Source organism: Geotrypetes seraphini, chromosome 12 (genome assembly GCF_902459505.1).
Source record: "Geotrypetes seraphini chromosome 12, aGeoSer1.1, whole genome shotgun sequence".
Taxonomy (NCBI): Eukaryota; Metazoa; Chordata; class Amphibia; order Gymnophiona; family Dermophiidae; genus Geotrypetes; species Geotrypetes seraphini.
In genome coordinates, this window is record NC_047095.1 from 79,319,525 (window position 1) to 79,463,703 (window position 144,179).

General features: G+C 44.0%; 2 protein-coding genes across 2 annotated transcripts; one reads left to right on the forward strand and one right to left on the reverse strand.

Annotated features, from left to right (window-relative positions):
• Positions 1-9,696: 9,696 nt before the first annotated feature.
• Positions 9,697-67,938, reverse strand: STX6 (syntaxin 6). Its single transcript, XM_033916763.1, has 8 exons — positions 67,764-67,938; positions 57,752-57,921; positions 56,991-57,085; positions 41,408-41,470; positions 38,842-38,967; positions 25,699-25,805; positions 23,821-23,915; positions 9,697-11,953 (listed from the first exon to the last, which is right to left on the reverse strand). Exons 1-8 carry the CDS (start codon positions 67,790-67,792, stop codon positions 11,877-11,879), a joined length of 762 nt encoding a protein of 253 aa, XP_033772654.1. The 5' UTR covers positions 67,793-67,938; the 3' UTR covers positions 9,697-11,876.
• Positions 67,939-88,013: 20,075 nt separating this feature from the next.
• On the forward strand, positions 88,014-90,248 carry IER5 (immediate early response 5). Its single transcript, XM_033916762.1, has one exon. It carries the CDS (start codon positions 88,251-88,253, stop codon positions 89,181-89,183), a length of 933 nt encoding a protein of 310 aa, XP_033772653.1. The 5' UTR covers positions 88,014-88,250; the 3' UTR covers positions 89,184-90,248.
• Positions 90,249-144,179: the final 53,931 nt, after the last annotated feature.

Here is a 144,179-nt window from a genome sequence, read left to right on the forward strand (position 1 = left end):
ACTACTGCGGGATGCCCGAGCGCGTCCTGTAGTAAGCATGCATTAATACAATCACTTTAACACACATTTACTTATAAATTAGCATATGTTTTCTAATCTAATCCTTAGGTTTGTATACCGCATCATCTCCACGTTCGTATGTTAAAAAGTTCTGTTTGTTAAAAATGTTTCAACACCACAAATGTGTAATATAAACCAAAGACAAGCCCAAAACTCAGGTGGGGGCGAGGCCAAGTAAACTGAATTTTTTTTCCTTCTCATATAGCCAGTGGTCAGCACGTTTCTTTGGACTAGTCTGTGGTAGCAAGAGCTTTGCCTATGTTTACAGAACACAAATCAGAAAGTCAAGTCTGTATCTCTCATTTCCAAGATATGCACTGCTGCCTGCCCAGATTATAAACCCTCATCCATTTTTTTTCATGTCCTGTTGTGCTGTTATGAATTGAAGCATTCCCACTTTCAGCTATTCCAAATATATCTTAAAAACAAACAATCATTTGCCCTTCTTCGCTTCCAGACTTCAACATGCACTGTTCTGGCTTTTTTTTTTGTCCTAATCTGCTTTGTTTTTAGACTTGAGTATCTTATGTTTGTAGCTCCTGTTTTTCACTGCAAGCTATTTCACTGCAAGGCCTGCATGGTGTTATAAACAGGGCTACGTCAATAGCACCCCAATTTAATTAAGGCTGAAAGTGGTTAAAGACCTTTCAACAAACTTTGAAAACCAATTCTTCACAAAAAGGAAACTCAAATTAGCTAACAAAGGCACGGGCAACAACCTAGATGGAGTAGAAATTACAGCCCTCAACAAAGGCAGGGGGAGGGTAACCGCCGGGTAATGGAAGTTACAGTTCTGAATAAGACATGGAGGGGGGAAACCCACTGTAGTAACCATAGTGGGGGATGGGGAGAGGAGATAAGAGAAGGGAGTAACTTGCATGGAGTGGTTAATTATAACCCCAACCAGCTGACTGGATGGGCTACTTTGGTCTTTACCTGCCATCATCTGCTATGTTAGCTATGCTAAACCCAGGTGGCATGTTGCCCTTCAACAGCAGAAAGATTGAAGTCGCCTCTCATTGCTATGCTTAAGAATGAAAAGCTCTAGTCAGGAAGAGGACAGAATCAATTCTGGCACAACAAAAAATAGCCTGATGGGGGACCATTGCCGTCCTTATGCACAGACTGGACTCCTTTCCACTCTAAAGAGTAGCTCAGTGTTGCTGGATCTGAAGGACTGGGCCTTATTTGCCACATTCTTTGCCTCTAGCATCTCATGTGGCAATTGTACATATACAAAATATAAGGAAGACAACAAAGAACTGTAAGACTAAATTTGCTTTAGAGGGCTAGATTTACCAACTGGCCTTAATGCTTTAATGCAGGAAAGTTGCCTTATTGCTGTTTAATGCAGGCCCTATAGGTGAGGCCTATCTGCTGCTAATGGAAGATTAGGTTCTTACCTCAATAATAATCTTTCTGGTAGATATGTCTAGGAGTCCTGACAATAGGTTATCTACAATAGGTTATGGTCGCAAATTGATTGCATCTTTCGACTTTGTCTCCTTCCCCAGTACTGCCATCTTTAGTTTGTACCAAAGCAGTCGATCACCTCTATATAATATAAGAAATCAGAAGAACAGTGAAACCTCCCTGACAATACATTTCTGTTCTGCTCTGTAACAAATTTAGTGAACCATGTTAACACAACATTATAAACCTAGGTGGACTCATGCATCTGCCTGAGGCAGCAAGCAAGCAGGCAAATTTTAATCAACAGGGCGCAACATCAGGACTCCCAGACACATCTACCAAAAAGAAGATTATCAAGCCGAGGTAAGAATCTAATCTTCCATTCTGGTGCAATGTGTCTAGGAGTTCTGACAATAGGTGGCGTGCCCAAGCAGTATCTTATGTCTAGGGCAGAACACATGAGCCTGCCTGTAAAACTAAGGACCCAAAAGCAGCATCCTCAATTGCCGCTACATTCACTCTGTAGAACCTGCCCTACATATCTCCCTGGGCGGAACTGCCTGAGACTCTGCCCAAGAAGCAGCCACATCTCTGGTAGTGTGTGCTCTCAGCAAGACCGGTAGCTGTTTGCCATAGCCAATGTACATTAAAAAAAATCGCCATAATGATCTAAAAATAGATGCCTTGGAAGCTGGTCTACCTCACCTAGCCTAGGCCTGACTAGTTAGAACAAAAAGATAGTCTGAGAGATAAAAGTCATTGGTCTTTTTCAAACAGTGGAGCAAAGCTAACGTCTGGCCCCTGTAATAGCTTTTCCCACTTTGTAGATCCTGTGGACTGAAACACAGTTAAATGAACCTCTTGGTTGACCTGGAAAGCTGAAACAATCTTTGGCAGGAAAGAATTCCCCGCTTCTGTGATCCTGAGAAATGGTTGTCTGCATGAGAGTGCTTGTAACTCAGAAACCCTTCTTGCAGAAATGATCGCCACTTACTGTGAGATCCATCAACGATGCCTGTTGAAGAGGCTCAAATGAAGCTTTACTAAATCCCTTCAAAACGATGTTAAGATTCCACAATAGGAAAGGCTGCCATACAGACAGGTGAAACCTGAGTGCTCCCTTAAAAGAATCTGGTCACAAAGCCAAAGAATCCTTTTCTATTCAGGCTCTAAAGCATGAGAGACCTGCTACTTGTACTTTAAGTCAGTGGTCCCCAACCCTATCCTGGAGGACCACTAGCCAGTTGGGTTTTTGGGATAGCCCTAATGAATATGCATGGAGCAGATCTGCATTCCTAACATCTTCATTACATGCAAATCTCTTTCATGCATATTCATTAGGGCTTTCCTGAAAACCTGACTGGCTGGTGGTCCTCCAAGACAGGTTGGAAACCACTGCCAAACCCTTTTTTTTAGTCCATCCTGTAGGAATGCCAGGACCACCGAAATTGGAACTTTAAACAGGCTCCACATTATCTTAGGTACACCAGAGCTGAAAGCTTTTCCAGGCCTTCACATAGACTGCAACTATTGTAAGCTTCTTAGCTCTGAGTAGAGATAACTATTTCTGAGTATTCTTTGCACGTTAAGGCTGTGCACTCAAGAGCCATGCCATAAACACAAAGCATTCCAGGTTCTCCATGGGAACTGGTCCCTGACTGAAGATCCACATGCCCTGGCAGCTTGATGTTTCTGTCTCTTTGGACACAAACTAGATCCACATAACATGTCTGACGTGGCCAATCTGGGGCCACTAGTACCACCAGTCCCAGATGGTTCGCAGCTCTGCGAGCATCCCAGCCTATCATGAGCCATGGGGGAAACAAATACAACAGCCATGTCTCTGGCCACGTTTGTACTAACACATCCAAGCTGGCACTTCCAGGTTTGAATCTTCAGCTGTAAACATGATCTACCTTGTTCCAGGCTGAGGCCATTAAATCCATCGTCGTTTGACCCCCCCCCCCAATGGCGAACAATGAGGTTGAATGTCTTTCCAGATAATGTCCATTCCCCTGGGTCTAATGTCTGCTGGCTGAGGTAGTCAGCTTGTTCATTCGCTACTCCTGTAACATGGGCTGTGGAGAGCACCTGCAGATGTGCTTCTGCTGACCAGAACAGCTGGGCCTCCAGTCACTGCTGAGTATTTCTTCATGTCCCCTTGTCGACTGACATAAGCCACCGTGGTGGCATTGAGAAAACCCTGACTGCCTTGCCTTCCAGGGTTTTCTCCATTGTGTGTAACCCTAGCCAAATGGCTCGTAGCACCAATTGATTTATGAACCATGTTATCTGTGAGAATCCAGTGGCCATGCACCAGATGACTGTCACAATGGGCCCCCCAGCCATTCAGGTCGGCATCAGTCATTTGTATCAACCATGAGGGGATGCAATGTGGCATGCCCTTGGATGACAAGTTCCTCTGGAGCCATCTGTGCAGACTGAACCGCACTTCCAGCTTCCAGAGAAGCATTAGTTGGAGGGAATCCTTTTGGGGTGACCAGTGGGACAGGAGAGAGTCCTGGAGTGGACGCATATGAGCCTTTGCCCAGTAAACCAATTCTACAGCCGCTGCCATTGACTCCAGCACTTGGAGATAATGCCAAGCTGTAGGGCTTGGCCTTGCTAAAATGTCTGTGATATGTTCCATGAGCTTCTGTTTGTGTGGCTTGGGAAGAAAGATATGGCCTTTTGACATGTTGAAAAAGACTCCTAGGTATTCCAGGCATTGGGTTGACTCCAGCTAACTCTTCTTGAAATTGATTATCCAACATAGGTCCTGTAAGTCCTACGACTTGTGCTACTGCTTGCTGCCCCTCCAGCTTGGATAGAACTCTGATCAGCCAGTCGTCAAAGTATCAATGCACCTGTATCCCTGCCTTGAAGATGCGCTGCAACCACCACCATCACTTTGGTGAAGGTGCATGACACCGTTGCCAGCCCAAAAGGCAATGTGACAAACTGGAAATACCTCTCCAGAACATGGAATCTTAAATATTTCCTGTGGTCTGGAAATGTGAAGATAACCTCCCTGGATTTGACGGAAGCCTAAAAATTCTCCCAGATTCACTGTCACAATGAACAACTGAATGGTCTTCCTTCTGAAGTGAGGCACTCTCAGTGCTGCATTTACGGACCAGGTCTCGTATTGGTCTCCAGTCATCTGAACCTTTATTGGGCACTATAAAGTATATGGAGAACCTGCCTGAGCCTGATTCTTCCTCAGCAATGGGCTCTATGGTTCAACTATCCAAAAGACTTTGAACTGTCACTCGAACGCTGGTTGCTTTTTTTGGTTTATAAGCAGGAGAATCCACAAGGAGATCAAGGGACTGCTGCTGAAAAGTTCTCAGCCCAATTACCAAAGTTAGGGCAGTCTCCATTGAGGGCTGTACACTTAGTCCAGCGATTTTCCATTTTTTTGTTCTGTCAGAAAAATATGGGAAGAAAAAAGTGGAAAATCGATGGACTAAGTGTGTACCCAACGGTCCAAAGAAATCTGCACCCAAGCTTCCAAGTAAGCATACAGCCTCCCTCCTATCTGCAGGGGCACAGCTACTGGCTAGGCCTCATTGTGTTTTCCTGGAGCCCGAATTGGCTCGAGAACCAGAGGCTTGAGACTTGGTACTGCCAAACCTTTGCATGGATCCCTGAAAGGATCTTTGCACAGAGAGACTTCCATAGTATTACTGAGAATGCCATGAACATTGAAAATTACCCCAACTGACCCCTCTGGGGGCAAACTGTCTGCTATTTGGCAAAGTCTTAGGGTAGTGATCTGTCATGCTGGCCATAAGGTCATCCAATCTTTTACCAAAAAGCATCTGCCCTTTAAAGGGAAGCCTGCTCAAAGTAGCTTTGAATCTCCAGCCCATTGCCCGATCCAGAAAATTCTACGTGTGGAAATAGCATAAGCCAAAACTTTGTTCATAACTCTTATACCATATAGGGCATCTGCCACATAATCCACCCCTTCCAGCACCAGCTGAGGACATATGTCATCACCAGGCCCCGAAGTCTGATATAAACTGGTATAACGTGCATGTGCCACAATTGAGGCTTACACTGCAGCTTTGATCCTCAAAGCCAGGGCTTCAAATTGCCTTTTCAGGACCGTATCCATCTTGCGATCCTGCGTATCCTTTAGCATCACACCTCCACTAGGCAAGGAGGTATGTTTAATAACCTGAGCCACCATGGAATCCATGTTTGGTTAAATAAAAAGTGGTTGAAATTCAGGAGCCATTGGGTAAAGCCAAGATATAGTCTTAGCCATTGGGTAAAGCCAAGATATAGTCTTAGGAACCCTTCAGAGCCTCCCACTGATCCATAACTAATGAAGTGAAATCTGGATGCATGGGGAAAAAATGTGGTCTATGAATTAGTGCCACTCATGACCGTGCACTGTAAGGTCAACAGCTGCTGAGATTCCCGTTTCAGTTCCCACAGAGAGTCTATAATAATGTGCAATACAGTACTTGACTTGAAAAGACAATGAACTGAGGGGTCCTCTCCCTGATCAAGGACGATCTCTGCCTCTTGACATCCGTTTCCTGTAAGAGAATCCAAATCCTCCAGGAGCAAAGCCTCACCTTGGGAGAGTAAAGGTATAGAGTTTGACCTCCAGTCTTTCCAGCTCTTCAGTTGGTCTTGCTGTCCCAGAAGCAAGATCCTCTCCAGAGAGGGAGCCCTCTGAAGGGGAATTTCTCATTGTGCCAGCACTGGTGCAGAGAGGTCCCCAACAAGTAGACTTTCCATAAGAGATTTACAAAGTTTGGGGAAAAACCCTGTACAGAAGGCCCCAAGGACCCCTGCAGGAACTCAAACAGGCCTCTTTTGGGCTCCACAGCTTCCATGCACCTGCGTTTGGGGACTTTGCTGTTTAGAGGCTCCTTGAAGGAATTTTTACCTAACACCCAGGCCTCCCTGCCCTAGAGATCTCAGGGGAGGCTAAGCAATGGCTCACACCTCTCCTGAAGTGCCCCACAGCATGCAGTACATGGATGCTCCTCTGCCAGCCATCCAGGGCAAAGCTGGCATGATATAGGGGTAGAACAGTGAGAGTCCATCCCTAATGATTTTAACCAAAATTGAGGGGTTTTGAGGCAGATACAGGCTTTTAAAAGAAAATTGGGAAAATCTAATATGGCCATGTGGCACCAATTTCACACCATAATGAACCAGGGGAGTTATCCTGAATTTCCCACTATGCCTTATTGGTGCTTGCCTGTGTCAGCCCTCATTGCAGCTGAAAGGATTGGAGAAGACTTTCTGCCTCAGGACAAATTTCCCAGGTCCAAAAATGATGATCTTCAGGCTGCCAGTCGGACCAAGTCTGAATGAGAGCTCAAACCCTCCATTAAACCATATGCCATGACAGGCAGAAAAAACAACACACAGCCAGCCCAAACAACCTGTGCTCAAGACCCTAATAAATCAGGGTGCAAGCTAGCTCCAAGGGGAACAGACCTTGAGTGCCAAAAAAACTTAGTTCAAGTTGGCTAGGCAGGTACACCTAAGTGTTGCCCTGCTAGCAGCAGACTGCTCTCGGAGAATCTGCATCTCTCCCAGGCAGAGCTGCCCCAAAGAAGGGGTCTTCTCGGCACCAAAGCTTCAAAACCAGATAAAAATCCCCCAAACATTAAAATTTAGCAGAGTAGATCAGAAAGACACCTTCTCAATTTGCTTGCAGAAGGAAAAACTGAAGGTGGCAGTACAGCCCATTGGGGAAGAAGGCAGAGTTGAAAGATGTAGATGACATTCTTCCGCGATCAATTCACGACCAGAGGTAGATCACTTATCGTCAGGACTCCTACACATTGCACCAAAACATCCATTAAATAGCAATCATGGATAAAAGTCTCTGAAGGGATACATGTCTCACACAGTAGATAATGCCAAAGAAAGACCAAACTAGCCCATCCAGTCTGTTCTGTGCTTCCTGTCCATGCTGCTAAGCTCATGTACAGTCCTGAAGATCTCTTTCTTATCCAGGACACTGTTTGTGCTCTTCATTTGTGCTTTATCATCTTGGGCAGAGCAGCTTATAAAATGGCCCCTCTCTGTTCCTAGCAAGGTTTGGTAAGAATCTGAAATGGGAAAACAGCCCTCCAGCACCTGTGAAGGGAGAACAAAGAAGCTGTTTTGCTTCTTGAAGGTGACAAGTCCAGCTGGTCAAAATACACAAGATGGTAAACAGCATACCTACTGCCAACCTGAGCAAGATAAATATAGGGTGTGTACAAATGTCCATGCCAGAAACTGTAGCCTTCTAAAAAGGAACAATTGTTCATAAAAGGAACAATTTAAGATACCATAACTGTTGTCAAGACCCTTAAAACACTATTTGTATATTTACTTTTTTCATGCTCTTTTGCCAAATGCCCTTACTATGGCACTGGAGTGACTTGGCATATGTTTCCCTTGGGATGATTTTTGTTTTGGGGGGGGGGGGAGAGAATCTGCTTCTCTGTTCTGCATCCTTTTCCTTCTGCATACATTTATACATCTCTGTTTCATGAAACAGAAAGCTGGAACCTGTTCCCATCTTTTGAAATGGTTTAATGTTTTTTTTTTCCCCCTTACTGTCTACTGCTTTTCTTCCTCATATTGCTCATTCTCTCCAGTCAAAGAGGCTAAGACCACTGTAGAACAGGAATAAAACCTTGTGAATAAAAACCAGGCAGATTAAAAAAGAAAAAAAACAAAACCGTGACAAATCTGTTACAAAAAGACAGAGACCATGCTGCACAATATCAGCACTGGGTCTCTTTCAACCACTTCAATTAAAGATACAACCAGCAAAGAAGTTGGGAGGGAAATGTACTAAATATTTTGTAAACTTTTGGGAGCCTTTCTTGGGTCATTGATGACACAGGAGTATGTTGAAGTACCAATGGAACACTGAATGCTCTAAGGGGGATAATTGTTAATGTGGGGGGAGAAGAGGATAATGAATATTTGATGTAAATGATTGGTATTCTTAACTTTCCAGATTGGAAATGGAGAATAAGTAAGATGCTGAGATGGAGTGAAATGATTCTTAATAAAGATAAACTAAAAATAAATCAGTTATGTCTAACATAGATGCACTGCCTTGTGTGTGTGGTTGTGGTTAGCTGGGAAGCTTAGCAATAAACTTTAGGAATAAACTTTAGGAAGAGATGTTTATTTTAAAAGGGCAATTGAAACATGATTTTGTAATAGTAAGATGGAAGCATTTATGCAACATATCTATATAAATAAAAATAAACCAAGGAATATGCCAAACAGCTCCAGCCTTTCAGCCAATGCTACAGTTCGGGCATTTGACAAAATAGCAAGAATTCATTAGGAGAAGTGACATGTTGATCCAGATGTGTGATCCAGATGCACCCCTAAGTCAGACTAGGCTAGTATTTATTAAAATTTGAATGATCTCCCCTTGCACCAAACCACAAGGTGGCCTATGTTTGGAGAGCCAACAGAAAATATTTAGCAACTAGCTGATCAAGAAATCCAATGATAGACATATGAATCAACGAGCTAGGGAATGGGATCCATACTAGAAGACCAACAAGTTAGGATCATGCTAGTTCTGCCCTGCCAGGTGCTAAACTGCTGAAAGACTAGGGCCCAAATTCTGTAACTAGCATCTAAAGTTAGGCACCTAGTTTGGAAGCGCCCAACTAGAAAGGCGCCTATCTAAATTGAATTCCAAGCTCAATTAAGCTTTTTAATCAGCACTGATTGAAACCTAGGCGCCTATCAAGAAAGCACGATTCTGTAACAAGGCGCCTCTAAAAATTTAAGCAGCCTTCAATAAAATAAGTGCTATGCATGTAGGCATGGGCGTGGCTACATGTTAGGCGCCTTGTTGCAGAATCACTGCTCTTAAGTGTGCTTATGCGCTCAGCTAGGCGCCTATTTCTTGGGCGCCTCCAAAATAGGTTCTGCTCAGGGTGATTCATTAAACAGCACCCAATTGTGCTTGAATCGCGCTGAACAGTGCCTAATTAGGCGCTTCTTATAGAATTGCCCTTAAGTCATGACCAGTGTTCCCGCTAAGCTGCGCTGGCGCACAAAATATTACATCGCAGCGCACAAGTTTCTCGTCACAGCGCACACGTGCTTGCAGGCAGGCGAGCTGGCAGTCCATGTAACGCGTCGCAAAGGTAAGGGGAGGCTGGGGGAGGAATCGGACGTCGGGGTGGGGGTGTTTTAATGTATTTATACTTATTTAATTTAGCGTGTAGGCCTAAAATTCCTTTGAATACCTCATAACTTGCTGGCGCCCGATATTTTTAGCTCACAGTGAAAAAAGTTTGCTCACAACACCCGCCCGCTTAGAGGGAATACTGGTCATGACTACCCATGACATCAGGAAAGACAAACAGCATTAGATAGACTTTGATGGTAAGCTGAGACAGAGCACAGAAAACCACCACCATACTTTTAGATCTCAAACCTGGTGGGAGTCAGGCCCTGCCTGAGAATTGAGGGGGAGGGGGGCAGGGGGATATTTGGCTGCACGTGTAGCTAGATAAAACCAAGCTTCGCTTTCAAAAGCATGGGAAGGGCAGATTGAAGCTGCAAATATCAGGGGCCAATGAGGATGGAGATGGCGATGGTACCAGCAGTTAGCACAGGCATATCACGCTTGTGAGGACAGCAGCAGGGCGGGATTAAAGCTGCTATTGCAAGCCAATTCTCCTATACATGTGACTAAAAAGAACCGATAAATTCTATCGATCTTAAATAAAAATGCTTGTGAAGTGGAGCGTTGCACAGAGACAGAGCCTAAGTAAATATGTTTATGCTATAGCTAGCCCAAGTGCTATCTAGAATGACACTTTTATAACACCAATACTCTATTTCTCAAGGATGACAAGGCAGAAATTCAAATGTGGAATACAGACAGATGTAGGCAATTGCACTGTAGAGATTACGTACACTGGTGTGTACAGGGCAGTGGGCAAGCTAGTCTGGCACAGGAGTTCATTAACAAACGCATTAATCTAAGCACAAATACCAGCTGCTGTGGGTGCTTCTTATTGGATGTTACTGCCAAAATACAGCTGCCTCTGCACTGATCAGCTGGCTCCTGTACCAAGCCTACCACAGGGCAACTGCCCCTTGCATACCATAATTACTAGCCTAACTCACGAGAAATGGGAAGAATGTCTGAGCACATGGTTGCAGCTCTGTGTTTTCATTGGCTGGTGCTGACATACACTTGCTATTACTCATTTGCTCAAGTTACTGGGAACAGAAATACCTGCTGCTGTCCCCTCTGCCCATGAACAAGAACTGCTTGTGACAGCGAAGTCTGCACAATTATGACATTAAGTGCTTATTTGTTTCACTTCATGATGTGGTCTTTGTTTAAAAACAGCAAATTAGGAGAAATGTTTTGTTCCAATAAGTCCCACTATGGATCACGTCTTAGCAGGTAGCTTGACTTTGGCTGTCCTGTAGAAGGGAAAAATCCTCCAGGGCTGTACCTTTACTCATTATCCCTTCCAGATTTTTCACCACGCTACTAATTCTGGCCAGAGATCCCTGTCGCAACCTGTGAAATGTCCAGGACAGATTCCAATGTGGAGTCTCAAGTTAGGGGAGAGACGAGGTTAAAAAAAAACCACCACACTTCACCTATGAAGCTGAGTGGCAATAATCGTTGCCACCAAAGACATCAAGCGTGTCTTGAATAGCCTTGTGCCACTCAGCCAGTTAGAGATATAAGCTTTCCTCTTGGTGCACAGTAGGGTGATCTCGGGGGTTGTACAAAGACATTGGTGTAACAGCATGCTGGCTGACTGTTGCTTGTTAGCCATTAGTTTTACTTACAGCCCACAAGGCCAAGCCTTTGGTGCAGATGAGATATAATATTGGAAAAGAAAGAGGGTTGCACCAGACATGATCACTTTAGTCTGTAGGTTAATGGATCAGAGAAATCATTTAAAATAAAAGTAAACATCCATAATCTTAGCATCAAGCTCAAAGGACTGAAACAGAGGCCCATCCATGCACAAGAGAGAAAGAAGCATGAAGAACTGGAGATCCCAGAACATATCACTGCAACATCGAGTTCTCCCAGAACATTTCACTGTATCATTTCAGAAGAATATACATTTTCCAAATGGCTTGACATGATAACAAGTAGAAGAACCAAATAACCATGAGGTGATGCTGGTATGGAAGTCAGTCAGGGCCAACCAAAGACCCAGTGCAGGATGAAAGAACCGCATAGGATGTGAGTGCATACATGAGACGTCTGTTCCTTCCACGCATGTAGATAAGAGCAAAATGTTTCCAGTGGTGTATCCTCCTCCAACATAGCAGAAACTGATTATCTGCTGGGTCTACTGTTCGTGGAAGCTCATAGGGTGGGTGAGAACCAGGAGTTTTAGGAGTTTTGTCAATCAAAGAACAAAGAACAGGATGAGAACCACCAGCAGGATGACGACGAGGATAATGATGGCACACCACTGCCGCCGATCTGGAAGGGAAGACAGCAAATATTAATATTATGGGGAACAGAATAAGGATTAATTTGGTTTTTATGGCAGAGGAGAAAAACTCCATTAAAAAAATGATTAGCCTAGTGGACTTCAGAGAACCACTGCTTTATCCCTGGAAATTAATTATGAAAAATAAATCTAGAGGTATATATTTAGCAGGCAACAGTCAAAGATTTTTTGGCCATTGCTGGCATTATCCCTTGATATTCAATGCCAGATGATAAACTATGTCCAAGCACTGGATGCAGAGTCTTGAATCTTAGGGTTTCATTTGTATATATTAGTACTTTTAGTTTGTGGTCCCGTATTTGCATAGGGGTTATCTGTGTTCTCGTAGGAATGAATGTTGAGAAGCATACAGTGTGCTTTGTGTGGTTTAATTTTTGTGGTTAACAATTATGTGTTAATAAGATTATACTGTGTGTGTGTGTGTGTATGTGTATATATGAAAAATGAATGGAAAAAATGGTGTTATAATTAGTACTATTATGGGGGCGGAGTCTGGGGCAGAGATTGGGTGACAGCCTGTGTTTTGGATTTTGGACCCTTAATGTGATTGAGTTTGATACCGCTGGCTTAGATTATAACTAAATTATGTGTAAAGGAGGCAGAGATGGACCTCTCAGGCAGACAGACAGTCTTCAAATCAAAACGGGCTTATAAAGTGAAAATAGAAGCATCATATATCCAAAGTTGGTAGTAGCACTTCCTGGAAAATAAGAGTCAGCGTCCAGCCATCTCTGCACTTCCTGTGCTAACAGCCACAATTTCCTGCTCTAACATATACCTCCTACTCAAAGCCTAAAAAGGGCATCTTTACCAACTACCCCTCCTCCTCCAGCCCAGGCTGCTACTGACGAACACTACTTCAGCATCCTTGGTAAGTAAGAGAAAGGATTTTCTTTTTATCTAATTTTCAGCTATTTTTACTTTCAACTGAAAAAGTATAACATTTAAATCACAGAACATAACGAGAATGCCTCTGAATTTACTAGCCCAGTTGTCATGCATCAGCCCTCACTAGCTCATTGGTTGTGGCATACGTTTTAAGGGTAGGGAAGTGATGGTATCAAGGGTGGTTTAGAAGTAGATATGGATTTATCATAATTTAAAAATGGCAACTAGAGAATTTTAGTTGATTCATCTAAGCCTCGCGTCAGATGCTTTCAGATATCCCAAGTCGATCTTCAAGAGTTGCCTCCAACACCAAATTAATCACAATGCAGAGGCAGAATGAGCAGCTTGACAGCTACTCTGCTTTACTCTGTGGCAGGAACACAGGTGTTATTACACATTAATTGAGCCTTTTAAAAGATGATTCCACCTGTTGCACTCAAAGAAGAACCGCAAAGATTAATATAATTAAAAATTAACTTAAGCAGTCCCCTGTTAAGGTTGGAAAGCCGTTATAGCATCAGGTAGAACTATTTTATGCAGGGCTGGCATTGACATGCTGGGGCCCAGAGTAGAAATTTGAAAAGGAATCACAAATCCTGCCAGCAGCCTGTATCTCCATTTTCAAGGAAGCTGGGTCCCCTACAGCACGGAGGCCACAGCAACTGCCCTGTTTACATTCCACGCTTCGTCTAACTCCAGACTACCTCTACGTCAGGAAGCAGTAAGCTGTTCTACAGGAAAGGATATTATCGAAGAGCCTAATCCTTCCTTGCGGATGGAGAGCAGTCAACTGAGTCTAGGGCAGCACAGATGAGCCTGCAACCAGCACAGAGGACCTGAAAGCCCATCTGTTTGTGCTGCTATGTACACTCTATAAAATTTTGTAAAAGTATGGAAGGTAGACCATATGGCTGCCCTACAAATTTCGTCAAGTGGCTCTCTCAGCAAATGGCGGCTGCTTTCCACAGCCAAAGTACGCTGAGGAAATAGCCATACGGATTCATCGGGAAATAGCTTTAGAGGCTGGTCTGCCCCAACACTAGCACTGGTCAATACAAATAGGTGATCTGACAGACGGAACTCATTTGTCATCTCAAGATAATGCAGGAGAACTCTCCTAACATCCAGCAACTTCAATACTTTGCCCTGTTTCTTCTTGCCCGTGGACTGAAAAGCAGGAAGCCGCACTTCCTCATTGACATGAAACACTGAAATTACCTTAGGAAAAAAGGAAGGCACAGTGCATAAAGACTCCCCTGCTTCCATGAATCTGAGGAAAGGCTCTCTGCAAGATAACACTTGCAGTTCAGACACCCTCCTTGCCGAAGTGATCACGACTAAGAAACTGTCTTCAAAGTTAGAACACCTCTGACAGGGGCTCAAACAGCGCTTTAGTGAGGGCCCTTAATACAATATTGAGATTCCATGTAGAGACCGACTGCCGCACTGGAAGGTGAACCTGAGAGCTCCCTTCAAGAATCTGGACACATCTGGATGAGAGGCCAAAGACCTATTGTTTGCTTGAGCTCTGTAACATGAAAGACTAGCTATTTGAACCTTGAGCGATCCTACCGCCAGGCCCTTGTTTAGATCTTCCTGCAGAAAGGACAGGTCTTTGGAAATGGGAGCCCATAATGGATTTAATTGCTTCTCCTTACACCAGAGCTGAAAAAGTTTCCACAATTTTGCATAGGCCACTTTAGCATATCCGAATATCCCATTTGTGCTAAGGCTGCATGCCCAACAGCCATGCCATATGCCCAAAGTGTTCCAGATTCTCTAGGGCTATGGGCTCCTGGAATAGAAGATCCTGGTGCAGTAGTACATTACATTACATTACATTGTCATTTGTATACTGCATTACCTTCCATTTCTATGCGGTTTACAACTTGAAGAAGCTGAGAAAGTCTCAGGAATTAAATTTAAAATTATTCAGTACAAATTTTCTCTTATAAGAATTTATCAAATAGATATGTTTTCAAGAGCTTTCTAAAATGTTTATAGGACACCGCACTAGCTATTAACTGGCTTAATTCTTTACCTCTAACTGCTGCCTGAAAAGAAAATAATCTGTTAAAATATATTTTATATTGACAGTCCTTAACAGGAGGAAAGGCAAAGAATGCCAAAATTAATCGGGAACATTTTGGGACAGCCAGTATGAAATGTTCCATGAGGGAGTCAGCTGTAAGGCCAGACAACACTTTGTAGCATAGCAACCCAAATTTAAAAATGATCCTAGCCTCAATTGGCAATGTGTAGCCTGCGATAGAAAGGAGTGATATGGTCTGATTTTTTCAGGTTAAAAATTAACCTTACAGCTGCATTCTGGACAAGTCACATTCTATAAAGATTCCTCTGAAGACCTGCACAATAGATAATATTGCAGTAGTCAAGAGAACTGAGAATCAATGACTACACCAGTCTAAAGGAGGAATAATCAAAATAAGATCTTATAATGCGTAACTTCCAAAGTGTGTAAAAACATTTCCAGGTGATTGGTATGTTCTTTCATCGATAGATCCTGATCTATAATAATCCCTAAGATCTTAAATTGTAGAACTTAGTGGATAGGATATTCCATCTAGTACTATACTTTGCTCAACTACCTCACTGCATGGAGCAGTGAGGTAGTTGTCCTTATTGAGTTTTAATTTGAATTCCTGCATCCTATATCAGATAGTACTGTTGAAATTAACTGTGTACAGTCAATTTAATATCCAATTTGCAAGTTCTTCCGGAATTAATCCAGCTACCTCTCCTCCCTTGTAACCAAAAAAAACCCAAACCAAAACTGTTGTAACGTCACTGGAAATGTCCAGTTAGCTCTTTTGTAATCCGCCTTGAACTGCAAGGTATAGACGGAATAGAAGTCCCTAATGTAATGTAATGTAATTTGCAATACAGTGGTTGGGACAGGAATTAACGGGGTTCTCTGCAAGACGGAGCTTGTGACTTGGGAACTCGTCTTGCTGACATAAAATCGCCACCAGAAATTGTCTCGTCTATAAGATCCAGAAGGGATGCCTTCTATAAGGGCTCATACGAAACTCTACAGAGACCCTGGAATACGGTGCTAAGATTTCAAGAAGGGAAAGGGAGACGCACCAGAAGGCAGAACTGAAGAGCCCCTTTAATGAACCAGGTGACATCTGGGTAAGAGGCCAGAGAGCCTCTTTTCCTCTGAGCTTGAAAACAGGAAAGGCCTGCTATCTGCACCTTCAACAATCCGAGTGAAAGACCCTTCTGAACTCCCTCTTGCAAAAAGTCCAGGACTACTAAATAAGGGCTCTACATCATCCACAGCACACCAGAGCTGAAAAGACTTCCAGGCCCTGGCATAGGCTGCTACCGCTGACAGCTTCTTAGCTCTAAGCAGAATGGAAACCATGAGTAACCCTTGCTCATCAGGGTCGCCCGCTTAAGAGCCATGCTGTAAACCTGTGTTACAGATTCTTGATAGGGACCGGTCTCTGAATGAGAACATCCACTTGGACTGGCGGTCTGAGGCCTTTGTCCTTCTGGAGGCAAACTAGGTCCATCTCCCTGTATTTATCATCACTACTCTATGTCCTGCATTACTCATCTCCTTTCTATGTTCCTATTCTCTCTAACATCTAGCACTTTCCCTCTGTGTCCATATACCCCCTCCCATGTCTGGCATTGCCCCTCTGTCCATTTACCATTCCTATGCAGCATCTCCCTTTGCGTCCCTGTCCCTATTCTCCTTTCCGTAACCTTTATTTTTCCCTGTTTCTGATACCTCCTTGTGTTTCTCCCTCTCTCTGCTGTGTGTTCAGTATTTCAGTTCCTCTTCCTTCTTTCACTTAGTATGGCATCTTTTTCCTTTCCCTTCAGCCCCTCCCCCAACAGGTCCAGCACCTCTCTCCCTTCCCTCTAGCAGCCCCCCTTCCACAGATGCAGCACCTCTCCCCCTTCCCTCCAGCTCCCCCTCCTGAAGGTCTCGTAGTTCTCTCCTTTCCCTTCAATTCCAGCCCTTTCCTCCATACCCATCTCCCCCTCCTGTGCCCTTTCCTCCAGCCCCAGAACTGCTTTGCCTTGCATTTGTTCCTCGGAGCCAACCGCTCCAGCTCCCCCCCAACTGATGGGTCCAACAGGTCCAGCCTCCCTCCCTACTACTGGTACGTAACTTGTAGAACAGCAGCTGATCTCTACACAGGCCTGCTTGAAGGTGTTTGTGGGCACTGCCTTCCCTTTGCCAGGCTCCTCATGATGCAACTTTCTGCCTTTGCAAAAAGAGGAAGTTGTGTTTCAGGGAGGGGCCAAGCAGAGGGAAGGCTGTGAGCAACATTGAGTGTGTAGAGATTGGCTCACTTTTCTACAAGATATGCACTAGCAGCAGGAAGGAAGGGAAGCTCGCTGGAGCCACCAAACCCGTGAGCGAGGGGGAGGCTGGAGCCACTGGACCCGCAAGCAAGGGGGGATGGGGCAGCTGGAGCCGCCAGACCCATGGGTGAAAGGGGTGGGCCTGGAGATGCCAAACCTGTGAGCGAGGGGAGCTGGAGCCGCCAGACCCGCGAGAGAGGGGGGTGCTGGAGTCACTAGAGCCACGAGGGAGGTAGGAATGGTGGTAACTCGGGGCTGTGATGGGGGGTCCCCACAGGAACAAAGCTTTTCATCACTTCTACAGGCAGTGAAAAGTTTTGTTCCCATGTCCACAGGGAGTCGGGCGTTTCCATTTCCGTTGCAGCGGTTTAACCGCGGTCAGTTACTGTGTTAATCTCTAATCCTGGGTAGCAGTAAGAGTCAGTCCAGTGCAACAGCTGCCAGTTTCTGAGTGAGTCAGCCTAGTGTATGCAGTCATCAAAGCCAGCCACAGCATGTGACATGCAGACAGCTGAGCACAATGGATCTAAAGTTTGCATCATTTTGTGCACAGATAGTCTAAAAATCTCATCTGCATGTTGCTTTATCAATAGAATTTACTGAATCTAGTATCTGGCTTAAAGTTTTCCTGCAGGAACAAAAAGGACAAATCCGTTTTACACATCATGGTGGTAATAAGTTTGACCACTGTACTGTAAACCTTACAGATAATTTTAACTGCTGGTGCCTTTAGCAATAACAAAAGGATATTTTTGCTTTCATTACTGCCCACTGAAAAAGTTATCCACAAACACTGCCCACCTGTAGGATTGAAGAACAAGACACCATATAGTTTCATTCTCCACCTCTGCCTCATTTTTGCTCTGGAGAAGGTATAAACCTATGTTGGCACTGCATGCTACTGGATCTGGTTCTAGGTACTGATGTTGCCCTCACAAGATTGGCTTAAGAAATAGATATCCTGGTATAAAATCCAGTTCCAAACGTAAAATGGTTAAGCTCATCCAATAAAAATAAGTTTAGTATTAAGTTTAAAAATGTCCTTTAAAACTGTAATAAATAATAATTAAAAAAACAATACATTTTGTGATTAGTTTTCAAAGGCAATGTTTTCTTCTTCAGATCAGCAGATGATGACATATCAGAATATATGTGAAATATAAAAGCATTCCAATGTCAGTCTTATGTGGGAAGGTGGGGGAGAGGGGTGAGAAATGGAGAGATAGATGAGATGATCAGAGGGTGAAAAATCAGTACAGTTTTATGGTTTACAATGTGATAGGAAACATAGATTTTTGTTTATTCCTGTCTGCTGGGTGTCAAAATATTTCATCACTTTAACTTCAAAGGTTTTATGGTCCTGGATGGTTTTAAAATTTCCTTTAGTAGTCTCACCATAAAGTCATTAATGCAATGCTCTGGTCTAGCAAAATGCTGCTCTACGGAGGTGTCACCCTGGCTAGCACTGTGGTGTTTGATGTGGCGTCTGTGTAGGTTGACTCTTGTCTTTAGCATCTGTGTAACAACCTGAGTGGGGGTACACAAACAGCCAGACACAAGTACAAAAGATAAAGAAAACTTCTTTATTAACTCAAAGAAAAATCCTGCACAGTCTCTTGTTCAAAAAGTGGTTTGTGTAGCACTAGATCCAATAGATGCTGGCATTGTAGAATAGAAGTTGGGACGTTAGATCATTTAATTTTTTTTTGTCCCTGCGTAAATGCTTTTTGGAAACTAATTTGGCCCCAAATTAATAAATTATTAGAAAACCATGTAGGACTCTCATATGATACTATATTATTTGGTACAGCAATGAGAACTCAGAGTCCGATTTCTGCAAATAATAACAAGTTATTATTAATATTGACAGGGGTCGCCATGCAACAAATTACTCAAAATTGGAAGGATTATACTAAATTAAATTATACATTTTGGTGGAACTCAGTTTGTCATATATATAAAATGGAAAAGGTGTTAGCGTTACAACAAGGGAATCTTCATAATTTCAAAACAATTTGGGAACCATTGACTAATTATTCTAATGATCAGATATCTTAGCACATGGGTAGTAGATATATAGGGGTGGGATGGGGAATGTATATCATATGGAAATAGGAATTTTGACAAAAGGGGGGGGATTTATTCTTTATTACAAGAAGATTTGTTTGTAAATACAAGTGTCATATGATAATGGATTATAATATGCTTTTTTTTGTATAAACTGTTTATTCACAAGAGCAGAAAAAGACACGCATGACATAGGAATCACATTTTTCCAATACAAAACAAAAGTCAAACACCCAACAAGAGACCCTAGAAAACAGTGAGAGTCCAGGCCTGTGTTCTGATAGCCTGGATCCCTCCAGATCCTTTTTCAAAAGAAACAAAGGAAGCGTTTGCAAGATATATAACCATTTAGGGAAGATAATCATCCGAAAGAGATGAACACGGCCCATTAATGAAAGAGGAAGATTCAACCAGCGACACAAGAGCCCCTTAGTCTCCTGCAACAAACGATCAACATTTAAACGGTACAATGCGGAGACATCCATGGACAACAAAATACCAAGGTACCGAAAAGAGTGGCCCGCCCATCGCAAAGGAAAATCCAGTTCCCAATCCACCCGCAAAGAGTCCGGGAACACCAAAGCCTCCGACTTCTGCTGATTCAAATGGAAACCAGAAAAATCCCCATACTCGCGAAAACACTCCAAGAGGGCAGGGAGGGAGGCCCGAGGATCCGTCAAATAGACCAAAAGGTCATCGGCAAAAGCCGCCAGTTTAAAATGATGAGCCCCCACTACCATTCCCATGATGTCCGGGTTACCCTGAACATCCCGAATAAGAGGATCTAAAGTCAAGATAAATAACAAAGGCGAAAGGGGGCAACCCTGGCGAGTACCCCTACAAATTGGGAAAGGATCGGAAAGAGTATCATTGGCCCACACACAGGCCACAGGGTCTGCATAAAGAGTCCGCACCGCCTGAATAAACCAAGGGCCAAGACCATACACTCGCAAGATCTCAAACAAAAAGCCCCAATCCACCTGGTCAAAGGCATTCTCGGCGTCAAAGCTGATTATCAAAGAAGGTACCTGATCCTTTGCAGTCCGTTCCAGAGCCGCCAAAATACGGCGCACATTTTTAGCAATCGCGCAGCCCTTCACAAAGCCAGCTTGCTGATCTGAAATAAGACTCGGGAGTATGGATTATAATATGTTTAATTCACTTGTTGTAAGAATTCAAAAATGAATTGAAAAAAAAAAAAGGTGGTTTGTGATTGCCATGCTCCAAACAGTCTCTCAACAGTCAGTCAGGCAACAAAGTCTGGCCCCAGCTAGACCTCATAGCAAACTCAGAGGTGTTCAGTAACAAAAGGTAAATTGGCTTACCTCCGCCAAACCGAGTATCTAAGGGTTGTAGTTAGGGTTACCGGACATCCAGATTTACCCAGATATGTCTTCTTTTTAGATTACTGCCCAGGTGTACGGATGGTTTCCTGGACTGGAGGGTTTTTGGACCCACTTTCTCCAGTCCAGCTCCCACAATGGAGTCTCCCTTGTCTGCAGTACCTCCTCCAGTGCTGCAATTTCAGAACTTCAGGCAGCCATCAGCGTTAGTGATGTGATCCTTCTGCCGCTGGCCTGACCCGGAAACCTTCACTCTGCAGCGTCCTGCCTACGTAGGAACAGGAACAGCTGCAGAGTGAAGACTTCTGGGACTTTTTGGAGGTCGGGTTTACACAGGACTCTGAGGGTTACCAACACCTGGAAGTGCCAAGTCATTGTCTGTAGCCTTGGAAAGATCTCTGAGTGAAGGAACTCATGTTATATTGGCGAGAGCAAAGAAAATTACCACTATTCCCGCAAGGGGGTGCGGCGAGGTATGCTCTCTGGCAGAAACTTAGGGCAGAGGGCAGTGATCTGCCACACTGGCCATAAGGTCATCCAGGCCTTTAATGAAAAGCATTTGCCCCTTGAAGGGCAGTCTGCTTAAAGTTGCCTTGGAGGCCTGCCCACCACCCAATTCAGAGCAACCTGCAGCCTGAGACTGATAATATCATACAGGGCATTCACCACGTAATCCACCCCTTCCAGCACTAGCTGGGGGCAGACATCCTCCCCCTCAGAGGGGTTCTGTCTCAGTCTGATGTGATAAGCCCGTGATGCAAAGGATGTTACCGCTGCTGCTTTGATTCCCAAAGCCAGTGCTTCAAACTGTCTCTTTAGAACTATGTCCACCTTGCGATCTTAAGCATCCTTTAACATCATTCTTCCCTCACTTGGGAGAGCTATGCGTTTGGTGACCTGAGCCTCAAAACCTACTTCCAACTATTAAACAGCTGCTAGAACTCCAGCGCTGTCAGGTAGAGCTTGGACACCTGAGGTAGCCTTCTGGCATCTCCCACTGCTCAGTAACTAAAGCAATGATGTTGAGATGCACAGGAAAGAAGGAGGTCTGAGCACTGGAACCACTTATGACCATGCATTGGGAAGTGAAGGGCTGCACCTCCAGCTTCAGTTCCTTGATGACATCTGCTATTAAATGGTGGACAAAAACAGACTTGAACAGCTGGTGTACCAAAGGGTTGTCACCCAAGTCAAGTACTAGAAACGCATCTTGGCTGCTTAACTCTAACAGGGAACTGCAGTACTCCAGGACAGCCTCCGAGCCCTGGGACAATAAAGGCAGAGTCCAATTTCCAATCCTGCTAGTTGGCTTTGAGTGGCCACTGAGACTGAGCACTGGCTTGTTCTTTGATGAAGAGAGCTCACAAAGTGGAAACACTCCCTGGACTAACTGCAGTGCGCTTTCCAGCTGTGCAGTATGTCACAGGCTATTAAAAGAGCTCTCCACATGAGATTTACAAATTCTGAAGAAAAGCCCTGCAGGAACTCGGACTGGGCTTTCATGGATTCCACAGACTCCACACGTCTGCACTTTGCACCTTCACTGAATTCAAGGTCCAGATGGAACTTTTTCCCCATTTCCTGGACCCAAAGTGGTTTCCCAGCCCTGGAGGACACTATTGGGGCTAAGCTTGAGGCTCCTGCCCTTCCCTTGCATACGCCATGGCACACAGTACATGGACGCGCCTCTGCTGGCCATTCGGCATAAATTTGAGGCAGATAAAGGCTTCAGAAAAACAAGATTGTTTAAAATCCAAGATGGCTGCCACCAGAAAAATTGCGCCAAAATCGTCCTCTGGAGACTTTTCAAAATAAACAAAAACACACTGAAATAGGGGTTTTGGAAATGGAAGATCTGAACCCCAGAAATCCACAAAAAATGAATTTTTTTTTATCCTCCTTCTTGATTTTAAATAATGGGGCTGTACTTACAGTTCTGTACACTGCTCCTTGTGATCCTGGGTAAGTTACTTGGTTCTTATTTGCCCCAGGTATATTAGATTGTGAGCTCACCAGGACAAAAATGCTTGAATACCTGAATAAATCCATGTAAAGCATTCTGGGAAAATTGTATAGAAAAATGAATAAATAAACAAACTAAGGTGCCTACCTGTTAGCTTTCCCTGCAGCTTGTGAAAATGGAAAGGGCTTTCTGCCTCAGAACTTCAATGAAATGGCTCCAAACCAGGAAATCTTTGGGCTGCCAGTTGGACCGACCATGACCAAGACCTCCACCACCACAGAATGTGACCGGGGGAGGGGCAAATATGCAGCTGGCTCCCTAATGCCCCGAGGGTTCTTACACAGGGAGCTCACAGCCTGTGATCAATTTCTGAAAAATTCAGCTGCAGTCTGGCTCTGCAGAAACCTGTGTCCTTTCCCAGGCAGAGAATTCCCAAATAAGGGGTCTCAAGGCACGGAAGCTTCAAAAGCACAACTTACACTTGAAAATAAGAAAAACTAAATAGAGCAGATCAGAAACACCTCTGCACAGTTCGCTTGCAGAAGGGAAAACTGAAGGGGGCACTCCACTCCACTGAGAATGAGGGAGGTACAGAAAGCTGTGAATGACACACTTCTGCAAAGCCAGTTTGCGGCTGGGGATTGATCACAATGTAACAGAACTTTAGCATTTGTTTCTGGAATAAGTTTCTCTATGGCAAACATTCTAAAATTTGGGCAGTCCATGCCAGGAAACTTGAGTGGCTTAAGTTTTTTGCCTGTAAGCTGCAAAGCAACCTGTCAGGTACATAAATTGATTTTTTTACATCAGCTTTTCCAGTAGCTAAAAGGTAATCCCAGAACAAAACAAATTCTATTATCCAGGGCAAATGGCAAATTCAAACCGCATCTAGTGAAAACCATTTTAGAAGGACCATTTCCCCCCACCAAAAAAAAAGGAAGTACATCCTCTCCGCCAGACTCTGATGTATCTCAAACAGTGGACTATACAGATCCTCAATAAAAATGGAAAAAAACAAGCTACCCCCACCTGGCAGGAGAAAAGGTATTTTCTTTAACAAGGAAGAAAAATTCTAACCTTATGTTCATTCATTTTGGATCATCATACACCTTCCTCTAGTACCCCATAAACTCTACCCAATAATTAAAGTATCTGTACTGGACGCCGAGATGCAGCCCTTGCACCACCACCCCCTCTTGTGACCCACCCATACATCAGAGGTACGCACCACTTGTCATGCGAGATACTTTTGCAAGCTTCTTCATGACATTATCCAGTCGGGACTGGGTGCTGTCCATCTCATGTGAGAAATCATCCAGCATTCTGTAAAACAAAAGCAGTACATGGCTCAGTACCCCAACCCACTGTTCATAAGCAAAAGTAAACATTTCTCTAGAAGCAATACTGAAAGAACAATTTGGGAGCTCAAGTTATAAATACAAAAATAACAAACACTGCACAAGTAATAATTTAATACTCCCTATGAAGAGAGAGGTCTGGAAATACAGCAGAATACCACTTTTCTTGCATTATGGCTGCAGTTTAAGTGCAAAGAGGGAGAAAGACCGTGTGAGACTGCTCCAATCTGATCAGATTCAAAAAGAGCTATTGATGTACGTAAATGATTCACACGGCGGTTCATTGTACTCCCCGACTCTCCCGTTTGATTGATCATTGATCATTGTGAGAGTGACTCTCACACATGCGCACAGCTAGTGGGAGAAGCTCCGAAAGCAGCCCCTACCACTCAGCTGTTCGGGGCAGGAAGCCTTTTTTTTTTTTTTTTAAATGGGCACATCATCGGAATGAGAAGAGCAGATATGTTCACTGTTGCAGGTCCACAATGGTGGAACTCCCTTCCCCAGTACATTAGAATAGAACAAGATATTTCAGCTTTTAAAAATTTTTTAAAAACTTATTTGTTTAAGGATGCTTATGACCTTTAAAAATTCTAAACTATCTATTTTGTTTTAATTAATATTCACAAAGTGTGCTTTGAAATTATTTACCCTACCTTTTGTTTTTCCCTTTTTTTTCTGTGCCCTTATTGTAACTTTACCCCCTTTCCTTCTTTTCATGTTAGTTATTATTGGAATTTTATGTTATTGTTTTTAAAGCTGCTTTTTTATATTATGTACATCGCCTAGAAAATTCGAAATAGGCGATTCATCAAGAGCTAAATAAACTTGAAACTTGAAACTCACAGATGCTGTGCGTGTTACACATGCACAATATCTGCTTTTATAAAAATAAAAACAAGAAGAAAAAAAAAGCAAGCTCCCCCGCTAAACATGGCACTGGGAATCCCCCACTTTGCGCTAGCGAAAATTGGCAGGAGGGTTGCCATGCCACCTCCACTCCCCCTGTGAGAAAAATTGGCAAGAGGGATGCAGACTCCTGCCTGCCATGTCGACCCTCCCCCCACTGCAGCAGCAAAACGGCAGGAGGGATGTCAATCCCTACTACTACTGCCACCCTTGCACCAGGTGCCCCCCCCAAACATCCTCTACCCTACCCCTTCCCCCCTAAGAAAAGGCAGGAGGGATGCCCATTCCCTCCTGCTACTGGAGTTCCCCCTATCCCCTCCCCCACCCTGAATCTTTCAAGGAAGTTGGGAGCAGGAGGGATGCTCAGTCACTCCTACTCCAAGGCCTGCCTATCAAAAATGGCAGGCCTTCCTCTTCCTAGTGCATCATGTGATGCATGGGGGGGGGCTATGCCCATGATAAGGCCCTGATTGGCCCCTCCCCTTAGGCATCTGAGCCCATCAGGGCCTTAGGCTCTTTCCCCTGTACCCCAGGATGCAAGGAGGAGCCATTAGAAAAAAAAAATGAAAAAAAACCCAAAAAACTCAAAAAAAACCAGGCATACCTGTCAGTAACAGTTACTGATCATTGGCTTTAGTGCATCTGGGCCCCATGACTAGTCCCTTATTTCCCTTCTCCCCACAATAACCTTAGTCAATTCCTGTACTCATTCTCTTGTAAACATCCATGTTTCCTTTTACTGTAGATCACTTTGGGAAAAGGTGTTGTACCAAAGAACAAGGAATAGATATGTAAGATGGAAGTACTGTTTACTGTCTGCCCTCCCTGCAGATACTCACACTGCCTGCTCGTCAAGCTCACTGCCAATGCGCTGGGACATGTTCTTCAACACACCAATGCTCCCAGAAACCAGCTCCAACTGCTCATCCTGCTGCTCAACAATCAACTGGAAGAAGGGTAAGGAGTGAGGAAGAGACAAATAAATAGAGTTACAAAGTGTCCTCAGTCTAGGACTGCAAGACATTCTGGATAACTCCTAGTCACCAAAACCAAGCTTCTTAGCTCAACCTTTGTATACTTGACACAGATGCTCTGAGGGATGTTAAGTTTAAGCTGTCCAAAATATCTAAATGAAATGATCTTCTTGTACATTTGCAGTTCACTACCATCAATGTCTTCTCACTTTACTACAATATTCAAGGGAATAGAGAAAGAGATGGTAAATAAAAAGCCCTTTTTGTTTGCTCATCCTCAAGGTAGTAAGTAACCCAAGGTCTATCTATTCAGTCTCCAATGTTAGCCTCAAAAATTGGAATTCACCATGATTACTATATATACTCGAATATAATTTGAGGAAAAACAGTTGGCTCGAATATAAGTCGGGTGGCTTAATATTCAAGTGCCCTGCCAGGCTCTGCACCCAGCCCCCTTTCTGCCAGGCACTTTATCCAGCCCCCTTCCCTCCCTCCCTTGTCAGGCACTGAACCCAGACCCCTTCCTTCCTTCCCTCCCCTATTAGGCTCTGCACCCAGCCCCTCTCCCTCCCCGACTCTGCACACAGCCCCCTCCCTCCCAGGCTCTGCAACCTGTCCCCCCTCCCTGCCCACGTACCTCCTCTGCCAATCCCTAGTGGTCTAGAAGTGTAGCAGGCAGGAGCGAGCTTTCTGCGCTCCTGCCCCGCTGATAACCCGGTTGGTGGTAGCTGCTGCAAGATTGGGTTTCTTCAACTGCTGAGTGGCAGCAAGCAGGAGCGCGCTTTGGCGCTGTTGCTCGGCGCTGAGCAGCTTCTTGACTAGCTCCCATGAACTGCTCTCATCTCCAGAGATTTATTGAACAAATGTTTAAGTGGAGCCGACAGAACCTCTCTGAGCTCCCTCAATATCCTTGGATGGATGCCATCTGGTCCCATGGCTTTGTCCACCTTCTCCAGGATTTTCTTCCATGTATACAGAACAGAAGTATTTTGTTTGGCACATTTGCTTTTTCCTCATCACTCTCCATATAGCGGTTCCTAGATTCTTTCAGTCTTACAATTCCATTTTTTTTCCTTCTTTCACTAATATACCTGAAAAAATGTTGTTTCCCTTTTTTATATTTCTAGCCATTTGCTCTTCCGCTTGTACTTTTGCCAGATGTATTACTTTCTTGGCTTCTTTCATTTTCATCTAGTATTCCTTTTTGTGCTCTCTTCTTCAGTATTTTTTTTTATTTCACAAACGCCAACTCTTTTGCCTTTATTTTCTCTGCCACTAGTTTGGAGAACCATATTGTCAGCCTTACATTGCTAGCTGTCAGCATTTTCTGTTGGCCTAACCAATGTCAGCAAAGGCCTATGGGAAATTGATATTAAACAGATATGACCCTAGGATGTCAGTGCAGATAGACCTAAGGCTCCTGGCCATTCAGCCTTAGAATGCCACTAAATTATTTCTAAATGACCAGTACTTAAGAATAACAAAAAATAAAAAACCCCACCTTTGGCACAGCCCTGAGTTTCTACAGATGTGCTAAGGACCAATGCTTAAGGTATAGAATGGCCCCAGCTACATGTACCAAGACAGATAGTTAGTGTCCATCAATAGCCATTGTCACAGAAAGTTACTGGAAATTACCAGAAACTAAAATCTATGAGGGTCAGTTTCTCTCTCTTTTCTCCTTCGGTCTTTCACACCTCACACACTTTCCCTTATCACTGTAACAATATTAGATGCTATTTTAGAACAAGTCTCAAACTTATAAATGTAGGAGGTTAAAATCCTTAACACTCTCTCTGGAGCCTGGTTTACCCTCCTCTTTCTGGGCTTTTCTCTCTCCTTTCAGCTTGGACCACTGCTTTTCCACTTTCCTTATGTCCTCCCATCCTTTCTTCAGATGCTCCCCCGAGCAACTAAAGTCCATGGGTTTGAAATTCAAGACTTAAGAGTTTTGTGTGGCTGCCTTCCACTTTAGCTGTTATAGCAAACCAAACTGTTTGATCATCATTACCATCTAGGTAGGCACCCACTCGGAGACACTGTCCCTATTTGTGAGTACCAGATCCAGTATTGTTTTTTCCCTCATCGGTTCCATCATCATTTGCCCTTGAAGGGCATCCATTATGTCCATACTTCTTTTCGATTCCGCAGATGGAACTTTCCAATCCACATCCAGCAGGCTGAAATCATCCAGCAACAGCACCTTTCTTTCTTCCCCAGATTTTGAATATCTGCAACAAGAGCTTTATCAAATTGCTGCGATTGAGTCAGAGATCTGTAGAAAACACCCACATAGATAAAAGTTCCATCTTCTCTTTTCAAAGCTATCCATAGCAGTTCTTCTGCTCCCCAGGCCCCATGAATTTCAGTCGTTTGGATATTGGTCTTTACACAGAAAGCCACTCCTCCACCTTTTTGACCATCTCTGTCCTTCCTAAAAAGATTATAGACTGGTAAGTTTGCATCCCATCCATGGAAATTACTGAACTATGTTTCTGTGATCGCTATAATATCCAAGTCTACCTCTAACATCAGGGCTTGTTGGCCATGATTTTTGTTGTCTACACTGTGGTTATTGATTTCCAGCTACTTTTCAGTGGCAATTTTATTTTTGTCTAGTTTTCTGTTTAGTTTCACTTCTGTTGCCTTACTAAGAAATGTATTGCTAATATTGTTATTTGCATTGCTCCTGTCTTTTACTGTGGATAACCACTGTAAGTGTCCTGCATACATATGCCACCCCCACCTTCTAGTTTAAATGCCTAAAAACATATTGCCTAAATTTCTCAGCAAGGATTCTTTTCCCTGCCATAGTAAGATGCAGCCCATCATTACAATATAGTCTCTTCTTTTTCCATGTATTTCTCTTCCTATGTACCCAAAGCCTTCTTTATGACACCAGGCTTTGAGCCACCTACTGAAGATCTCAGTATTTAGTACTCTTTCCTCTCCTTTTTCATATGTAGACAGTACTTCTGAGAAAGCTATAGTCTTTACAAAAGGTTTTAACCCCTCCCCCAGCTCCCAAAAAGCTTTCCGCATCACAAGTGGGGTATTGCTGACTAGATCTTTTGTTCCCAAGTCGATAACATCAGCTTTAGAATTCTTAGTTTCTTCCCCAATATGGGGCTCATAATCAAAACAGAAATACATCTAAACCTGCCTAAATCAGCACTTGGACGACCTAAAAGACAGGTCTATCCAAGTGCATAGTCCAGCACTTGGATACACATGACCTGATTAGAGCCAGTCAACATGGCTTCAGGAAAGGGAAATCATGTTTGACGAATTTACTTCAATTTTTTGAGACCGTGAACAAACAAATTGATAGTGGAGAACTGGTGGACATAATATACTTGGACTTCCAGAAAGCGTTCGACAAGGTTCCACATGAAAGACTTCTCAGGAAACTTCAAAGCCATAGAATAGAGGGAGATATACTAAGATGGATAGGCAAATGGCTGAAGAACAGAAAGCAGAGAGTGGGCATAAATGGGAAGTTCTCAGACTGGGAGAAAGTGACTAGCGGTGTGCCCCAGGACTTGGTACTTGTGCCAATCTTATTTAATATTTTCATCAATGACCTAGAAGAAGGAACATCCAGTGAGATCATCAAGTTTGTAGACGACACGAAGCTATGCCGGGCAATCATATCGCAGAAGGATAGCGAGGAACTCCAGAGTGACTTGTGTCAATTAGAGAAATGGGCGGAGAAGTGGCAGATGAAGTTTAATGTGGAAAAGTGCAAAGTAATGCATTTAGGCAGAAAGAACAAGGAACACGAGTATAGAATGTCAGGTGCAACTCTTGGTAAGAGCGAACGAGAAAAGGACCTGGGTGTACTGATAGCTAGGACCCTGAAACAGTCGCACAATGCGCGGCAGCGGCAAAGAAAGCAAATAGAATGTTAGGCATGTTAAAGAAAGAAATCACGAGTAGATCGTAGAAAGTTCTAATGCCGCTTTATAGAGCAATGGTCAGACCACACTTGGAATACTGTGTCCAACATTGGTCTCCCAACCTAAAGAAGGATATAAAATTGCTGTAGAGGGTGCAGAGACGAGCAAAGAAGCTAATAAAAGGTATGGAGAACTTGGAATACGAGGAACGACTTAAGAGAGACTGGGATTGTTCTCCCTTGAGAAAATGAGACTGCAAGGGGATATGATCGAGACTTTCAAAATACTGAAAGGAATTGACAAAATAGAGCAAGAAAAAAAAATTATTTACAATGTCCAATGTGACACGGACATGAGGACATGGACTGAAGCTAAGGGGGGACAAGTCCAGGACAAATATCAGGAAGTTCTGTTTCACGCAACGAGTGGTGGACACCTGGAATGCTCTCCCAGAGGAGGTTATTGCGGAATCCACCGTTCTAGGATTTAAAAGCAAACTAGAAATGGAAGCCCAATGGAAGCCCAAGGAAGTCAGAAGGTGAGCTTTCCGGTCTTCTGTATCGGCTGCAATATGTATGACTACCTCCCTTCGGGGACCCAGGCATACATTTGCAATCGATGCATGGAGATGGATAGCTTGAAATATCAGGTAAGACTACTGGAAGGAACAGTGATGGAACTCGAAGACAGAATCCGAGCACAGGAGAAGATTCTAGTGGAGTACAGTCCAAACGACGAGGTCAAGGAACTAGAAATGTTCATAGAGGAAGCTCATCAGCACCACGTAGAGATCCCAGGGCTGGAAAACTGTACTCAGGAAACCGATGTGAGGAGAGAAGACACCCATGCAAACACAGAAGAAACCGAAGACGAGGTAGGAGACAACCGCACACCAGGAGGAATAGTGAGAGCACAGGAAGACATCGCCCCACCCAAAGAACAGGAAAAAATTTCAAGAGTATCATTGGAGGAAGAAGACTGGCCCTACTCCAAGGACGTGGACCAACGCCCCCCAAGGAACTCCCGAATAAAGAAGATGGGGATCATCGTAGGCGACTCCATCATACGACATGTGGACAGCTACACCGCAGGAGGAAGAGAGGACAGAGTCGTCACCTGTCTGCCTGGAGCAAGAGTGAAGGATGTGACCAACAGGATCTCCAGGATCATAGATGGAGCAGGGGGAGAGGACACCGCTGTACTTATCCACGTGGGAACAAATGATGTGAGCGGGCGGAAGTATGACAGGGAAGAGCTGAAGGGCCAGCTCCGCTCTCTCGGAAGACAACTGAAGATCAGGGAGGTGAAGGTGGCCTTCTCTGAGATCCTCCCAGTACCAAGAGCGGATGGAAAGAGACAAGGGGAATTGCAAGTAATCAACGCCTGGATGAGACGATGGTGCGAAGAAGAAGGCTTCGACTTCGTGCGCAACTGGACGGCGTTCTGGGGAAAAAGCAAGTACTACAGAAGGGACGGACTACACCTCAACAAGGAAGGAGCAAGAGTTTTGGCAGGCAACATGAAGAAGGCAATCGAGAAGGCTTTAAACTGAAAGACAGGGGAAATCCGACAGTCGACCACCGGTCGATGGTACGGATAGCAGGATGCCCCGACGAAGAAGCCAAGGACAACTACACCTACACAAGAGAAGACGACCTCACAGCCAATAAGGGAGAAAAAGCAGGAAGGGACAACTCAGACACAGGAGGGGACGACCACACAGCAAACAAAGGTGATAACACAGGAGCAGTAAAGGATACCGTAATTGAAACTACAGGGAAGGCCAAGAGTAGAAGGTCCAAAAAGGTAACACGAAGGGAACTTAGATGTATGTATACGAATGCTAGAAGTCTGGGTAACAAAATGGGGGAACTAGAGACAATAGTAAGACATGACATATTGGATATCATTGGCATAACAGAAACATGGTGGAATGAAGAAAACAAATGGGACACAGTACTACAGGGATACAAACTGTATAGAAGAGATCGAGTAGGGCAGAAAGGTGGAGGTATTGCTCTATATGTTAAGGAGGGAATAGATTCTGTTGAAATGGTTACAACAGAAATGAAAGAGAAGCTTGAATCACTCTGGATCAAAATTCCTGGTCAATATGGCGCAGATACGAAAATTGGCCTTTACTATCGTCCACCAGGACAGGCGGAGGAAACTGACTCAGAAATGATGGAGGAAATCAAACAAGAATGCAAGACAGGCAATGTAATTATATTGGGAGACTTCAATTTCCCAGGGATAGACTGGAAACTAGCAACCTCCAACTGCGGCAAGGAAGCCAAGTTCCTGGAGGTGCTAGGGGATTGCTTCCTGGAACAAATGGTAAAAGAGCCGACAAGAGGCAACGCCACCTTGGACTTGGTCCTAAATGGCCTCACGGGACCGATAACAGAAGTGGAAGTCATAGTTCCACTGGGAACGAGTGATCACAATGTAATCAACTTTAAACTTGACATCGGGAAAGGGAAACATGCCAAAACCTTAACCACCACCTTGAACTTTAAAAAGGGTAAATACGATAGCATGAGAGCCATGGTAGAAAAACGACTCGAGAAGATGGTGGACAAACTTGAAACGGTTGATCAGGCATGGACCCTACTGAAAAATACTATCACAGAAGCACAAGATCTCTACATTACGAGGATTTCCAAAGATCGGAGAACAAAGAGCAAAAGAGAACCGGCATGGCTTACCATACAGGTGAAGGAAGCCATAAAAGAAAAGAAGGACTCTTTCAAAAAATGGAAATGCATAAAGACAACCGAAGCCTGGAACAAACATAAAGATGATCAGAAGAAATGTCACAAGGCGGTGAGGGATGCAAAACAGGAATATGAGGAAAAAATAGCCCAGGAGGCCAAAAACTTCAAGCCCTTCTTTAGATACGTGAAAGGGAAAAAACCTGCAAAAGAGGCAGTGGGACCCCTGGACGACCAGGGAAGAAAAGGGTACATCAAGGAAGATAAACAAATCGCAGACAAACTAAATTCCTTCTTTGCGTCCGTCTTTACGAAGGAGGACACCTCAACAATACCTGAAGCGGAGAAAGTGTTTGCAGGAGAAATAGAAGACAGCCTCACCACAGTTGAAGTGGACTTAGACCAGATATACTATCAGATCGACAAACTTAAAAGTGACAAATCCCCTGGACCGGATGGGATTCATCCGAGAGTCTTAAAGGAATTGAAGTTTGAAATCGGAGAGTTATTGCAAAAACTTGCAAACCTGACAATCAGAACTGGACAGATACCGGACGACTGGAGGATAGCGAACGTCACCCCAATTTTCAAAAAAGGATCGAGAGGGGAACCGGGCAACTATAGACCTGTTAGTCTTACGTCTGTCCCTGGCAAGATGGTTGAAGCACTGATCAAGGATAGCATAGTCCGGCACTTGGACGCATACGACTTGATGAAACCCAGTCAACATGGATTCAGGAAAGGGAAATCATGTTTGACTAATTTACTCCAATTTTTCGAGACCGTGAACAAGCAAATTGATAGTGGGAAGCCGGTGGACATAATATACTTGGACTTCCAGAAAGCGTTCGACAAAGTTCCACACGAAAGACTTCTCAGGAAACTACAAAGTCATGGCATAGAGGGGGATATACAAAGATGGATAGGCAAATGGCTGGAAAACCGAAAGCAGAGAGTGGGCATAAATGGGAAGTTCTCCGACTGGGAGAAAGTGACTAGTGGTGTACCCCAGGGCTCGGTACTTGGGCCGATCCTTTTTAATATTTATATCAATGACCTGGAGGAAGGAACATCCAGTGAGATCATCAAGTTTGCAGACGATACAAAACTATGCCGGGCAATCAGATCGCAGGAGGATAGAGAGAAACTCCAGAGCGACTTGTGTCGGTTAGAAACATGGGCGGAGAAATGGCAGATGAAGTTCAATGTGGAGAAATGCAAGGTAATGCATTTAGGCAATAAAAATAAGGAATATGAGTATACAATGTCAGGTGCAACTCTGGGGAAGAGTGAACAAGAAAAGGACCTGGGTGTACTGATAGATAGGACCCTGAAGCCGTCGGCACAATGCGCGGCAGCGGCAAAGAAGGCAAATAGAATGTTGGGCATGATAAAGAAAGGAATCTCGAGTAGATCAGAGAAAGTTATAATGCCGCTTTATAGGGCAATGGTCAGACCACACTTGGAATACTGTGTCCAACATTGGTCCCCCTACCTAAAGAAGGATATAAAGCTGCTGGAGAGGGTGCAGAGACGAGCAACAAAACTGGTGAAGGGTATGGAGAAACTGGAATACGAGGACAGACTTATAACACTAGGATTGTTCTCCCTTGAGAAAAGGAGACTGCGTGGGGATATGATCGAGACCTTCAAAATACTGAAAGGAATCGACAAAATAGAGCAGAGAAGATTATTTACATTGTCCAATTTGACACGGACTAGAGGACATGTAATGAAGCTGAGGGGGGACAGGTTCAGGACTAATGTCAGGAAGTTCTGCTTTACTCAGAGAGTGGTTGACACCTGGAATGCCCTCCCAGAGGAGATTATGACAGAATCGACCATCCTAGGCTTCAAGAGCAAACTAGATGCATATCTCCTTAAGAGAGGCATATAAGGATTTGATGGACTATAAATTACGCCAGGTGTACACCTGGCAGGGCCTCCGCGTGTGCGGATCGCCGGACTTGATGGACCGAAGGTCTGATCCGGAGAAGGCAGTTCTTATGTTCTTAGATGCACATCTCCTTACGAGAGGCATAGAGGGATATGGGTGACTAAAATTACACCAGGTGTACACCTGGCTGGGCCTCGGTGTGGGCGGATCGCTGGACTTGATGGATCGAAGGTCTGATCCGGGGATGGCAGTTCTTATGTTATGTTGTTATGCCGATAATTGAAATGGATTTTTAGACGTATTCAGAGACTTTTTAGGCCTCTGAATCCCACTGTGTACCCAGAGCTGAAAGGGGCATTTTTGAAGGAGTGGTTAGGGCATGATATGGGCCGACCTAGACTTAGTCGTACTTCAAGGATAATCGAAAGTTTTATGAGGCTGCCCAGAAGGAATTTATATGTTGTGACTTACGCAATCTAAAAACTGGTCTAAGTGCCCAGAAGTTATCCAAAATAACCAGATAACCACTGCAGACAAAAAGTACAGACCCCACATACTCCCCCAGTGATCACTGACCCCCCCCCCCCCACACACACACCGCCATAAAAATCAGAAAAAAACCATACATACCAGCCTCCAGAACATCAGCATTTGGCATAGGAAAGCCTAGTAGAGCTGCACAGAGGTAGCTTAAGTAGTCTGGGGGGTGGGCTAGTGAACCACAGAGAGGAGGATCCAGGCCCATAAGCCACTCTAACCACTGCATTCATGATGGAAAATGTGAGTCCACCAAAAAAAACCCCAAACCCTACTGTACTGCCATACAGGTGGCACATGCAGCCATAAGGACTATTGGGGTTGTAGACAGGTGGGTATAGTAGGTTTGGGGGGGGGGCTCACCATGACATGCAAGAGAGTTGTGGTGAGATGTTTATGTGGCACCCTTTTTGTGAAGTTCACAGCAGTGCCCTGTAAGGTACCCAACTACTCTGTTGCCATGTCTGGGTGGCTAGTCCATCACTTTGCTGGCCCCAATGTCCAAAAGGCGTTCTACGCATATGGCACTTGGACAATTTTTTTGGACGAGAATGTAGTATAAAGACAGACGTACTAGCAGTCTGGACAATCAAATGGCTGGACATAGAGGTAGATGATTTTTGAAAGAAAAAAAAAAAGTGGACGTATTTTTTTGAGAATGGACTTTGGACACTGCTGACTTAGGGTGACTAGTACCCTAGGCTCAAAATGGACTTTGTTTTGATTATGCCCATCCACTTATTGGTACTCCTGGTAGCTGAGGATCCTGGAAGACTCTTCACTATTTTAGATTCCTTGACTTGTGTTACAAGGTTAATTCCTTGTGTCTTTAGCAACTGCACAACACTGGGATGAAAATTCCAACATACTGTGTGCAATGACTCCAACATGTTTGCCTTGGTGGCAACTGCTAGCATGGAATTCAGCACTGTATACCTGTAATTGGGATTATTTTTCCCTGGGTGTATCTCTTTATACTAAGTTATATCTGCCATTTAGATGCCCAGCCTCCTAGTCTCAAAAGATCCTTCTGCAGTTACTCACATTCTTCTGCTATTTTAAAAGCTTTGAATAATTTTGTGTCCTCTTCCAATGTGATCACCTCACTCATTGCTCTTATCTCAAGATCATTTTTGAAGATGTTAAACAGCACAAGTTCCAGCAGAGACCCTTGGGGCATTTCAACATTTATTCTTTTTCATGTGACTATTCTTCATTTCTTCTCTTGCAGCCAATTATTAATCCACAACAAAACACCAATTAAACTTTGGAATTTGTTTCCAGAGAACAAATGGTGAAATCAGTTAGTTTAGCAAGGTTTAGAAATGGTCTGGATAATTTCCTAAAAGAGAAGTCCATAGGCCATTATTGAGGTGGCTTGGAGAAATTCACTGCTTATTCCTATGAAAGCAGCATAAAATTTGTTTTACTACGTGGGATCAAGCTAGGTACTTGAAACCTGGGTTGGCCACTGTTGGAAACAGGATACTGGGCTTGATGAACCTTCAGTTTGTCCCAGTATGACAATTCTTATGTTCATATTCTATGACTTATTTAATTTCGCTCCAGCATCTCATTTTTGCGATGTACGGTTGGATCGCATTGATTGCTTTAACACAGGCGCTTTGCTTATTACCAATTTATATTGTGGCTTGTTTTAACCCTTACAACTCATGGACCCTTGAAGAAGGCGTGTTCTACGAAACACGGACCGTGTCAGGTCCCAGGGTTTGTAAAACAAAGGGTGACAATAGTTACCGCATTTTATATTTGGTTTAATAAACACAGCCTGCATCTTGTACATACTGTCTGCAGTTTTCTCTTTTGTTTTTTATTTAATTTCCTGAACAGTCTTTCAGGACGGACTTTCATTTTCTGAAAATCTAACCACCACTAGATCAATCAGCTCCATTAATCCATGATTGCCATAAAAGTAAAGTAAGACTTGCCTTTGCCAAACATATGCTGACTCATTCCCATTAAGCCACATCTGTATGGTCAGCAATTTTGTTTTAAGAATAACTTCTACCATTTTGCCCCAAAATCAACATCAGGCTGACTGATCTAGTTTCCCAGATTTACCCTACATAACATAAGAGTTGCTATAATGGGACAAATAGAATGTCCATCAAGCCCAATATTCTGTTTGCAACTGTGGCCCATATCCCAAAGAGTAAAACAGATTTTATGTTGCTTATCCTAGGAATAAGCAGTGGATTTTCAAATGTTCATCTTAATAACGGCTTATGGACTTTTCTTTTAGGGAATTTTCCGAACCTTTTTTAAACCCTGCTAAGCTAACTGCTTTCAACACATTCTCTGGCAACAAATTCTAAAGTTTAATTACACATTGAGTGAAGAAATATTTTCTGCAGTTTGTTTTAAATCTAATACTTAGTAGCTTCATTTAGTTCTAGTTTTGGAAAGAGTAAACAAGCGATTCACATCTACCTGTTCCACTCCACTCAGTATTTTATAGACCTCTTTATCATATCTCCCCTGAGCCATCTTCTTCAACCTAGCTGATTTAGCTTTCCCTCACAGGGAAGTTGTCCCATCCACTTTATCATTTTCATCATCTTTCTCTGTACCTTTTCTGCTATATCTTTTATGACATGCAGTGACCAGAGTTGCACACAGTATTCCAGGTTTGGCTGCACCATGGAGCGATTTAAAGGCATTATAACATTTTCATCTTTTGTTTTTTTCATTCCTTTCCTGATAATTCCTAATATTCTATTTGCTTTCTTAGCTGCACTGCACACTGAGCAGAGTATTTCAAAAGTATCATTAACAAGGACACCAGATTCTTTTCCTGGGCAGTTACTCCTAATACTGAACCCTGAATCATGTAGCTACAGTTTGGCTTCCTCTTTCCACATACATCATTTTGCACTTGCCACCTGCCTTTTGATGCCCAATCTCCCAGTCTTGCAAGGTCCTCTTACAATTTAAGAACTATGAACAACTTTGTGTCATCAGCAAATTTAATTATCTCACTAGTTATTCCCACCTCTAAATCATTGATAAATATGTATATTAAAAATCAGCAGTCCCAACACCCTTCTCCACTAAGAATATTGACCATTTAACCTGTTTTCTATCTTTTAACCAGGTCTTAATCCATAATAGGCTATTATCTCCTATTCCATAACTTTCTAATTTCCTCAGAAGTCTCAAATGCCTTTTGAAAATCCAGATACACAACATGGAATGGCTCACCTTTATCCACATGTTTATTCACCCCTTCAAAAAATGTTGTAGATTGGTGAGGCAAGATTTCCCTTGACTAAATCCACGTTGGTTTAGTTTCATTAATTCATGCTTATGTATATGCTCTGTAAATTTTGTTCTTTATAATAGTCTCTACCATTTTACCTGGCACAGATATCAGACTTGCCAGTCTATAATTTTCAGGATCACCTCTGGAACCCTTTTTAAAAATTGGCGTTATGTTAGCCACCCTACAGTCTTCTGGACAATGCTGGATGTTAAAGATAAATTACAGACTACTAACAATAGCTCTGCAAGGTTATGGAACCCTGGAGCTCTTTTAAAAACTTGATGTTATATTGGCTACTTTCCAGATCTCAGGTACAGTAGCCATTTTTAATGACAGCTCAGGGATTGCTAACAATAGGTTAATAAAACCCTGTTCCAGTCCTCAAGACACATCCAGCCAGTCGGGTTTTTAGGATACTCACAATGAATATGCTTGAGATAGATTTGCATATTATTGAGATACTGCATGCTAATTTCTCTGAAGCATATTCATTGTGGGTATCCTGTAAACCTGACTGGCTGGATGTGTCCTGAGGACTGGGTTGAGAACCCCTAGGTTAATATGATGATTTGTTACTCTTTAGTTTGTCCATTTTCCTTCATCACTCAGCGGGCCCTGCTGCTACTACTAATGTTTCACACACACACAGCCCACATTCACCAGACTTTATCACCTCACCTGCTGCTGGGATTGTTGCTCCTCTATGAAATGGGAGTTGGCCACCTGCAGCTCCTGATCTAGACGGCTGTATTTATCTACCCTGGAGGAGTTCCAGCTTGGGCCTGTGCTCTCTCCTAGCAGTGCCTAAATAAAGTGAAACGGGAAAAAGAGAATATGGTCAAAAATGGAGAGGAACTCAATTACAGCAAATGCATTCATGTGGGGAAGGATGTCGTAATAAAGAGGTTGGACTCGTCAAGGGAGGGAAACCAAAAAGCAAGTGCTGCTCCTTAAATTCTGCAGGCTATTTCACTGGCAAGAGCATCACATACGTGAAATGATCTGGTACTAGGACACTCAAAACACAGCTTCATTCTTTATATTTTTAAAAAAGAATTGAACTTACAACTGGCCTCAATCTTTCACATTATGTCAAGCGCACTAGAGTTTTCTCTGCCTTTCCATGACACTTTGCTACCTGCATGGCTTCTGAGTTCTGAGGGACATATTGGGTTTGGGGGATTATGCTGGGACACCCTTGTTACCTTTTGGGGACATTATCTCTGGTATTTTAATAACCTTCCTATAATAGACACTAGCTAGTTTGAAACTTATGACTTGGAATGTAGCAGGCGTTCACTCCCCTATTAAATGAAAAAAAAAAAAAATAAAAAAAAATATATATATATATATATATATATAGGCCTATTTAAAGTCTTCAGATATAGCATACCTGCAAGAAAGCCAACTCAATACCAAGGAACATAGTAATCTTCAGTGAGAATGGGTAGGGCAGGTGTATTTTTCCACTTATAATTCTAAGCAACGGGGGGTAGCTATCCTAATCCACAAAAACATCCCTTTCCCTCTACATAAGCAGATTCGGGACCCGTAGGGTAGATTCATATTAGTAACAGGAGCCAGTCCTTCTTGCTTAGTAATGTGTAAGCACCAAATGTTTATAACCATAAATATTTCACTACTTTATTCACCCATTTTTCCAGTTTCTTGGGATATGCTGTCAGATTGGGTGGAGACTAATACTGTAGCTGATTCAGGCCTAGATTATAAACCACCGAAATCCCCATCCAAGGGTTTACAAAACAGGGGTAGCCCCTTTTCTTACACAAGAACTGCAGCTACTAGATGTCTGATGTACCCTGCACCCAGATGACCTCTCACCCCCATAATAGGTACTACCAATTGGATTATATTCTAACTTCTGATTCCCTATTTGCTAGTCATCATTTGTCAGTGATTAGCCTAATGGTTAGTGCAGCAGCCTGAGAACCTGGGAAACTAGGTTTATTCCCACTACAGCTCCTTGCTACTCTGGGCAAGTCACTTAATAATAATAATAACTTTATTTTTGTATACCGCTATACCACAAACAGTTCAAAGCGGTTTACAGAGGAAGAGACTGTACATATACAGCGAAGATACAAAGAGTAATTGTCAAGTGTATTGGTAACTAGTTTTCAATTACAAGGAGGGACAGGAAAAGGAGGGGAGACAGTTAGAGTTTGGTAGTCTGGCCGGGAGGGAAAGGGTTAAAGAAATTTATCAAAGAGGTATGATTTGAGAGATTTCCTGAACCAGATACAAAATAAGTATCTGTATATAAATATGTAAACTGCTTCGACTGTAACCACAGAAAGGCAGCGTATCAAATCCAATTCCGTCCCTTTCAAATGAGAAAAAAGAATTTAGATGCCGGTTCAGTGGCCATGTCAAGCAGTGGACTTGGGTTGGATTAGCAGGCCAGATTTCTGCTTATTGGGAGCCACAGATGTGTTTACAGTGTTTATAGAAGGAAGTTCTACTAACTGAGCAACATCTAGTTTATGGTTCTTGATTGCAAGATTCTTCAGAGAACTACCCTATTCAGAGGAGTCACTGCAGTGCCTGGGTTGAACTGGAATATATAGGAAACGGGAGGAGAGGGGGACACAAGTGGATACGAAAGCTGACTTGTGAGAGCTATAACCCAATAAAACCCTGTTCCAGTTGAGATGAAAAACTGATGTGCAAAATTCCTGTTTCTTTTCATGGGGAATGTTTGGGAACTGGGCTCTCTCAAAGGTGCATAATAACAACTGAAGTTATTTTCAAAGGTCAAATAGACCTACAAAAAAGAATGATCTTACTGCATCATCTGAACTATGAAAAGGGTCAAAGCCAAGGTTGCCAATTCATAAAGAAATTATTTACCGACAATTTGCCCAATTTTGATGGCAACCTAGCCTACTTTATGGACAAGAGTACATAATGTGAATGCCCTCAAATCACCAAAACAAAGCTCCAAGAGATACAGCAGCCACAGAATGGCGCTACATTACATCCCATGTTCTCACTGGAAACTTGTTTCTGTATGGTGAGGTTGGTACAGGTACCTCCTACTGACAAGAGAACTCATTGCTACATGCACAATAGTGTAACATACAGGTCTAAACAAAACACTGACTCGTTAAAGTATTCAGGCATTGTTTTTTTATGACTTATCAGTAAATTTACTGATAGTTGTTGACTTAGATCGACACCATCTTAAGGAAACAAATAAGTCAGAGAATGAAGCGGAGCTCACCTGTCGGTTTTTTCTTTCAGCCAATGCCTGCACTGTTGGATTTGTCATCTGGTCTTTCATTTCCTGGTTGTTCACACACAAAGAAATTATACAGTTATATGATATGAAGTTATAGAGATGTTAGGAATTTACTTTTTTATGATAAACCATTTTATACTTTGAAATGTTTTGTTAATGACATTTTTATACTCTTTTCATCTTACAAATAAGACCTCATGGAAACCAGGCATCAAGGGATGTTCTGAAATAGAGAATGACATGGGAGAAAAAATTTGTCCACGTCCCCACAAGTTCGGCCCCATCCCTACCAGCTCGGTCCCCTTCCCGTCCCCACAAGCCTTGAATAGTTAGGATTTTATATTGAACTTATTTTATTAAAGTATAAAAAGAAACAATATTCTATACAATTGTCATTTTATAAATCACAAATAATAAAGAGCAAGGATCAACAAAACCCGTCTCCCCTCTCCTCCCCCTCACAAATATCCCCTCCACTATAGAGAAAACTAGTCAAATTATTACAGAATGCTATATAGAAAAATCAAGCTAACAGAATACTTCAGTCATATATGGCAGAAATAGTGTTAAGGGGAGTGCAACTAGGGCAGCTAGTCAGAGAGAGCTCTAAGCCAGCTAGAAGATAAAGAAGCACAGCCTGGGCTTTGCAGTCCCCAGTTATGTCTAACACCAGCTCTAGCAGGATTCATATTTAAAATCTGATATATTCTAACCACAAAATAGAAAATAAAATTATTTTTCTACCTTTTATTGTCTCATCATTTTATTCTTGCTGGTCTCAGGCATTGGTCTGTTTTCTTTTGTTTTCTCTTAACTCACTTGTAAGGGTCTCCTGACCATTTGACATTTCTTCTATCTCTGTGTATGTATTGTTCTCCATGTTCAGCATCTCCCTTCTCCATGTCTCCTATATGTCCCTTTCTAGTATTTCTTCTGTGTCCATCTTCTTGCCTTCATCATCTTTCCATTCTATGATCCCCACCTCCCAGTGTACAATATCACTCCTCTATATCCCCCTGTCCAGCCTCTTCCTTCCTTCCTTCTCCCCCATGTCTAGTCATCTTCTCTGTGTCCATTTACTACCCCCATGCACCATTCCCCTTTTTGTTCCTGTTCCTATGTTCCCATCCATGCCCACCATCTCCTCTCTTTATAAAACCTTTTCATCTTAATAACATTCAAATTAATTTGGTTCCCTCGGTTAAAATCCTTGGTATTTTGATTGACGAGAAGCTTTCGTACCATGATCATATTTCCCTCATAGTTAAAAACTGTTTTTATAAATTTCGTCAAATTAGGTCAATTTCCAAATTTCTTACCACATCATCTTTGAAAATATTAATCCATTCTTTTATAATATCAAAAATTGATTATTGTAACGCCTTATTTCTAAATATTACTAATAAGGAAAAAAGGAGACTACAGATAATTCAGAATACAGCCGTAAAATTGATTTATAATGCAAAAAAGTTTGACCATGTTTCCCCTCTCTTGAAAGATGCGCATTGGTTACCTATCGGTCATAGGATCATGTTTAAAATATTGTTTCTTATTTTTAAAACATTAGCATCTAATGAACCACAGTTCATTTCTAAATTACTGATTCCTTATAAACCAAAACGCTCCCTGCGATCATCTGAACAAAATCTCCTTTCGGTACCATCATTAAAGATTATCGGGACCAGAAGATTAGATATTTTCACAGTTATGGGCCCTCAATGGTGGAATACTCTGCCTCAGTATATTCGATCGGAACCAGATATTGTAAAATTTAAAACACTTTTAAAGACCTATTTATTTAAAGATGCCTATGATTTTTAGAATCAGTTTTTTTCAACTAATTTAAAATTTATTTCTTACATGGTGCTTTGGTTTTATAACTCCCTTCCTATTGTTTTTTCCCTTTTTAACTAAACCCTAATATTGTAACTTTTATCCCTATTCCTCAAACTCATGTATGTATTGTTTTAAATTTGTAATTTAAATTTATTATGTTAGTTTCTTCTATCTAAATTGTAATATGTACATCGCCTAGAATTTGTAATAGGCGATTCATCAAAAATTGAATAAACTTGAAACTTATCTCCTTGTGTCCAGTTTCTCCCCTCTCTTACTCCCTTACACTAATGTGTCTCTCACACTCTCTCTTTGCTCCCCCCCTCCACTATGTTCAATATTTCACTCACTCTTCCTTCATCCTCTTGGTTCATTCCTTCATCCCCTTGGTTCAGCTTTTCTCTTTCTTCTCTTCCTCCCTGCAGGTCCTGCACCTTTCTCCCTTCCCTCCAGCTCCACTCCACTCACATAGGCCCAGTACCTGTTTCCTTTCTACCCTCAATTCCCAGACCCAGTAACTGTCACCCTTCCATTCAGCTCCAGCCCAGACCCAGAAACTGTCCCTCCAGACCCAACCCCAGTAACTGTCACCCTTCCCTTCAGCAGTCCAAGCAAACCCCTCCCTCCCTAACGCACATCCAACAGCACTTGCCCCTCCCTCCCAAACACCAGCAGGAAAAAAAAAAAAAATAAATAAATCTCATGTTAAATCATGTTTATCTACATGTTCCACAATTTTATTTTTTTAATAATTGTTTCCACTATTTTTCCCAGCACTAAGATCGGGTTTACTGGTCTGTAATTTCCCAGATCTCCCCTGGAACCCTTTTTAAAAATCAGCGTAACATTGACCACCTTCCAATCTTCAGGTACTACAGATGATTTTAAAGACAGGTTACAGATCACTAACATATCAAAGATTTCATGTTTTGAATTCTTTCAGTACCCTGGGATGTATAACATCTGTTCCAGGTGATTTTATCACACTTTAACTTATCGATTTGGCTTAGTACATATTCTAGGTTCACCAAGATTTCTTTCAATTCCTCCACCTTATCACCCTTGAAAACCATTTCTGGTTCAGGAAAATATCTTGCATCTTCTTCCATAAAAACTGAAGCAAATAATTCATTTGATCTCTCCGCTAAGGCCTTATCCTCCCTGAGTGCACCTTTTTCTCCTTGATCATCTAACAGTCCCACAGATTTTTTTGCTTTTGATGTACCTAAAAGACATTGTTACTATGAGTTTTTGCCTCTTTGGCAAGTTGTTCTTCATATTTAGCTTTTTTTTTTATCAATACTTTGCATCTAACTTGCCAGTGCTTATGTTTTCTTCTCATTTTCTTCATTAGGATCCTTTTTCCATTCTCTAAAGGATATTTTTTTGGCTGCAATAGCCTCTTTCACTTCACCTTTTAACCACGCCGGCTCTCATTTTCTCTTCTTTCCATCTTTTTTAATACGTGGAATACATCTGGTCTGGCCTTCCACGATGGCATTTTTAAACAACATCCACACCTAGTTTATACATCTGGCCTTTGCCACAGACCCTTTTAGCTTCTTTTTAACCATTTTCCTCATTTTATCGTAGTCGCCTTTGCGAAAATTAAATGCTGCTACAATAGATTTCTTTAGCGATGTCACTCCAGTTATCAGCTCAAATTTGATCATGTTATGATCACTTTTTTCCAGCAGGTCCAATACAGTTATCTCCTGTACTATGTCCTGCATTCCACTAAGGACCCAGAATTTCAGTTACAGTGCCAAAACTAGCCCCAAATCCTTTTTTTGCGCAATTTTGTTTTCAACTAAAAGTTAATTTGAATTTACAATCATGTTTTCAGTTTTGGTCAAAAATTACTGTTTTCAGTTGAAGTTGAAAATTTATACTTGTTGTATTCCTTCTGTTCCTTCCCTCCCTCCCCCCATGAACAGAAGTTGCCCTCCCTCTCAGAATACCCATCCCTCCGAAGTGCCTCCCATCCACCTGTAGGTTCCCAGGCAGGTTTGACAGATACCTTTTAAAATCTTGCCCGTTTACCTTGAAAAAAATAGTCCGAAAACAGCTCAATGTGTATCTTGTATTTCTTCATATTCCCAAGAGTAAGTAAGATAAAAAATACCATAAACAACTATAATAAGTCATATCTGAAAATTAAGCTTTAGTTCATTATATTGATAAAGGACCTACTGAATGCAGGGGATGATAGCCAACTTCAAAATCATAAGTGGTTCTTCACCAACATTAATGCATTCGAATAATCACAAATGGTACTGTGGGCAAACCAGACAAAAATCAGAAACCAACCCAAAAGACGTTACTGTTCACAATTTCCCACAACCAACCTTTGAAAGCAGCCCAATTGGGCAAGAAAACCACAGACCTGGCAACAGTGCCTGCCAGGCCTACCTTACAATCCCTAGTGGTCTATTGATATAGTTGGGGAAGAAGTGATTTCCAATCACTCCTGCCAAAGCCAATTCTATTCTCAAAATGGCTGCCGCAACCTGGGAGGAAAGGGCTATTCTCTGCACTTTTACTTTTTGTAATGCGATTCCAAATAATGCAGTTAAGATCTTCCATAGCAATTTATATGATAGAGTGCTCAAAATAAATGCTTTTTATACAAATATTTAGCAGGAATTGATATCCATTTGATAAATTTGATAAACTCCTTAAGGATTAGGCTCTCTGTGGAGATAGGCCATCAGCAGTCACTCCGAGTGTGGTGTGAAGTCAGTCATTGTAAAAGCAATGTAGCTTTTAGTTTGTGTTTTCATTAGCTGCAGTCTGTGTGAAGAGGCTATTTTGCTTGGAGGTAAAATACAGTCCTTCATTTTTTAAAATTATTATATTAATTCTGGCTTCAATGCTATTTGGGTGATCCTAAAGAATTTCCAGGCTCTGTTGGCTATGATGAAAATGCAATGCTTTTGTTAAACTAGTGATGTACAGAAGCTAGATCTCTTCCTCTCCTCCACCCCAATAATTCTCTCTCCCTCCATGTGTAGCATTTTTCCTCCCCTTCCATCCCCCTGCGCAGTACATTTCCTCCCTTCCCTCCCATTCCCCTGTGCAGCAGCACCCCACCAATTCTCCCACTGTGAGACCTGACATACCTCAGAGGCCTCCTAAAGCAGCAGCGGCATCGTTCTGAATGGGCTACTCGCGGCCTGCCCTGCTAGGGCTTCCCTCTGCCGCATCATCAGCGACGTGGCAGAAGGAAGGCCCCCCTCCCGCAGAGTTCCTGTTCAGAGCAATGCTGCTGCTGACCGTCCACCACCACCACATCCACCACTGCCACTTTAAGAGGTCTCAGAAGTATACAGGTCTCACCAGGGAGGGGGGGGGTGTCTGTCATTTTTTAGTGCCAGTCACAGCGATAACAGCTCTGACGCTCATAGAAATTCTATGAGCATCGGAGCTGTTACGGCTGTGGCTAAAAACCATGCTATGGTTTTGTTAAAAAAGGGGGAGAGTAAAACAGGACACATTCATATCAGATAATAGGCAAGAAGCAGAGAAGGGGAAACTACGTACAGATAGAATTGCCATAGAGTGGGCTCAGTGTACTCAGGATGCTGCACGGTTAGCAGTCAATTATCGCCAAAAGCTCTAGAGAACAAAAAAGGTTTTCAGGGCTGTTTTCAGATAGTTCTAATCTGATGTCAGCTGGGAGGGAGATTCAGAAAACAGGAGAAATAGAGCACAAGGCATATTTTCTAGTAGTATCCAATCTAGCAACTCACACTGAAGTGATATGTAAACAGCAATCACTAAGTGATTGCAAAAACCTTAGAGGCTTTATAATAGAATAACTACAGCCACAGGACAATCTCTAAGGGTTTCTGCCAGGTACGGTGACCTGGATTGGCCACTGTTGGAAACAGGAGACTGGGCTAGATAGACCACTGGTCAGACCCAGTATGGCTGTTCTTATGATAAAGCCATGTTTTTAATACTTATACTTAACACATTACAATATAGCACAGTTACTTACCGTAACAGGTGTTATCCAGGGACAGCAGGCAGATATTCTTGACTGATGGGTGACGGCACCGACGGAGCCCCGGTACGGACAATTTTAGAGTGATTGCACTCTAAGAACTTGGAAAGTTCTGGTAGGCCGCACCGCGCATGCGCGAGTGCCTTCCCGCCCGACAGACGCGCGCGGTCCCCAGTTAGGATAAGCCAGCTAAGAAGCCAACCCGGGGAGGTGGGAGGGACGCAAGAATATCTGCCTGCTGTCCCTGGATAACACCTGTTACGGTAAGTAACTGTGCTTTATCCCAGGACAAGCAGGCAGCATATTATTGACTGATGGGTGACCTCCAAGCTAACAAAAAGAGGGATGGAGGGAAGGTTGGCCATTAGGAAAACAAATTTTGCAAAACAGATTGGCCGAAGTGTCCATCCCGTCTGGAGAAGGTATCCAGACAATAATGAGATGTAAAAGTATGAACTGAGGACCAAGTGGCAGCCTTGCAGATTTCCTCAATAGGAGTGGAACGGAGGAAAGCTACAGATGCTGCCATAGCTCGGACTCTATGGGCCGTGACAGAACCTTCCAGTGTCAGTCCGGTCTGAGCATAACAAAAGGAAATGCACGCTGCTAGCCAATTAGACAACGTACGTTTCGAAACAGGATGTCCCAAGTTATTCGGATCAAAGGACAGAAAGAGTTGGGGAACTGATCTGTGGGGTTTAGTACGCTCTAGATAGTAAGCTAGAGCTCTCTTACAATCCAAAGTATGTAGAGCCTGTTCCCCAGAATGAGAATGAGGTTTCGGAAAGAAGACAGGTAGAACAATGGATTGGTTGAGATGGAATTCAGAGACAACCTTAGGGAGAAACTTTGGATGTGTACGCAGAACCACCTTATCATGATGAAAGACTGTAAAAGGTGGATCTGCGACTAGTGCATGTAGCTCACTGAACCTCCTGGCAGAGGTAATGGCAATAAGGAAAAGTACCTTCCAAGTGAGAAACTTGAAAGGAGAAGTAGCCAAAGGTTCAAAAGGAGGCTTCATTAAGGCGGAAAGAACCACATTGATATCCCAGATAACAGGAGGGGCTTTAAGAGGTGGTTTCACATTGAAAAGACCCCGCATGAACCTGGATACCAGGGGATGAGCTGAGAGGAGTTTTCCATGGACTGGCTCATGAAAAGCCGCAATAGCACTGAGGTGGACTCTGATTGAAGTGGACTTGAGGCCAGAGTCGGACAAAGAAAGAAGATAATCCAACAAGGTCTCCACTGCAAGAGAAGTGGGATTATGATGATGGAGAAGACACCAGGAAGAAAAACGTGTCCACTTCTGACGGTAACATTGCAGAGTGGCCGGTTTCCTGGAGGCATCCAGAATTGAACGAACAAGCTGAGACAAACACGTATCATGAGAAGTCAGTCCGAGAGATACCAAGCTGTCAGGTGTAGAGACTGGAGGTTGGGATGTAGAAGGGTCTCCTGATGCTGTGTAAGCAGAGAAGGATACAGTGGAAGAAGAAAAGGTTCCCTGGAACTGAGTTGAAGTAGAAGGGAGAACCAATGCTGCCTGGGCCACCTCGGAGCAATCAGAATCATGGTGGCTCGTTCCCTCTTGAGCTTGAACAAGGTTCTCAACATGAGAGGCAGAGGAGGGAAAGCATACAGGAACAGATTTGACCAGTCGAAGAGAAATGCATCCGCTGCCAGACGGTGAGGAGAGTAGAGTCTGGAGCAGAATAGGGGCAGCTGGTGATTGTGAGGAGCTGCAAAGAGGTCTATCTGAGGAGTGCCCCATTGAGCGAAGATGGATTGTAGAGTGAAAGGATCGATTGTCCACTCGTGAGGCTGGAGAATTCTGCTGAGCTTGTCCGCTAAGGAATTCTTTTCTCCCTGAATGTAAATAGCTTTCAGGAATAGATGGTGATTTATGGCCCAAGTCCAGATCTTCTGGGCTTCTTGGCACAAGAGGCGAGAGCCCGTTCCACCCTGCTTGTTGATGTAATACATCGCAACTTGATTGTCTGTGCACAGCAGAAGAACTTGAGGGAAGAGAAGATGTTGGAAAGCCTTGAGGGCATAAAACATTGCTCTGAGTTCCAGGAAATTGATGTGATGCTTCTTTTCCTGGGCTGTCCAAAGACCTTGAGTTTGGAACTCGTTCAAATGAGCTCCCCATGCATAAGGAGAGGCGTCGGTGGTGATGACTAGTTGATGAGGAGGTAGATGGAACAGAAGACCTCTGGATAGATTTGAGGATACCAACCACCATTGTAGAGACTGACGAAGAGATGATGTCACAGATATGTGTCGTGAGCAAGGATCCGTCGCTTGGGACCACTGAGTAGCAAGGGTCCATTGAGGAGTGCGCAGGTGAAGACGTGTGAGGGGTGTGACATGGACTGTGGATGCCATGTGACCCAAGAGTATCATCATTTGCTTGGCAGAGATGGAATGTTGTGGAAGCACCTGCTGACATAGAGACTGAAGAGTCTGAAGGCGATTGGATGGCAGGAATGCTCTCATGAGGAGTGTGTCCAGTATCGCTCCAATGAATTGAAGTCTTTGAGTGGGGATGAGATGAGACTTGGGTAAATTGATCTCGAATCCCAGTATTTGTAGAAACAGGATGGTTTGGTTGGTGGCCAGGAGTACTGCTTGAGCAGATGTGGCCTTGATTAACCAGTCGTCCAGGTAAGGGAATACCTGAAGGTGGTGAGCGCGTAGAAATGCAGCTACCACAATAAGACATTTGGTGAACACCCTTGGAGAGGAAGCAAGACCGAAGGGCAGCACCTTGTATTGGTAATGACAATGATTGATCATGAAGCGGAGATACCGTCTGGAGGTTATATTGATCGGTATGTGAGTGTATGCCTCTTTGAGATCGAGGGAGCATAGCCAGTCGTCTTGATTGAGAAGAGGATAAAGAATGGCTAAAGAAAGCATCTTGAATTTTTCCTTTACCAGATGTTTGTTGAGATCGCGAAGATCTAGGATTGGTCTGAGATCTCCCGTTTTTTTGGGGACTAGAAAATAACGGGAGTAGAATCCCTGCCCCTTTTGATCTAGAGGAACTTCTTCTATAGCGTTCAGAAGGAGGAGGGATTGAACTTCTTGAATAAGGAGGGCAGATTGAGGACTGTTCAAAGCAGACTCTTTTGGCAGGTTTTGGGGCGGAAGAGTCTGAAAGTCGAGAGAGTAGCCGTGGCGGATGATGTTGAGGACCCATTGGTCCGAAGTAATAAATTCCCATCGGCTGAGGAACAGAGAAAGACGACCTCCTATAGGTTGAGGCAGGAGAGCAGATATAGGAGTACTGGCTATACTTTGGAGAATTAAGTCAAAAGGGCTGTGTCTTCTGCTGTGGAGGTGGCTTCACAGGTTGCTGCTGTTGCTGTTGTCTGGGAGGCTGACGTTGTTGCTGCCGTTGACGCCTGGGTTGCTGAGCAGCTGCTGGTAATGGGCGAGCTGTGAAGCGGCGTTGATAGGCCGATTGCTGCCTAAAAGGCCTTGCTGGAGGAGGCTTTTTCTTATTTTTAAGCAGGGTATCCCAGCGTGTCTCATGAGCAGAGAGCTTTTGAGTGGTCGAGTCCATGGATTCCCCAAAGAGCTCATCCCCTAGGCACGGGGCGTTGGCTAACCGATCTTGATGGTTAACATCAAGTTCGGATACCCGAAGCCAGGCCAGGCGACGCATTGCCACAGACATTGCTGTCGCTCTGGATGTAAGTTCGAAGGTGTCGTAAATGGACCTAACCATGAACTTACGAAGTTGAAACAGAGACGACAAGCAATGGTGAAAGGATTGTTGTTTACGTTGAGGAAGGTACTTCTCAAATGAAGCCATGGTGGTAAGGAGATGTTTAAGATGGGATCCGGAAGGTTCGCCCCCCACATTTCGCCCCCAGCAATTCGCCCCTCACATTTCGCCCCCCACATTTCGCCCCCAGACACATTTCGCCCCCACACATTTCGCCCCCACACATTTCGCCCCCCGGATGTTTTGCCCCCACACATTTCGCCCCCGCACATTTCGCCCCTGAGCGTTCCTCCGTTCTCTCTCTCTCACTCTAACTTTGTCTCCCTTCCCACCGGGCCGCCAGTCCCCACGCGGCCCGCGGCATGTGAGGAGGGAGTTGTGGCCCGTGGCCTGGGGGGGGGGAGGGAGAGGCCGGCCCGGAACGCTGTCGCAGCGCCAACGCGACCCGCGCCCTAGGAGGAAGGAGTCGCCGGCTCAGAAACGCCGGCGCGGCTACCGCCGCGACTCCTCTCCAGCGGCGACTCCTCTCAAGCAGCCCCCCCCACCCTTTACCCTGCCCCAGCCACACGAGGAGAGAGCCGGGAAGCAGGGCGCAGGGAAAGCGCGACGCTCCCAAGCAGAAGGTACGCCCGTGCGGGGCGGACCGCTCCTTTCCGCCCTCCCTTTTTTTTTTTTTTAAACATCGGGAGCCGAAGCGGGAACGCTGTCGCAGCGCCAACGCGACCCGCGCCCTAGGAGGAAGGAGTCGCCGGCTCAGAAACGCCGGCGCGGCTACCGCCGCGACTCCTCTCCAGCGGCGACTCCTCTCAAGCAGCCCCCCCCCACCCTTTACCCTGCCCCAGCCACACGAGGAGAGAGCCGGGAAGCAGGGCGCAGGGAAAGCGCGACGCTCCCAAGCAGAAGGTACGCCCGTGCGGGGCGGACCGCTCCTTTCCGCCCTCCCTTTTTTTTTTTTTTAAACATCGGGAGCCGAAGCGGGGTCCACCACCGCGCACGGAAAGCCCGGACAACGTGCAGGGCCGAAAGGAAACATCAGGACTGCAGGTGTGTCCCCCTTCCCACTCCTCTTTTTGGGGGGGAGACCCTTTCCGACTGTCCTGCCAGCCCTGCAGCCCTGAAATCAACCTCCAAGGAACCAAGGGAGCGTCTCGGCGGGCTCTGGCAGGCCGCGGCTCAACAAGGGAGAGTCGGGGTGGGTGCGACTCTCTCTCTCTGCCTCCCCGGCTCTCTGCCGTGACCTGCTCTCTGCCTCCCCGGCTCTCCTAATCTCCGCCGTGACCTACTTTATGCCTCCCCCAACTCTCTCTCTGGCACCCCGGCTCTCCGGCTCTCCCTCCCCCCCCCCAACGCGGGACCCTGTGGCACCATCAGCTCTTACTCCCTCTAACGCCGGCCCTGCAGCTCCGGACTTCCCCACACCTGCTCTCTCCCCCCCTCCCCCCCCCGATCACTATTATTTTAAATGTTATGGCAGCCACGGCGCTGTATCCATCGGAGGAGACTTCTAACCTCGGCCTGCCCCGGAACTCTTCCTGCAACAGCAACTTCATGGCCGAGGTTAGAAGTCTCCTCCGATGGATACAGCGCCGTGGCTGCCATAACATTTAAAATAATAGTGATCGGGGGGGGGGGGGGAGAGAGCAGGTGTGGGGAAGTCCGGAGCTGCAGGGCCGACATTAGAGGCAGTGAGAACAGCCAGCTGTGCACTTTGAATTTGTAGCCTGCCGTCGTGTCGGCAAAGAAATCGCCTGCGAGAGGAATAGTCTGACACTCAGGGGCGAAATGTGCGGGGGCGAAATGTGTGGGGGCGAAACATCCGGGGGGCGAAATGTGCGGGGGCGAAATGTGAGGGGGCGAAACATCCGGGGGGCGAAATGTGCGGGGGCGAAATGTGAGGGGCGAATTGCTGGGGGCGAAATGTGGGGGGCGAAACTTCCGTGAACCGTTTAAGATAGAAAGAAAAATGAAAAGCATAATTACCAGCTCTGTTTGCCAACATTGCATTTTGGTAGAGCCTCCTACCAAATTTATCCATGGCTTTACCCTCTCTGCCAGGAGGTACAGAAGCATATACACTGGCTCCTGAGGATTTTTTAAGGGTAGATTCGACAAGTAAAGACTCGTGTGGAAGTTGAGGCTTGTCGAACCCAGGAATGGGAATTACCTTATATAAAGAGTCTAATTTACGTGGAGCCCCTGGGATCGTTAAGGGAGTCTCTAGATTCTTGTAGAAAGTCTCCCTCAAGATGTCGTGAAGAGGGAGCTTCAAAAATTCCTTTGGAGGTTGGTCAAAGTCAAGAGCATCTAAAAAGGCTTTAGACTTTTTAGACTCAGCCTCCAAAGGAATAGACAAAGAGTCACACATATCTTTCAGAAAAGACGAGAAAGATGAAGTGTCATGCCTAGAGGACGGGTCAGGTACAGCAGAATCCTCCTCATCTGAGGAACATTCACCTTCAGAGAGAAAGGGTTCCTCTGAATCTCCCCACAGATCAGGATCCCTGACATGGGAAGTACGGTCCCGAGACTCTGGAGTAGATGGTTCTAAGTGTCGGGTTTTGCGCACCGACTTACCCGACCTCATCGATACAGAACCAGGAGATGTAATCGGTGGCACCGGTGCCGAAGTCTGTACCGACTGATGTTGAGCTCTCGGCTCCGGTGCGAGGACTGGCATCGATACCGATGAGGTCGAGTGAAGCGGTACCGAAACAGTGGATGCAGACAGCACAGGCTGTTCCACTATCGGTACCGGTGACTCAGTGCGGACCGGCACCGGAAGGTTCGGTGCCAGGATAGCTGGAAGGAGCTGTTGTAATTGCTCCTTGAGCTGCACTTGGAGGATGGCCGCAATTCGGTCATCAAGGGATGGCACCGGTACCGCCTTTTTCTTCTGCGGTACCTGCGGTACCGCTCAACGCCCCGGAGATGAGGAGCCCGATGTCGAGGGACTCACCTCAATAGGGGCAGAGCGCTTTCGCTGGCGCCTCACAGTCGGCAGGATTGGGCTCGCTGCACTCGAGACCGGAGGACGCTCTAGCGGGGAAGGCTTCTTAGCCGGCTTACCTGAATGCTGGGACGCCGGTGTGGTGTTGCGCGGCGTCGAAGAGGAAGGTGCCGACTGAACTGGTGCCGAAGCCGGAGTCGATGGAACAGGGTCGGACATCTCAGCACCGAACAGTAATCGCTGTTGTATTTGGTGATTTTTCAATGTTCGTTTTTTAAGTGTGGCACAGCGGGTGTAGGTGGAGGCCTGATGCTCAGGACCCAAACACTGTAGGCACCAGTTGTGTGGGTCCGTGAGAGATATAGGCTGAGCACACCGCTGGCACTTTTTAAACCCTGGCTGAGGGGGCATGAAAGTAAAAACGGCTTCAGCCAAATCGAAGGCCGAGGCCTCGATGGTGGCAGAAGGCTCCGCCGGGGAAAAACCAAAAATGACTAAAAAAATAAGTTTTTTTTTTTTTTTTTTTTTTACAAAAGTTAAAGAAAAGAAAAAAGGCAATAGAGCCAAAAAGGTTTACGCGAGCGGGAAGGCAAGTTAGAAAAAATTTCAACAGCCGTTGAAAAACGCGTCTTCTTAGCTCCGCGGAAACTAAGAAACTGGGGACCGCACGCCTCTGTCGGGCGGGAAGGCACTCGCGCGTGCGCGGTGCGGCCTACCAGAACTTTCCAAGTTCTTAGAGTGCAATCACTCTAAAATTGTCCGTACCGGGGCTCCGTCGGTGCCGTCACCCATCAGTCAAGAATATCTGCCTGCTTGTCCTGGGATAATATGTCTAGTTTTGTATCTCTTCCAGCAGTTTACACCACAAAGAGGTAGCTGCCATCGATAATGCCCTTGACCTCCACTGAACACATCTCAAAATTAACAAAGCTGAATTAGTATAGGCATATGAAATAGGGGTGCATTAGTGAACCTGTGATTTGCTTTAATAAAAATATATAAATTGGGGTTGGTTCTGTATTTCAGGTCAAAATGTAAAAGTTTTGTGTTTGAGTCTTCTGTCCAATGGAGCTGGCAGGGCTTGGACATGCTACCAATTTAGGGTTACCAGACTCCGGATTTACCCGGACATGTCCTCTTTTTTTAGAGGACTGTCCAAGTGTTTGGACAGCTTTCACCCTTGTCCAGGTTTTCTTTTTTGTCTCCCACCTACCTCTGGGCTCAGAGGAAACTGAATCTTTGGGCCAGCCAGCAGCGAGGTGAGTCTGCTGCCATTGGCCTGCCCTGGAAGCTGCCCCTTTGAAAAGTCCCACCTATGCAGGAACAGGAAGTTGCTCCAGAGAGGCGGCTTCTGGGGCAGGCTGATCGCAGCAGGCTCACCTCACTGCTACAGCCAGCTGGCCTGAAGATTACATTTCAGCGGAGCGGGAGGTAGTTGGGGAACGGGGGTGAAAGAGAAGCACTGTCCAGCAGGGGTGGGGGCTTGGAGGGAAGGAGAGAGGGAGAAGCACCCATAGGAGGGGGGCTGGCGGGAGATACTTGCTGGGGAGGGGTTTGTGAGGAAAGAGAAAAAGAAAAAAAAGCACCCACGGGGAGGGGGGGTTGGATGGAGGGAAAGAAAAGCACTAAAAACACTGATCATTTTACTACAGTGTATAAATAGAGGATTACTGCACAGGTCCTGGACCTGTTGGGCCACCGCGTGAGCGGACTCCTGGGCATGATGGACCTCAGGTCTGACCCAGAGGCATTGCTTATGTTCTTATATTGAAGAAAAATTTTTCTATATTTCTTGTACCATGCAATATGTATTATATTTATTGTATGTTTATTTACAAAATTTCAATAAAATAACTAAATTTAAGATAAGAATGGGGACTAAGATTGGGCGAAAAGTGGGGCGGGGTAGGGGTGAGACAGGTGAAAGGTGAGACTAGGGGTAGGGGTGGAGTAGGTCATGTGGCCTCTTTTTTGACTTTATAAATATGGTAACCCTATACAAATCAACTTGCTGAGAATGAGCCCACAGTTGTAACATTCAATTTGAGTTGATGTTGTCTTCTTTGAATTCCCTTCCCAACCCCCAACTCCGATTGGTCCTTTCCCACTAGTGAGACCTGACAGGATAAGCAAGAACACCAATCAGCTTGCAGAATACTGCTGCAAACATTGTAGGGTAGAAGAAACAACAGCTTAAAGCTTCTGGTTTAATATACAGTACAGTAAAACCTTGGATTGCAAGTAACTTGGTTTGCAAGACAAGCAAAACATTTTATTAAGTTTTAACTTGATATAAAAGCAAGGTCTTGCAATACAAGTACATACAATATACACGCATCATAACTGAGCCAATGGTTCTTCTCTCTCGACACTGCAAGAGTGTAGTGACTGTTCTAAACAAGCAAAGTCTTGCAATACGAGTACATACAGTATACACGCGTCGCACCATCACAACTGAGCCAATGATTATTCTCTCTCTCTCTGACGCTGCAGGAGTGTCATGACTGTTCTAAATGAGCGATCTTGCAATATAAGTACGAATAGTATTTTGTGTTAAAGATATAGCAGATAATGTCGGAGAATCTCAGAGAGTGGGAGCCAGAAGGCCTTGAGCATGCGCAGATGCTCAAGGCCCAGCCCAGGCAAGAGTCAGGCTCTTCAGGCACCGGCACATCCTGTGAGTTGGTGCTGCAAATCGGGGTAAGGGCTTGTGTTTGGGCGGGCGGGCGTTGCTAGTTCGCAGGGAGGGGGGCCATTTGCGAGGAGGGGGGCGATGCCAGTTCTCAGGGGGGGCATTCGTGGATGGGGGGGGACAAGCCAGGTTCTCGGGGGGTGCTTGCAAATCGAGTCAACGCTTGATTTGCGTAACACAATTTGCTCGATTGTTTTGCTCGTCTTGCAAAACACTTGCAAACCATGTTACTCACAAACCGAGGTTTGGCTGTACTCAGTTATTCCACATGGAATCAGTTTTGACATGGGACTTGGTAACATGGTTGCAGTGAGAGAACACTTTGAAAGCCCACCTTACCTTTACTATATGCCTGGTGCTTGTGATGAAAGCTTTTCTTTTACTCAGTTCCAGTGCATCAAGATTGAATTTTCGAGGATTTGCTTCTACAATGCGTGAATTACACTGTTAAGAAAATATTGCATATTCGGGACCCTGAAATCAATGTCTTCCATCCTGCCCATTAACCCATTACTAAGCCTCCACTCTGCACTGTCTAATGAAGCCTCAGTTACCAGAAGAAAAAAAAAATCCCTATTACAGCCCATGAGAGTCTCAACTAGAACTAGAAATATTCTTTCCAATCCTCCTCTCCAAAAAACCCACTGCATTGATATTTATTCTGATGAGGTAGTGTTGCAAACTTTATAGGCTGCTGGCACACTAATCTCGGGGCTGCAGCTGAAGGGCGCCTGGAAATGCGTAGATGTCAACGTGATGATGTCATGCGCAGATGTCCTCCAGCCACAGCCCTGAGCCTCCTATTACTGCTGATGGGGGGTGCTACAGAAGGAGAGGGGAAGAGAAGGAGCAGAGGAACCAGTGAGATGCAGGTTCCAGCTGACTGACTACAGGATGTGTCTCTCACCGTGAAAGGCTTGTCCTGTAAGCAGTCAGCCAGCATCTCTTCTCCTTGCCAGCATCTCGGGATACACCTGGAATCCAGGTCACATAGTTTATGATACACTGTGATAAGGGGTAAACACTCAAGACCCCTAAAGATGTGCTGAGATTGAGTAGAAAGGGCACTGAACATGCAGCTCTGAGTATAGATAGGATATTGATAGTTTCATCCAGATCCTCAAGGTCCCATTCAATGCTCCTCAGGTTGTTCCTTAGCTCATTGGTAGTCCAATCCACTTCTTCTCTTGTGGCAGTGGTGGGATCCTGAAGGAGGTCTGTCCATCTCTGAAACAGGCCTTGGGCAGTATTTACTGCCTTTTGAACCTCCCTGTATTCAGAAAGGCAAGAAAGAGAGATTACCTTTAATTCACTTCAGATTTGGCCTTTCCTAGGCAAATGAAATAAAATTCTTACAACAAATCAAATGATTTTAAAACACAACAGTTAGTTTTGAGGCTTGCATTTTATTGCTCAGCCAGAGAACTGGGTTTGCTTTAAATTTTGGCATACTTCCAAGTGAACAAATGCTAATATTTTCCTTTAAACACCATCACCTTTGGGGCTTTATAATTGTGAAATTGTCTTTTGATTATTTCTTACTGGTGACTGACATGCAGCTTTTCAATGGCTATAATACAAACATCTCTGCTCCTATCCCTCTAATTTCCTGTTTGTCTTGTGAAGGGGCCAGATGCTTTCTGTAATCCTATTAAGACCCAATGGTCCTTGTGCTCAGTTCTACTGTGTAGAAGATAAGGTAGTTGTCATGTTAGCTCTGCTGAATGAGCTTTAAAAATTTATTTGGTTAGTATAGTAGTGTATATTACCTGGCTAAACGCAACCATTTAAATATTAGGGGTTGGAAAAGTAAGCTGAATCCCTTTGGCCACCCAACAGTTCTAGGCTGGAGATTTGCAGTACTGGATTTCTGACCACCCCCATTCTGGTGCATTAAGGGTCTTACAGCAGTGGTTTCAATGGTCAGGACCAGGCACTACACATAAGAGAGCTGCACAGGATCGGGGCCAACGGAAATCCTGCAGAATCTGCATGGATTCCGCGGGGGTTCCCTCAGGGTCTGCGGTGATATCATGGGGATGGAGGCACCTCTTGCGGGATTGCCGCAGGTGTGTTACCTAATTCTAAGACATCCAAGTTTTGCCTTCTTCTTCCTGCCTTCCAATCTCATTTTTTTTCACATAATTGCGGGCAGAGGTTCCTACATGCTGCCTGCAGTAGACCCAGAAGCTCTCTCTTTGAAGACGCAAGTGCAGCTGGAAAGCAGAAAGGAGGCGGCTAACTTGGACTGCTCTGGTACTCTGGAGGGGGAACAAGCCTGGGACACGGGAGGGAAAGAGATGCTAAGGTGGGGAACGGAATAGAAAGGGAGAATTGTTGGGCATGAGTGTGTGAGTGAGAGGGAAAGAGATGGGGTGCACATGTGGAAAGAAAGAAAGAGGAAAATTGTTGGGACATGATGGTAGGAGAGGAGTGAGGTAGAGATGTGTGAGGGAAGAGAGATGAGAGGGAGAAATGTTGGATATGGTGGTGAAGGAACAGCAAGATGGATGGAAAGGGAGGCAAGAGAGACGCATGTTGTACATGGTGGTGGAGAGATGTGGCATTGTGCTGGAGAGGGGAAACAGGAGAAATGTTGGGCATGGGGCTGGTGGGCAGGGGCAAAAGGGGGGTCGGGGAAGGAGTCAAACTCTTTTTGAAGGTTTCTGAGGTTAGGGCTCAGGTTCCCCACTTCCCAAAAACCCTTCCCTCATTTCCTCCATAGGCCGTTTTAGGCGCCAGAATCGCTATTGCAGTTGCCATCTAGGATTTCCCAATTTCATTTTAAAAGCCTCCATCTGCCTCAATATCCCCTCATTTTGACAGAAAACAGTATAGATGGATTCCTTCGATGGAGATACTTCGGATTTATGTCAGATTTGCAGTGGATGCCTATCTGAAAGGGGTCATTATTCCATGTGCCACGCACCACTTGAGGGAGGGGAGCTTTGGTCTTCATCTCCCCTTCTGCTTCTTGTAGCTAATGTACTCAGTTGGAGCATTTTTGGTTGCCAGAGAAAGCAGACTTGGCATCCCCAGCAAATTGCAGCCATATGCCGGTTGACAAACACCAGAAGCCAGCCAGGACCCTACAGACAACCTAGGCAGTGGTTCACTCCCGAATTCATACACATGATGTATGAAGCCTTTTCAGGTTTTAAAAACCAGTGCTAACCCCACAGAGGCCTTGGTAGAGATAGCACCAAGATTTTTAGCTAATGGCGCAGGGTCCACCTTAAGGAGCCATGCCGATTTCTCGGGGACCCAAGCTCTGGTGGACTCATAGGACGTGGTTCAGAGTCCATGCCTTTAATTTCTCATTCAGGGTCCTCAGCACTGGACTCTAGGCCTAATTCCTGTTCTCACTGAAAACTTGCATACAGTTTAGTAAAACAGGGGCCTAAAAGAATGAGAAACAGTTTTAAAATCAGAGAGTTTTGTCATTCCTGTAAACTCTGTCTTAACCGCAAAAGCCTCAAACACTTGTTTGAGGCTTGTGCAGATGAGGACAGAGCTTGCAGGAATTGGGCAAGAAAAGGTAACGGGATGGGAAAATGAGTTCCCACTGGGAAACATTTGTCCCCATGTCATTCTCTAGTTGAGAATCCCTGCGCTAATAAGAATAAATGTTAATTGGCCTCATTTTTGCAGAAAAGTTTCATTTGGTGGAGGAAATAAAAATATATAATCAAACTATCCCTAACTTAATTCATTGTCTTGGCTCTGTATAATCGGGTCATTCCTCTCTTTTATTAACATCATATTTTATTTATTAGGATTTATTTACTGCCTTTTTGAAGAAAAGAACAAAAACAATATGGACATAAGTAACAGACCAGGGCAACACGGGCCTCAAGGGCTGCAACCCAATCAAGTTTTCAGGATTTCCTCAATGAATATGTCCAACCTCAGTCTTCTCACAGTTGGATTTTCAGGATTTTTCCAATGAATATGTATGACACGCAGCTCCTGATTGGTGAGGTCCGACTTTAGTGTAGGAAGAGGCGGTCAGAGCATACTGCGAGTGATTTCCTTCACTCGCCGGCACTCTGGCTGCTCTCTCCTGCCCGATCATTCGCGGTCGGAAAATACCGCGAATGACTGGGACCGCGAATGACCGGGGGAGCACTGTATATGCCTATGCAGACGACATCCAACTGCTTCACCCCATCATCTGAATGATGTAAACCAGTGATTCCCAATCCTGTCCTGGAGGACCACCAGGCCAGTCGGGTTTTCAGGATAGCCCTAATGAATATGCATGGAGCATATTTGCATGCCTGGCACCTCCATTATATGCAGATTTCTCTCATGCATATTCATTAGGGCTATCCTGAAAACCCAACAGGCCTGGTGGTCCTCCAGGAGAGGGTTGGGAACCACTGATGTAAACAACATTGAAGACATCAACAAGAAACTTGAAAAATATCAATGGCAAACTGGCAATATGTTATCCTAAATGTTTCTAAATACAAAGCATTGATATTTCCAAGTAATGACAAGTATCATCCAATCTCTCCATTCTGCCTTAAATCAATACCAATTCAACTTAATACTTCTATTAAACTTCTCGGCTTAACACTTGATAATAAATTAACCTAAATAATATTATCAATATTAATAATAATATTATCAATATTAATAATAATATTATCAATTATTATCAATAAATAATATTATCAATTATTATCAATAAATAATATTATCAATATTATCAATCAGTACAGTGATGAGAAAATGTTTCTATAGGTTATGATCTGGTCAATTTCTAGTCTTCTAGAACCTTCATCATTAAACATTTTGATAACATTCACCATCTCCAAGGTAGGGAGAACGAGAGGGCACTCTCTAAAGTTGAAAGGAGATAGATTCCGTACAAACATAAGGAAATTTTTCTTCACCCAGAGTGGTGGAAAGCTGGAACGTTCTTCCGGAGTCTGTTATAGGGGAAAACACCCTCCAGGGTTTCAAGACAAGTTCGACAAGTTCCTGCTAAACTGGAACGTACGCAGGTGAGGCTGGAGTCATTTAGAGCACTAGTCTTTGACCTGGGGGCCGCCGCGTGAGCGGACTGCTGGGCAGGATGGACCACTGGCCTGACCCAGCAGCGGCAATTCTTATGTTCTTATGTAATCTCTCAACTTGATTACTGCAACGCTCTATATCAAGGAATAAGTCAGAAAGAACTAAGACAACTTCAGCTTATTCAAAATACGGCCTTTAAACTGATGTTCAAAGCAAAAAAAATTTGACCACGTAATCTCTCTTTTGATAAAATCTCACTGGTTACCATTTTCCCACAGGATTACTTATACAATTTTACTTCTCACATTCAAAACAAAACTTTTTCATACTCAAGGATTCATAGATAAATTATTCTTATTGCTCTTCAAGAATACCAAGATCAAGTAATCAACATCTCTTAACTATTACCTCCTTACGCCACCTATTCTATGACACTACGCGCAAACTATTTTCTCTGCGACAGTGCCCATTCTATGGAACTCATTGCCATCAATCCTCCAGGAAGAATCTTCTTTAGACAAATTCAAATCACTTTTTAACTTGTCAATTTGGCTTAGTACATCTTCCAGATTCACAGAGATTTCTTTTAGTTCCTCCACATCATTACCCTTGAAAACCATTTCCGGTAAAGGTAGATCTCTTACATCTTCTTCTGTAAAGACTAAAGTAAAAAATTCATTCAGTCTCTCCGCTATGGCCTTATCATCCTCCCTGAGTGCTACTTCTGCTCCTTGATCATCCAATGGTCTCACAGATTCCCTCAAAGGATTTTTGCTTCTGATGTACCTATCAAAACTGTTATGAGTTTTTGCCTCTTTGGCAATTTTCTCTTCATATTCTTTCTTAGTTTTCTTTATCAATGCTTTGCATCTAACTTGCCAGTGCTTGTGTCTTCTTGTTTTCTTCATTCATATCCTTTTTTCATTTTAAAAGGATGTTTTTTGGCATTGCATAGGGTTCAAACTGAACATTTTCTGAAGAGCAAAAACAATCATTTTTTTTTAACTATGAAGATCTGAGGACTGAAAAAGAGCTTGTTACTGAGACACAGGCCTGGTGATTGCATTTAACAGACCTGGATTGTCTAAGACAGTGGGAGGCAAGGAAAGGCAAGTGATTCAGGATTTAGCTAAAGTTGATGAATAAAGGAGCCAACTGGCTACTGCATCTAGGCAGCTATTTACATTACTAACATTGAATGCCTTCTGCGATTTTGTATCCATTAAGAGCTGAATTTAGTCTTGCAACTGTTTGGACAATATTTTTGGGGTGGTACAAAATTGATGGCAACTGTATGACATCACAATGCCCAGAGAGTCACAAGCCATGCTTTCACTTTCCTGAAGGCAGATAAGCACTAATAGACACAGCACGTCTGCCCATTTCCTACATCATATACACTGCGATTTACAATCCATTTTATCATTTATCTTAAAACATTTCTATTCCACTCTCACAGTATTTCAACAGACTACAACTCAACATTAGAAATAAAAACAAGGTCAAACAATAAATCATAAAGCAAACATACCTTATATCAATCAGAAAAAGCTTCCTTCCCAAAATCATCATCCCTCCACTTGATCCGTCTCCAAAATGCCCCTCAGTAACGCCTGCTTACTTCTCCTAAAGCCCCTTTAACAACCTGCCTTTGCCTTTGACTCATGCACAGGAAAGAAAAATGTGTTTTGTTGTTTTTTTAAGTTAGTTTCTCACATTTGTTTTAATAGGGAATTTTTAGAATGTACTAAATTGACTTTAACATGCAGTAACTGATAAATAATAATAATAATAATAATAACAACTTTATTCTTGTATACCGCAATACCGTGGAAGTTCAATGCGGTTAACAATAGAAGAGACTGTACATTTACAGCGATGATACATATTATAGTGTTGTTACATTTACAGAGATGTTACATAAATAGCAGTAATAAAAAGTCATATACTGAAGAGGAGGCTATGCATATACAGCGATGTTATATGTTATAGCGGTGATACATTTACAGTGATGTTAGAAGTGAGGTAATGATAAGGCAGGGCAATTAGATAAAACAGAGAAAGAGTAAGAGAGGCCATAGTGGCTTGGGAGGGGGGCGTAGTCAGAGGGCATGGAGGCATATCGAGGTCAGGAGGGTGCAGGGAAGGGGGGGAGGCAGCGTTAGCGGAATTTGTCGAAGAGGTAGGTTTTTAGTGACTTCCTGAACAGGTGGTAGGGCGGGGAGTTGGAAATGAGGGCAGTAAGGCAATTGTTCCATTTGCCCGCTTGGAATGCTAGGGTTCTATCAATGAATCTCTTGTAGAGGCAGCCTTTTAGGGAGGGAAAGATGAATAGGTGGGCGTTTCGTGTGCGAGAGGGGCCTGCTATTTCAAGGTGCTCAGACAAGTAGATTGGGGAAGATCCTGTTAGAGTTTTGAAACAGAGGCAGGCGAACTTAAAGATGATCCTTGCCTCTACTGGAAGCCAATGGAGTTTGGTGTAGTAGGGGCTAACATGGTCGTATTTTTTGAGATCATAGATGAGGCGGACAGCCGCATTTTGCACTGTTCTAAGACGTTTGATGGTATTTTTATAGGATCCCAGGTAAATAATGTTGCAGTAGTCTAATATGCTTAATACCAGGGATTGCACTAATTTTTTTTTATTTCATAATCAAAAATAAGTAGCAACAATACAAGAAAAATTAATATACAAATAAAAAAATAATAAAGTAATTATACTAGAATATCCCAAGCCCCTATCATGGGGAAGAGAACTCTCAAAGCTTAGTATGCACTAATAGACATTAATGTGTGATAAGTGCCATAGGGGTATAACTAATGGGCAGACTGGATGGACCATTCAAGTCTTTATCTGCCGTCATTTACTATGTTATGTATGTAAAAAGTAGGACATGCAGCATTTTGTGTGTGTTAATTTCATTAGCACATGCTAAGCTTTGGTAAAAGAGCCCCAAATAAAATTATTAAGCTTCTTTTCATTCCTAGCCCTACCAATTTGGCATGCTAATGAAATGAATGCACACTAATGAATGCATAACCCCATCACACAACCTATCTGACCTCAAAAATCAACCCTAGCTTTCCAACAACAAAAGGCTCTCTGAGCCTGCACTATGCTTTCTTGAACTAAGGTTCCAGTTTTGCCAACTTTACAAGAAAGGTAAGACACAGATCTATATTCTGCTTCCTTGTATTATCCCTGAGTCTTTTCTCTCCAGTAATGTTGTTAGCAAGGGTAGGCAAGATAGGTGCTGTTCAGGATGCCCAGGGCACCATGCCGCCATTGCCATGCCAGGAGGGAAAAACACACTTGTGAATTTATTTCCACCGCCAAGTGCACTTCTAATGAAATACCAGTTCCTACATGGAGAACAAGTCAGTCCATCACTGAAAGGGGGTCCTGCTACCCTCACATATGTTATTTGTGAGAGGGGGGGGATAAGAGGGACAAATGTCACTGGAAAAAAACAAGCCCTTCTCAGGGCACCCTCTATCCTCATGATCATCCTGCTCTCCAGTGAGTCCAATTGTGTATCATGGCCTTTTATTCTAGACCTTTACAACAGACACAATCTGAGCTGTATCAGACACACCCCTCCAGGTACACAAACTTAGACAATCACTGATGAAAAGTGGAGTCTGCCCCCATGTAGAAACTTCTCTGAATTTTTTTCTACTATATTTTATTTCCATGGGTCCTCCATACCATTGGACAAATACTTGAGATTAATTTTTACCAATGTTTCAATATCAAGAGGATACTAACTCTCAGTTATCCAGCACCCACGGGGATTGGTATATGCCAGATAACTGTAGTTTCTGGTTGCTTGAGAGTTACTCTAAAAATAGTTTTGTCTCCCTTCCCATCTCACTCCCTCTTTCTATCATCCCTTCACTCCCACTTGTAGGTCCAACATCTGTTCCTCCCTTCCCATCCTCTTGGTCTGGGTCACTTTTCCCCCACACATACACAAATCCATCCAGCTCCCCTCCTGGACCCTCCCCCCACACTTCAGGTTCACCTTCTCTCCCCAGGGTCTGGCCTCTTGGACCCCACTCACTTCCTTGAAGCAGTTTTGATCCGCCAATCCCCCTCCCTCCCTTACCCAAAGCAGCAGTGGGTTAGCAAAGGCAGCACTGTAACTAGGCTACTCATGGCCAGCCCCAGCAGGGCCTTTCCTCTGCCACATCCCAGATTATTATTTCAGCTAGGTGCAATGCTTCTTTAAGAGCTTATGTTTCCCAAAAAGAGACCCTAGTTAGTTTCTCAAGTTTTCATTCATATTTGAATAAAAGATATACATCTTCAGAAGGAGTATACATCTAAAAGTTAGGGAAGTGAGCTGAGAAGCATGGAAGCCAGGGTTCAAATATTCCTGACCCTCTTTGTGACATTTCGCAAGTTACTTAAGGGCTCTTTTATTAGACTGCATTACATGCTAATGTGCACCTAGCAGAGCTTAAAATGGCATACCACCAGATGTGCTCAGGCACCCTGTGGTAAGTGCCGTGTATGTGCACATGCTAACATGTTTTCAGTTTTTAAGGGGGCAAGTCTGGGGGCAAAGAGGAGCATTTCTGTGCCATTCAATTAACATAGCTACATTACCATGTGCTGATTAGCACAGGAATAGTGAGAGCGCCCTTACAGCCTACTAAATGGGTATCAATAAGTGAACATGTACTAATGTTTAATGGCTGCTTGCTAATAACTTTAGAGCATGGCCCTTCGTACAAAAAATAGAAAAAGCGATTTTTACATTTGCAGTTAAAATGGTCTTAACATGTCCCAGAAAAAATCCGCTTAAGGGTGCGATCAGGCCAGTTTTTATCACAGCCTAGTTAAAGGACCCCTCAGCTACTACAGACTTAAAGTTAGATTTACCTACACGTAATGCAGGTAAATTTGATTAAAGGAAAAGGGTTTGGGATTTGATATACCGCTTGGCTAAGAGTTATTAATAAATGGGCCCACTGACAATAATTGAGCTTATGCTTGTATTAGTAGCCCTTACACTATAAACCCTCCAGGGATAGGGAAATGGTTACCATACTTAATGGAACTCACCTTGATCTAAATTTAAATAGATGACATTGTGTACATAGTACCATGAATACCTTTGGTGAAAAGCTTATAATTTACCTTCCATGTCCTGAAAACAATATTCTACATCAATACAGGAGATCAGATATATATATATATATATATATATATACCATGTGAAAAAAAATGCTTAGTATGTCTGACCTTAGATGTCTGGAAATTTGGCAAAGAAATTAAAGTTTGCCAAGCACATCCTACCCTAACTACTCTTGTTCATGAACTCCATAGAAACACTGTTTTCTCAGCTCATATATTTTGTCACCCATTTCTTTCCCACCAAACATCAATGTGTTCTCCTTGCAGTATTCTCATTCTTCCACCGACTTTTTTTTTTCCCAGCCAGCTTTTCAGTATTTATAAACCTATGTCCAAAGGGAGCCTGTTTCTCCAGATTCAATCATCTCTTATCCATTCCTAACCACTAAACTAGCCTCTGCTAATCGTTTAACTTTAGCCCTACTTGATACAAAAACCTTTTACAATTAATAGTAAAAGGAAAACTCCTTGAAAACATACTAATGCGAGACAACATTGCATAAAATTGTAATCACCTGTGTGACAGGTTTATTAACAAAATTAATAAATGTATCACACTACTAGAAAAATAAATGGATGTGTCAAATTTATAACCCACAACTTAATGTAGAACTATATGAAAAATAAGGGTGCAAAATCAGAACTCTGCCGCATATAATCAATGAAAACAAACCCTGCAGTTAGCATCCTCCTACAATTCAAGCTGGATTGCTATTAGTTTAATAACACCAATTTTCTACCTGTAAACCATAAAGAGACTGGAATGGCTGTGCACATACTGTATGTCTAATTTGATAGAACTTAAATATTTCTCTCCACTTTTTCCTGTCCATAGGATCGATAAACTTAAAGTTATAACACCAATGGAGCCCCTGCCCCATCTTCTCACCTCCTGTGGAAGCCTAGCTCCCCCTCCCAGTTTCCACAACCCCAACGGTGCTCACCCCTTCACCACAAAGAACGGGTCCTCCATGGCCGAGCACACCCTGAGCCCGAGCCTAGCGCTGAGCTTGCACTTCTCCAGCCACCCCAGACGGGCACCAGGGAAGGAAGGAGGCGCGTCCAGAACATTCAGAACACCAATCAACGGGCGCAGGCAGGCACGCTAGGCTCCCGCGTGACCTCCTGCGCGAGCCGCTAACACGGAAGCAACGGAAGGCGGAAATGGAGTGAAACGATTACGCGTGCGCGTCGCAAGGGCTTCTGGGCTCCCAGTGGGGGAGTGTGATCAGAAAGGAGGGGGGCGGAGCTTCAGATGTGAATTCGGGGCGGGAGCGAAGACCGAGCAAGGCTGGTTAAATTGGAGTCCTGGAGGTGCTGCCTGGTGAGAGCTGAAGAAGGAGAGCCTTCAAGGACAAATCTGGATGTTAGTAGTAAGGAAAAGTTGGAGGAATGGTTTAAGAATCTAAATCTAGGCTAAAAATCTCTCCTTTTGAGGCTTGTGCTGCTACTACTACTACCGTGTTCCCCCGAAAATAAGCCCTAGTACGTTTTTTGGACCCAAAATTAATATGACACTGTCTTATTTTTTCATGTACAATGATAATCTCTCCCTTCCTTTCCCCCACCCCCAATTCTTCCTATTTCCTTTCTCTCTCGCACATGTACAGCATATTTCCTCCCCTCTCACTCATCCCCTTGTGCCTTCCCACTGCAACATCTTTCTATCCCCCTCCCATGCAGCAGAACCCTTAAGCAGCATGTTTCTATCCTTCCCACCCCCTGCGCAGCAGAACCGTTGCACAGCATGTTTCTATCCCTCCCCCCCCCCCCCCCCGTGCAGCAGAACCCTTGCATAGCATGCTTCTGTCCCTCCCTCCTATCCCCTCGCAGAAGAACCCTTGTACAGCATCTTTCTATCCCTTCCTTCCATCCCATCCGTGCAGCAAAACCACGCCGATCCTCCCACCGTGAGACTGACATACCTCCCTCCAAACAGGCTGCTTCACGGCCTTCTCTTGCCGGGGCCTTTCCTGTGCCGCATCTCTGATGACATCATCAGTGATGCGGTAGTGTAGAACCTGGCAGGAGAAGACGGTGAAGCAGCCTGTTTAGAGTGTGTTTTGAGTTTGACTTCTCAGACTCATTACTGAATTGTCACTCTAGAGCTGTGGGCTTCATGCAAGGCCCACAAGCCAATAGTGGCCCTCCAAGACTTCTGTGTCGGCCCACGGAGCCTGTGCAGCATATCACACAGTTGCGATCCGATACATTTTGTTTCCGGCGCTGCAGTCCTGCACTCTTTGGGTCACGGGCAATGTGAATGATGCCTTTGGCAGCCCCAGAAGCTTTTCCTCTGCTACAGTTTAGGAGAATCCTGAATCCTTAGCCCTCCAAAGGTTTCCAGATGGTCTGCGTATGCTTAAAAAGAAGTGACCTTTTTTTTTTTTTTTTTTTTAACTTTTTGGTTTCACTTTTCTTCACGAACCCATGGTTTGAACCCATGGGTTAAAACCACATGCTCATAGTGCGGGGAACAGTAGGAGAGATTCGGGACAGGAGAGTAGAGGTGGACAGGAGAGCGGAGCAGGGCGGCCAGAGGAGAGTCGAGGCAGGAGAACAGACAGGAGAATCCAGGCCGAGAGAGCAAGATGCAGTTGGAAAGCAGTTAGCAACTGGTCCCCAGCAGTCACTTCTTTTGTTGATCGGCCAGTACAGTGGGTTTTCGAGATTTGTTTTGTGAATTTCTGCCTGCCTACATTTTAATGCCAATCCCCCTCATTTGCATGTGTGGATCAGATCGGAGGATGATCGGGACAGAGGTTAGTGAATCAGGCAGGAGGAAATTCTGGTCACAAAGGAGTCGCAAACCGATCGGCACACGATAGGTTTGCTTAGTGAATCTAGCCCTAGAACTACTATTTTACAATTTCAGCCAAAACTGAAACTGTATAACCATTTTTGGCTGAAAACCAATCTATAGCTGAAACTTATCACCTGGCTTGGCCAAAACCAAAAGCTAAAGTTTGGTTATGGGAATGTGAACCAATGAGGCCCACTGGGGATTGTCAGAGTTTGCATTTGGCAGCCCTCTGCTAATCCCATAAAAGATTATTATCCTCCAGTCCCAGGAAATGCAAACACAGGCTGACACTGGGAAATACTGTACATTTTAACACACACGTCCCAACAAGTCTGTCATGTTAAGGCTCCCAAGTCAATGCTGATGTTGTTAAATATCCTCTGAGACAGAAACTTTGTGATAATGTGTAAAACAAATCATGATTTCCAGCTTTATATGCTTACCCAAACTGTGCACAAGTAACAAGAGAAAACAGCATTGAGATGTTTCCTGTTTTGTATTTAGTTATAAAACTGTTTAAAGACAAATATGATATAGATTTTTACTAAAATAGGTAAAGGAATCCAGACACTGGTCTTCACTGCAGACATATATACCAGCCTGATGCACAATCCAGAATAAAAAAAAGCATATATATAAATTTCATTTCATTGTAATCTCTCTCTCACACTGTAAACTGATCAGTACTTGTGTTTAAAACCAATCACTGCAGGCTCCTTTTTTGTAGAATGTAGCTTCTACACATTAGAAATTGACATGGTGACTGAACACCACGGCAAACCGTGAGATGAGAAAAAAATTGGGCCGTTTACCGGTGGATAGGAACGTCCTTTTATTGCCCCATGGGAGCAGTAAAAGATCTTGCTTCCCCGGTAAAAAAAAAATTGCACCCAGATCAGCATCTTAACGAGTCCAGCAGCCACCCCCCCATATGTGAGTCAGCAGACCTAAATGTTCCTCTTCGACTCCCCTCTCGGCCTGTTCTTATATCAGTGATGGACTCAGCAGAAGCAAGGCCTTGGTGCAGGCCTTTGAAGATTGTTCTCCATGGCGGCTGAGGCTAAAGGTAAAATAGGCACGGGCCGAGAGGGGATTTGAGGAGGAACGTTTGCTGACTCGCATGGGAGGATTCTGCTGCTTGGGGAGGGATGCTGGACTCGGGGGATTCTGCTGCTGTGGAAGGAGAATGGGACTAGAACTGGACCTGGATTGGGGGGCTGAGTGAAAGGCAGATGGGGGCTGGAGCTTGAAGAAATGAAAAAAGTGCTGGGCCCATGTGGGTGGGACTGGGAAGGGATAGAGGGACTGGACCTGCAGGGTGCTAGCTGGAGGGAAGGGAGAGAGGTGCTGGACTCATGTGAGGGGCTGACTGGAGGAAAATGAGAGAGATGTTAGATCTGCAGGGAGGAGGAGAGGGAAGGGAAAGAGAAGATGCTGAACCAAGAGGATGAAGGAAGTAAAATACTGAACACAGCAAAGGAAGGGAGGAAAGAGAAGGAAAGATATATTGGTGTAAGGGAGTAAGAGTGGGGAGAAGCTGGACATAGGGCGCTATATGAAAAAAGGGGGAGACCCTGGAAAGTGTGTTAAGAAAAGACAGAAGGAAACAAAAACTAGAACCTAAGATCAACATGATTTGAAAAATAAAATGACCAGACAACAAAAGGTAGGAAAAAAACTTTTTTTTTTTTTTGTGATTAGAATATATCGGATTTGAAATGTGTATCCTGCCATAGCTGGTATTAGATATAGCTGGGGACCACAAAGCCCACTAACAGGCTGTATCTTCTTCAGGTTCCAGGGGGAAGTTACCCTAGTTGCATTACCCTAACACTATTCCTGCCATGTGTGACTGCGGTATTCTGTTAGCATGATTTTTCTGTAGTAATTTGGCTTGTTCCATTTTCTTGACCTCTCATCTCCCACTTCCCCCAACTCGTAGCCAAGGCTCTCTCCCTTCTCCAAGCCCTGACCCTTTGATCTCCCAAACCACAATTCTCCCTCCTCCAAGGGCCTACTAGGTACCTGATCCAGCGGGGGGATCTTCAGGCTAGGAACATCGCCCTCTTATGGCAGCTAAACCCTACAATGCCCCCGCACTCCTCCACTGCGCTATATATAGATAGGCCCCCCCCTCCCCGGGCCTACTGAGGTACCTGGTGGTCCAGTGGGGGTCTTCATTGCAGGAGTGTAGCCCTTTAGCTCCTGCCTCCTAAAATGGCTGCTCCTGCCTCCTAAAATGGCTGACACAACCTTTCGCAGGTGCTTGCATCTATTTCTGTAGTATCATGAGCTGCTGCAAAGGGTCACAGCAGCCATTTTAGAAGGCAGCTGCGAAAGGGCCATGCTCCTGCCACAAAGACCTCCGCTGGACCACCAGGTACTTCAGTAGGTCTGGGAGGCCATGGGAGAAGAGTCACAGCCACATGAGAGAAGACTTGCAGGTTGCTGACCCCTATGCTTGACCACCAGGGATTAAAAGATAAACCTAAGGGGGCAGCTAAAGGTGGGGAACTCCTGTTTGGAGGGGAGGGAGAGAAACAAACAGGACAAAGCACAAATTATTGGTTTCCACTAAAAACATGGTTGTAGTCTTTCAGCCGAAACTGAGTGGAAAATGGATTTTGAGCCAGTTTGGCATTGTAACTGAAACCAAACCTAAAATTTAGTTGGTTTCTACTTCCAATCCTATTAATATCTTTTCACCTCTGATCTTCTCACTCACACACAGGCCTCATTTCGAATTGTTTTTCCCTTAACCACGTGTTTCCACTTTTATTTCTGCCACAGATCCCCTCCTGCCCTTTAGATCTTCAGCCAATCCATTCGCTGTTGTATTTCTCCTTCTCCACCAACTGCTGATCCCACTTTAGTAATTTAAAACCAAAACCCACGGTTCCCAGGCCATTTCTTCTTCTCCTACAGCACAGTGCCAGTGTTGCTCTAAGCACATTATTAAGCATGATGATACTCTGGTGCTGGTCTGGGCTGAACAGGAAGCAGCTCGAAGCTACTACTGCAGCTGTTTTAGATTTTAAAAATGGGGAACAGAAGCCAGTAGAAAGGAAGAGAGAGGCACAGCACGGACCAGTATCAACATTGCAGCTGCTTGACCCCTGGCCTTCTGCAGCAGATTTGCAGTCATAGTGATCTTGTGAGTCAAAGAGAGTATTCTGGTTACTGTATAGATTCCAGCATTTCTTTCTGCACTGCTCACAGACAGTGCTTTGCTCATTAATCCACAACTATAACTATTTTACAAGCAGTCAGGATAAAACCTAGAGCTTTCCTTTGAATGTCTTTGAGGCACTGCTAAATAAACACCGAATTTGATGGTTATCTAATGTACATAGACATAAGAATTTCCTTGCTGGGACAGACAGATCAAATGTCCATCTAACCTGGAATCCTGCTTCTAGAATTGGCCAAGCCAACTCGCAAGTGTTTGGCCGAATCCCAAAAAGTAGCACAATTCAAAGTTGGTTTTATGCCGGGGCAATTTTCTGTGTATGTGTGTTTGTTTTGTTTTTTATATGAATTTAACTAATTGGTCAACTTTCCAAACCCAAGCTCAGGATGAATAACAATTCATGAAAGTAAGTTGTTCCTGCCATAGAGGGCTTACAATCTTAAGTAGATCCATGAGGCAATAGAGGGTGATGTGACTAAATCAATGACCATTTCTTCAAAGCCAATTTATTACAACAACTAAAATGCACAAACAAAAATACATAACCCAGCATTTGCGTTTGATCTGCTATGTTCTCCCAATACTTATTCTGTAGATCTCAGTCTCCTGGTTTTTTCATTGTGACTTGCCCAAAGTGATAGGGATCATGGATTCCCTGCTTTTAGCAGTTACTCAGCTAGGCCCTGCCTCCTTTATAGCTTCCTAACACAAACACTACATTAATCTAGTGTTTTTCAACCTTTTTTGGGCAAAGGCACACTTGTTTCATGAAAAAAATCATGAGGCACACCACCATTAGAAAATGTTAAAAAATTTAACTCTGTGCCTATATTGATTATATATAAAGTAATTCTCTTGAATAGGAATCAAATAAACACAAAGAAAGTATTTTATAATTACTTTATTATGAAATATTAAGTAAACAGAATAGTGAAAAATTATAAAATACTTTATTCAGTGCGAAACCTGGGCCTGTTTGGCTGAACACAAAGCTGATATTCTGGCTGGAATCGAAGAAAGACACACACGTAGCTCTTCGTCAACAGCTCTCAGTCTCTCTCTGTATTTGGTTTTTATAGCATACAAATATACCCTCCATCCTTTTTATTAAACCACAATAGCAGTTTTAAGCGCAGGGAGCTGCACTGAATGCCCAGCGCTGCTCTTGACGCTCATAGGCTCCCTGCGCTAAAAACCACTATTGCGGTTTAGTAAAAGGTGACCATATTGTAAAATATAGACAGCAGATATAAATTCAGAACTGTGCATAGTAAGTGAAGGGAAGTTTTCATCTCTGGGAATTTACCCAGTTAACTATTAAGTTATTTGGGCAAATTCCTTTGAAAACTGTGGTAATACTGCCTCCACTTTGCTAAATTTAAAATAAAATCATTTTTCCTACCTTGTCTGGTGATTTCTGGTTGCACTTTCTTCTTCTGACTGTGCATCCAATCTTTCTTCCCTTCTATCAGCCTGTATGCTTTCTCTCCTCCACACCTCATTCCCTCCCCCAACTTTTTCTTCCTCTCTCCCTGACCTTTCTTTCTTTTTTTCTGTTTCTCTTCTTTCCTTCTGTTTCCCTGCCTGCCCCCTTTCTTTCTTTCTCCCTGTCGTTCCCCAAGCCACTGCCGCTGCCATCGGGGAACAGGACCCACCAATGGATAACAGGCCCCAAAGCCGACGCCGACGCATGCTCTCCCTGACGTCAATTCTGCAATCGGAGAGGAAGTTCCGCCCAGCCAGGCAGCGATTGGCTGGCCCAAACTTCCTCTCCGACTGCAGAATTGACGTCGGGGAGAAGAAGACTTATCGGCTCAATAGATTAGATCGCCAAGACAAAGTGAGTCCTGGGTGATCGACTCACTTTGCCTTGGCGAGCTACTGGCGCCCCTGCCTCGGGCCCCCTGTCAGCTCCGGGCCCCTGAATGCAGGACTGGTAGTACTGCCCTGATGGCGGCCCTGCGGCACACCAGGCAACATCTCGCGGCACACTAGTGTGCCGCGGAACAGCGGTTGAAAAACACTGCATTAATCAATGTTACAGTAAGACCATTTTGTGGTGTCTATTTCCTTGATACCTAATGCTGTGTAACCAGGGATTTTCAACCCAGTTCTCAGGACACACCCAGCCACAATGAATATGCATGATGCAGATTTGCATACCATGGAGACCGTGTATGCAAATTTATTTCATTGCCCATTCATTGTACATATCCTGAAACCTGATGGTGTGTCCTGAGGGCTGGATTGAGAATTAGAGGTCTGCAAGGGAAAGGGGATCGCGGGAATCCCATGGGGACACCCCTCTGACCCACGGGACTCCCACAGGGACACTCCTCTGGCCCACGGGGATGGAAGCTGGATTCGACTTATTGAGGCTACCTAATTTCTGATGCAGCTGAGAGACCAGTCCGGCGCCGTGACAGAAACAGTCATGCTGAGCAGTGAGCTCAGCGCACACACAGCTGAAAGGCTTGCTGATTGGTCCAGCGACGTGGCGTGGCAGGAACAGCAAGCAAGGCTCTCAGCTGTTTACGTGCTGAGCTCACTGCTCAGCACTTACACAGCTAAGAGCCTTGCTTGCTAATTGATCGGCAAGGCTAGAGTGGGAAGACACAGGATATATTTAGTGATCCGCCCAGCACCCCGAAGGCTCTGATACTGGTGAGACGCAAACTCAAAGAGGGTGACCTGAGGAGGCAGGAGACGAGGAATGGAGCGATTTTTTTTTTTTTTTTTTTCAGACACGAGCTGAGGATGGAACAGCAGTGAGCACAACAGGCAGGAGGAAGTGCTTATCAACTTTCCTTCTCTTTCTCTCATGCTCTAATTCTCCCATATCCTGTCTCACTTTTACTTGGTCTCCTATTCCCCATTACCACATTTCTACCACCTGTGTTTGCTATCTTCCTCTCAACTCATGTCCTTTCTATTCCCCCAATAACCCCATAGTTCTAACATTTCCACTTCTCTCCTCACTCCTTCTCTAGTAGCTTTACATTTCCTTACTTCTTCCTCTTCACCCGCCAACATCTTTTTGTCCCATCTCTTTCCTCCTGTCCCCCATCTTTCCTTCCTTCCATCCTCCCTGCTGTCCTCCTCTTCACACCTATTATCCAATATGTCTTCAGAGAAGCAGGAGGATTCGGCAGCCGGCAGTCCGGTAATTAACTTAAACATAAAAGAAACTGTGGAATTGATGATCCTGATGAAATCTTTTACAGTGTTTTATATTTTCATATTGTGTTTTATTTTTTAATTCATCTGCACCTTTTTCAAATAAAGATTTCATCAGGATCATCAATTCCACAGTTTCTTTTGTGTTTGCGCTGCTGTTTTCCTTGTGGAATCTCTTTGGTGGAACCCTTTGTTTGTTTTCTGTTCAGGTAGTTAACTTATATTCCCCCTCTTTTACTAAGGCGTGCTAGCCGATTTAGTGCACGCTAAATGCTGACGTATCCATTATATTCTATGGACGCGTTAGCATTTAGTGCACGCTAAGTTTGCTAGCACACCTTAGTAAAAGAGGGGGAATATAAGTTAACTACCTGAACAGAAAACAAACAAAGGGTTCCACCAAAGAGATTCCACAAGGAAAACAGCAGCGCAAACACAAAAGAAACTGTGGAATTGATGATCCTGTCAGAAGTAATTGCTGTTTTTTATGGGGACGGGCGGGAATGGAGGGGATTCCTCGCAGGGACGGGTGGGGACGGAAAGGATCCTGGCAGGGATGGGTGGGATTTCTGTCCCCGCGCAACTCTCTGTTGAGAACCCCTATACAAGACTAATCTCTCTGTGCAAAAGTATTTTCTTTTTGTGCATTACTTAAATGTCTGAGGTACTGAATGTCTCAATCATACCCTTTTTTCTCTCCTCTAGGATATACAGTATATATTTACAGTGCATAAGAGAATTTTAAAAACCCTGCTATGGAGGGTCATGTGATGCACTCGAACTGAGAGGACGTGCTTTGGCACCTCTTCCAACCCAGCAGCTGTGAATCGGCTTCTTTGTCACTCACAATCAGCCTCCGGTCCCCAAAATCATTTCCATCGGATTGGGGAAAAGGGGAGCTATAAGCCAGTACCTAAAACAGGCCGGTCCCTGCAGCATGCTGGCTCGAACATCGAAGCCAAATAAGATACCGGGAGGCCATAGTACCCCTGCTAAGATGGCGACTCCAATGACCCTGCCTAGAACGATGTGCAGCCCGATGATCACTTTGCAAGCGGAGGTGATCGATGAACTCAAAAAGCATCTGGTGGTGATATTGGATGACAGACTTACCCGGCTCCAGACTTTGGTGGATGGTATCAAGGACAACATGGAGTGGCAAGCTACCAGACTCCATGTGGAGGAGAGGATGTCCACCCATGAGGACCCGGCGGTGGAGCTGGTGGCTAATGTCCAGGCTCTGGAGGAAAAGTACCGGCGGCTAGAAGACAGAGCTGATGCTATTGAGAATTGGAGCCGCCAAAATAATATCAGGCTGATTAGGCTGCCGGAATCATTGCAAGAGAAGGACCTTTGGGCGCTAGTCACCACGTGGTTACCCAAGGAGCTGGGTCTGGCCACAACAGGCTCCTCTGTTGATTGAGCGCGTGCACCGGGTGGGTGTGCGCAGAGAGGGAAACCAGTAGCCGAGGCCTGTGATTGTTCGAATCCTGAATTATGCTGAAAAGCATAAACTAATATCTCTCTACAAAACCAAAGGAGAGCTGTTCTAAGAAGGCCAGCGCATACTTTTGTTCCAGGATTATTCTGCCAGAGTTTCGGAACAACGGCGAGCTATGGCGCCCTACTGCACACAACTTTTTCAGCGCAAGATCCAGTTCTCCTTGCAGTTTCCTGCAAAGGTCCGGATGTCCCATGAGAATCGGGCACTCTTTTTCACTAAGCCGGAGGAGCTTCGGGAATTCCTGGCAGGCTTGCCTGGCTGACCAGTGAGAGCCCTACACCAAGCACTAGCCTGTCTCCTTGGACCTTGCTTGGATTGTTGCTAGTTCTTTATGAGTGACCTTTGGACAGCTTGAGGGGACTGGTATTATTTTTGCTGCTGCTGACTCTGGCTGTTGGGATATCTGTTTGCTTCAGGACATGCTAGCAACTCCCATAGGTTGGGCCTGGAGACAGGGAACTGTATTCCTTTATTTTTCCTTTGATAGTTACCACCATAGTAAGAGACGGGACAGTGGTTTCCACCAGTGTGCTGAGTTCCTTGACTTTTCTAGTGTTCGTGGGGTCTCTCATTTTCGAGTGCCCTTGATCCTTCCACTCTATTGTGGAGCATGGGACCAGTTTTGGTGCCTAGGTGGGGGGATTAGGGGGTCTACGATCTGAGGCTCCTTACTCAGTGATAGGTTCCATAGGCTCTGGGAGGAGGTAGAAGGTGGAGTGGGGATGGCAGTTGCGATTTTGGTTGGGGAGGCATGTTTTGGCATCTCATAATTGTGGGTACTAACTCGGGGGGTTTGATGTATCACTGTTTTCTTTCTTTTTCTTTAGTGGTCTGCTCTTCTGATACTGTTGTATATCCTGGTTGTTCATTTTCATACTTGAAAAATCCTCTATGAGGAGTAGGGGGGGGAAGAGGTGGGCGCAGTGTGGTTTGAATGTAAGGAGTTCAAGGAGGAGATGGAGAGTTGGATGACCAAGGAGGGACATCCGGGGGATGGGGGGACTGCAGGGGGGTGTCTGAGAGTAGTGTGGCTGTGTATGAGTGTGATAGTGCAGGGGGGGAGGAGGGAATGTTGGCAGAAGGGAGACCAGAGGGACATTTGGGGTTGAGTATTTGTGTAGGCCTCTGGGGACGGACCTGGCTGAAGGGTCTATTCACCAGTCCACATTTCATTATTCATGCCTTGGGCGACCTGGTGGCTTTTCTTGCTTAGTAATTATGGCTAATTTGACAGTATCTACTTTTAATGTAGATGGTATACATTCACCAATAAAACGCAAGAAAATATTAACGTGGCTTAAGCAACACTACATAGACATAGCGTACCTTCAGGAAACCCACTTCACTGCACTTGAACATGAGAAGCTGCGAAGGGATTGGATAGGCGAGGTATACTACTCTGCTTATCATGGTAGACAGAGGAGGGTTGCCATACTAGTCCATAAACAATGACTGCTGAATGTTCACAAGATCATTCAGGATAGAGACGGACACTATGCCCTCCTGCTAGGGGAACTTTGGGGATTCATTTCTTATTTTATAATCTCTGTGCACCCAACATATACAGTCATAAATTTTATTCTGGGTATCCTTGCACATTTCCCCACTTATCATTTGATATCGAGGGGGGGGATTTTAATATCACTGCTGACCTTAGTCTGGACTGTTTGCCTGCTAAGCCTGTGCCTCGCCATCATGAGCAAAAGGGGGTGAACGTTTTGTGCCATAATTTGGCATGGGTTGATACATGGTGAGTTCTTCATCAGTTTGATAAGGAATTAACATTCTATTCCAATTCCCACAAATTGTATACTCGGTTAGACTATCTTTTGGTGCATTTTACACTATTTTCCAGGGTGGAAAAGTCTACTATAGAGGAAACTCCTCTCTCCGATCATTCTGTGGTAGTTCTTGCACTGGGGTCACAGACATGGTGGGGGAGCGCTCGTGGCGATTCCACCCTGCTTTGTACTATGATAAGGAATTTCATGTTTACTTACGAGCCCACTGGTTTGATTATGCCAAATATAATGCTATTTTAGATGTGGACCCTGAGATTTATTGGGAAGCTTCCAAGGTGGTATTGCACAATCGCATTTTAAAATATGTAGTCACTAAATGTAGGAAGCGGGGGGACACGCTGATAGCCCCAGGTACGCTTTTGCATTCCTTTTTGGAATGCCCTGCTTTGACGTTATAGAATTGATCCTTTAAGCAGATTCAACTGGTATTACAGCGGAAGTTGGAATGGGATTATAAAACACTGCTATAGGGGGATCAGACTTTATTGGAGGAGCAAGGTCTGATTACCCCACAGTGGAGATTCATCTATATGACCTTGTTAACAGTTTGGAAAACTATTCTCCAACACTGGACGCAGGAAGGGGACATACCATTATAGAGCAGGATTCATCAAGTGTCTGCAGTAGCCCGATTCGAACTCTGTTATTATAAACATACCATGAATCCTGACATCCTGGCTTACACAGCTCTATGGAAAGTGTACTTCCATCTTCCTCTAGTCTCTCGCACAGGGGTGGGAGTGGGGGGTGAGTGAATGGGAAGAATGACAGATTTGTGTGTGGTAGTAGGGTGAGTGTTGGTTTGAGCGAGTGCTGCTCTCCTTGGCAATGTTTTGCTGAGGTGATTTTTTGGGGTATAGGAAAATGTGGAGTCTGGGAGAATGGGATCTATTCTTCTAATGGAGTTGATACCTATTACTGTATATTGATTGCTCTGTTGCCTGTACCATTGAGTTCTCCATTTTGTAGGTGTATTTTTGTTAGTTAGGCGGCATCAATATGGGAGTGACTTGATGTCTTTCATGCTTGTATCATGCTTTACGAGGTATGCATTTTTGAACTTCCTTCTTTGTAAGGGTATTTTATTGTATTGTTTCTGTTCTCCATTGACTCTTTAATAAAGATGATATTTAAAAACAAAAACAACCACCCTGCTGTGTTAGACCAAGATCTCCAACAGTAGCTAGCCTAGGCCACAAGGACTCCATTTCCAAATCTAATTGTCTAATAATTTATATGGACTTTTCCTCCAGGATTTTGTCCAACCTCTTTTAAAACCCACAATGTTAGTTGCTTTCACCTTATCCTTGATTTAATTATTTATTCAGTTTTCTATACCGTTCTCCCAGGAGAGCTCAGAATGGTTTACATTAATTTATTCATGTGCTTGAGCATTTTTCCCTATCTGTCCCGACAGGCTCACAATCTATCTAATATACTTGGGGCAATGAGGGGATTAAGTGACTTGCCCAGGGTCAGAAGGAGCAGCGTGTGTTTGAACCCACAACTTCAGGGTGCTGAGGCTGTAGCTTTAACCACTGTGCCACACTACTCTGCGCAACATAGTAAATGACGACAGATAAAGACCTGAACAGTAGAGATCTACATGGGAATCCTGCGGGGATCCCCCCAAAGTCCACGGGACTCCCACGGGGATGGACCTGAGATTCCTATTGCTAGGCCTACCTAATTTCCGGTCCAGCACCGCACTGAGCTCCCGACGAATCAGCAGCAGCAGTCTCTGTCATGTAGGCAATGAGCTCAGCACGTAGGCACACAGACTCTGCGTGAAAGACTGTTGCTGCTGATTCGTCAGGAGGTGTCATGTGCAGGCTAGAGCGGGAGGACAGCCTGCATAATTCTAGAGCGGGAGGACAAAGTCCTCTTCCTTCCTCCCAGGACAAACCCTAACTAATAAGCATCCAACATTACAATCCTCCATTCTATGCCCTCATCATTTGGAATCTAGCCTTGGCCAACTACAGTGTAACACATTCTAGTGTTTGGACATTATTACCAAGTCTTTAGAAGTCACTGACCCTCCCATCTCGAATGAGCTGTTAACTTCACCGGTCACGTGCAGGGCCCAGTTCTGTTGTACAAGCCACGATCTGTGGCTCAGAGCTGAGTGAGGATTGGTAGATGCCGAGGGCTGCTGAGCCAAAGCTGCGAAAACCCAGCGAGGAGCTGCGACCCAGGATCTTGGACAGCAGCAAGTGAGGATGAAAGCTGCTCTGCCGCTATCAGAATGATCCAGCTTTCTGAAGCCCCATGAGCTTGGATGGTCTGCTCTGTCTACCTATAGCTTGCCATTTCTTGCTGCCCTGGCAGACAACTCAAAGGAATCATAAGAAGACTAAAGTAGATGTAATCTGAGTTGTGATAGAGAAGCTATAACTTCTTGAAATTCAAAGTGCTTTTGAGTATCTAAATAACTGAAAAATTTAGGCAAAAGAGCAATGAGGAACTCAAAATAAGTTATAAAATGAAAATTGTAATTAAGGACTTTAAAGGACATCATGGAAATTTGATAGATGCGATGTCCAAATTTGTCCATAGTTTTCCCTTCCCTTGCAGGAGGAACGGTAGGATAAACCTTGGAAGGATGGGACCTCTTCAAGGATGACTCCACAAGTAGGGATTGGTGAGATAATTGTGAATTCTCAAATCCTTTGCAATGGAGAGTTTTATATCTGGAGTCCAATGTGCCTGGAACAGCTGGAATTGCATAAGGAGTCTCCAGGCATCTGGTAAAAGTCTTGAGACAAAAGCTTGTGAAGAGGAAGCTTAAGTGACTCTGCCGGAGGTTGAGGAAGATGCATGACTTCCACTCCTTAGAGTATTTGGAACCAGCATCCAATTGAAGGTCCAAGTCGATAGCCATCTGACGAAGAAAAGAGGAGAAAGATAGCTGATCCGCCAATGCCTCGAGAAGAACTCGAGGTCGTCGAGGCAGCCTGGGTCAAAGATGAAGCTTCGGCCGGAAAAAAAGGCATCAAAAGAATAGGGAGACTTGGACGAAACAATCGAAGCCGCTGAGTCCTCGAGGTTTGGAAGTGGAGACCTCAATCGAGGAGTCAGTGGTCTAGTAGAACTGGAAGGTGTAGATCGAGGCTTAGTTGAAGAAGGACGCTCTTTGGAAGAAGAGCTATGCCTGGAAGTATGCCTCGATGAAGGCCTCGAACGTCAGTGGGAACAGTGCTTGGAAGCAGATCTCGAAGTTTGAGGAGACTTCGCCCCGGAGATGAAAGCAGTCGATGGCACCAAGGAATGGATTGGGCTGGAAGCTGTGGATTGAAGCTCCAGAGGCTTGATGAAGGAACCTCGATGCACCCCCCAAAGACTCTGCTCCTTGTATGGAGTGTAAGGATTCCTGTCGAGGCACTTGCAAAGAATCTGCTCCTTGTTTTACATGCATAGATGCCAGACCAGACACTCGCAGAGACTCTGCTTCCTGCATAGAGTGTGTAGTCTCAGTCTGAGGCAAAGGAAGAGGCTCGACCTCGCGGGAGTCTGCAGAATGCCCAGGCTGGATTAGAGTAACAAGCTTCGGTCCCATATTAGTGAGGAACTGAATGATTTGCTGCTCTAACATGGTCTGGAAAGAAGCCGGCAAGGATGATCCGCGTCTGAAACCGGACCACCTGCTTTGGCTGGAGGTTCCACAGAGGCAGTGGAAATGTGCTTTGACTTGGAAGTCTTAGGCACCTTAAGCACCACCGCTGGAACTTTCTGCTGAGCTATCTGACCTGAGGATACAGGGGAAGATACAGCAGACATCGTCGAGGAAAGAGCCGCTGGAAACGAAGAAGGTCTGATGAGGCTCGAGGTCGAAGCAGTGGAGGCAGGAGGACCCTCGGTCGAAGGTGAAACTGAGGTCAGCTTCGGAGTCAAGGAAGTGGTCGAATCCATCCCGAAGTACTTCTCCACTGAAAGGAGACGATGTTTAAGGGCTCGAGGTTGAAGAATAGCACAGCACTCGCACGACTTCGGGTGATGGTCTGGCCCAAGGCACTTGAGGCACTTACTGTGTGGGTCCGTAAGAGAAATCGTACGTTGACACTGGCTACACTTCTTGAAGCCTGTTGTTGGCCGGGACATAGAAGAAAAAACAGCCGCTGCAAGGTAGAAGCCCCTGGGCTGTGGCCGAGCAGCCTGCCCCGGCAGCCGAACGGAAGAAATAATTTTTTTTATGAGAAATAAAAGAAATAAATTAAATACAGCGATTCATGAAGAAAAATAACACAAATTGCGGTGAGAGAAGGCATGAAGTAAGTAAGTTGAATGCAGAGAGTCAAAGAGGGACTTCTCAGCTCCATGGAAAACTGAGAACTGAGGAGACGCACCCTGTGCTGGGTGGGAAGGCACTCGCAGACGCACGGTGCGGCTGACTCAAAACTTCTAGTTTCTACAAGCAAGTCTGCTTGCGAGGCTTCCGCATCGGGGCTCCGTCGATGACATCACCCATATGTGAGAATAGGCTGCCTGCTTGTCCTGGATAAGAAACACTTTCACCATTTGTGAGCACCAGACCCAGTATTGCTTTTTACCTCGTGGGTTCTGTCACCATTTGTCTGAGTATTCACGATCTCCCTACTTCTTTCCAATTCCACAGATGGAACTTTCCAGTCTGCACCCAGCATGTTGAAATCACCCAGCAACAGCACCTCCCCTTTCTTTCTCAATTTTTGTTTATCTCCAATTAAATCTTTATCAATTTGCTGCAATTGAATCGGAGGTCTGTAGACAACACCCACGTGGATAGAAGTTCCATCTTCTCTTTTCAAAACAATCCTTATTGCTTCTTCCATGAAAAATAATTTAGAAGCCCTTAAATCTCATCTGGCATTTGGTTGTAAATTGTGTGTCATTTTAGCAGCCTACTGTCCATGTGGAAGTAAGACCTCTAGAATCAGACAATCTCCTAAGTGAAGTTTCATTAGTGACCTATACAGAGGCATTATCATCTCTGTTTCTACTGGTTATGCTTTTCCCTGTCTACCCCTATCCTTATCACGGTTTCTACCTTGAGATCATCGGATATAATCACCTCAAGGTCTCTCTAGCACCTTAATATGTAACACCTTCTTGTGTACTGGAAGTATATGACTGTACTTTTTTGTACTGAATCTTAACCATCAATCACTAGTCCCATTTCTCATTCTGCTTAGTTCCTTAGTTGTTTACTCCATTGCAGAAAGGCAAACTTTCCCCTTTTACTTCTCTGCAATATAGTTCACATAGATATTGAACAGAACCAGACTCGGAACACATTCTAGAGTACGGGTGTCAAAGTCCCTCCTCGAGCCGGGTTTTCAGGATATTCCCTATGAATATGCATGAGATCTATTAGCATACAATAAAAGCAGTGCATGCAAATAGATCTCATGCATCTTCATTGGGGAAATCTTGAAAACCCGGCTGGATTGCGGCCCTCGAGGAGGGACTTTGACACCCCTGTTCTACATAATGGACTCCTTTTACCACTGCTGTCCATTGACTACTATGGAACCATTTTCTAATCCAACCCACCATCTTGAGGCCCATCCCCACAGCCTGTTCAACTTTTTTAATAAGCCTCCTGCTGCACAGAATCCCTAATGTTCAGAAAGACTTGCAGTGCTCATGTAGGCATGTATTCTTTGTGAAATACAGGTGTATATGTTTGTTTTACCAATCAAATTATATACAAACAATTTGACATACAAAGAATAATATAATGAATTCCAAATTAGCCAATAAATAATACTGGTAATAAATAGCTCATTCCCAACTCAATGTGATCAGATTATTTCTCAATCATTTTCTATTTGTTATTTAATATATGCTTGATTGATGTTTCTCTTTTTGAATCTCTGTATGCATCTTTCTCATTGTTTTAATGCTAGGGGAGGAGAGAGTCTGATTTTTGTGCTGAGAGTGTCTTGTATTTATAAGCAGGAACATTCATTTCCCAAGGGGCGATAGTATACAGAAGAAAAAAAATGCAGTGATGTGAAGCTTTTCCACTCATGTTCTCTCCTACCCTTCTTGTCTTGCAGTATTTTATTTCTCCTTCCCAGCAGGATTAGGATTTTCCCCCCATAGGCACAGAATGAGGGCAAGTTTTATTTCAAATTACTCCTCCTCTTATGTCCTTCCGGGTATTCTGCAGCAGGGCCTCTGACACAACAGCACTTGCCCTGCAGAGATAGGAACAGTGCTGCGGGCCCCGCCTAATGGAGTCCCTCCCGTTGATCAGGAGATATTTTTAGGAAAGTGCTGCAGTTCTGAAGGCTCAGCCATTGTTTTGCTGAAGCTTTCAGACCGGTTAGATCACATGAAAGATTAGAATGTAAAAGGAGGCCCTCCCTGTTTGAACACACGTATATACAGTATATATAAACATTTATGCAAATACATTCTGACACTATAGTATGCCATACAAACTCTGAAAAGCGCTGAAACAAACATTTTCAACATGAGGACAGTGGACCCCATTTCTGGTTGTTGGGGCTAAACAAAACAAACTTTATCCCTAACCCTCAGTTTTGTCAAATTTCTGTATAGGACAAAGGCCTACTGCCCCATCCCATTCTGTTACCTATAGTTGAATGTATACCATATACACTGCATATGATTACAGGCACAGAACACAAATGCAGGGACTAGCTTTTAGAAAAATAATTTTCATTGCCTTTTTTTTATGGGCTAACTCGGTAATCACAATGCTCAGATATCACTTAAAATGACACATGAATAATCCCAGAAACTGTTTACAGAGTAGGAGTTTCTTAAGGTGGAAGTAGTCCTCTGATTACTTTAGCAAAACTTACAGTGAGTGGTGTAGGTGTTTTCCTACTCATGTTGCAGATAAAATACATGACATATGGGGATCTCGTTTATTGTATGCCTAATGAAACAAATCTTTAATGAATAAGCCCTCTAGTCAGTAATGTAATTTTTTGAAACCTTGACTGTTCATACATGGCAATCCTATGTTATTCACCCACACTGCAGATCAATCACATACTATAAATACATGCTGTGAGCTGGCCCCCTGTCTTGCCTGTAACACTGCTGGGAGTCTGCAGGAAAACCAATTCGAGTTGTCAGTCTGTCATATTCAGCATACCTAACACTGTCAGGTTCGGGTTGGGGGGGGGGGGGACGGACAAAGGAAAGGTTCCCATCCAGTCTAAGAATGACACCAGACACCTTTGTCGTCCTTTCAGACCCCTTGGGATGGAACTAAACACAAACAAAAGGATAAAACACGATTTTTCCAACATAAAAGCTGCCTTCCACTACCACCACCTACACACCCAGCAACAGGAACCCTTGACTCACTTGAAGCAATCCATCAAAGCTCTCATTCTAGGAAGAAAAACATACCAGGCAAGTACAACTGCAAAGCAGTTAGTGAAAGCCACACTCATTCACACTCTGTTGCCAGCAAAAGCAGTATTGGCACAGAACAGTGAGACAACAAGCCAGCCAAGGATCTGACCTCAAACGCAATCACATGACTTTGTCTGAAACTTGTAACAGCATTACATCAGTCTGAGTCTAAAAAAGAAAAGCACCGGGGGGAGGGGAAAAAAACCCTAAAAACATTGCTCATCTTAAAGCGGCAATGCCACCAGCTGTTGTATTATATAAAATATAACTAAAGAACAATATAGAGAACGGGGTGACAAGAGGTGATAAAATACATTAAACTAGTTGAAAGAAAAATCACATAACCACATTATTTAAAGTACTTTTTTGTGCAGCTAATAGTTTTTCAATAGTTCTTAAACTAGCCTGTAGCTAGTTATTTGTTCAAATACAAGTAATAAACTCTTGATCTAGGGTGCTATCAGCTCTTGTGGGGTTTTATTCACATTTCTCATTTGTTTTATCTTGTAGTTTCTTATACATGGCTAATGCAGTGTACTACGTTCAGAGGACTTTAGGTATATGTTTTGTTTAATCTGGTTAGGAATGTTTCATGAAAAGATAATCGCATTCTGATTTGTGTTTCACTGTGTTGCATTTCACTGCCCTGTAGAATTCTATTTCTGTTGATGCTGTCATACCACCTTCCTGCCTAAAACTGGACAATATAATTAAAACAGCTACAAGCAGCGTCGATTAATACAACTTAAATATGTCAATATATAATCTTTGTGATGTTTTTAACTTGTTTTGAATGTTGTAAGATAAAAAAATAAAATATACATCCAAACATCTTAATTAATATATGAATCTCTAATATGGTTAACAGAGGAGAAAAAAAATAAACAGTATAAAGTACTATACCAGCCTGCTAAAACCCCATGTCGTCTCTTTCTTTTCGGGAGGGAGACCTTTAGCTGCCCTGTTTGAGAGATCTCTATGAACTTTTGAGCTGTAGTTTACATGCCAAGTGCCAGCCAAACTACAGTAATGTGCAGATATATGCGGTATTATTTTGTCCTAGCAAAAGTGACTCATGTTCCTCAATATCCAGCATACGTTACAAAAGTAAAGTAAAGATCTAACACGGAGAGGAGGACACCAACTTAAACTCTGTGTCGTTGCCCTTTTAAAAGCTCTACCGCGGATATCCATTCGAATCCTCCCGTTCCATTATCCTCGATCTCCTACTGGTCCAGAACGAGGCACTAGGTTGCGTGTCCAGGCTTCGAACGCCGGCCTGCTTCTGATTGGGTGGAGGCGGCGGGGGCCAGGAGCGAGGTATATAAAGCAGCTGACTCAGCGCGCGCGCGTTTAGTCGGCGGCGAGACTGAGAAGAGTGGTGTTGCGTCTGTTTGCAGGTAGTCGGTTGCTGCTGATATAACAGCCTTTTCCAGGAAGAAAGTCAAAAAATTATCCGCGGGCTCCGTGTCCTCGCCTACACCGGGCGAGGTACAGGAGAGATCTCTGACCGCTAAGCCAGAGCCAGAGGAGCGGTGACCTTGTCCGGAGGAGGAGCACTGTCGTGTCCTCGGGATGGAGTTCAAGCTGGAGGCGCACCGCATCGTCAGCATCTCGCTGGGCAAAATCTATAACTCGAGGGTGCAGCGCGGAGGAATCAAACTGCACAAGAACCTGCTGGTGTCCCTGGTGTTACGTAGTGCCCGCCAGGTCTATCTGAGCGAGGGGCCCGACCTCGAATTGCAACCCTGCCCTTCGGCACCCCACTCTTACCCCGGAGGAGAGCAGCCTTGCCCACCGGGACCTCATGCTTACCCCGGAGGAGCTCAGCCCTGCCCGACGGGACCCCACGATTACCCCGGAGGCGCTCAGCCTTGTCCGCCGGGAGTTCATGCATGTCCTGGGGACCCCGATCTGCCGCCCTGCCCTCCGGAGACCTGCCCTTTGCCGTGGCAAGAAAGCGCTGCTGAGCCCTGTGCGGATCCCGCGCCCCATCCGATCCCAGAACCCAGGGAGGAGGATCGGAGGGATGAAACGGGTGCCCCGCCACACTGCGAAGGACCGGTCAAGGTGGCCGACCCGCGCTGTCATTGCTGCCGGACGCAGGGAGGCGAGGAGGAGGAAGGGAAGGAGCAGCACCAGAGTTCGCCTCGCCCCGGCTGCTGCCGCCGCAAGAGGAGCGCCGAGCCCCCGCAGCGCCTGGGACTGAAGAGAGCCCGCTGGGAGGAGCCGCTCCCACCGGCGCCGGGCGACCAGGAGGTGCCCGAGCCTGAGGACATGGACACAGGCAACGTGGCGAGCCTGATCAGCATCTTCGGCTCCAGCTTCTCGGGACTGTTGAGTAGGAAAGAAACGGTGGGAGACGAGCGGCTGGAGCCCGTCGCAGAGCGGCAAACCCAGGACACGGAAAGGGACTCGAGCCCGCCCGGCGGCGGGCAACAGAGCCGCTGCGAGCGAGTGCTAAGCCCTGGACTCAGCCCGTGGGGCACGGCCATCGAGGCCTTCTGAGACTCAGCACAGATTCTTTATTCCATGTTCTTATTTTTTTTAAAAAAAGATGGGAGCGCCCCGGGACTGCCGTCTCTCTCTCTTTTTTTTTTTTTTCTGGAGATGGGGGAGGGGGAGAGATCAAAGTCCGCGCCACTAGGAGGAGGCGGTGGAAAGTAGGGAGAGGCATATGACAGGCATATGACATAAGTGTTACAGGGAGCCATAGCTCGGAAGTTGCTGGGTGAGCAATTAAAAAAAACCCACACACAACAGCCCAGTTCTGGACTAGAGGGGAAAAGTTGAACCCTTCCCCCCCCCCTCAGCCCGGAGCGGGGAAGGCTGGCTGCCGGATGTGGATGCATTTCCTGCTACCCCCGCCATGGAGCACCACGTGGAGGGAGGGGAGGAGCCAGGGACTTTCCATTGAGAGAGGGGAGGGGGGGTGGAGGGGAAGTTCCCAGCCGCCCTGTTTCCCCGTTGCGACACCGCCTTCGGAGTCAGGTTTCAAGACTGATCCTGGGAGGGCTTTTGATGTTTGCAGGCTTTTAAAAACAAAACAGAAAACAAATGTTTAGAGAAAAGAAACCCCGGAAGAATCGTAACGTTACCTGATCTGTGTTCCTTTGTGAACTTTAATGCCCCGGGTTTCTTTTGTGTTTTGGGCACTAATGGTTTTTTTGGGAGCATGTTCGAGTACATTTAATGATTTCACTGTTTTCTGTTTACATCTTTTTAAAATTCAACACCCTCCTACCGTGAAAGCACGAGTGCCTTGTGTGAGTGAGCACTGCAACGAGGAAAATGTTCATCAGCGCTTACAAAAACGTTTATATATAAATATATGTAATCCATGTTAAAAACTCTTGTTCGGGAGTATTTCTGGTGCTTTAACAAGTGTTTATATGTTTACAGCCATTCTGAATGGAGGGAGTGGTTTTTCTGGGGCCCAAGTGCTTGCTGTCTTCGTTTTAGAAAGATTTGAGCACTGGGTTGTGTACAGTATTTTCTCCTGCACAGTGCTGTATTTTGATATGTATAAAATGTACGTGTTTATCACGTATTAAATATTTTCAAAACAAAAAATGCTGACTTTGGATCTTGCCATTTTATTCACTGATGTTCTTTCTGCAGCTGTTGTATGAATGCTTGGGGGAGTTCATCTCGGGCCTTTCCTAGGCTGGATGTAGAGGGGCCTCTGAATTGGGGCTACTCTGCTGGCTGGAAACATACAATTCGGATTTGAGAGAGGAGCAAGTTCCAGTAAAGGGGACAGTGGGAGGGGGTTTGGAGACCTGAGGTATTTCCATAATCCTGTGACCTGAGAAAGCAGACCTGTTGAAAATATGCTCCCTGACTCTTGCTGCAAGGGAGCAGTGGAATGAGTTTGTGTGCTCCACCAGTAGGAAAGCTGCCTCCTGAGCTCTTTATCCTTCCCTGTGTGTTACTTACTGTAACAATAAGGCCTTTGTGTTTGAGCTGTGGGCTCTGCAACTTCTGTGTGAAAAGAATTAATGCTTTAATTACCACCTGGTGGAAATGGTTTAGGAAAGCTCCAGGTGTCTGTCCCTAAATTAAACATTTGATATTGGGCATCAAAAATGCAAAAAAGAAAGACCCACCCTTCATATTCACAGTGTTTTTCCCTTACAGGAAGGAGTTTACAAGAAAAAATAGCTGCTAGGGTAAATTGCGCAATGTGAGCAGTCATCAGTCTTTCAGTGCAGTCCCAGCTTTACATTTTTTCAACATGAGATCACCAACCAACTTGAGAACCTATTTTGTACTAACCTGCAAGAAGAAGTGAAAGGCAGTCAGGGTGGGATTGTTCAGCAGTATTGACAGAAAAAGGTTTCAATTAGTGCTTGAAAGAACAGTATTTAATTCCAAAATTTTGGTGTGATTCACTGCTGAGACAACCTTGAGGTTCAGATCACTGCTTCCTCTGCCAGTCTTGAACAGGGTTGAGCATCACTGAATGTGAGACTCGGTTAATTAAATGATTACAAAATTCTGAGGTGTTTTACAGTGAAAGGCTGTAAGTTATGTGCATAAAGCCAACTCTGTGCCTCTTCCCCCAGCAGCACCGAGTGCCCCATAGCTGCTGCTGTGGGATCAATACTTAGCCTAGATGAAGAGTGCTGTACAGAGAGGAGTGAGTGAAGGGAGACAGTGGCTTTACTGGAGCAGTGAAGTAGAGAGAGAAGACTGAATTTGAGTGCAGGAAAAGGGGAGTGAGCCTGTGAAAATCCTCTCCCACACACAGCCCAAGCATAAAGACTGCTACGGGGAATTGTGTATTCCATGGTGTGTCTTTCCTTATTTTCTACAAACCATACAAGGATTTGGGATCAACTGTTCAAAGGAATAGATTCATTTTCAATGCATGGTTTTGCTAGATAAATAAGAAACATAGCACTGCCCAGATATTTACAAGAGAGCATCCTTGCTCTAGGGCAGGGTTAGGGAACTCTGGTCCTTGAGAGCTGTATTCCAGTCGGGTTTTCAGGATTTCCCCAATGAATATGCATGAGATCTATTTGCATGCACTGCTTTCAATGCATATTCATTGGGGAAATCCTGAAAACCCGACTGGAATACGGCTCTCGAGGACCGGCGTTCCCTACCCCTGCTCTAGGGAGTTTCATGGACAAATGTTTTTAACACTAGTCCAAATACACCCAACATGTTATGTTTTCCTCCCACTTCAAATAATGGCAGAAGACTTTCTAAGATCATCAGGTTTTTTTATTTTGATTTATATCCCGTCCCAGTTAACATTCGTAGTTGGTTGTAAAGATCTATTTCAAGGGAGAAAACTTATCAAAATGAAATGTAGGCTAGGACAGGGGTAGGCAATTCCAGTCCTCGAGAGCCGGAGCCAGGTCAGGTTTTCAGGATATCCACAATGAATATGTATGAGATGGATTTGCATGCACTGACTCCTTGAGATGAAAATCTATCTCATACATATTCATTGTGGATATCCTGAAAACCAGACCTGGCTCCAGCTTTCGAGGACTGGAATTGCCTACTGGGTTAGGATACCAAATACATGATTAATTCCTAGCAGGAAAAAGTGAGCAGACCAGAAATTACTATAGTCCAGAATTGGACAGACTGGATGGTCTCTTTATCTGCTGTCATTTACAATGTTACTATGTTCAAATAAGCAATTTTATTGAACCGCAGCAGTGGAGGGGTGAAAACTACACCCAACTTAGCTAGGTGTTGCCCTTCTGGGTTATATCTGGGGCCTAAAATATCACATGGTGAACCACAAAAAATTAAGATGGCTGAGGGAAAGAAACATTTTTATGGTTCATCATGTGGTATTTTAGGCCTCTTAACATAGTGCAGAAAGCCAAAACTTAGTTTTCACCCCTCTGCTGCTGCTGTTCAAGAAAATTGCTTCTTTATACAGTATTTTGGACTAATTTAGTCTTTCTGATTTGCTCACTTTTTTCCTGCTTGTCTGGCCCTTGTAGACCATTTGCGTATTTGCTTCCTGAGGTGTTCATTTCTGATACCACCTGGAGGCAGGCACCAGAGCATCTTGGGATTTTTGCTGTGTAAGTGGGTCACTCGAACCTGCTGGAACTAAGATAGTTGACAACCTCTTACTGTGTGGTTTCATGACTAAAACCAGTGTATAAATAAAATAAATACAGCAAATTCTTCCACAGAATTACAAAACGCACCCAAATAAAATAACTGAACCTCGGCACATCTAGGTTGTATCCTGGTAAGATGGTGATGTGCATATTCTGCACCATTTTGTATATATATAATTGAGATACTGAATCGTTGATCTTGGATCCTTTCGTGCTGCAGGTTAAAGGGGCCCTTTTACTAAAGTAGGATAGATTTTACAGTTATTACTAGTTAATGCAGCAAGTTACTGTGCAAAACTATTGCACTAACTGGAGGCGTTCCCAGCATTTTGTTTTACAGGTCATGCTAACATTCCTATTAGTGGGTGGTACCTGCTCATAGTTAATGTGGAAGTACTTGGCCTCTCCTATTTTGGAGGCAGGCACTAACAGTAAAAGAGTGGTATTTACTGTTTGCTACTTGCAAAATGCCTTCCAACTCCTGTTCTCAGTATACTTTGTGGTTTACTGTGTGTGAACTTCTAAAATACTGTAAAACCTCTTCCTACTGGAGCCAGAGCAATTGATCCCGCCCTTCTCCATGGTGACCTTTCTGTTGGTCCTGTACACAGCCTGTCCCCCCTCCTCTCTTGGTCCTACCACAGGCCTACCTTACTTCCCTGGTGGTCAGCTGGGACAGGAGCAGTCCTATGCTCCTGCCCATGTAGTCTCCATAATAAAAAAATGGCTGCCATGAGTCCTGTGACAACCTTGAGAGACTGCTACAGTCTCATTAAGTTGCTACAGGAACTCATGGCAGCCATTTTTTTTACTATGTGAACTGAACAGGAAGGGGTGTAGAAATATTCCTCCTGCCCCGATTTGCTGCTGGCCTACCAGGGAAGTAAGGTATTCCTGTGCTGGGAGGGAGAGAAGGGGGGGCAGGCTGGGTAAGCTGGCAGATGGGACATTGCAGGGAGGGGGCGGAGGGATTGATCACTGGACCACCAGGGCAGTCAGGTAGGGCCAGGGTGGGGAGTCGAATATAAACCGAGACCGACATTTTGTGGATGAAAAATCTCAGTTTATATTTGAGTATACACAGTACTTAACTTCGTAAAAGAAAGCCCTAAATATCAATAATCCCTGTTTTCAAATTTCTTGATACTTTCAAGTATGTTTTGCGGGTTCTTGTCAAGTTCAGGTACGATAATAAAATCATGTTTTTAGCTTTTAAGCATCTCTCCTTTTATTTAGAATGTGAGTTATCTCAATACTGTTACAGTAAAGCACCTTTTAACCAAAATAGTTGAAACGAGGCTTATAGGTCATAGATTTATTTAGACATGAGCTTGGGGATTAAAATCTAGTAATGGGAAATTTTCTGCATAGTGGGATATAAGACACCAGTCATTTATTTTGTAGAGCAGAACTTTGTTCAAGTAATAGCATGAGTACAATTTTTGGAGAAACATACTTTGGATAAAAGGTGCTATATCGGAGGTTCCCAGCTGATATGGTGTATCAGGGACCTTAGCTGTGCTCATAAATTTGAAGCCATCAAGCAAAGTAAAAGGGGGATTGGACTGCTGTGCAGTTTTCTTTCTCTTCCCTCTGCACCATCCTCCCCTACTTGTAGAAGTTGTCATTGAGCAACCCTAAACCTGCTGTTGCCATTTGCTCTAGCATTCCTTTGACACCAGGAGTATGGAAGGTTAACTGGTCTCCATATGAGAGTAAAGGATTACACATGGTTCCATTTGAACAGGATGCCCTGAGATATTGGCACTGAAATCCTGCTGTCCAGAGGTGATCTTGAGATTGTAGGACAGTGGCTCTTACTTCCACTAACTGGTTAGATTTGCATGTCTTCTACCTTCATTGTATGCAAATCTCTCCCATGTATATTCATTAGGAAGATCCTGAAAATCTGACCTATTGGTGACGCTTGAGAAATAGAGGCAGGGACCCACTGAAGGGGGAAAGTCATAGGCGTCGGAACAGAGGAAGCCACAGAGGCCATGGCCTCCCCAAATATTTTCGGTCACTGATTGTTGCTCTCCCGTCTCCCGGTGTTATGATTTTAATTCTTTGGGCAGCTGCCACACTGTCAAACAGCAGGGCATGCCTTGGAACCCTTCAGTCTACTTTCGGGGACAGGCTTGCTCATGGATGCTGCAAGGTGGCGGTCTGAAGATTTAAAACTAGCGCTGGGAGGAGGTGGGTGGGGGGCTTAGGAGCTGCCGAGAGGTCGTGTGCTAGGCCAGAGCTCCTGGGCCACCCAAACAAAGCAGTGTTCCGCTGCCTATGGGAAAAGTAATTATGCTAAGTGTATGAAGGGATGAAATGTGCTGCAACATTAAAAAGGTTGGTGGTAACTTGCCTTATGAAGCAGTATAGTGACAAATTGAAAGAGGTGGGCTGGGAAAAATAAATTCAACTGTATTTTGGAGATGAAAAATGCTTGGATGTGATTTGATTTTTCCAGTGGGAGGGAGCTTGTCAGTGATGTGAGTGCAGTAAGCTGGGCTGTAGAGTAGCTTTAAACTTGGACAGCGTGAAACACATTCCTCGCTCGAAAAGGCTACTGATTTTCCCCCTTCCAGAGACTGATATTGAGATGTTCTTGGACAGAATGAAGCTGGAGTAAATGGAGGTCTTCTATCCTGTGGATAAGGACTGGGCTGAGCCAAAATCATTGGCTTCTCCAATTGCTTTCCTATGGCCCAATATGATGCTGTGGAATGCTAGTCCCCATATTTGTAGACGTGGCTCCTTTCTAGCTATAAAGATAGTCTGCTTCTTTGAGGTAGTATCAGAAATGCCAAGTGACTCAGTTCAAGGAGGGAGAGCTTACATGCCAGTGTACTTCTACCATTTTTAAGTCACATTTTATCTTTGTTTTATATACTGCTAGCCTGGCATATCTCAGCAGTTTACAGTAATAAAAAGGAATCTAGGGGAAATAGATATTTTGGAAATGATATGAGGAGGCCTAGCTAAGTTTATTTATAGATAGTTCTAACTGGTTTTGAAAGACATGAGTGGGCAAATTTATGCTTAAGTTATAAGTATGTGAAGATGAATGCGGACATGCTGGGGCATACTAAGATATTCAAGTTAGTTTGTGACCCATTGACATCTTTTGTGAATTCGTTATAGCTGTCTTTTATCTTTATTTCTGTTGTTATAATACACACATCCGGGGGGGGGGGGTATATCTTTTATGTGGTTTTATTCCTTGATGAAAATATTGGTTGGGAGAGGGGGTTTTATTTTTGTATTGATACTGATTGATTATAAGTGCTTATTTGATTATTACTATTTGTATGTATATTTTATTGCACTTTTTGTTGGCTTTGAAAACTTAATAAAGATTTAAAACAAACAAAAAAAAGACAAGTGAAATGGTGTGGTTTCTGTTAGTCCAATTTTTAAGGTAATATATAGAAATAAAAACATAAAGGAAATAAGGTAATACTGTACCTTTTTTATTGGACTAAATGCATTTTATGATTAGCTTTCAAAGGTAACCCTTCGTTTTCAGATCAGAAAGACATGATAAGTTAAAATGTATTTTCTATAATCTTTCCAGAGAAGAAAATGAGGCTCACAATACTTTCAAGAAAATATAGACATTAAACCAGCTGATAAAGTAGGTGCAGTTGTGATTATGAACCGAAATACAGTAAAACCTTGGATTGCAAGTAACTTGGTTTGCAAGGGTTTTGCAAGACAAGCAAAACATTTTATTAAATTTTAGCTTAATAAACAAGCAATGACTTGCAATACAAGTACATATAGTATACACACATCACATCATCACAATTGAGCCGATGGTTCTTCTCTGACACTGCAGGAGTGTAGTGACTGTTCTAAACAAGCAAGGTCTTGCAATATGAGTACATACAGTATACATGCATCACAGCACAACAGCTGATGGTTCTTCTGTCTGACACTAAAAGAGTGTAGTCACTGTTCTAAACGAGTGAGGTCTTGCAATACAAGTACATACAATATTTTGTATTAAAGTTTTGGGGTTGTGGAACGAATCATCTGAATTTCCATTATTTCTAATGGGGAAATTCGCTTTGACATACGAGTGTTTTGGATTTCAAGCATGGTTTCGGAATGAATTATGCTCGCAAACCAAGGTTTTACTGTATATTTCTCAGATTCATTACCAGCTTAGTGATAAAGACTTTTATTTTTCTCTGAATAAAGCTGCAATAGATAGTTTGATCAAATCTGGAATTGACACTGGATTTCATATCTCCAAGGAGAGTACTTTTTTGACAATATGCTCAAAGACTATGTATATGTTACATTTCCTCTGATCTTTCTAAAACTCTTCTTTGGACATAAGAAGTTTTATCTGTGATATAATTCACTTTAATTAAAAGGAAAGACATGAAGATCCCTACTGAATATGTCATGGAACTGGCCAAGTTGGCTTTAACCAAAAATTATTTTTATTTATTTGGATTTATATCTAGTCCTCCCAAAAGATCTCAGAATGGGTTACAAGAAGATGCGGTATATAAGCTTAAGGTTTATTTTAGTTTAGTAATGTAGAGCATGACAATACATTTTAGATCATGACATGATAGGTTAATAGATAGGGGAGCAAGATAGCATGGCATGGCAATGCTTAATAGGACCTAACAGGCAAGGCCTCATATAGCATGGGGTGGTGATAAGTTTATTATGACATTGCAGTAACTAATAGAGCTTTCAGTACATTATGGTGCCTTACAGTACAAAGTGTTATAAGGCAGCACATAACAGAGCAAGGCAGTGCATTATGATGCATGACAGTAAAGTACATGATATGACAGGCAATACATATAAGAATGGCAGGAACATAGTGGTCTGGCAGGACAATACATAACTCTGAATGATAATATATGCTAGGAATGGTATACCATGGAATGGCTGGCAAAATGTGGAAGTGTCAGCAATTGACAATGCATGACAGTACATGGTATGGCAAAGGTAAATACATAACAGTGCATGATAATATGTGTTAGGTATGATATGGTATGGAATGTATGACAGGGCATGGTAGTATCAGTGATGGTTGATCTTGTTTTGTGGATAGTGGTATTGTGACTGGAGCTATTTCATAGAAGGTTAGAGGAAGAGGTGAGTTTTTATTGCCTTCCTGAAGTTCAGTAGTCCTAATAATCTGATGTGAGATGGTAATTGGTTCTAGAGGTGTGGTAGGTAGTATGAGTAGGATCTATTCTGGGCAATCTTAAAGCAGAGGGAGCCTGAAGGTATGTGTAGTCTTTTTTTTTCTTGCGAGCAAAGCTGCCGATTTGGGGTGTAAGGTGGCAGCTTGGAGGCCATATAGGTTGGTACCGTGTTGTGGAAAACTTTGGTAGGCTATTACCAGGCCCTTGAATACACATTGGGCTCCTTTTATCAAGCTGCTCTAGTCATCTAGCTTTTTATTTCTGTAAGCCAGTTGTGTAGTTTGGATGTTTGGGTGTCTCGGTTTGAACCTAGTGGCAGGTCTAGTTGTATGTCATCCGCAAAGGAGTGGATCTTTAACTGGTATTTTAAGGCAGTATCTAATACTGGCCTGATATAGAGATTGAGAAGTAAAGGGGGATAAAGGGCAGCTTGTGGTACCCATTTTATTGGTTTCAGTTGTGATAGAACATATCTTAGCAGAACATTTTGGGTTCTTTGTCTTAGAAATGATGAGAACCAACGGAGTGCAATTTTGCAGATTCCAATATCTGCAACTCTGGAAAGGAGGCGGGGATGATCGATGATGTCAAATGTGGTGGTGAGGTTTCCTCTGTCTAGCATGTTCCAAGCAGTCAATGATGCCTGTTGTGGAATTTCCTGAAGCCAGATTGGTAGGAGGAGAAGGCATCTTGTTTGTTGATGAAGGTCTGGAGTTGCGATAGTACGGCCTTTTCTAGGATCTTGGAGATGAATGGAAGATTCAGGATTGGTCTGTAGTTAACTGGGGGTCATTTGGGTCCAAGGTTTGGTTTTTTTAAAGATAGGTCTATGATGGCTGATTTCCAGCTTTGTGGTACTATTACTGTTTGAAGGGAGGAATTTATTAGGAGGATTGATTTAGTAAAGGTGTCCTTTATGGACATCAGGAGGTTGGGTGGGCACAAGGGTCGTAGTGTGCAGATTTTTTTTTTTTTTTTTTGCGAGGTCATCATGAGACCAATTTAGGTTTCAAGATCTAATTTTTTTTTAAGCAAATAAAGGGGCTGCAATAGGGGCTACTATGGCCCCTGATCTAGCCAACCTTTATGTTAATCAGTATGTTAATCTCTTTTTACAGTGATCATGTGTTATAGAATATACTTATTGATGATGTATTGTTGTTATTTTATTGAGGCAAGGGGATTATTAGAAACGTGAGTTCTTTAATTGGTTAAATCAATGTGATACCAATTTAAAATTTCAAAATAATTGTAGTGATTTTGAAGTGGTTTTCCTAGATGTTTTAATTAAGAGATGTGACAATTGTATGTTTTGCAACTTAGGGGCCCTTTTATCAAGCTGCGCTAGAGGTTTTTAGTGCGAGCCAGCAGAGTGAATGCTCTGACACTCATTGAACTATGAGTGTCGGAGCATTTACCTCGCCAGCCCTCACTAAAAACCTCGAGCACAGCTTGATAAAAGGGGGGAGTAATGATTGAGGCACAATTTAAAGGATATTATTTATGTAATTGTTTGCCTTTGTGATTCATTATTCATAGGGAAGACCACACATAAACCTAAGCAGAGATTGGCTGAACACAAGAGCTGTTTACTACAACTGTACATATAGCGCTACCATCTGCATGCAACGCTGTACATTAAACACGCAAGAGACAGTTCCTGCTCGAAAAAGCGGTTTAAAATGTGATTTCATATAGCAACTGAAGAGTACTGTACCTCCTGTTGTTTGAAGTGGGCCGGCACAGTAAATGAAGGAATTGCTGTATTTATTGGTTGTATAACATGTATTGTATGTTTTTTATATGACTGGTTTGTTTGTTGTTTGTAAAACTGCCTAATTATAGGCGGTTAAGAAATCTTTTAAATAAATATATGCTCCGACACTCGTAGAATTCCTGTGAGCATCAGAGCATTTACCTCGTCGGCCCACAGTAGAAACCTCTACCGTGGCTTTGAAAAAGTGTTTAAACCTATTTTTAAAAATGTTTTTAAATATTACTTTTGACCTCCAATAATGTTGCTATGACATTTTTGGTGCCAAAATCTCATTTAAATTGATCAATGCACTAATTAAAGGTTTTTAACTTGACCTATATCTCTAAGAATTTGATTTTTAATGGCTCAAAATTTCAGTGTTTTTAATTTTGCTTTTTTAGTGGATTAATAATTGGTGGTACAGTTTCACTTTTGGGCACTCTTCTGATACTTTTTTTTTTTTTTAAATCTTTACAGTATAAGTTTGAAAGTTACACTTCACAAGAACTACAAACTAAGATTCAAAAGAAGGGGCAGAATGTACCAATTATGTATGGAGGAGTGGCCTAGTGGTTAGAGCAGCTGATTCAGCACCTGAGGTTGTGAGTTCAAGTCCCACTGCAGTTCCTTCTAACTGGGCAACTCACTTAACACTTTATTGCCCTAGGTGCAAAATAAGTACCTGTCTAAAACATGTAATCTGCTTTGATTGTAGCCAGACAGAAAAAAGCGGTATATCAAGTCCTGTCCCCTTTACCCATCCCCCAAACTTGACTGCCACTCCCTTTTCTCCTACCCAGCTCTGCATTCCCCCCTCTCTATACAGCCTTTCCTGAAAGAGGTTTGAGCTCTTCACCTTGATTCTAAGTTTTTTTCCCAGAGTTTTCAGAGCACTAGCCTGAACATGCCTCCTCAGACTTGGCAGCTTTTCCCCTCTCCACATCTGTTTCAGAGCTCTGGAATTCCGAGGGCTGGAAGAGCCTCTTGGGCCTGCATTCCTGAGCCAGCCCCTCCCTCCCTCTGCTCCCTGGGGATAACAGGAGGCTGGGATCCAGCAGTAGAACTAACTGGGAGGAGGTCGCTTCCCTGCCATGAAGGCATGTTTTGTGCTTTTGAATAACCCTTTGCTGCTTTTACTGCCTCTGCCTGGGTTTTGGCAGTACTGTATTTGTTTGGGCTCACACTACTCATTGCAAGCATCATCAGCTGCCGGCTCTCTTCCTTCATTGGTTATGAAAGAAGATGTGGGGCTTGGGTGAGGACATTTGCAAGTGATAGAAAAATGGTTTCTCTGTTCTTTTGCACACAAATTTTAATAAATGGAAAAATATATATATATTTTTTCTCTAAATAACACCCTTTCCTCAAATCAGAACAGAAACTGTTCATTTAGTGAGAATATAATTCTTTTTAAGTCCTATATTTTATTGGCTGGATGTTAATAGTGAGGACTTGGTATTACATGCATGGAGAACAATTAATGTGCACACTTCCTGGAATGATAAGGGTGGTCGGCTGCCTTCCCCCATCTGTTCAGGGACAGGGTTGTGCCTCTATTCTGAGAGATAATGTGTGATGGCACAGAGAGTGCCTATGATTTGTAGGGGGAGAGGAAAGCAAAAGTTTCACATGTATATTTTCCTGACACTGCCCAAAGGAAATGAGATCCTTAAGCTGTGAACACATGGGTTGTTCCTCCCTTTCCTCTACCATGAATCTCTAAGCATCAAGCCCAAAGTGACCTCAGGCACAGGTGACCTACTTAGGTTTTTAACTTGCTAGTCGGTCAATTTGATATAGGTTACAACAAGATGAATCAGGACTCTAGGCACCTGAATATTCTGGATAGAACTCTGAAAATTGCATATGGAAAAGCCTGCATGACATCCTTCCAGCTTACAGAAGAAACTTCTAGATCCAAATCCTACCAGAGCCCCACCAGAACACCTTAAAGGTATTAAAAAAATAATCAAACAATTCCTCTTGCTGCCCTTGACAACAGCTGATCAGGAATTATAACGAATTCACAAAACCTTTGCCAGAAGCCCTTCCCAGGGAAAGTGTATAAAGATCACCAGGGAGACCTTTTCAGGCACAGATTGATAAACTCTGCTGCAAGGATAGCTAAGCTAAGTGGTGCTTTGTGAACCACTTTCAGGTGCTAATTGAAGCTCATGAATGTTTGAAGGAAGTCTCAATGACACAATGACAAAATTTATCACCATTCCGTCCCTGCGGATAACTGCAGGAAACCATCTCCAAGCCATTCTTTAAGAAAAGAAGGTAGAATCAAGTGTATGAATGGGCACAAGCCTTGCATTGAAGAATGCTGGTGTAGAAGGACTGAGGTTGAGATAGACACGGGATTGTTTCTCACAGTTATCAGTGGGAACGGGAATGGTGATGAATTCTGTCACCGTGTCATTCTCTTCCTGGCACCAATCCTGTAGCAACCCACTGCAGTGGGCTAACCTGTTGTTTGTCTGCCCCTTGACTGCTACTTTGGGGGTTATGAGTACTGCCTTTGTTCCAGCCCTAACCAGCCTGGGAAGCAGAGGAACCTGCACAGAGATTGAATTGTGGACCTCCTGCAGTGCAGTGCATAGCTCTTACCACCTGACTTAACTGGTCATCTTTGTTGGGCTTTTAAAAAGCATTCAGTTTTCTCCAGGTTGCAATGATCGCTCTCTCTCTTTCACTTCTGTTGTGATTCCAGCTGGTAACTAGCCATAAGCCTTCATTTACAGTTATGGAGATACTTATGTCCTCTTTTATATCCCTCCCAAGTTTTTTAATCCAATCATTGCAGCGATAGTCTTCAGCTAGAGGTCATGCACCTGAAAACCTTCTGGAACACTGAACCCGTAGGCCTAAATCCAGCCACTAGGAATTGCCCCTTCCAAGGGCTATATATACAGGGTGCCCACAAAAACACTTCTTGATTTTAAATGGTTACAAAATCAAAACTTATTGGAATATGTCTATAAATAAGATGACAGCAAATATAAATCCCAAAAAGCATGGTTAGCAAGATCTTACACAATCGCATGCAGAGGTTACAACTTCAGACAATGCAACGCGGCAAAATGACCAGGTATTCCTCAAGTGGCCCCCGAGATCACCAGACATTACTGTTTGTGACTTTTTCCTTTAGGGATACGTGAAAGACAGAGTGTACGTACCTCCACTACCCACAAGTATGAATGATCTGCAGGAACGCATCACTGAAGCTATAAACGAGATCACGGCGGATATGCTTTGAAGAGTCTGGTCCATGCTCGATTATCGCTTCGACGTTTGCCGAGTAACAGGTGGGGCGCACATCGAGTGTATGCAATCAACAAATACCATATGAAACTTTATGAGTTGATGAAACTGTAGCCTCAAAGATGAAAGAATATTCCAATAAATTTTGGTTTGGTAGCCATTTAAAATCAAGGCGTGTTTTTGTGCGCACCCTGTATATTGCCTCAACAATGTCCTCCAGATACCTGAGACTGGAAGTTAAGTTAGGACTCCCTACCTAGCAACGAACCTTTGAGCTGTTCCAGCACTCAATGTTATATTTTCTTTGTGCTTATGGTTCCTGCTATGTAGCATACATGCTGGCTATTTCAAGTGGAAGAGGACACCACATCTTGTTCCTATTTTGAAGCTCCTCTTTCATCTCTAACCTAGAAAAAAAAATCTGCTTCCAGCTGCTGTCGTGCGAGGCTCTTGGAGGATTAATCTAGAAAGAACCTAAGGACATGTTGTGGCATGTCCGATGTAAAAGAGTATACCACCCACAGAGAGAGAATCTGAGTCAGAATGAGAGATGTGCAGGGCATGCAGGGAAAAAATATGCCATACTCAAATAAGAAAAGGTCAGAAATATAGTTCAGAGGGTATGGAAAGTAAGAGAAGGGTTAAGAAGTAGGGAAATAAACCACAATCAACTAGAAAGACAGAAAGAATGGAGGGAGAGTGAGTCATGGGGAGAGTAAGAGAGAAACTGAACTAGTGGAATCTCGCCCACACAGGAATGTAAAGAGCAAATTAGGTAAAGATAGTGAAAAATAGAAGTGCATGTAAAAAAGAAGATACAATAGGCAACAAAAGCAGAATGAAGTGATAAAAGAAACAAGAAGCGAAGAAATACGGAGAGGAGACACAAAAGAGATAGAGCAAAATAGTTTCTATAAGTACTTACTCTTGTACATCAGGGAACATAATTATTCTGATTTGATCCTTCCATCTTTTAAAATTATTTCAAGTTAAAAAATAAATGTGTTTGAATCAAAAACACCCAAGAGAACAATGTATGCTAGGGTGAGGTACTGAGATCTACCAAACAGAAAAGAGGTCTGAGGGATTTCAAGCATGTTATCCTGAAAGGCACAAATCATTCAAGATCAAAGCTGGTCCAGGTGCATTTTGGGCTTGCTTCAAATCTGTTGACATTTTTTTAAAAATCTATATTTTCCTAGAGATTTTTAACTGACCATTACAGCACCTGTGCTAGGAACCTATATTTTCCACTTGTCCACTACAAAGAGATCCTTTTACTAATCTAGTAAAATTTGTAATTACTGTGGCTTAATGTGGAAGTTTACTGTGCAGAAACTGCAAATTTAACATGGCACCTGTTGGGGATGTTAGAACATAAGCATAGAGAGCAAACAATAGTCAAGTGACATGTTTAATCTACTTGCCTTTTGTTTGCTCTCTGTACTTTGGCTCCGATTCACTAAAGTCAGCGATTGTCGCTAAACCTGTTTTCACAGGTTCACATTCTGATATTCATTTTTTCCTTATACTATGTATACTGATATTTGTCAACATTTGCTTATTTCTGATCTTGAAGAAGGGTTACCTTTGAAAGTTCATCATAAAATGCATTGAATTAGTCCAATAAAAAGGTATTACCTTATTTCCTTTGTTTTTTTGTTTTATTTCTATATATTACCAACTCTGATAAAAAGACATTTTGGGCTCCTTTTACGAAGGTGCGCTAGCGTTTTTAGCTCACGCAGGAAATTACCACGTGCTACGCTTCTAGGGCAGTGAAAAGCCTTGTTCCCATACCTGCAGCAAAGGGCCTATTTTTTCCCCCATTCCTGCAGGTTAGCCGCGGCTAGCTATGGAAAACATTCTCTACTGTCTGTCCATTCCACACCCACTGACACAAAAAGCACTTCTTTGCCTCAAAACCACTTAACATGGTTACTGCATGGTAAATGACGTGTTAAGTGCTTAGTGTGGTTTAGTAAAAGGGTGCCAAAGTTTCAATAATAAAACTTATAGATACCACCGTAATTCCTTTCACCCCTATAATAGAAATTTTAAAAAAATAAAATGGACATTTTTTATTTCCAATATATTTTTATACTTTTTCTGGTTATTTAAGAAATAAATTATTTGTTATTCTTACCAACCAAACAGATGTGGAAAGAAATTTTATATAAGGGTTTGTTTGTTTCTTGGTATATGCCTTTTTGTGGTAAAACCACAGCAGTTTACACAGGTATTGTATTTTCTCTGTCCCTAGTGGGCTCTCAGTCTTAAGAGTTTGCAACTGGTCACAAGGAGCTGAAGTGAGAATCAAACTCATTTCCGCTGGTTTTTAGCCCATTAGGTGACTGCTTGATCTGGGGGCCATGTCTGGCATAGAGAGAAAACAGGACAAGGACATATGTGGGGTCAGAGCAGGATCAAAAATGGACCATATTGGCCCTGGGATTTCCAGAGAAAAAAATCTCCCCAAAATAATGGCCCAATGATTTCTCTGGGAGAAGCAGTTCCATCTTCTGCAGCATAGAATATCTGATAAAGTGAAACAAAGCAGTTAGGGAATTGCTCCTTTCATGCTGCCTCTCCCTTTTCTACTCTTCCAGTCATAGACACACATACAGATTGCTCATTCTGCATGCTTACACCACAACACTCGCCCTCCCCCCCTCAGTGCTGCCACACTCCTTCCTTAATGGGCTGCTTGTTAGTCATTCAAATGAATATTTCATTATCTTTGTGGTAAATTCTACTGTGAAACTTCGTTTTCTTAATGGTTATTATGTGTACTGTGCCAAGTAATACCAGTTCCTTGGGTTAGTGACACTCTGTGGTAAACGAAAACTTAAAACTCGGCCTTCTGTCAACTCACACAAGCTTTCTGTGCCATACTTACATGAATACACTTGATTAAGAGAAACCCCCCACCATTTTGAAATATACAAGGACACAAATAAAAGGAGTGAAGAAACAACCTCGTGCCAAACAATTATGGTAGATTCATAACAAAACTAAAATATGAGTATGCCTGCAATATTCTGTGACCAATTATACTTCTATTGTCGTTCCTGACCTATACCATGCATCTACTGTAACCTAGGTTTTGTATTACTTGTTACCAAATTATGTGATGCTTGTCATGTCTCTGATCTATATTGTGTATGTACTCCTGTAACTCGTTCTAGGCTCTTTTGGGAATAAATTAAATAAATAAATGTATGAAGGAGAAAGAAGAAAAGAGAAGTCTGGAGAAGTAAATGAGAAGCAAAAAGGAAGTGAAAAAGGAAAAAATGGGAAAATGAGAACAAAGAGGAGCTATGATATGGTTTCAGAAGCAACTGTATGGAACCTGTCAAGAAATTTCCAAGGTGAAGTAATATTTACTTTGTCTTTTATTTATTTGTCTTTACTTCTCTTTAATCCGGTCTGTATGGTAACTTGAGGACCTTATTATATTGTACCTGTAATAGACATATCTTGTATTGTTATATTTTGATACAATGGATTTATGTTTGTTTCCTTATGTAAACTTGAAAATAATTCAATAAAAAGTTTGAATTAAAAAAAAAAAAGGAAGCGAAACTAGACAAAGAAAGAGAGTGAGTCAACAGGTGCCAGGCTAACCTGAAAAGCTACAGAAATGGAAACAACATTTTTCAGAAAGACCATACTTCAATCTCTCCTGTCACTGTCATTTATTTAGTAGTATAGATCTTCCTGAGTCTACTGATCTAATTAAATATAGCAGGTTAGATCTTTTTCTTGCTGCCATCAGAAGATTAAGGGGCTTATTTGCCATGCTGCAGTAAAAATTGGGCTTTTCCTGCATCTTAATTTCCCATGGTAGTGACTAAACAACCACTAACCTCATTCATAGTGTCAAGAGAGCATTGGGAATTAAACCATGGGCAGATGTGCCTGGGCTGCTTTTTAAAAAGGCCAGCATGTAAATTCCAGAGATGCCCCTCCCCCTTTCATCTTGATGGCTCCTCCATCTTATTTCCCCCTTCCAATGCCCCCCTTGTGGCCATAAGTTCCCTCTTGTGACCATACCCACTTCCCAAAGACATCTCCACCATCTACCCCCTTCCTGAAGACCTTAGACCTTCCCTTGTGGCCATAACCCGTCTAGAAGATCTCACCAAAAGCTCCCCCCCCCCATAAGTCTCCCTGGTCTAGCTTACAAAATACGTGGGGTCAGAGCAGGATTGATCCCTGGTTACTTCTGCCCCTATTAATACCAGGTTCAAAATGGTGCAGGTAACCTCTAGTGGGTCAAGCTGAACTACAGAGGATACTTTAGGCACAAATCATAGCTGTTGTTTTTCTGCAGGATTAAAAAAAATAGACTGGATGAACTGTGTTTCTTTTTTTCTAATGTTATAATCTATGTTTACTGTTGGTTAGACTATATAATTGCATATTCTTGTCAATAAAAACTGTACAAAGGAAGGGAACTGAGTGGAAGGATGACATAAAGAGAATGTTTCGAGAGAGGGAGAGAGAAAGAAAGGAAGTAGTTAGCTTCACAGCCTCACATGCCTCAACAGAGACTTTGTGGTTTGTGAGATCAGAGGCTTCCTGTGTTAGAAGCAGGGCAGGGCCAGGGAAGCAGCAGGAAGGGACAGCTGCAGTTTCTTCCTAGCCTCTTCTATTTCTCAGCAGCCAGAAGCTCTAGGCAAACCTTCCCAAACTCCTCCTCCCCCCTCCTGGAGATTACAGGGTTGAATGGCTGGCAGACAGTCTCCCACCCATCCCCCTCCAGATCCACAAAAAAGCTCTTAAGAGAGAAGCTGGGTCTGAGGGAAGCTGGCCTTTCACCTGCAGACAGTGGGGGTGGAGTGAGCATTCCTGTGGGAGGTCACATCAATCAAGCAGCACAGCACAGAAACAACATTTTTCCCTGGATCTTTGAAGAAGGGAGGAGGAGTGGCTGCAATTTCATGAAGGTACTGCTGGTTTGAGATTTCCTTCTGCTGAGCTGTTGTCTCTAAGGCAGTGTTTTTCAACCTTTTTTGGGCAAAGGCACACTTGTTTCATGAAAAAAATCACGAGGCACACCACCATTAGAAAATGTTAAAAAATTTAACTCTGTGCCTATATTGACTATATAGAAAGTAATTCTCTTGAATAGGAATCAAATAAACACAAAGAAAGTATTTTATAATTACTTTATTATGAAATATTAAGTAAACAGAATAGTGAAAAATTATAAAATACTTTATTCAGTGCGAAACCTGGGCCTGTTTGGCTGAACACAAAGCTGATATTCTGGCTGGAATCGAAGAAAGACACACACGTAGCTCTTCGTCAACAGCCGTTCCCTTCACCGCCCCGTCACCGTCACTGCCATCGCTTTCACCGCCCCGTCACCGCCACTGCCATCCCATTCACTGCCCCGTCACCGTCCCCGCTGCATCCATATAAGCCTTAGTACTGTAATATTTAGCTTATTCCTTTCTTATAAATCAAAGTTCCTGCTGCTGAACTAGAGAAAGAGATGTTCAGCTGGCAGGGCTTTGTTTATAAATTTTTATCAACACAACTAATATACTATTTTATCCTAAAGCAAAAAATAAATAAATAAATATAATTTTTTTTTCTACCTTTGTTGTCTGGTTTCTGCTTTCCACATCTTCTCATTCAATTCCTTCCATCCACTGTGTGTCTTCTCTCTACGTCTTCCATTTGCTGTTACTGTGCCTCTCCCTTCACCCCCCCCCCCAATTGGTCTAGCACCCATCTTCTTCCCTCCGCTCCCCCATAGTCTGGCATCTGTCTTCTTCCCACTCTGTCTTCCACATTTCCCTTCGGGGTCTGTTCCTCTCCACCCTCCTTCAATGTCTGTCCTATTCCTTTCCACCACCACCCTTCCCTCCCTGCTTTACCATCTGTTCCTTTCTACTACCCTTCAGCTCCTCTCACGTGGCTTATCTATCTACCTTCCTCCCTCTTATTTTCATGGCACGTTACAATGTAATTTGTTCAAGCCACTGGAGCCTGCGAGCTCGGTCCCTGTCCCATCCCCACAAACCATCTCGCTTCTGTGCTCCTATTTTCTCCATTTCTAATATCTCCCCTATGTATCTGTCATTGCCCCCCCCCCTGTGTCCATATACCATCCCCATGGCATGTCCCCTTTATGTCTCTGTCCCTATGCCCCATGCACATAATTTCCCCTCTTTCTGTTACCTTCCTGTGTCCAGATTTCCCCTATCTTCCTCTTCCATACCAGTGTGTCTCTTCTTTTCAACCCCATCTAGCTTTTTTCCCTCTTTCTTCCCCCCCCCCCCTGCTTCTAGCATCTGGCTCACCTGCCTGTCCTTCCCTTTCTTTCCTGCTGTGGGTTTTTCTTTCCGTCTTCATCCCCTTGGCCCAGAATCCTTTTCCCTTTCACTCCCTCCTTCCAATTTGAGCCGGGAACACGAGCGATCGCACGGTCCCCGCAGCCACCACTCGCCTGCCCAATCGATCCTACTGTTTAGCCAGCTCTCTCCCTTCGCCTCACCTTAGTTTGTAGGTTTTGTTTTTCGGCGACATGCACACTTTCCCAAAGAGCTGCGCACGCGCGGCTGCTCAGTGTTCAATCTTCTGCTCTGCTGCAACTTCCTGTTTCCGGTTGCGTCAGAGCAGAAGATCGAAACTGAACAGCAGCGGGGACCGGGGGAGTCTCATGGGAGCGCGTGCAGGACCCGGCCTGAGGCCTAATCAGTGTCTGCACCGTACGGCACACCAGGCAACATCTCGCGGCACACTAGTGTGCCGCGGAACAGCGGTTGAAAAACACTGCTCTAAGGTACACCTTTAAATGTGGAAAAGACGTTTTATTAGTGCAACTGTTTTCACACATAGTATAATTTCTGAAAGTGATATGGGGATAATGTTACAAGTGCAGAGTATGTTTATGTGTGGAAAATGTCTCTTCTTAAAACTACACAAATGAATAAGAACACGCATGTGTCAACAAGAGTCTGTTCACTTTTAAGCAGTCCCAATGTAGGCATTCCTTACAGTGGTATTTGATGGAGCTGGGGTAGAAGTGTCAGGTATGCGTAGTGGCTCCTATCCAGATAGGTCCCACCAGTGGTATAGTAAAGGGGAGGCGGACCGCCCTGGGTGCTGTCTGGGTGGGGGCGCCAGCACTTCTCCGCACCCCCACGCCATACTCGCGCCCTTCCTTCCGTGCTCCCGTACCTCTTTAAAATCTTTGCCAGCACGATTAACTACTCTAGCATGCTGCTCATGCTGGCCTGACTCCCTCTGAAATCACTTCCGGGTTGCAGGGCCAGGAAGTGACATCAGAGGGAAAGCCAGGGCCAGGAACTGACATCAGATGGAAAGCCAGAATGAACAGCAGGCTGAAGAAGCTGATCACTCTGCAAATATTTAAAGAGGTACGGGGGTGGGAAGGGAGGGCAAGAGTGTGGTACGGAATATGCAAGGAGTGGGGGGGGTTGATGCAGAAGGAGTGGGGGACGGAGAGGAGGGCGTGCGTGGGGTGGGGGGGGGGTGCCACCGCCCCAAGCACCTCGTACCTTTGCTATGCCACTGAGTATCACTGACCAAGTCAAATTTTAGAAGTACATGCACTTACCCAGATAGTACCCTGACTATCCTGACAGAGTGCTGAGACACTGGTAAGTGCAGAAGTAGACCAGGGTCAGAGTTAAGATACACCTGGAATGTACACCGCTTCGACAATTTTGGGGCTTCCACCTTATGGTCCTGATTCTATAAATGGTGCCTACCAGTAGGCTCCTAGATTGGGACACCTACCGATGTAGGCACCAAACTTAATTTATTAAATTGGTTCAATCAACACAGTTAACCAGCACCATTTAAAACTATTACAAAATTAATTTTTGGTTAGGCGTCTACACCAAGATGCCTACCGACGCCTACTACTACTATATATTACAGTATTTATATAGCGCTACCAGATGCATGCAGTGCTGTACACTAAACATGCAAGAGACAGTCTCTGCATGAAAGAGCTTACAATCTAATTATGACAGACACACAGAACAAAGGGTCAATCAATATATGCTGCTCATGAAGGGAAATGCAAAGGGATGAAGAGGTAGAGAGAGTAGGGGGCTTTAGAAGGAATGAGAAACAAATATAGTGTATTTTATAAGTTGGAAGGATTAGGACCTAAATGCAGCTTCAAAAGAGTGGGCTTTGAATACTCCCAACGATGGAGCCTGATATACTGATTCAGGCAAGTTGCTCCAGGCATGAGCTATCTGGAGTGACGTCACTAAATAAATCTACTGTAGCTGCACTTAATTTTAAAAGGGTGACTGATAAAATGAGGAAAATAGTTTAAAAGAAGCTAAAAGGATTGGTGGCAAAAGTTAGGACGTGGATTTTATTTAAAAATACCGTTGTAGAAGACGAGACCAGATTTATTCCATTATTTACAAAGGTGGAAAGAAGAGGAAACAAGGGCTGGCATGGTGAAAATGTGAAGTGAAAGTGGCTATTGGAGCCCCAAAAAATATTCATTAACCAATGGAAAAAGGATACAAATGAAGAATCGTCAAATGAAGAATCGTCACCTGCCTGCCTGGAGCAAGAGTGAAGGATGTGGCCAACAGGATCTCCTGGATCATAGTCAGCGCAGGGGGAGAGGACACTGCTGTGCTTATCCACTTGGGAACCAACGATGTGAGCGGATGGAAGTATGACAGGGAAGAGATGAAGAGCCAGCTCCGCTCACTCGGAAGAAAACTGAAGATCAGGGAGGTGAAGGTGGCTTTCTCCGAGATCCTCCCGGTACCAAGAGCGGATGGAAAGAGACAAGGGGAATTACAAGCGATCAATGCCTGGATGAGATGATGGTGCGAAGAGGAAGGCTTTGACTTCGTGCGCAACTGGACGGCGTTCTGGGGAAAAAGCAAGTACTACAGAAAGGACTGACTATACCTCAACAAGGAAAGAGCAAGAGTATTGGCAGGCAACATGAAGAGGGCCATTGAGAAGGCTTTAAACTAAAGGACAGGGGAAAGCGGACAGTCGACCACTAGTTGATGGCTTGTGTGACAGGATGCCCTGAAGAAGGAACCACGGACAACTACCCAGACATAGGAGGGGACGATCACAAAGCAAATAGGGGAGACAATGCAGGAGCAGAAAAGGATACCGTGAAAGAAACAGGAGAGACTGCTAAGCTTAGAAAGCTCAAGAAGGTAACACAAAGGGAACTCAAATGTATGTATACAAATGCTAGAAGTCTGAGAAACAAAATGGGAGAATTAGAGACAATAGCAAGAAACAATGAAGTGGAAATCATTGGCATAACAGAAACATGGTGGAATGATGAAAACAAATGGGACACAATACTACAGGGATACAAATTATACAGAAGAGATAGATTAGGGCAGAAAGGTGGAGGTATTGCCCTATATGTTCGGGAAGGAGTAGAATCTGTTAGAGAGGCTACGACGGAAAGGAAAGAGAAGCTGGAGTCCCTCTGGATCAAGATTCCTAGACACAATGGTGCAGACACAAAAATTGGCCTTTACTATCAACCCCCAGGACAGACGGAGAAGACAGACTCAGAAATGATAGAGGAAATTAAACAAGAATGTAAGACAGGTAATGTAATAATCATGGGAGACTTCAATTTCTCGGGGATAGACTGGAACCTGGGAACCTCGAACTGCGGCAAGGAGGCCAAGTTCCTGGAAGCGCTAGGGGACTGCTTCCTAGAACAAATGGTGGGAGAGCCGACGAGAGGAAACGCCACCTTGGACTTGGTCCTAAATGGCATTATGGGACCGACAAAAGAAGTAGAAGTCACAGTCCCGCTGGGGACGAGCAATCACAACATGATCAACTTCAAACTTGACATCGGGAAAGGGAAACGTACAAAAACCTTAACCACGACCTTAAACTTTAAAAAGGGAATATACGATAGCATGAGAGCCATGGTGAAACAACGGCTCAAGAAAAAAATGGACAAAGTTAAAACGGTAGATCAGGCATGGTTCCCATTGAAAAATACTATCACAGAAGAACAAAATCTCTACATTCCACGGATTTCCAAAGAAAGGAGAACCGACATGGCTTACTAGAGAGGTGAAGGAAGCCATAAAAGAAAAGAAGGACTCTTTTAAAAAATGGAAACGCATGAAAACAACCGAAGCTTGGAACAAACATAGAGATGATCAGAAGAAATGTCACAAGGCGGTGAGGGATGCCAAAAAGGACTATGACGAGAAAATAGCGCAAGAGGCCAAAAATACGTAAAAGGGAAAAACTCCGCAAAAGAGGCGGTGGGACTGCTGGACGACCAGGGAAGAAAAGGGTACATCAAGGAAGACAAACAAATTGCAGACAGACTAAATTCCTTCTTTATGTCTGTCTTTACGAAGGAGGACAGCGCAACAATATCAGAAACAGTGAAAGTGTTCAAAGGAGTAATAGAGGACAGCCTCACCACAGTAGGAGTGGACTTGGACCAGATATACTACCAGATCGACAAACTTAAAAGTGACAAATCCCCTGGACCGGATGGAATTCACCCGAGAGTCTTAAAAGAACTGAAGGTTGAAATCGGAGAATTATTGCAAAAACTTGCCAACCTGTCAATTAGAACTGGACAGATACCGGATGACTGGAAGATAGCGAACGTCACGCCAATTTTCAAAAAAAGGATCAAGAGGAGAACCGGGCAACTTCAGACCTGTAAGTCTTACATCTGTCCCTGGAAAGATGGTCGAAACACTGATTAAATATAGCATAGTCCGTCACTTGGATACACACGACCTGATAAGAGCCAGTCAACATGGCTTCAGGAAAGGGAAATCATGTTCGACAAATTTACTTCAATTTTTTGAGACAGTGAACAAACAAATTGATAGTGGAGAACCGGTGGACATAATATACTTGGACTTCCAGAAAGTATTCGACAAGGTTCCACATGAAAGACTTCTCAGGAAACTACAAAGCCATGGAATAGAGGGAGATATACTGAGATGGATAGGCAAATAGCTGGAGAACAGAAAGCAGAGAGTGGGCATAAATGGGAAGTTCTCAGACTGGGAGAAAGTGACTAGCGGTGTACCCCAGGGCTCGGTACTTGGGCCCATCTTATTTAATATTTTCATCAATGACCTAGAAGAAGGAACATCCAGCGAGATCATCAAGTTTGCAGACGACACAAAGCTATGCCGGGCAATCAGATCGCAGAAGGGTAGCGAGGAACTCCAGAGTGACTTGTGTCAGTTAGAGAAATGGACAGAGAAGTGGCAGATGATGTTTAATGTGGAAAAGTGCAAAGTAATGCATTTAGGCAGAAAGAACAAGGAACACGAGTATAGAATGTCAGGTGCAACTCTGGGTAAGAGCGAACAAGAAAAGGACCTGGGTGTACTGATAGATAGGACCCTGAAACCGTCAACACAATGCGTGGCGGGGCAAAGAAAGCTAATAGAATGTTAGGCATGATAAAGAAGGGAATCACGAGTAAATCGGAGAGGGTTATAATGCCGCTTTATAGAGCTATTGGAATTCTATGTCCAACATTGGTCTCCCAACCTAAAGAAGGATATAAAACTGCTGGAGAGGGTGCAGAGACGAGCAACAAAGCTAGTAAAAGGTATGGAGAACTTGGAATATGAGGAACGACTTAGGAGACTGGGATTGTTCTCCCTTGGAAAGAGGAGACTGCGAAGGGATATGATCGAGACTTTCAAAATACTGAAAGGAATCGACATAATAGAGCAGGAAAAAAAGTTATTTACAATGTCCAAAGTGACACGGACAAGAGGACATGGACTGAAGCTGAGGGGGGCAAGTCCAGGACGAATATCAGGAAGTTCTGCTTCACGCAGTGAGTGGTGGACACCTGGAATGCTCTCCCAGAGGAAGTTAGAAACATAGAAACATAGAATATGATGGCAGAAAAGGGCTCACGGCCCAACAAGTCTGCCCAATCATGATCCCTTCCACCCTCGAGAAACTATCTTCCATCATACCTCTGTAGCGACCCCACATGTTTGTCCCATCGTCTTTTGAAGTCGAGCATGCTACTAGCCTCGACTACCTGATGTGGAAGACCATTCCATATATCAATCACCCTCTCGGTAAAGAAGTATTTCCTGGTGTCCCCATGAAATCTTCCTCCCCTAAGTTTTAGCGGATGTCCCGTGGGACCCGTAAGAGTGAAGATTTCCTCCTCCTCCTCGATGCGGCCCGTTATGTACTTGAAAGTTTCTATCATGTCCCCCCTTTCTCAATGCTCCTCGAGCGAGTATAAGCACAGACTGCTCAGACGATCTTCATATGAAAGATCTTTAAGTCCTGAGACCATCCTTGTGGCCATTCTCTGAACTGACTCAATTCTTTTTGCAGAATCCACCGTTCTAGGATTTAAAAGCAAACTAGGTGCAAATCTCCTTATGAGAGGCATAGAGGGATATGGGTGACTAAAATTATGCCAGGTGTACACCTGGCTGGGCCTCCGCGTGTGCGGACTTGATGGACCGAAGGTCTGATCCGGAGATGGCAGTTCTTATGTTCTATGTTCTAATAAGAGGAGAGATAGGTGCAGCAAGGCAGAAGGGGCGGAGTTAGGAGTTGGCAGTAAAGGAGAAGGGTACCGGCGTGAGAGACTTACCCGAAGAACGGAGTTTCCAGGGCAGGGTATAGGGAGAGATAAGAGAGGAGAGTTGAGGAGCTGCAGAGTGAATGCACTTGTAAGTCAGTAAGAGGAGTTTGAACTGTATGTGGAAGCGGACAGGGAGCTAATGAAGCGACTTGAGGAGAGGAGTAACATGAGCATAACAACACTGGCAGAATACGAGGTGTGCAGCAGCATTTTGAACAGAATGAAGGGGGGAGAGATGGACTAGTGGGAGACCGCACGTTGCAGTAATCCAGGTGAGAGGTGACGAGGGCATGGATGATGGTCTTGGCAGCGTGCTCAGAAAGGAAACTCCGAATTGTAGCGACGTTGTATAGAAAGAAGCGACAAGTTTATGTGGTTTGTTGGATGGGAAGGAAAGAGATGAGTTAAAGATAACCTTGGGGTTGCTGCAAGCCAATGAGACAGGGAGGATGAAAGCAATATCCACTGAAATAGAGAATATAGGGAGAGGAGAAGCAGGTTTAGGAGGAAAGTTAAGAGAATGACATGGGGACAAATTTTTTCCCATCCTCAAGGGAACTCATTTCCCTGTCCCCGCAAGTTCTTTTCCTGTCCCTGTCCCATTCCTGCAAGCTTCGTGCTCATCTGCACAAGCCTCAAACACTTTAAAAACATAAGTGTTTGAGGCTTGTGTGGTTAAAGCAGAGCTTATAGACATGGGGCAGGGACAGCAACAAAACTCACAGGGATGGGACAGGGAAATTGAGTTCCTGTGGGGACAGGGACAAATTTGTTCCCATGTCATTCTCTAAAAAGGAGCTCAGTCTTGACCATGTTTAACTTTAGATGGCAGTGAGACATCTATGTAGCAATGTCAAACAGGCAGGCTTAGACTCGGATCTGGATTGCTGTAGAAATTTCAGGTGTAGAGAGGTAGATTTGCGAGTCATCAGCAAAGAGACGGTACTAGAATCCATGGGAGGAGATTAGAACGCCAAGGGAAGAAGTATAGATGGAGAAGAGATTCCAGGACAGAGCCCCGAGGTATGCCAACCGATAGGGGCAGAGTTTGGGCATGGATTGCCTCAGGCGTCTGTGTTAGGAGCCAGTAAATTAGGCCAAGAAAACCCTGGTCTAATATACTGGCACTTAACATTATATAATATTTACTGGTAGAGAATGACACGGGGACAAATTTGTCCCTGTGTCATTCTCTACTTACTGGCACCTAAGTCGAGTTAGGTGTTACTAGGTGCGATTCTACAAATGGTACCTAACAAATGATTGACAACCGCGCTGAGCGGTGCCTAGCCACTAGGCTCCAATTACAGAATCAGAGCCTTTATGCTTGTTTATTTGCAATTTCTGAATATACTGCTTTATCTGAACAAGTAGGTCAATGCGATGAACAATATAATAAAACAACAAGTTAAAAAGAAAAAAAAAGATCAAAAATCTGGCAGGAGAGTAATATGCAGTCATACAGGGCCAAAGCTAAAGGAGAATAGAGGGCAAGGGAAGCAAAAGAACAGGAGCCGGTACAGCAATACACTACCAGTTATGCCAAAGATCATAGGCTCGTTCAAAAACTTAGAAATAAAAATTAGTTTTGTAGAATTTATAAGGTCAAACTCAGCAATTCTATATGTTCAATTATCTTATTGTTTTTTGATCCAGAGGTTTACTACTGTTCTTTTGGGCTTCCTGCCCATTGGAAATAGCCCAGGAGTTATAAATCTATGATCCTTCATTCATAAGTTCCCTGGTTTATAACCTTCCTCTCTTCAGGTCTAGCCTAGGCGTCACAGCAAGAAATCTAAGCCCAGGGCTATAGACCACATTTTCTTATAAAATTTTATTGCTTGCCACCGAGACTCCCTTGGCAGAGAATTTTGCATGCTGCTTCCACAGTATCCCCAGCTTTGGCTTGTCTGGGGAGCAGAAATGACTCAGGAATTTATTTAAAAAATTTCTTCCTCGCTTATCACCCAAGTGGGTTACAGTAATAGAACCCAAATTATCCTGCCTGGATTTAGCTTTCCAATTTTCTTTTTTTTAAGTGTAGCAGAGTTCCATTGTAAGATCATAAATAATTGTTAAGGATGACATATTGCTAAAGGACAATGGTTTACTGTTGATGACATAACAAAGGGCCACACCTTGTTTGTTCTATGCATTAATGACACAGAAGAGGGTAGAATGCCTTATGCATTGCTCATAAAAGTGTGGGAAATCTTCAAACTAGGCCATCCAGATATAAAATTGTGCTTCTAAAATATATCTTCTAGGTTTTATTTTATTTTTTAACTATTGTAAACCACATAGAACTTTACGGCCTTGCGGTATATAAACTGATTCTTATTATGATGATGTGAGGGGTGAGATCACGTAAGAATGGTCAAAATGCCCAATCTCCATCAGCTCTCTCTTGGTCCATTTTATTCTCTCAAACATTTGACAACCACTAGTGTTATTAGGGCATTGTAAAGATGCAGAAGTTCCTCCTATATCCTGGGAAAAGGGGGGGGGGGACACTTTCTTCCAAGCACCAATTCTGCCTCAGTAGCCAAGGCTGGCATTAAGAATTTGCAAGCATTGTTTCCCATGCTACAAAGGGCTCCAAATCTGTCTGTAGCGTAGCTATAAAAGATATAGCCTCCCCACCCCCTAAATTTCTGCTCTTGGCCCCAGCATATTAAACACTGGCCTTGTCAGTGGCACTATTCTATTACAACTAACACTTTAAGGATGCAAAGGCTCGTGAGCCAACAGCATTCAGAGCATTGTAAAAAAAAAGAATTACTGCCAGCCTGTCATGTGCAAGACTGCAGGGATGTTGGCAGGAAGACTGAAAACTGAGGATCACATGGACATATGATCTTTGGAGAGGGCAAATACCTCTTGTAGGGAAATCCTTCTTTGCTCCTGTGCCTACTGGTGCCCCCCCAAAAAATGTGGCTTTGTCTGGGTCTTAATTTTAGATGTTGTAGCTCAGTGTTTCTCAACTCGGTCCTGGAGTATCCCCCTTGCCAATCAGGTTTTCAGGATATCCACAATGAATATGCATGAAATAAATTTGCATATAATGGAAGCAGTGTCTGCAAGTGAAGTTTATGCATATTCTTTGTGGCTATCCTGGAAACCTGACTGGCAAGGGGGTACTCCAGAACTGAGTTGAGAAGCACTGGTCTAGATGCTGGGACAAAATCATAACTGAACTTAAGGACAATACAGTACCTGGAATTTCAGGATACACTTGTTACCCATTCACTCTCCTCAAATTACATTATTTATTCTTTTCAGCCCAGATGATGGGGGTTGCATTACTCCTTCCTCCTGCCTTTCATCTGCCCAACTTTTTTTTTTCTCTGATTTCTACCTCTCCTACCACATCATTCACTCCGTTCTCACACCCTCATTTTTATCAATGCCTTTCACCTAGGAACTGCTGCCGCTGCTCCTTCCTGCTACCTCTTTTCTTGTGGTTAGTGGGCTGATGTGTTTGCTGCAACAACAGCTGTCTGCGGAAGAGGTGAAATGTGTACTGATTGCTGCTGCTTCTTGCACACTGCAAGAGCCCAGGAAAGGGGGGGGCTTTGCGCACTGGCTGTGAAGGTCTGTCCTGCTCTGTGACTTCACTAGTTTGATATAAAGTACTTGGTTACTACCATTGGCACAAGATAATCTTTGTTTCAGATTGAAAGTTTTTGTCTCCTAATGAACTACTGTATCATTATTTTTAACAAAATGGCATGAAGTAAGAAGTTGAACTGGTTTTAGTAGTGCAGTGAATCGTAAACTGTGTGTCATGGTGAGATTTCAGGTGTCACTTTTATAAGGAGAGATGTAATTCTTAAACTGTGATATTATTTTAAACCTTTCTATACTATAATCACAGTGTTATTATAAATTCTAAATTAAATATAGTGAATATCTCAGAACCAACACCCGTGACTGGTGAATTCACCAAACTGGGGTTAATTGGGGGACCATCATTGAAATTCACTGTCCCCTCACCACCCTAATTAATATAATTGAAAGTTCCAAAGTTCCAAAATATGGTTACTTATCTTGTGTAGCGGGTGGTATGATCTTGATGTTGTTCCCCAGAGGTGAAGTAATAACTTATGTGCTTAAAGTGTTAAAAACCACTGTAGTAACTCCTCCAAACATTATCCGGGTCCCCCCGACTCGAGTTTCGATAGATTTGGTCTTCAGGGAAGAGTCCTTCCCTGAAGACGAAATCTATCGAAACTCGAGTCGGGGGGACCCGGATAATGTTTGGAGGAGTTACTACAGTGGTTTTTAACACTTTAAGCACATAAGTTATTACTTCACCTCTGGGGAACAACATCAAGATCATACCACCCGCTACACAAGATAAGTAACCATATTTTGGAACTTTGGAACTTTCAATTATATTAATTAGGGTGGTGAGGGGACAGTGAATTTCAATGATGGTCCCCCAATTAACCCCAGTTTGGTGAATTCACCAGTCACGGGTGTTGGTTCTGAGATATTCACTATATTTAATTTAGAATTTATAATAACACTGTGATTATAGTATAGAGAGATTTCAGGTGTGCCACAAGTCGCCGGCACCGACTAACTGCCTACAGATCATGCCTCTCACAGAGGTCTCCCCAGAGTCTTATACAGGGGCATCAGTACCTCCTTTTCCCTACTGGCCATACCTCTTCCTATGCACCCTAGCATCCTTCTAGCTTTCGCCATCATCTTCTCAAGCTATTTGGCCACCTTAAAGATCATCATATACAATCAAACCCAAGCCCCGCTCTTCTGTTGTGTACAAAAGTTCTTCACCCCTAAACTGTACCGTTCCTTAGCATTAAATTTTAGCTGCCAAATTTCAGACCATTCTTCAAGCTTCGCTAGGTCTTTCTTCATGTTATTCACACCATCCGGAGTGTCTACTCTATTGCAGATTTTGGTATCATCTGCAAAGAGGCAACTCTTACCTGAGCCCTTCAGCAATATCGCTTAAAAAATGTTAAAAAGAACAGACCCAAGAACAGAACCTTGAGGCACACAATTAGTAACATCCCTTTCCTCAACCACTGGTAACATCCCTTTCCTCAACCAGTGCCTGACCCAGCCTATCACTTTGGGGCCCATCCCAAGAGCACTCAGTTTATTTATTAGATGTCTGTGTGGAACACTGTCAACGGCTTTGCTAAAGTCTAAATACACCACATCTAGCGCACTCCCTCTACCCAATTTTCTAGTCACCCAGTCAAAGAAATTGATCAGATTTGTCTGAAGACTTCCCTCTAGTGAATCCATGTTGTCTCTGGTCCTGTAATCCAGAAACTACTCTGTTTTAAAAGTGTTTCCATTAATTTGCTTACCACAGAAGTCAGACTTATTGGCCTGTAATTCCCTACTTCTTCCACTTTTTGTAGAGGGACCACATCCACCCTTCTCCAGTCCTCCGGTATCACTCCCGACTAGATGCTTCTCAGTCTTTCCACCTCCTCTCTCAGTTCCTTTGCTTCCTTAATGATGGATTCAAGCTGAAGACAGCTTGCACATGGAACCACTCCCACTGCCTGGTAACATTTTCTGTCTGCACAGATACAGAAGCTGTAACCTGAGCAGCAGCTTGGTGACATGATGTTTCCCAGCCATACTGTGGTTGCAGAAGTACTTATACATGGAAGAAAAAAAGAAACTACAGAAAAATCCTACCAAATCAATGCCCTGTTTCTGGTTGGCTGAAGAGCCAGAAAAGCTCCGTCTTGGGGTGTGCGGGTGGGAATTAACCTCAAGGGTCACCTGTGGAGTCTGATCTCTCAGAGTTCAGACATCGGTGTGATGATGTCATGCGTGTGCGTAATGCCATCACAGTGACGTCTGCGTACTTCTAGGTGCCCTCCAACCATAGCCTGCTGTTTAGTGAGCTGCAGCTCCGGATAGTTTGCGAGACACTGCAGTAATAATAATAATAATAATTTATTGTTTATATACTGCCAAAGCCAAAGTAGTTCGAGGCGGTTTACAATAAAGAAGAGCTGGACATTCAGCGAAAAAAACAATGAAGTCTTTGAGTACATGAATATTTGTACAGAGTAAGGTTACATTGTAGAGGCGGGTTTACAATAAGAAGTGGGTCGAGGCAGTTTACAATAAGAAGTTGGTCATATAGCGTGGGGTAAGCAGTGAAGACTTTAGGAATCCTTGGTCACAAATCGGTTGAACAGGTTGGTTTTAACTAGTTTTCTGAAGTTGAGGTAGGATAAGGAGTGCTTGATGATGTTGCTTAGCCAGTCATTCTGCAGACTTGCTTGGAAGGCAACTGTTCTGTCAAGGAATCTTTTGTATCGGCAGGTTTTTAATGTAGGGTGACTAAACATACGGATTCTGCGTGTAGGCCTGGTGGAGCAGTCTAGTTTAAAGTGGGAGACCAGGTATAGAGGGGCCAAACCGAGAATGGATTTGAAACAGAGGCAGGCAAATTTGAACAATACTCTTGCCTCCAGGGGCAGCCAGTGGAGTTTTTGGTAGTAGGGGGTTATGTGATCTCATTTCTTTATGCCGAAAATCAGTCGCACAGCTGAGTTTTGTATGATTCAGAGTCTTTGAATGGCTTTCTTGAGAGACCCCAGATAAATGATATTGCAATAGTCGAGTAGGTTTAAAATGGAGGATTGCACCAGTAAGCGGAATGATGTTGTGTCGAAGTACTTTCTGATGGTTCCATAGTGTCGCGAAACCCTTTTTGATCAGTAGCTCTGAGCGCATATCTAGAGTGAGATAGCGGTCCAGTGTCACTCCCAGGATTTTTATGGTATCAACAATGGGGAAGTTCTGACCGTTCAGGGTTATTGTAGTATCTTTGATTTTGTCATTTGGGCTTGCCAGGAAGAATTTGTTTTTTTCAGGGTTGAGTTTCAGCTTGAACTCTGTCATCCATGTTTCGATTTGTTTTAGAATTAGTGCTAGATGATTTTTCGTCTCAGGAGTCAGGCTTGTTAGGGGCAGGACTAAGATGATGTCATCGGCGTAGATGTAAAATTTGATTTTTAATTTTTCCAGTAGATTTGTCAATGGGGCTAGGTAAATGTTGAACAGAGTGGGGGGATAGAGGGGAACCCTGTGATATTCCGCATTACCACAGTAGTGATTGATATCTGATAGGGTTGCAGATATGAGGTGCCTGCAGGGGTATAGCCATGGGTGGGCCCTGACCCCATCATTTTGGAGTCAAACTTACCCAATGACAGAAACATAGACCAATAGGAGAACTGGAGGTGGTGTCAATATCCTCTTTACCTAGTGACCTCTCATATTAACCTCAGACCTTACCAAAAAAAAAAAATCAGTCCTGGCTATGCCACTGGGCACCTGAAATTCAGATTCAGTTGATACCAGTTTGGGATCAAAGAAGCAAGTGCGCAGTGTTAATCATATTCCTTATTTTCTTGATGTGTAAATGTGATTTCACCATACTAACTGAGCAGATACTTAGATGGGCAGCCATTGTGCACTTTATCAACAGAAGGGCACTTCAGGAGGACTTTTATGTTAGATGAGGAGTGGGAGGATGAGATGAATCAGATATAGGTGCTCTCCCTTTCTCTGCCATACATAAATCAGAAGAGGAGGGGAGACTGTTCTTTGCACACATGCTCTGCTTCCTTTCCTTTCTCACCCACGCATTCCTCATTTCTCTGCCCCAGGTGCCGTCCAGATGCTGGAGGCTGTCACACTCCACCCTCGCAAATTCTCAGTTGCATTATAGCACTGTTGTGATATCTGACCCTGGACTTTATGAGGCAGTGGCTTCATCCAGGGAATTGTGTTGTGTGTTTATGAGTCCTCTGGTTGCCAGGGCTGCAGTTGCCACAGTTACCTGTGTAGCAACAGTGGAAGTAATCAGGCTGTGTGGAACTGGCTGGCTGGCAGGCAGGAAGGACTGGCATACTGGGATGGGGAGGGGGAAAAGGATTGCAAAAGGAAGGTGGTGAAGGCTACTTGGATTCTTTCAGTGAAGGAGAGGAGCCACTCTATCTCCATGGCAACCTGGTTTTTTTGGTTGGTTTATTTTTTAGTGAGAGAGAAAACTGCAGTAGTTGCCTAGCCCTAGCCAGCAAGGAAGGGCTGTAGCTCTCTGCAGCAGAAGGAAACACCAGTGGTGCTTCCTTGCATGGGGTGAGCACAGCTGCTTAGTTCTGCATCCGTTATTCACTGCTTTTATGAAGTGTCTGTCTGGGGAATTTTTGATAAGAAAGTTAATATCCCTAGGCTCCCTTAGTAATACTTTAAAATAATCTTTAGTAAATCTCATTGACTTTAGTCACACTAAATAGAAGATATGGAGATACACAAATTAATAAGCTGCAGCTTTACCACATCATAGGGCAGAAAATTGCCATAATAACAAACCTTCCCAGCTATACTACTACTATTAATTATTTCTATAGCGCTACCAGACGCATGCAGCGTTGCACAGTCACAAAGAAGAAGAAAACAGTCCCTGCTCGAAAGAGCTTACAATCTAAACAGCCAAGACAGACATACAGGATGTCATGGATACAGTTAAGGGGAACGGTTAATCAACTGGCTGGGTTGGATGGCAGAGGAGCAGGGTTAAAAATTGAAGGCTATATGAAAAAGGTGGGTTTTCAGTCTGCTTTTAAACACGGGAAGGGAAGGGGATTGACGGACAAACTCGGGTAATTTATTCCAGGCATAGGGGGCAGCTAGATGTGTCTTATTATCTCTGATCTTAAGGTTGAAAAGGCGACAGTGAAAGCTAGAAGGATGCTGGGATGCCTAGGGAGAGGTATGGCTAGTAGGAAAAATGAAGTATTGTTGCCCATCAACCTCATTTAGAATATTGTGTACAATTTGGAAGACTGCACTTTCAAAAATAAACAGGAAGGAGTTGGTTCAGAGGAAGGCTATTAAAATGATCACTGATCTTTATCATAAGGTGGGAGGGTGAGATATGATAGAGACGTTTAAATACCTAAATGGCACAAATACACTTGAGGTGAGTCTCATTTGAAAGGAAGCTCTGGAATGAGACGGCATAAGAAGTTAAGATGGGAAAGATGGTAGGGACGCTAATAAAGGACCGCATCATTGATCACCTTGACGGACACAATCTGATGAGGACCAGCCAGTACGGCTTCAGAAAAGGAAGATCTTGCTTGACGAACTTACTGCACTTTTTCTAGGGAGTAAACAGGTAGATAGACAAGGGTGACCCAGTCGACATTGTATATCTGGATTTTCAGAAGGCGTTCGACAAGGTCCCGTATGAACGTCTACTTGGAATCGAGGATGATATACTCACGTGGATTAAAAACTGGTTGGTGGATAGGAAACAGAGAGTGGGGGATAAATGGACAATATTTGAATTGGAAAACGACCTGGAAATTGGTACAACGAGTGAGGTGATTAAATTTGTGGACAATACAAAGTTGTTCAGAGTAGTGAGGACAGAAGGATTGCGAAGACCTACAACGAAACATAAATGAACTCGAGGAATGGGCTGCGAAATGGCAAATGAGGTTCAAGTGGATAAGTGTAAGGTGATGCATGTCAGTAACAAAAATCATATGCATGAATACAGGCTGTCCGGTGCTGTACTCGGAGAGAGCCCCCAGGAAAGAGGCTTGGGAGTACTTGTAAACAAGTCAATGAAGCAGTCCGCCCAATGCACAACGGTGGCAAAAAGGGCGAACAGAATGGTAGGAATGATTAAGAAGGGGATCACAAACAAATCGGAGAAGGTTATCATGCCGCTGTACTGGGCCATGGTGCGCCTCCACTTGGAATACTGCATCCAACACTGGTCGCCGTACATGAAAAAGGACATAGTAATAATTGAAAGGGTCCAGAGAAGAGCGACAAAAATGGTTAAGGGACTGGAGGAGTTGCCGTACAGCGAGAGGCTAGAGAAACTGAGCCTCTTCTCTCTTGAGAAGACTGAGAGGGTACATGATCGAAACATTCAAGATATTGAAGAGAATTGACTTAGTAGAGAAAGAGAGACTGTTCACCCTCTCCAAGGTGAAGAGAACGAGAGGGTACTCACTAAAGTTAGATGGAAAAAGATTCAGTACAAACATAAGTAAGTTCTTCTTCACCCAGAGAGTGGTAGAAATCTGGAACGCTCTTCCAGAGGCTGTTATAGGGGAACGCACCCTCCATGGATTCAAGAAAAGGTTAGATAAGTTCTTGCTGAACCAGAACATACGCAGGTAAGGCTAGACTCAAATAGGGCACTGGTCTTTGACCTATGGGCCACCGCGTGAGCGGACTGCTGGGCTGACCCAGCAGCGGCAATTCTTATGTTCTTAAGTTAAGAGGTTAAGAAGCTCAGGAGTATTGTAAGGAAATACTTTTTTACAAAAAGGGTGGTAGAGGTGGTGAAGGCAAAGACTGTGTCTGAATTCAAGAAAGCGGAGGACAGGCACGTGGGATCTCTTAGGGAGAGGAGGAGATAGTGGATGCTGCAGATGGCAGACTAGATGGGCCATTTGGCCTTTATCTGCCTTCATGTTTCTATGAGATTTTAACTCACTGAACCCATTCCCTTCAGTGTCAGACATTGAATGTACAGAAATAAAGGTTAACAAATGAAAAGCCCCAAACCCAAAGCATGTAGTACCTTTTTATTGGACTAATTCAATATTCTGTGCATTCAGAGTAACCACATTATATTATCCAAAACTGTATCTGAAGATTGATCTCCCTGAACCTGTGTCCCCCATTATCATACTGTATCTGAGGACTGATCCCCTTGAACCCTCTTCCCTGCGTCCAACCATGTCTGAGGATTCATCTCCCGAACCTGTGCCCCCGGTGTCAGACTGTGTCTGGGGACTAACTTTTCTGAGTCTGTGCCCATGTGTCAGACTACATGAGACTGATCTCTCTGAACTTGTGCCCTTGTGTCAGACTACGTCTGAAGACTGATCTCCCTGAACCTGCTTCCCCGGTGTCAGACTGTGTCTGGGGACTGATCTCTCTGAACTTGTGCCCCTGTGTCAGATTGTGCCTATGCTGTTTAATCACTCAGTCTGCATGTCAAACCTGGTGCTTATTTTAGAAGATCTATTTGTGTTTTGTACATCTGAAAACCAGCATTTAGATACATAAGAATTGCCGCTGCTGGGTCAGACCAGTGGTCCATCGTGCCCAGCAGTCCGCTCTCGCAGCGGCCCTCTGGTCAAAGACCAGCGCCATGAGACTAGCCCATGGGTCTCAAAGTCCCTCCTTGAGGGCCGCAATCCAGTCGGGTTTTCAGGATTTCCCCAATGCATATGCATGAGATCTATGTGCATGCACTACTTTCAATGCATATTCATTGGGGAAATCCTGAAAACCCGACTGGATTGCGGCCCTTGAGGAGGGACTTTGAGATCCCTGGACTAGCCCTACCTGCATACACTCCGATTCAGCAGGAATTTGTCAAGCTTGGTCTTGAATCCCTGGAGGGTATTTCCCCTATGACAGCGTTCCAGTTTTCTACCAGTCTCTGGATGAAGAAGAACTTCCTTACATTTGTATGGAATCTATCCCCTTTCAACTTTAGAGAGTGCCTTCTCGTTCTCCCTACCTTGGAGAGAATGAACAACCTGTCCTTTTCCACCAAGTCTATTCCCTTCAGTACCTTGAATGTTTCAATCATGTCCCCTCTCAATCTCCTCTGTTCGAGGGAGAAAAGGCCGAGTTTCTTTAATCTTTCGCTGTACGGCAACTGCTCCAGCCCTGTAACCATCTTAGTCACTCTTCTCTGGACCCTTTCGAGTAGTACCGTGTCCTTCTTCATGTACAGCGACCAGTGCTGGACGCAGTACTCCAGGTTGCATGGATGTCCAATAACTAATACCATGGATGACTAAAACTGCTGTACATCCATCTGGCAAGGGGGGAGGAGTTTGAGTATGGACGTCCAACACCAATTGCAGAAAAGGAAGGAATGACCATGGTCACAAGCATAAATGTCCATATTAAGACCTGGTAGTTGGTATGTCCATGTTGCCGTAAGGTGCTCTAATGGAGTAAGGGAAATTATAGTAGATATTTTCATGTCCATGGAGGGCTCACAATTAAAATAACAAACAACCCCCCAAATATTACAAAAAACGGCAGTAAAACTTGAACTAGCAACCTTCAGATCTGATACACCCTAACTCTCAGCAGGCTGTTGTAATCATTAAGCTACTCTTTCAGGTAGATATATATGTGTGTCTGTTTTATAATCCGTATAATCACAGCTTAGTACTACTACTATTTATCATTTCTATAGTGCTGAAAAGCCTACGCAGCGTTGTACATTTAACATTCAATGGACGGTTCCTGCTCAGAAGAGCTTACAATCTAATTTGGACAGACAGAACGTCTCAGAATTGGGGAGTTTCCAGCAGAAGGAATGATATGATGGGTAAAGGTATCTGATGGTGAGTTTGAGTTGAGTTGAAAGCAGCTTCAAAAAAAGTGGGCTTTTTAGCTTGGATTTGAATACTGGTAGAGATGGAGCATGACGTATTGACCCTGGCAGCCTGTTCCAGGCATATGACGCAGTAAGAAAGAAGGGACAGAGTCTGGTGTTGGCGAAGGAGGAGAAGGGCACAGATAAGAGTACTCACAGTATTTAAATAATTTATAAATAATTTATCATTAAGCGCGGAATAACGTGCGCTAAATTGCCCCGCGCGCTAGACCTTAACACCAGCATTTTCTAGCCATGTAGCGCGGGTTTAGCACACACTAAAATGCTGCGTGCGCTAAAAATGCTAACGCAGCTTAGTAAAAGGAGCCCTAAATGTCATTAAATAACACTCATCTTAGATGTTTCAAGAGGGAACTCCCGACATGACATCATGTTTCGCCGGAAGGCTGTCTCAAGGCTCGTTCCCTACAATGATCATAAAAGTCAAACATTACTGCATTATACAAATAATAAACCTTAGTTTATTTGTGTAGTTTTATTTGTGTAGTTTCTTCAGCTTCAAACTTTATAACCTGAAAATAGCTGCTGAAGTCTACCAAACTAAATACGTATATTTGAATACCACGAGTACTAAGCTGTGATTATGCACAAAGATGTCGGAACAGTGGAGGCCATAGGGGCCATGGCCCCCCCCAAATTTGGCAATTGGAAGTATGGCTCTCCCGATTCCCTCACCTCCCCACCGTTATAATTTAAAATCTTTGGGCAGCCGGCAGTACAACGAAACCAGCCTCCCGTCATTGGCCTGAACCGGAAGTGTTCTTTCTGCAGCACTTCCTCTTCCTATATACACTGCAGAAAGAACACTTCCAGGGCAGGCCAACAGTGGGAGGCTGGCTTCATTATGCTGCTGGCTGCCCGAAGATTTTAAATTACAGTGGCGGGGAGGTGGTAGGTGGGGGAGTCTGGCACAGGGGAGAGGTCGTACCACAGGAGCTTTTGGGCCCCCCCAAACATAAAAAGCATTCCGCTGCCTATAATTATAGATGTACTAAGTTCTCACAGAATAAGATCTACTGGCCATATGGACAGTATTTTATAATATGGACATTCCTCTGCTGTAATATAGTTTTGATTTCTCCATTGCATTCTCTACGAAAAGCAAGATCACATGTCCCTGCATGCACTAGGGTAAATTCAGGCCCGGTATAACCCTGTCCTATGAATCTGGATCCAGCCTTATTATATTATTCAAACGTTTTTATTTATGCTAATCAAAATACAAGCAGATAAAATGAAACGAACAATACACAAGTGGTTCTTAGATTGAAGAACATCAATGCAAGGCTATGAAAGCAATCATCATTAGTTTTACAATATGAACTACAACTCAAGCCTTATTCTAAAATATACAAACATGGATGTCCATATTCTGAATTCAGACATCTTTTCTAAAGTTCCCGCCACGTGTCCTTGAAACAGTTCTGTACTTGAATTTTAATCATTCATTGCCTCTCTTTACAGACCTATTTTACATACCTTATTCAGTGCTGTGAGCCCACCTCCAGAAGGGAAATTGTAGGCCTGCTTTGATATTTTGTAATGATTTCATATGACAGAAGAAGCACTTTTTAAATACCTAATTGCATTGCACATAAGTTCTAAACAAATGGGATCACCCAAAACATTTCTTATTACTGTGTGCTTGGCAACAGTACTATTTAAAATTTAAAATACTACCAACAGAAAAAAATAAATAAAAAATTTTCAGACGGTGCGACCGAAGATGCTGCTGATAGATCTCCCCCAGTGACTAAGGACTGAGCGATGTGTATTAGGGTTGTGCATGGTAGTATGCAAAAAAATCAACTTTGTCAAATCTTGTCTCCACAAAGCTTATTTTTGTCCACCTGGTATGTCTTACTCATGTCAAATTTCAGCTTGATTAGACAATATTTAGAGGTCACCCCAGCATGTACTGTTTGCTTGTGTGTCGTGTATGTAGGTGATTGTATATAATTAGTTGGTTTGGCGTCATCTAGTTTGCGATCTGCATCTGAAAACTGGCTCTTTGAGAAGTCAGTCTGACAGCTGTCAACTGCTAGACTGCCACATGGGCTGGATGTTCTTCAACTGGTCAATTTTCATCACTATGACAAAGGAAAACCTTTACCAGAAAGCTATAAGTTGGCATGTGAGTCTACGATGGCGGTATGGGATCGAGCAACACAATGCATACATCTTGCATTCAATATAAGCCCAGCAATTTTTAACTTTCTCCCTCCCTACTGTGTTTCCCTTTTCTGTATCTTTTCTATATAAAAATTGTAATTCTACCCCTTTACTATTGTTTCTTAATGACTTAAGAAGTCATGTACGTCAAGTTAGTTAAAGCTGTTTGTCTTCCTGTAACCTCATAAATTTTTAAATTTTATTGTACAATGCTTTGTACCTTAGAATAAGCGTTTAATCAAATATTCAAATAAACTTGAAACTTGAAGCTGAAGAAACTACACAAATAAAACGGTTGCAAACAAGGTGCTCACAGCCATTTCATGACATCTGTGGTTTCTGTCCGAGCACCTAGCAGCACTTGTCTTTTTTTATAACAATCACACCAGAAACAAAGCTACGAATGGTGCGGAAAACTTACAGCATGGTCTCTTTTGCCAGACATTCCACGATGTCTCATGCATACAGGTGAAACAGAACTTGTGACCTTTGAAAGTCTTGTAACACAGAGAACACAGTCGGTTTTTGATCTCTTGATTGAAGGAGGATCAACATAAGTGAAAATATTCCTAAAGAAACATCCCACAGAGTAGACTAACAATCCAGTTTTCAAGGAACTTTGGAATCAGGCATCCAAACTGACTGTTGTTAATGATGCAGCAGAATAAGGGATAAGCCTCACTGAAAAATACAATATTTTGACAACAGATGAACAGAAGCAATTTGTTCTTCGGCTGATGGCCAGCCACCGAAAGAAGTTTCATCAAAGGCAGCGCTTATGTCACATAGATCGTTGATTATTTGCTGAGTGCAAAAGAATTACAATATACTGTTAAGCTTAGTGGTCATTTAAACCCCCCAAACCCCCCCCAAAAAAAATAACAACCCCAGAAAGGTGTGGCGACCCCATATCTTTGTTTTAATTAAACTTTTGTATGTTTTTAATTTTTATATAAAGGAATAAAATTAGCTTTGTGGACAAACAGAAAGTGTTAATTTTTTTGGACCATCATAATGTGTATATATAGGGCCAGTTTCTAAGCAACGCTTTGTTTCCCCTCCCCAAACAGATATCAAGTTCCAAACAAGCCTGACCCTTTGAGGTAGAAAGCGAGTTTGTAATACATTAAAGATATCTGGCCAAGTATGGTTCTCTCCAGTCTCCACACCCTTCCCCTTCCCGTTAGACTACTCATCCTAGATTCTGACCCTAAATGACTTTGGCAGTGGAGAAGCTGAGAGGAGGAGCTTGACTCTTATTTTCAGGAAATCACAGCCAAGTACTTAGTGCCACCAGGAAGCATGGAAGGGAGGGAAAGGAAGAATTTCCAGCCAGAGAGCGAACGGTTTGGATGCAAATTTTTTTTTTTTGTCTTGACGTTTTAGAAATGCGAGATGGTAAGTAATCATTACTCAGAGGTATACAGTACAGCCTAGGTGGTGTTGAAGGGGCTGGAAATGTATGTTCCTTTGGAAACCTGAGATCCAAACAGCAACCAGTAGTTCCTGTTAAATTATTTTTAAAAAGAAAATCACAACATCAAGTCTGGAGATGAGCTTCCAGAACAAGGAACATTCAGGAGAGCTGAAGTTTGGATCTGAATACAGGAGAGGAAAGAAGCTGCAGGGGTTAGAGGAGAAAGAATTTGATTACAGAACAAGGAAAATCTAATTCCTGGAACGGAGATGCCATCCCCGACCACAGAAACAAAAACTCAGGAGTGGCTAGGTTAAAAAAATGCAAGAGGCTGCCTTCTGTTTGCATCGAAGCTGGAACATGATACATGAGGTGTTGTACAGCAAACTGGTTAGTGCTCACTGGTTTACTGGAGGCTGCATGCTCTCTGTGGTCACTCAGTGAAGGAATAACCCTCAGGATCCATAAATTTGTGAGCTTTTCCTTATTTAGCAAATCATGATGTAGGAGACGTGGTTAGGACAGCGAGGTCCATAGATAAACCTGTTCTATGAGCTTGCAGGAGGCAAGGTTTTCACAAGCAGAAACCAAATGGGTAACAGTCAAGCAATGTATGGACCAAATGAACTACATCAGTTATTCTTTTTATTTCCAATAATACTGCCTATATAATAATCAAGAAGTGCAATGGGAACCCTAGGCACATCCTTACTGTGCTTATTGGGCAGGGGTGAACTGACTGCGACAATAGGACAGTGCCTGCTACCCAAGGGCCCACAGCAGTAGGGGGCCCACTCTCCCCTAGCCTCCATCTAGTAGTAGTTTGGAGTCAATGCCCTTATTGCCAGGGGTCCAGATTATTGTCATTCTGCCCCTGCTATTGGGTAATCTGGCACTGGCACTATGACCACTACAAGGCAACAGTCAAACCAACTATTGACATCAGTGTAAGGAGGAAACATTTTTGCCTTGTTTGATTTGTCCTAAGTCTGTCTATCACTGGAAGTCAATGAAGAACTGGTAGATATGCAAACATTTGTCACTTAGCAAAGAGCACTATATGTTAAGCACTCATGATTCAGAGTGACAGCTGCACTGAAAACATTTCAATAGTCATCTGGACAGTTCTAGTTGGATTAAATGGAGTCTTTCTATATGTTAATAAAATCTGTATTGTCCCAGGCCTAGAAAAGGTGTTCACAGAGTATGATAGTATATGGGCATAGCAGCAGGCATAGGCTCCCCACATATAAAGGCAACAGACAGTTTAAACCAGAAGACAAATCTTTATTATGCTTTTATTCATGCAGTTGGGTTCAATATATAATATAAATCTGTCTTTTATTTCAGGCAGGTAAGTCAGTTTAACAAAAGTAATCCTTCAATGTAATTATCGTTCTAGTCTCCTCTGCTTGCAACTATGCAGTTGTCTTCGACTCTAACCTTTCATTTTCTATGCACATCCAACAGACTGCTAAAGCCTATCGCTTCTATCCTTCCAACATCACCAAAACTCACCCCTTCCTCTCTGAGCTCACTACCCAGACCCTTGTCCACATTGCCCTAACCTCACACTTAGACTACTGCAATATACTTCTAACAGGTCTCTTGCTGAACTGCCTTTCCCCTCTGCAATCAGTGCAAAACTTAGCTGTACACCTTATCTACTGCCAACTTCACTACATCCACCTTACCCCTCTCCTTCACTTCACTGGCTCACTATCCGCTTCTGCATACAGTTCTAACTCCTATTACTAACCTACAAGTATCTTCATACTTCAGCCCCTCGGTGTCTCTCCTCCTTATATACCTCCTTGAGAACTCCGTTCCTCAGATAAGCTGCTCTTATCTGTACCCTTCTCTACTGCTAATTCCAGATTTCATTCATTTCATCCAGCTGCCCTGTATGCCTGGAATAAACTAATTGAGTTTGTCCGCAAAGGTTAAACCTGTACAAAAAAGCATAGCCAACCATAATTAACAATAGGGAAAACAATAATATCTCCAACACACTCCTCACTTTAATCCAATCCCCCTTCCCCCACTCTTTAATGCAAATTGCAGTGCCCAGAGGGCGTCTACTCCTTAGCCCTCCAAGGTGAGAAACTTCCACTTCCCTCTGTGTTCAGAAACACTAGGGGCTAGATTCTCAAAAAATCATGTTAAAAACCAATGGGCCGCTGTCACAGCCGTTATAGTAGCATTTTAAAAAAAGCAAGTCATTCTCCAAAAAATGCTCATGCAAAAGAGGTTGGTAGAGAGTAGCGAAGATTTGCTAAATTTGCACATGCCCATTGCTGGTGATAGCGATGGGCACATGTGCACAATAAACACAACCCCCCCCCCCCCAAAAAAAAAAAAAATTGATTTGCCGAAGTCCAACCCTCCACCCCCATGGAAGAGGGAGAGATGGCCACTCCCTCCCGCCACTACGCAACCCCCGACATCCCCCAATGCCTCCGATAACCCCCTTACCTTGCTGATGATGGCTGGCCAGAGGGATGCCTACTCTCTCCGGCTAGCAGGCCCAGCTCTTCAAAATGGCAGGCCTTCCTCTCCCCAGTGCATCCTGGGATGCACTGGGGAGGGGCTTAAGGCTCTGGCCCAGATGCCTAAGGCTCCTCCCATAGGAAGGCCCATAACTGGAGGGCCCTTAAGCATCTGTGCCAATCAGAGCCTTAGGCCCCTCCCAGGGAGGGGTAGGCCCATCATTTTGAAGAGGCAGGCCTGCTGGCCAGAAGGATTAGGCATCCCTCTTGCCAGCCATCGTAAGCAAGGTAGGGGGGAGGGGGCGGGGGTTGCATGACATTAGGAGGGTGTGGGCATCTCTCTTACTGCCCCGAGGGGGGAGGGGGGTTTGGTGGGAAGTTGCATGACGGCGATGGGGGGAGGGAGTGAGCATCTGTTCAGCTGTGTGTGTGTGAGAACATAAGAACATAAGAAGCGCCATCTCCGGATCAGACCTTCGGTCCATCAAGTCCGGCGATCCGCACACGCGGAGGCCCTGCCAGGTATACACCTGGTTTATTTTATAGCCAACCATACTTTATATGCCTCTCTCAAGGAGATATGCATCTAGTTTGCTTTTGAAGCCTAGGACTGTCGATTCTGCAATAATCTCCCCTGGGAGAGTATTCCAGATGCCAACCACTCTCTGTGTGAAGCAGAACTTTCTGACATTAGTCCTGAACTTGTCCCCCCTTAGCTTCATTTCATGTCCTCTTGTCCGTGTCAAATTGGACAATGTAAATAATCTTCTCTGCTCTATTTTGTCGATTCCTTTCAGTATTTTGAAGGTTTCGATCATATCCCCACGCAGTCTCCTTTTCTCAAGGGAGAACAATCCCAGTGTTTTAAGTCGATCCTCATATACCAGTTTCTCCATACCCTTCACTAGTTTGGTTGCTCGTCTCTGCACCCTCTCCAGCAGTTTTATATCCTTCTTTAGGTAGGGAGACCAATGTTGGACACAGTATTCCAAGTGGGGTCTGACCATTGCCCTATAAAGCGGCATTATAACTTTCTCCGATCTACTCGAGATTCCTTTCTTTATCATGCCCAACATTCTATTTGCCTTCTTTGCCGCTGCCGCGCATTGTGCTGACGGCTTCAGGGTCCTATCTATCAGTACACCCAGATCCCTTTCTTGTACACTTTTTCCCAGACTTGCACCTGACATTCTGTACTCGTATTCCTTATTCTTACTGCCTAAATGCATTACCTTGCATTTCTCCACGTTGAACTTCATCTGCCATTTCTCCGCCCATTTTTCTAACCGACACAAATCGCTCTGGAGTTCCTCACTATCCTCCTGCGATCTGATTGCCCGGCAGAGTTTTGTGTCATCTGCAAACTTGATGATCTCACTGGATGTTCCGTTTTCCAAGTCATTGATATAAATATTAAAAAGGATCGGTCCAAGTACTGAGCCCTGGGGTACACCACTAGTCACTATCTCCCAGTCGGAGAACTTCCCATTTATGCCCACTCTCTGCTTCCTGTTATCCAGCCATTTGCCTATCCATCTTTGTATATCTCCCTCTATGCCATGGCTTTGTAGTTTCCTGAGAAGTCTTTCGTGTGGAACTTTGTCGAACGCTTTCTGGAAGTCCAAGTATATTATGTCCACCGGCTTTCCACTATCAATTTGAGGGGGGTTTAGCAGTGTCGAGTGATTGTGCAACGCGGCAGGAGAAAGTGGGCATCTTTCGCCGATCTTCAATTTGTTTATTTTATTTTACTTTTCAGGGGGGGGGGAATATCTGAGCTGCCAAACCTTACTTTCCTGTCAGTGCCTGAGCCAATCAGCACTCAGTCACTGATCAGAAAGTAAGGCAAATTTTGGCCGCAAATGTGGCATAACAAGGATAGATAATCACTCGCCGATTTTAGAGAATTGCTTGAGTGATCATTTTAATATTAATGACCTTGTTGTACTACATTTGCATGGCAATATTGGAGAAAAGTAGAAACTTTCCCTGTGCTTGCTAGAAAACTTGAAAAAGACCTTGGTAAGTCGATTTGATAATCTTCCACCAAAATAGGCGCACGCTAAACCAGCTGGAACATTTTCTTCTTTCTCCGTGCTCACAACGGCTGAAAAAATTCGAACTAGCGCCCCTCTCAAATGATGACTAGCACCCACTCATCTGTGCATATCCATTCCCAGGCCTCCCAAAACTCCGCATGTCTCTCACCTATTCGGAGAAGAGTGGAAAGGGATTTGTTATTATTGGAACTTCTTGGAATTGGTTACTGAACGGGGTTTCGTCCAGAGGCACCAAACCTCTGCCTAATCCCTTGAAATGACCTCTGTGAAGAGAACTTTGCCGAAGATTGCCGAGGCCGTCTGTAGCCTTGAAAGGGGCCATGACTTGACCCTGGAGGCACATGTGGCTTGCTATCTGGGAGAGAATTAGGACACCTGTCCATTACAGTGGTCATAAAGTTGTCTAGTCCCTTGCCAAAAAGCATCTGTCCCTAAAAAGAGCAGCTTGCTCAACATGGCTTTAGAAGCTGAATTTCCCTTCCATTGTCTGATCCAAAGCATCTGTGGATGGAAACAGAGTAAGCAGACACTTTATTCATGACTCTAAACACGTCATAAATAATCCACTTCTGACCAAATATTCTGGGGATGGGTGCTCGCCTCCAAAGCCAGAGCCTGGCGTAGCATTTTATGGCAGGTATGTTCCATGAAGAGAGCCACTGCTGCAGCCTTAAGACTTAAAGCCAAGACTTCAAATTGTCTTTTGAGAATCAGATCTAGTCTGCAGTAGAGAGTTGCACGGGGACAGAAATCCCACCCATCCCTGCCCATCCCCGCTAGGATCCTCTCCGTCCCCACCTGTCCCCGCCAGGATCCTCTCCGTCCCCACCCGTCCCCGTCACGATCCTCTCCATCCCCACCTATCCCCGCAAGGAATTACCTCCATCCCCGCCCATCCCCCATAAAAAGCAGCAATTACTTCTGACAGGATCATCAATTCCACAGTTTCTTTTGTGTTTGCGCTGCTGTTTTCCTTGTGGAATCTCTTTGGTGGAACCCTTTTTTTGTTTTCTGTTCAGGTAATTAACTTATAAACCCCCTCTTTTACTAAGGCTGACATGTCCATTATATTATATGGACGAACCCTGCTTCCAAAGTCTTCCATCCCCGTGGGAGTCCTGTTGGCTAGAGTGGGGTCCCCGTGGGAGTCCCGTGGGTTAGGGGGGATTCCCGCGATCCCTGTTCCCGTGCAGACCTCTAGTCTGCAGTCCTGAGCATCTTTCAGGACCACACCCCCTGCGTTGGGAAGCAAAGTATACTTTGCAACCTGTGCTGTCAAGTAATCCACCTTAGGTGGCATAAACTGTTGCTGGAAATCGGGAGCCATGGGATACAGCTTAGACACTGCCCTAGCCCCTCTGGCATTTCCTAGTGCTCAGTCAACATCATAGTGATCTCAGGATGCAAAGGGAAACATGTCACTTGTCAATGGCACACTTCGAGCTCAACAACGCCCACTCAGACATTGCTGTTACGCGTCAGCTGACGTATTTAAACCCAACACTCTCCAGGCATCCAATTAGAACTCGAAACCTTATCATTGAAAAAATTATTTCACAGGGGTATGAATTAAACAAGTTTAAAAGGATAGTGCAAATCAGAATCAAGACTATAGAAAACTGTTCAGAAAAAGTGACACCGTTGCATTCATACCATTCGGTTCTTCTGTATTTAATCTGAAAATCCACTCCTGTTCACGTCGTTTTAACAACGTTCTTCTATCTCTACCCCACCGTAAACGGAGGATATGGTCGATCATGGTGCATTTTAACTCATAATGTTCTTTCACCCACTGCTGCACTACAGGCTCTTCCATTTTGGAATGGGTAATGCTACTTCTATGTTCCCCCATTCACATCCTGAAGTGTTGTGAGGTTTGTCCGACATAGAGTTTAGAGCACGGGCACATTATCACATATACTACAGATTCTGTGCCACAATCCATCTTGCAACACAATCTGAACTTCTTGCCATTACCAGGGTGAACAAACAATTGCTGAGTTTCCACCGTATGATCACAGGTTTTACACTTCTTGCAGTTTGAGTGTCCACCCTCAGATCGATCCTTAATTTTATAACTGGAATCTGAGGGACACGAAACCTCTTTCAAATTAGACAGGTGACTGTATGCAATCCTCAAAGGCTTAGAAACAAATGTGTTGTGCAACTATACTATATGCCAGTGTTTCCATAAAAGGGACACAACACCTCCAATACCAGCACAGAACATGTAGGAGTCCACTCATTATCGTTCATCCTTCGTGGTTTGAATTGAAGATCCCTACTGACAAATCTCGCATGTATCCATGCGTGATTGAAAATCTTTTCAGAATATCCACATTCGAGTGAGCAGGATTTCAGAGTGTGCCTGACTATGGGTATAAATTCCATGTATAAAGGGAAAAGGATAGTGATAGATGTGTACTACCGTCTGCTTGACTATTGTATCCCCAGATGTCTGACTGTATCTGCTACAGCTCACCTGTACTTTTTCCATATGTACACAGTGTATTGGTCGTAGCGCATGAACACAACCTGTATTTCATTAGACCTTTTGTTAACACAATACATTATCATCAGAGTTCAGAATGAGTCACACACACCCAGTCTCTAATTTCAGGATTAATCAGACTACAGCTTCTCAGTTTAGGAACAATCATAAACCCAGCCTTTGACTGCAGAGTCATACTACCTCTCACAGAATTATGCCTCACAATGACTATGATTTTCTTTCATCATAGAATCTCAGTGTCCCATTTTGATAGGCAGCACCCAGTGACCTGCTGGCTGTGATTATTACTGGAGCAGTGTGGAAGATAGACAGCACCAGAAGGTGTAGGAGCAGAGGTACAGATGTGCACAGGAGCATCCCAAACAGGATATCTGAGTGGTGGGTGGCTTGTGGAAAACCAGGAGGAGAAAATTTGAATATAAGAAGAGAGAAGCAACATGAAGGATGATAAATGGAATCGAGTCTACTCTGACCAGCTTCTAAACAAAGCAAATCGGGTTTTGTCAATATAAAGCCCTAGAGACAGGTTCCACCTCACATACTGATACTGTTCTGAGTGTGCCCCAGAGACAATTCCTCCTCACATACTTATAATGTCCTAAGTGTGCCCAGAGATGAGTTCTTTCTCACACACTAATAGTGTCCTGAGTGTGCCCCTGAAACAAGTTCCTCCTTACTTATGAATATTGTCCTGAGTTTGCCCCTGAGGCAGGTTCCTCCTCACACACTGATACTGTCCTGTGCGTACACCAGAGACCGGTTCTCCTCTCACACACACATACTGACCTGAGGGTGCCGATATTGCTCCAAGTGTGACCCAGGGATAGGTTTCTTCTTACACACCCAAATACTTTACAGACAGGGAAAGACTGTGTTTTTATATAACAATTGAAAGTACCCTTATTTTCTTTTTTATAATTGAGGGGAGCTGGAAGATGGACTGGTTTTAGATAGCTCTTATATTGTCTGATACACTGTAACAGTGTGCTCTACATCAGTAGTTCCCAACCCTGTCCTGGAGGATCACCAGCCAGTCAGGTTTTTGGGATAGGCCTAATGAATATGCATGAGTGATTTGCATATCATGGAGGTGGCAGGCATGCAGAATCAGATCTGTGCCATGCATATTCATTAGGGCTGTCCTGAAAACCTGACTGACTGGTGGTCCTCCAGGACAGGATTGGGAACCACTGCTCTACATGATTTAACCAAGTTCCCTCTTGCAACTTACCAAGTTCACAGAGAATTGGGCTCTCTTTCAGCCACATCTTGTCACTTCTTCATCCTCTATTTACATTAGTGTGATTTTTTTGCCTGTAGAAATTTATGTTAGGAATTTATATCTTTCTGTCTTCATTGATCTTTGCTGTTATTTGTTTCTCACTTAACCAAAGCTTCCCAGTTACCTAGGTCAGAGATAGGCAATTCCGGTCCTCGAGAGCCGGAGCCAGGTCAGGTTTTCAGGATATCCACCATGAATATGCATGAGATAGATTTGCATCTCAAGGAGGCAGTGCATGCAAATCCATCTCATGCATATTCATGGTGGAGATCCTGAAAACCTGACCTGGTTCTGGCTCTTGAGGACCGGAATTGCCTACCACTGACCTAGTTCCTGGATTACTGCCATCCTCATCCTGATTGGATATAGGACTCGCAGTACTGATATCTATGGGTAGCAGCAGGGACTACAAATACCACACCACTTTGGGATGTAAGTTTAACACCAGGGCGGGTCAAAAATGATCCCTCCTGGAACTGGGTAACTTGACAGCTTTGTTACACAGTGCTGTCTCTTGCCATTTGGGATCATCTGTATTTATCTCATGTCTTTTTGAATTCTTTTACTGTTGCCTCCTGTGGAAGAGCATTCCACACATCTACAACTCTTTCCACAAAAAAAGTATCTCCTGATGCTGTTTATATGTTTTCCTCATTGCAATCTCATTTCATGTCTTCTAGTTCTGTAGCCTTCCCACTTTTGGAGAAAGTTTGTTTGTCCATTAATATCTTTCAAGTATTTAAATATCTGTATCATCTCTCCTCCCTTCCAGAGTATACATACTCAAGTCTCTTCTTATATGTCTTCTGATTCAGACTTCATACCATTTTGATTACTCTCCTCTGAGCAACTTTGAGGGATTTTATGTCCTTGACAAGATACAGCATCTAAAACTGAACACAGTACTCCAAATGTCTCACCAACAGCTTGTCCAGGGGCATTATTTCTTTTTTTTCTGTTGGTTATGCTCATCTCTATCAGCCAACTATCCTTAGTGGACACTTGGGCCCTGATTCTCTAAAAGTGCGTCCCGATTTTAGGCAGCTGTAGGCGTCCTACAGCTGCCTAATCAGCCAATCGGGATGCACGTTTTTTTTAAAAAAAATGCTCCCCAGGCAGGCCGCCTATATTGAAGGCGAGGCCCGCAAGACACCTAGGCCCTGATTCTGTATAGGACGCCCAGGAGAGGCGTCCTATTCAGAATCGGCCTAAACTAAACCCTGATTCTGTAACCGGCGTCCATGTTACAGACGCGGGTTAGAGAATCGGGTTAGATTAGACACGGCCCGCTACACTTATCGCGGCAAGGGATCTCTCTGCTGCTATAAGTATAGCGGGCCGTGGCCCCCTGACCGATCACTGGCAGGAGGGTTGCCCAAACCCTCCTGCCCGAAGACGCACCCCCCTTCCCCGACACTACCGACCGCCCCCCCGACACTACCGATCGCCTCCCCCCGACAATATCAGTCGCTGGCAGGAGGGTGCCGAATCCCTCCTGCCCGAAGACGCACCCCCCCGACACTACCGACCCCCCCCCCCGACATTACCGATCCCCCCCCGACAATATCGGTCGCTGGCAGGAGGGTGCCCAATCCCTCCTGCCCTAAGACGCACCCCCCCCCGGCGCTAACAACCCCCACTCCACCAAACCTGTTCTTACAGATGGGTCTTGCACGTCGAGCAAGCAGGCACGCCTCGTCGAAATGAGGCGGGCCCGCCTCTTCCCGGCCCATCCCGCCGAAGCCTAAGGCCTGATTGGCCCAGGCTCTAGAAGCCTGGACCAATCAGACCTTAGGCATAGCGGGTCCGCCCATCCCTACTAAGTCTAAGGTCTGATTGGCCAATCAGGACTTAGATTAAGTGGGGATGGGCGGACCCGCTATGCCTAAGGCCTGATTGGTCCAGGCTTCTAGAGCCTGGGCCAATCAGGCCTTAGGCTTCGGCGGGATGGGCCGGGAAGGGGCGGGCCCGCCTCATTTCGACGAGGCGTGCCTGCTTGCTCGACGTGCAAGACCCATCTGTAAGAACAGGTTTGGTGGAGTGGGGGTTGTTAGCGCCGGGGGGTGTGCGTCTTCGGGCAGGAGGGATTGGGCACCCTCCTGCCAGCGACCGATATTGTCGGGGGGGGGGGGGGGGCGGTCGGTAGTGTCGGGGAGGGGGGTGCGTCTTTGGGCAGGAGGGATTGGGCACCCTCCTGCCAGCGACCGATATTGTCGGGGGGGGGATCGGTATTGTCAGGGGGGGGCGGTCGGTAGTGTCGGGGGGGGCGGTTGGTAGTGTCGGGGAGGGGGGTGCGTTTTCGGGCAGGAGGGTTTGGGCACCCTCCTGCCAGTGATCGGTCAGGGGCCACGGCCCGCTATACTTATAGCGGCAGAGAGATCCCTTGCCGCGATAAGTATAGCGGCCGCGTCTACTTACAATGTAGACCAACATTTTGCTGGCCTACATTTTTAAGCTTCTCATCTACTAGGGAGACGCGTAGGGCCGCCTAGGTTCAGCCTAAGGCCCTTAGACGAGCTTAGGCATCTTGCGGGTCTCCCTAGGCTCCCGGAGGCGCCTTCAGGCCTGCCTGGGGAGCATTTTTTTTTAAAAAACGTGCATCCCGATTGGCTGATTAGACAGCTGTAGGACGTCTACAGCTGCCTAAAATCGGGACGCACTTTTAGAGAATCAGGGCCTTGATGAAGTTACAGGGAAATGCTTTTAAAACCAGTAGGAGGAAATATATTTTAACTCAGAATAGTTAAGCTCTGGAACGCTTTGCCAGAGGATGTGGCAACAGCGGCTAATGTAGATGGGTTTAAATAAGGATTGGAAAAGTTCTTGGAGGAAAAAAGTCCATAGTCTGCTATTGAAACAGACATGGGGGAAGCCACTGCCTGCCCTGGGCTCACTAGCATGAAATATTGCTACTATTTATTTATTTTTGCCAGGTACTTGTGACCTGAATTGGCTACTGTGGAAACAGGAAACTGGGCTAGATGGACCATTGGTTTGACCCAGTATGACTATTCTTTTGTTCTTATGTTATGATCTTATGTTATGACCTTGGCTGCTGCCATGTCACAGTATTTCATCACATTGAGGTTCTCAGACACCATCACATCAGATCCCTTTTCTGGTCCATGCACATCAGCCTTTCCCTGCCTATCGCATATACCTCTTTAGATTTCTGTTCCACAGATACATCACTTTATATGTTTGTTCACTTTGATTTTTAACTGCCAAGTATTAGCCCAAGCTTTTAACTTTTTAGATCATTTCTTATGCTTTCCACTGCCTCTAGAGCAGTGGTCTCAAACTCGCGGCCCGCCAGGTACTATTTTGAGGCCCTTGGTATGTTTATCATAATCACAAAAGTAAAATAAAACAGTTTCTTGATCATATGTCTCTTTAGCTATAAATGAAAGTTTCTATCATGTCTCCCCTGAGTCGTCGCTTCTCCCTGGAAAAGCGACGACTCAGGGGAGACATGATAGAAACCTTCAAGATCATGAAGGGCATAGAAAAAGTGGACAAGGACAGATTTTTCAAACTAAGGGGAACCACAAGTACAAGGGGGCACTCAGAGAAATTGAAAGGGGAAAGGTTTAGAACAAATGTCAGGAAGTTCTTTTTCACCCAGAGGGTGGTGGATACATGGAACGCGCTGCCGGAGGATGTGATAGGCAGAAGTACGCTACAGGGCTTCAAAGAAGGTCTGGACAGGTACCTAGAGGACAAAGGGATTGAGTGGTACAGATAGGAGTAGAGGTAAGGTTATAGGGACAGAATTAGAGGTAAATTATAAAATTAGTCAGAGACCACTGTTCAGGCAGTGGGCCTGATGGGCCGCTGCGGGAGTGGACCGCTGGGCAGGATGGACCTCTGGTCTGCCCCAGCGGAGGCAACTTCTTATGTTCTTATTACTAAGACTTGGCCAAAAGGAAAGATTTATAAACTATAAAGAGTTTTACCTCATGCAAAATTGTCATTTCTTTAATAAGACATTAACTATTTTTTCTGCGGCCCTCCAAGTACCTACAAATCCAAAATGTGGCCCTGCAAAGGGTTTGAATTTGAGACCACTGCTCTAGAGTGTGCACTCTATTGAAAATATTCATGTCACCCACAAAACCATATGCTTTTCCTTTTGGGCAATATCGCTTACAAAGAATTTGAACAGAACTAACCCCAGTACAGA

Coding starts and splice junctions, on each gene's coding strand:
- STX6 (XM_033916763.1), bottom strand. CDS start 67,792: ATGGAGGACCCGTTCTTTGTGGTGAAGGG. Junction 38,968..41,407: donor CTGAAAGAAAAAACCGACAG/GTGAGCTCCGCT, acceptor CACTTTATTTAG/GCACTGCTAGGAGAGAGCAC. Junction 25,806..38,841: donor AGCAACAATCCCAGCAGCAG/GTGAGGTGATAA, acceptor CCCTTCTTCCAG/TTGATTGTTGAGCAGCAGGA.
- IER5 (XM_033916762.1), top strand. CDS start 88,251: ATGGAGTTCAAGCTGGAGGCGCACCGCATCGTCAGCATCTCGCTGGGC.